Raw genomic sequence first — 144,179 nt, forward strand, 5'->3', positions numbered from 1 at the left:
TTTCTCTCTCAAGTAATTGTATTTGATTGATATATGCTTAGTCTTTGAATGTTGCACCGGATTATTAGACATGTTTATAGCACTGGAATTATCATAATATATACAATAGGCTCATCATAAATAACTCTGATATCTTTCAAAATTTGCTTCATCCAAACTATTTGAATGCAATTACTGGCAACAACAATGTACTCAGCTTCAACAGTAGATAAAGATATTGAATCCTATTTCTTGTTGGCCCATGAAACCAACTTCTTACCTAAAAAGAATGCTCCACCGATAGTACTCTTTCGGTCATCAACATCACCTTCCCAATCTACATCAGTATAAGCACATAACATGAAATCATCATTCTTTGGATACCATAAACCATAATCTTCAGTTCCCTTTAGATATCTGAATATTCTTTTAACAGCAGTAACATGACTCTCTTTCGGATCAGCTTGATATCTAGCTGCCATACACACAACATGCATAATGCCAGGCCTAGTCTGAGTAAGATATAATAGTCCACCAACCATAGATCTATACAAACTTTGATTAGCTTTAGGAGATTCATCATTTTTAGACAATTTATAATCAATCACCATATGAGTTCCAACTGGTTTGGAATCATCTAATGCAAACTTCTTCAGTAATTCTTGTTAGTTCTGATACTCGATGTAAAGTATAGATGCCAATAGCTAATCAAGATGAGAGGGGGGGGGGGGGGCGTGAATCATACAAACTTAAACTTCCATAAATCAACAGATTCAACCTCGGTAACTTATACTTTAGCAACTTAACCAAAAATTGTTAAACATGCAAACTTATAAACAGATAACACCACAAAACATATAACATCGGATTTAACGTGGAAACCCAAATAGGGAAAAACCACTGTGGGATTTCAAACCCACTAAGAAATATACTCTTCTAGTGTATGCTCGATTAAAAGCAAATCCTATTAAAGATTACAAACACATTGCTAGATGTGACCTGGTTAAGGGATTTCCCTCAGATCTATTAGGATCTTCACCTTGTTAGAGGTGACCTTGTTAAAGGGTTTCAAACACTCAATCAGAATGTCACCTTGCTAGAGGATTTACAAATAAGACTGTTAAGTCCACTCAGTTAAGAGATTTTCTGTCACTTACAAATAAACAACAGTAATGAGTATGTCTGCAACTTTGCATCTAAAATGCTAAAGCAGATTCTTATTTACTCAATACAATCTAGTCATAGGACTTATCTTGTCCCTTTGTTGGGCTCCTCTACTCTGTTATTCAAAGAGGTCTTCAAGCTTTTGTGCTCGATATTCACTATGTAGCATCCCTGTGCTTACACTTGCCGGCATACATTGTTTATCAATAGTTCCTTATTTATAAACAATTTGCTAATCGCCTAATCTCTTTGATCACATTTCCCATGATCAATCATAGCCATCAGATCTTCAATCTTGACTAGGTTTAATGTATCCTTTCGATTTGAAAACATTTTACCTTGCCTTGGAACTTGCATACATTTCTTGGAACTTGTGCTAGGGTATTGCGGTTCAATCTGAGCTGTAGATCTTTCTGCCGATCTTTCAATGCCATAGATCCTTAACAAACTTCATACACGTTGTATCAATCATTTAATCATATCCAGCTCATCAGCTTCCATCATTAAATAACACATGTATTCATCCAATGCATTCTGTTATTTCTCGGTTGCAACTCGGTAAATACTAAACTTCACTCGGTAGACATTCCGCCTTCATTAACCGATAACGATAACTTTAGGGTTTACCGACTAGGTTCCTTAGGGTTTACCGACTAAGTTCCTTGCTCGGTAACATAGTATAGTATTAACCTTACAAACAATAGCATAAGTAGGATATCAAAACAATCTAAACATCATGATCTCATCATTGTCTAACTCGGTAATAGTTGCCCATTGAATAACTTATTCCTCCTCTTATTCATCACATTCTTTCTGTGTCTTTTACCGACATCTTAATTCTCTTCAAAACATACTTCTTAAGATATGGCAACATCATACTAAATCAGAAAATCAATTTCTTGACATCAATGACAAAATAATATTGTTAAGACAGTAAACATCCTTAATTAGTTATATCCATAATCATCAACAATTCCTTCACATACTTAGTTTGAGATATAAAGATACCTTTTCCTGTCTGTGCAATTTGCAAACCTAAAAAAAAAATCATCTCACCAATCATAGACATCTCAAATTCTTTTTGCATGTCACCAGAAAATTTCATACTCATGTCATCATCACCACCAAAAATAATGTCATCGACAAAGACTTCAACAATCAAAATGTTGTTATTTTTAATTTTAAAGTACACGTTACTATCAACAACACCTTTGACAAATCCCAATTTTAGCAAGTATTTATCTAATCTAGCATACCAGGCTCTAGGGGCTTGTTTCAAACCATAAAGTGCTTTCTTCAACTTACATACCATATCTTCATCATCTGACAGTGAAAATCCATTAGGCTGCTCAATGTAGACTTCTTCTTCCAGATCACCATTCAGAAATGCATATTTGACATCCATTTGATGTACTTTGAAATCTTTATAAGCAACATAAGCTAGTAACAGTCTAACAGCTTAAATTCTGGCAACCAGAGCAAAAGTTTCTTCATAATCAATCCCTTCTTGTTGTGAATATCCTTTGCAGACTAGTCTAGCTTTATTTCTTACTACTTCACCTGCTTCATTCAATTTGTTCCCAAGAACCCATTTAGTACCAATAACATTTTTATCCTTAGATCTAGGCACAAGTTCCCAAGTATTGTTCTTTTCAATATGATCTAACTCTTCTTCCATGGCTCTATTCCAGTTATTATCTTTACAAGCTTCAACAACATCTTTAGGTTCAACTTTAGAAATAAAACATATCTCTTCTGCAACTAACCTTCGTCTAGTCATTACTCCTTTACTCTTATCACCAATAATTTGATTCTCGGAATGATTTGATCTTACATACCTCAAAGTCTTTTGATTGTTCTGATTCTCAAACTCAGGATTCTGAACATCCTCACCGATAGCAGCAACAGTCTCTGTCTCTACCAGATCACTTTGCTTAGGATCTTTAGGCTGAATAGGAGCTAAAACAACATGTTGTCCTTCATCATAAGCTCTGATCTCCTTCCCAAGGTTTTCATCCACCTTCACACTTGCACTCTCTACTATCTTTCTTAGCCTCTTGTTATAACATCGATAGGCTTTGCTATTTATAAAATATCTCAAGAAGATACCTTCATCACTTCTAGCATCAAACTTTCCAATATCATCATCTCTCTTGATATAACATTTGCTACCAAAGACTTTGAAATATTTCACAGTAGGAACATGACCAAACCAAAGCTCATAAGGAGTCTTACCGATATCACCTTTGACATGAACTCTATTGAATGTATAGACTACGGTGCTAATAGATTCTCTCCAATAAACCTTTGGAACATTTCCTTCAATCAACATGGTTCTTGCAACATCTAAAACAATACGGTTCTTCCTTTCAACAATCTCATTCTGCTGATAGCTGTCTTCTGATTCCATGCATCTCACAAAAAGAATTGAACTCACCGAAACATAATTCTCCACCTCCGTCAGATCTCAGACACTTCAACTTCAATCCAAACTCAGTTTCAACTTTAGCTTTGAATATCTTGAATTTATCAAATGCTTCTGATTTTTCCCTCAAAAAGACAACCCACATCATTTTGGAATAATCATCAACTAGTAACATAAAGTATCTATCACCCTGCACACTTCTAACATTTGTAGGTCCACATAGGTCAGTATGCACAAGATCTAACAATCCATCTGATGTGTACTATTTTCTCTTGAAATAAATCCTTGTTTGCTTACCCAACTAACATTTCCTTACTTGCTTACCCAACTAACATTTCCTTACATACTGGATTAATAGGTTTAACAATCTTAGGCAAATCCCTAACAAATTGAGTAGAACCGATCTTGATCAATGAATCAAAGTTTACATGACACATTCTTCTATGTCACATCCAACTCTCATCTATCTTAGCAATAAAATGACTTTTCTCACTAGCTTTCAAATGAAAAATGTTACCTTCAGTCTTAGTTCCATATGCAATTTTTATACCGGAGGCATTCAAAATCTTGCATTTACCATCTTTGAATTATAGATCATAACCCTTATCAACCATTTGTCCAACACTCAAAATATTGTGCTTCAAACCTTCAACATACAAGACATCATCAGTGTTATGCTTACCATCAAAAGAAATAGATACTCTCCCATGAATTACACAGGCTTTGTCATCTCCAAATCCAACTATTCCACCATCATACCTTTCCATGCTTACAAATTTGCTTTTGTCACCAGTCATGTGATGTGAACAACTGCTGTCAATCACCCATTCAACCTTTTCTTCTACCTTAGCAGCTAAAGCTTTCTCCTCAACAAAACGACTAGTGGAATCAATAGGCACATGACTATCTTCTTTAATGGCAATGAACACAACTTCATCTTCTTCTGATTCTTCATCTGTAACACCTTCATCTGTAGCATAATAACAGTTCTTCTAGTTCCTAAACTTCTGGTTAGACTTATAAGGTTTATCATACTTCTCATGCTTCTCATATCTATCATTTCTATCAAACTTATCAAACTTATCATGTCTATCTTACTTAGCCATTCTCTTCGGACATCTAGAAGCAAAATGTCCTATCTTATTACAAGAAAAACACTTTAAGGGAAACTTTCCATCATACTTATAGACACCTTTAGGCAATCTCCGGGCAATCAATGCTTCAAGCTCATCAAGCTCTTTCTCTTGCTCTACTATCTCTCTCCTTTCTCTTTCATATCTGGATATCCTACACTCATCAGGATCATATTTCTGCTTACCGGACACAAATGTTGATGCTCTGAATGTTGTCTCCGACTTTCCATGTGATTCACCAAACTCGATCACCTCAAATGCAACAAGTTTTCCAACTAATACATCCCTTGTCACAATAGTTAAACTCTGGATCTCATCAATAGCGGCAACCTTATGTTTATAAGTAGGGGAAAAGATCTTAGCACCTTAGCAACAATCTCATCTTCTTCAATCTTTCCACCAACAGATTTGATACCAAGGACAAGCTCATTCACCTTAGCCGTGTATGAATGTATGTTCTCATCATCTCCCATCTTCAATGTCTCATCCTTCCCTTTCAAACTCTACAACTTAGCAACTTTTACTTGACTATCACCTTCATACATGATCTCAAGCTTCACCCAGATCTATGCAACAAATTGGAAAGGTTGTACATTCGTGTCGTATATACTATCTTTAATGTCGGTCGCGTAATCCTTCACCTATTGCTCGAACAACACAATACCCATGAAGTGGATTCAAGTGATTGAGTTGGTTTTCCAACAACAAAATGCATGCACAATATATAGAATATAGGGGCGGGCCTCCTCCAATGTGTTGCTCCCTTGGGTGAATAATCTGGGCACAAGGATTTGTCTCTAAGCGAGGGCTCTTCATCTCTAGTGATCTATTCCACTTGAGAGAAAGGGTGGGAGGGAGTAACATTTGTCATTTCAGAATCAGTCAGAGCACTGAGTAATGCTTCCTTCACTTTGATGTTATATTCAACTTCCTTAACCTCATCAGGAGTGGATGGTCCATTATGAGGAACAACATAGGCATTCTTAGTAATCTTCCAATAATCATCTCCAAGACATTTCAAATGCACCTCCATTCGTTTATTACATACAGTGTAGTTGCTTCCATCAAACCTCGGACTATCCTTCTTGAAAAGAATACCTTGAGCTACCATCCCAGATCTCCTCGAGCGATTAAGCTTCTACCAGAGGATCTAGCTCTGATACCAATTGTTAGCAGCAATCAAGAAGGAAGACTGAGAGGGGGGGGTGAATTAGTCTTCACCGAATGCACAACAGATTAAACTTCCAAAACGTTAACTAATAAACCACAACAATAACAGATGAGAAAAATAACCAGCACAACACACAACACCAAGATTTTGATGTGGAAAACTCGGTTAAGGGAAAAACCATGGAGGGAACCTACCCACAATATGATGATACTCTGTAGTAGTATGTGAAACTATTTCAATGGGGAGTGCACATGCATTCAAGCACATTGCCTAGAGCTCACTGCTCAAAAGATATATGCCTAGAAGGCTACAACCCTCAGGGAAGTCTCACTGACTTACAAAATGATTCAGACTACAATCCGAAAGAAATGAACTACAATAATAGCATCTACAAATGCTTGATGACAGTTCTGGTTAAGCACAGTTGTCTGCCCTGCAACACCAAACTCACCACAACACTTCATTGAATGATATGTCCTTGTTCACACATTTACCTCTCTCTGATAATGCAGACACAATACCGACACCAAAATTACATAAGTATATCACCTATATATACAAATCATCAACCTTGATAACAAGGTCGGCTAAACCCTCAACCCTTAACTCACAATTACAAAAATTACATTACAGGATACAAAGATCAACCACTAGACCAATATTATGATTTACATTACATAGCATGGACTTGATTCAAATTCCCAAACAATTACATCCACTGGAAATCCCACCAAGATCAATAGCAACATGCTACACCAACGGAAATACTGCATAACACATAAATTATCACCGGTTCAAAGAAATCACCAAAAGATGCTCAACATTCAATGCGGATCGCAAAAAAAAATAGGACACGACTAGGAAACATCATCAAGCATGTTAGAATCATCCAGAATAGTTGCACCAACACCACTTTTCAAATCTTCATCGGTCAACGTCTCAAAGCTCAAGAACACAACCAATCATCAACTGTCATGAAGAAAGATAACTTGTAGAGCACCAAATCACGAACCGTCTGAAATGAAGATACACAAGATCTTCCTGAACAATAATCCAAAATCTCAACACAAGATCTGATCACATTGGAATATACCGGAGGGAATACTGACAAAAACTGATAAACAAAGAACTTCAAACCGGATCAGAAAATCTTCCCAAACTCATCGGAATAACTCACAGGAATATGTTGTCATCAATGACAACGACATATCCTAGTAGCAGCAATGAACAACCAAATCCAACAATCTCCCAAATAATCCAACACCTAGTGTGTCCATTATTGTAATATCCAAAAATTGAATGATTGATGTATAGTACGAGGGTGATGTTATGTGAGTTTCATTCCAATCATTGTGCAATTTCATCAAACGTTCATATGTAGAGTGGGAGAGGGTTATGAAGGTTATTTAGATTAAAAAACAAGCTATATCTTCAATTTGAAGGCTCGCAATTCATATATTTTGTATTTTGGTGGAATTGGTGTTTCATTTCATGAGTTAGTGCTCAATATTGGAATAGGGGATTGGTGTGTCTTGTAGGTTGGTGCCTAAAAATATAATTGGGGATTGGTGTCTCTTGTAGGTTGGTGCCTAAAATGTAATTGGGGATTGGTGTCTCTAATAGGTTGGTACCTAATTCATATTGTAAGTGATCTATCATTTTTGTGAGGTTGGATTTGAGCTATTGATCCAAGCAATTATTATCACTGTGTTTTTTCACATTATAGGTTTCCATGTAAATATAGTGTACTTTATGTGGATGTGTGATGCATGTTGATTTAATGCTTTATCATTGAGGAAACATTAGTAAATACTACTTTGATGGTTTGGGGTTCATATTTGAAGAAATTGTTAGTGATAATTAATGTTTAATTAAGTTGAAATCAATATATATCGATTCACCATACCCTCTCGGTATATTGTGTGCTCTTCAATTGGTATTAGATCTAAGTTCCTTGAAATTTTTTTAATAGCTTGAGGTGGATTCAAGATGGTACATTCAATGGCTCAAGAAGGTTTGTCTTCAAATAAAGCACCACTTTTTGATGAATCCAATTATGCTTTTCAGAGTGTTAAGATGGAATCACATTTGATGGCACTAGGGTTTAATATTTGGCAATTAGTTGTGCATGTTTATGAAATACCTAATAGTCCTCCAAGAGATCAATTTGGAAAGAGGTATTGTGAGAATAATGCTAAGGCAAGGAATGCTATTCAATGTGGTTTATCTAGCTTGTAGTTTGTGAAGATTATGATGATGATGATGACCATCCTCTTCGTTACAAAACATAAATTAGGTTGGCCAGAACATGGGACAAGCATAAGTCCTATCGAGTCAACCACTAAACACAATTGCAGTGAAAGTGGTCCAATATAGGAGATAGAAAGGACCTAAAACATTATATTACAACTTTCTAAGTGGTCCCAAACATCACACACACTGGTACACATCCTCCAAAGTCAACAACAAGGTAATGTATAGATAAACCACATTATAAGTAACTATTGGGCCCAAAAACATATCTGCCAAATGAATTGATTTAATATGGATCCCCAAAAACCAAAGTAGGACCCAAATACAACTTAACAAAACCTCCAATGCTAGCACAAATCCTTAAGAACAAACTCTATCGATCAAATCACAACAATTACCTTGAAAAACTAGCACTAGATACGATGTGACACTAAACAGATCATCCAATAATATACAACACATATATGAACACTCCTTGAACATACAAAAACATTCCCAAATACTTGCTTCTCACTATCACATCAAAATATATGGGCACAACACAAATAGATACATAACACTTCATTCTGGAAATCTAGAAGACACAATTACAAACAAATCATCATTATCTACTCTTGTAGAATACTTTAGAACTTGAAACTTTAATTGATACAATAAAAAAAAACATTACAAGCATGTCCTCCAAGCCACAACTACAAAAATATCAATGTGGAGAAATGTAGAGCATTTTCTAGACCAATCCTAACAGACAACTAGACTGCCAACAAATTGCAATTACCAACAACAACACCTGCAACACTAGTGAAATGGAGAGATAGGAGTGAAACATCCACATTACATGCTACGTTCAATTCCATAAGACCATGTCATAAAATATGGAGGAATGTAGAGCATTCTTTCAAACTATCTTTAGCATACATTCCTGCAATTACTTACTTCATCAATCTTCCCAATATTAGAATATCCTAGAAACATCATTTTCTCACTTAGGAGTAAACAAGAGAGATAGGCCATCATCAAAATCACATCAAATTTATTACCATGCTTCTAATCCTTATCTAAACATGATATCATCATCATGCTTCTAATCCTCATCTTAGTGATTTTAATCCTCATCTCAATATGATATCATCTTTATACCATCTTTGCCATCAACATCATCATACTGAGTGTAGACATCAAACACCAAGAAGGTGGACATCCACAACATAGAGCATTTTCAACCATCGTCCATCTGTACTTTATATAAATGAAAACACCTGAAAATCAATGACAACAATTGGCAACAATCTCCCCATACTCTGACAATCGTCATATACCAGACATATCATTAATGACACCACACAAGTTGTAGGTTGACATCAATGACTACAACTGCCAACACAAAGATAGTGGTGTTTAGACCTAGATAATAATTGAGAAAGAAAATGAATAGATACATTTCACCTTATTGTCAAAAATCAAATCAAGCCCTTGTATAGAGGATAGCAAAGAAAAGGGATAGTTAGAAGCAATGGGGGAAGAGTTATCTTAGATTGAGAAAAATGAAACTTGGGAGTTGGTTCCAAGACCTAAAGGCAAGAATGTTATTTGTACCAGATGGGTCCTTATAAATAAGTTGAATGAAGAAGGAAAAGTGGTCCGGAATAGGGCCAAACTTGTCTGCAAAGGATAAGCTCAAGTTGAAGGAGTTGATTTTGAGGAGACATTTTATCTGGTTGTAAGGTTAGAGGCAATAAGAATGTTTTAGACACTATTAGCATTTAAGAATTTCAAAGTGTATCAAATGGATGTCAAATTTGTATTTTTGAATGAAGAGTTAGAAGAAGAGGTCTACATTGAACAATCATAAGAGTTCTAGTGTTTAGGCAAGCCAAATTTTGGGTGCAGGTTGAAGAAGGCTCTTCATGGACTTAATCAAGCCTCTACAGTATGGTATTCCAAATTGGATAGATATCTACAATAGAAAGGTTTCAAGAGAGGTAGTGTAGATAATAATTTATGCATAAAATTATAAGGAGATCAATTGTTGATTGTTGTTGTTTATGTTGATGACATTATTTCTAGAGGTAAAAGTGATGAAATGTGTAAAGAGTTTCATAATGCAATACAGAAAGAGTTTGAAATGTCAATTCTTGGTGTGTCGTCATTTTGTCTTGGTTTACAAATATCTTAGAACTTATAAAAAGGTATATTAATTTCTCAAACCATGTACAAGAAAGAGATGTTGAGTAAGTTTAAGATAGAAGAATGCAAACCGGTAAGTATGCCTATGGTTACTAGGTGTAAATTTAGGATGCTGAATATGCTCTGACGAATCAAACTTTGTACAAGTCAATGATTGGTATTTTTTTGTATGTGACTTCATTTAGACTAGATATCATGCAGGCAATTGGTATGGTTGATAGGTTCCACGTAACATACAAGGAAACTCATGTCAAGACAGTGAAGAGGATATTCAAATATCTAAAGGCAACAATGGAGTTTGGTTTGTGATATCCCGAAAGTGAGAATTTTAATTTGACTGCATACATAGATGTAGATTGGGCTGAGAGTATAGATGATAGAAAGAGTACATTTGGTGGAGCTTTCTTTCTTGGTTACAATCTTGTGTCTTGGTTAAGCAAAAAGTAGGATTTAATATCCCTGTCTACAATAAAAGCAAACTACATTGTAGCAGTTTCTTGTTGCACTTACATTTTATGGATGAAGTAGAATTTAATGGGGATGAAAGTAGAGTTTCATGAGCCCATTTCCGTTCTTTGTGACAATACAATTGCAATAAATATTTCAAAAAAATTGGTGATACATTTAAGGACAAAATATATTGCAATTAAGTATCATTTTTTGAGAGAAAAAGCGGTCGTTAAAGAGGTGAAGTTGGAGTATGTTGAGACTAAGGAGCAAATTGCAAACATTTTCACAAAAATCCCTTCCTAGAGAGACTTTTGAACATCTTTGACAAAAGTCGAGAGTGGTTGCTCCCTCCTCTCGAATCAAGAGGACACACAAATTGAGGGGAAGTGTTAAATCCTTGATGTAAGTAGACTTGGTGGTCTCATGGAGTGACTTAGAGCATAATTTGGGTAGAAATAGAAGGGTACATGAGCTAGTGGAGTGTGGAGCTTAGAGGGAGAGCATCAAGGAGAAAGGGATCCAAAATGTTATTTCTTTAAGATGAGTTAGAATCCAAATAGGGAGAAAGAAACCTAAAATGTTGTCGCTTGCCATTGATGTCAAAGGGGAGAAAGGAACTCAAAATGCTTCAAATGCACAAAAGCTTCAATTGTATCACACAAGAGGAGTTCCAGGTTGGTTTGGCTTGTGTTGGTGTGCTAATAAAATTTTGTTGTTTGTCATCGATGACAAAGGGAGAGATTGTAGAACATATGTTCTCATTGATTTCAAAGGTGTGTTAGAGGTAAAACAAAATCAAATGGCTTTGCCCTTGAACAACCATGCCTTTTCACCCTCATCTCCAGTTGCTCTAATCTTTACCACTTCAACTCTTCTCTCATCTTACTACCTAACAATTAAATCTTAATGTAAGAAGAAACAAGAACTCCTCAATAGCTACTTTTTGAATAAAAGATTTTTCTCGTCATGAACGCTTGACATGGTGACCTTTATGGGCCCATCTTTCTCATCACATATCTTACAACCCTCCATGCTTGACATATTTGACCTTGCCAAAGCAACATGTCTCTTAAGAAGTCTCTTGCAAGATCGAGAGTACATTCATTTTTCCCATAACCTCACTCTTTTGATAATTATGTTTGCTGCTCTATCTTGCCTTTCTTTAAGCTCTCTACCTTGCATTCTTTCAACCTGGCTATTTGCTTCTTCCTTTATATTTGAAAAATTTCTACTGACTTAGGCCTAAGGTTTGGAAACTCTTCAGAAACTTATCTTATCTTCTTCAATTTCTATCCCTCCATGTAAGTTCTCTTAGTGAAGTTTTTTCTCCTCAACCTGAAATTCTTTAGTATTAATCACATCTTTATCTGTTGCTACTGAATCTTTCATAATTTGCCAGGCAACCTTCATACCTTGCCACTCAAGATTCCCAACAAAAAATGTTTTTTGCAACAATGCCAATTGCTCCTTTAACACTTTATTACTATTTGCTAAGGATTGATTTGCTACTATTAATACACACATTTTGTGGTCCCTCTCCTTCTCTTTGACTTCCAAGACCTCCAACCTCCCCTTGGCATTTATCAATCCTTGCATATATAAATCAAAGGACCAAGTGAGAGGTGTGGAACTAGGGCTATAGATGACAAAATCTTCAAAGGTTTTATTGCATTTAAAGGGGACTTTTTTTGAGTCACCCTTGTGGTCGAGGCCCATATTATTTACTCTCAAGAATGCTTTTTTCTTTCCCATGCCCACTTTAGACAGACAAGCCTATGCTTTAAGATACCCTGAAATTACTTGGCATTGACCTAGATCCACTTTTCCATTTTGATTGATGAACTTGACCTAGATAGTTTGTTTCAACAAACCCAGTGATCTCATGCCCGTTTTTCATGAATGATGCTGATTGGTTGTCCATTGCTAAAAGAAGAGAGATAAGAAATACAATAAAGAGGAGACAAGTTGGGAACAAAGATAGGGTGGGCAAACCTGTCAGATTGCAGCCTAGGGCCCACTTGTTGATTCAATGTCATTCTTAGTACTGAATCCCCTTCCTGCTGATGTGTTCCTGATGCTTGCCTTGTCGCCTTCTAGAAAGAGCCGAGTCTTTTTCTAAAGCCCTTCATAGTCACTCATCGCCCTTCTTGATATTCTCTAGCCCCAACCAAAATATTTCACCCAATGATTTGCACCAATACAAAAGACCAAATAGCCCCAAACCTCGACACAAATCCATATTTGTTTCTTCTAAAATATTGACAAATTTGACTAATTATGTTAATAGAAAATTAGATCTTGGAAAAATTCTTATTGCCTACAAGAGTTACTTGAGTTATTTTAGACATTTTTACATATGTTTTAATTTTAATTAAAAAATAAAATTTTTATATTTATTTTGAGAAAGAATTATAAATACATTAATGAGAATATCTACATCCAAACTTTCAAATTATGATTAATTAGAATTTTCACCATTGAACCACTTACCCTTACATGATAAAACTTTCAATTTCTATCCCGAAAGCTATTTGAATTCCAGCATACCTATGCATTCAAATTAAGATTAACTATTGATGATTAAACACGAATTTGATTCAATTTTCTTCCCATGAGATAATCTAGCATATGCAGAGGAACAAAGGCATCAGTATTCGTTCGTTGATGTAACTTTTACCGTTTTCAATTTAAAAAAGAAAACAAAACAATTACATATCCCAGACGCGTCCTGTTTCTTCTTCCAGCTTGTTCCCTTACTCTCGGGGTTTTGGGCTTTTATTTAAAAGAAAGGGCACGGAAAGTTTGCAGATGTCATGAGCAGCAGTGAGAGACCTAAGTAGCAACTAGCTGGAGGTTGCTTTTCCAACAGGTTCACTGGTTTTCTCTTTTCTTTTTGTTGATGAATTCATTTTATCCTGATATATTAAATGGTTTGTTTATCTGATTTTAGTATTTGGTGTTGCTGTATCAAAATACTACCGTTTGTAATGTTTATCTTAATAAACATGAAATTGTTTGTAATAAACATATGCGTATTGTAGCTAATACTCAACTTTACTAATGCTAATAAACGCCAATGCTTATCAGAAGATGTTGCAGATGATTTGGGCATCAATCAAAAGGCTTCTGGAACTTAACCCGCTTGTTGCCCATCTTAGTGACTCCTTTGACCCTTTCATGATAAGTCCTACACTTACCACTTACACAGAAGAAGAATTTTAGAGATACCCACACTGCCAAAGCTGCAGAAAAACAATAGAAGAATTTTCTATCACGATGGAAAATCTTAACAGTTATAGCTTATATAACATGAGTGTTTTAACAGCGGCAGGTTGTATCATTAATATCTCGTTGCTTGTTGACCTAGATTAAATAATTACGTTAACATCGAAGATGCATTTGTTTGTAAAACTGAAGGGGGTTTATTGTTTTAAAAATTTGAATTTCTCAAGATATTTGTAGGAGACTTTAGAGGGATGCTAATTTACAGTCTTGGAATGAGGTGACATTGTCACTTCTTTACGGTTGTTCTTTTTATGGGCATTCTGTTTGGAATTATTGTAGGGTTTACTGTCCGACTCTGAATAAGTAGAATAGTCCATTGGAAACGATATGTTAAACTGTTTGGGTATTAGGAAATTTAAAAAAGTATTTGTTTTCATTTTAGAGTTTCTTGGTTTTGATTCTTAGAATGATATTTATTTGCAAATTTTGATTTGGAATAATGCTCGAACACAAGGGCTGAATGTGTTGTTAAAAAAGAAAGTTATGTCTCCTAAGAGAAAAAGGATAGGAACTTTTCTTGTTCAGGCAAATTCAGTAACTGCACGGGTATGTTTCATTTGACAGTCTTCCACAATTTCAGCAAAACCTTACATGTACAAACATCCGAAATATTCATCTGCAGTTTAAACTTTTCTTCCTGGTACTATGGCTACTGCTCGGGTTGCAGAATTTTATGTGCAAAAAAGAGCTCATGTAGCAGAATATCCACTTCCACCTGGAACAGAAATAGACGAGACACTTCAAAAATCAGTGGAACAGAAAACCGGGTTAATTGCAGGGAATACAATTACTCTTAATGAAATTCAGAGAGATCGGATCACCAAAATTGCAGCTGCAAACTGGTCAATATCTCGAGATGGAGTGTCAAAGCCTTCTTTCAGTCCAAGTCTCGTGGATGAGATTTATAGAACTGAACTTCTTGATACGAGTGGCAGCAAATCTGTTCCTTTGCACAGGGTGATGGTTCTTGAAGTTAGCCAATACCTTGAAAATTATTTGTGGCCTAATTTTGATCCTGAGAATTCAACATTCGAGCATGTCATGTCAATCATTCTAATGGTTAATGAAAAGGTTGGTTTCTTGATATCCTTGTTAACTTGGATACCCTTCTGAAAATGGTCCTTTTACCTTGTTTCTTATGTTGAATTGTACTTTAATAAATTTGCTGTATTATGAATTTCCTGTTTTGAGATTTTTTGTTTTAGTTATATCTTTTTGATTTAGAAAGCCATCTCACTTCTATTTGTATTATTCATGTTTTTACTTACACATTTTTTTTACCATGTGTGTGCTGTTTGTTTATGGTCGGGATCTTCTGGACAAGTCAGTTTCGGGAAAATGTCCCAGCTTGGAGATGCTTTCATGACAGGGAGGAAGCATTTGAAGGTTTCTTAAGACGTGTTTTATTACTGAAACAGCAGGTTTTCTGGGAAAATAAATTCTCACTACTGATTGGATGCTCTTAATAATTCATTGGCTTTTGATGTCATTTTACTATATAAGACCGAAGAGGTAATATTCCTTTTTGTATGTGCCATGTTTCAGGAAAGAAGCTTAAACATTGCAGAGAAGATAAATTACTTGCTTTTTATGATCCACTCATTCCAGGTATGAAGTTAGCCTCTCTTTTCCTTTAATCCCTCGCCTTATCAAATGCATCAGATACAGCAGGGGCGGTGTATCGGAAATTATGAGATTCATTCAGTATCTTGGATGATGTGGATCCCTGCATAATTACTACCTCATCTCTATGGTCCCTATCTCAAATTGGAAGGAACAGTTTAGGGTCTTTTGTATGGTCTGAATTGATCTTATTGAGATTTATCACTTAATACTATGATTTAGACATTCCAGCTGGTAATGCTTAAAGTAGTCTCAAAACTTGACATCTACAAAGGATAAGTGATTATGCAATGTTCTGAGTTCTGCACTAACTTTAGCCAAAAATAGTTACGTAATTTGAAGGATATGTGAATATTATGTTTTCTGAGTTCCTTGATGATATATTTCCTATGGTGGTTCAACACATAACTGTTTATGCCATGGTCACAAAATGTTTTCAATATTGATAAAATTCTATAATCCCCATAATTTATGTTCCACAAACTTGGGTTACACATTAATCCTGTGTCCAGGGATTACTGTAAGGAAATAGCACAATGCAATATGACTAAACAAAAACTTTGTTCTATTTTTCCATTAATTTGTCAACATTCTTATGAGACTATTCTAAGTTTCATCTGCTTTCTCTTTTAAGTTTATATAATAATGTATATATGTACACAAATACTATATATATATATATATATATTTAATTTTTTTGCAAATTGCTACCTAAGGGGGTAGCTCCCTTTCCATTAAAACATAAGAAAAGGGTTACATAAGATCAGCAGAGAGTGTAGACCAGGACTCTTATGGCTTCAATGACCTTCTGGGCATGCTCAATCTGCTCTGGGGAAACAGCTTTCCATTTACACTCATCATGTATTCATAAGTTTCCATGTTATTTCTCCCCAAACAGTCCCTCATCGCCATTACAGTGTCTGTCATATTCCCATCTTTGATGACCTCTTCAATTTTGAATGCATACGCCACCTTTCCTTGGAATGACTCCTCCTTTAGTTTCATAGGGCTCCCACAGCTGGCTGACACAGATTAGGGGGCAATTAGTCGCCAAACAACTTTCTCTGTCATCTCATAGTTTCCTGTCTTTCTGGTGATGTCATACATGAACCTCTCCAGTAGTTCGGCACCATGCACATGGGGTCCTTCCAGAACACTGCTCCCGAAAATCCTGCGAATGGTGTCTTCCTCCACATTACCATCAAAGTCAAAAACTGTCTTCAGTTGCTCCTCTACCATCTGCGAACAGTCACACTTACATTCTAGAATGTGGATAAATTCCGCTTCCTCATTGCTTGACATAGAAGACTCCACCATGCTTGGCTCAACTGTCTTGGCTTTCCTGTTTTGAACGCTAAGCGTTTTATAAATGGGAGCTATCCCTTCGACCATCATTACAAATCTATCCAAATCCTGAAGGGATCAGATCTAATCGCCAAGTGTTCTGCACACCTGCCATGTCGCAGCTCCAACCTTCCTTTTCTGCCTTTCATTCCGCAATGGAGGCGTCCAAAGGCGGCACACCAACAGAGAGGGTAAGTCTGCTCCAGGCAGATGTGATGTCTGATATGATGGAGTCACAGTTTCGATCAATAACACAGTTAGATAAAAAATCTGCTTCTTTGTTCCCTTCGCAAAAAATATGTTTTACTGTATAGTCCATTTCCCCCAAAAGGTCTCGGATTGCATTTAGCTACATTGTAGATTCCCAATTCGGGGCTTTTCCAGTGATAACTGCTCAGATTACATTGAGGGAGTCACCTTCAATGTCAACCTGTTGAAATTTTTTCTTCCCGCATAGCTTAAGGCCGCCAAGAAGAGCTGCATACTCAGCATCATTATTGGTGCCATCATGGAGTTTGACTGACCTCTCCCAAATAAAATTTCCTTTCTCATCTCTGATCATGAAACTGGCTCCAGATGGTCCAGGATTGCCCCCTGGATGCCCCGTTGAAATTCAGTTTCAAACGTCCTATTGGCGGAAGTACGCAAATACTGTATATATGTATATCTTTCACTGTTTCTTTCTGTTTGCTTTCCATATCATTTTCCACAACTGTCATTTAGAAACTCTAAGATGAATGCTTTACCTTGCAGAGCTTGGAAGATGAAATGGTACGTGGAACAGTGCTCAAGCTAGTACATTTACAGCTATGGCACAGTCTCTCTTATGGCCGTTTTCAGGTAATAAGCAGTGTTATTTTGCATTAGTATGTAAGGATATTTTCTCAAAATTTGATATATACAATTATTGCTGGGTTGCAGATGGAGCTCTGCCTACATCCTCAGCTGATTAAAAAATGGAAGATAATGGTCAAGAAAGAAGCTAAAGAAGCTAGAAAATATGGAGAATCCTTTGATCCTCGTAATAAACTTGAAGTGAAATTTTTACCAATGCTAATACAAGAATTTTTGGAGGTGAAAGTTTATAGTCTTATTTTTGTTATTTATATTTCTTCATTCCAGTGTAGTGGCATTCCAAGGCATTGTCAAGTGCATGATATAAGTGTTTTGGAAAAAAATGATTTTGTGCTCACTTATGGAACTGATTTTTGAATTTATGATAATTCTAGGAACCCAAATTCCTTTGTTTGATTGAGAGGATAGGGGACATTAAGTGGTTTATAAAAAAAATCTCAAAATCATGAATGTATTGATGATAACCACAAATTAATCACAGAGAAGCTCCTGAGAGTGACTAGAGTCTGAGATAATATCAAAATGATTGCCAAAACTGAAAAACCCAAAAAAATCCACACACTCCCATAGCATAATGCACACTTTTAAACCACAGCACTTATTAAGTCCTCTGTCCATGATTAGAATAAAAAAGATTAAGTCTTTCAATCAGAATAAAGCGATTCAGTCTGCTCCAGTTAGAATAAAGTCAGTCAGTAAGTTACTCCATAAAATAAGTTGGCTGTTTGATTTTTAGTCTCCTACCTGTCTGTGCCAGTCAGTCAGCATATCAATTAGAGTTGTTCAGTTAGCTGTATACGTTTGAGGAAATTAATTGTCAGTTAGTTGCCACCATTTCTGGACTGGTTCCTTTGATTCAGGATTGCTGGGAGCTGGGCTGTTAAACAGCACATATGACAAAGAGAAAACATCTATTTGAATATGACAAACCCGAAACTCAACTTCAACTACAGGAAGTTGATGCTGTTACAGCAAATTGCTTAGTGTTTGTAGACAGAACTCTTCAGGTGAACCTTGCCCTCTTGGGGATGAAAACTCACAGGAGAATGTTTGGTGCAGGACATTTCAGTTTTGTACAGAGATTCAAGGATCAGCAGGATGAATAGTTGCATGACTGCATGTGTGTTAAGGATACTGCAAAGTTCAGAATTGTATGCTGGGATTGATTATATGTATGCATTTAGTCTACAGCATTACAAAAACCCATAAAAATCCTCACACTTCCATAACTAAGCATTTGGGCTTAACCGAAAATTCAAATATATGGTCCATTTGCTAGTGGTGCCCAATCAAATTTGTGAAACACCTCAAGGCGCTGGCTAGACTATTGAGGGGCATTGTGGTGGCTAGCCCCCAACATGGCTTGATCTGTGTGGCGACAGCCAGCCCAAGCTTTTAATTAAATAATCTGACATGAGCCACCAATAGTAATAAGTATGGGAAATAAAAAGGATGGTTGAAATATTTGAGTGGATAAAAACTGTTGGAATGGCTATGTCTATGTAGCTTATGTTAGGGGAGTAATCTATAAAACACTAGGTCACATTTCATAATGCTGAATCACAAAGCAATTAGGAGCTATATATAAGATACTCAATAATTTGTTTAGTGTGGTAACTCAAAGTCCCCTTATTTTAGAATCGCTTTTATACCTTTTTCTGGGAGGTTTGGCAGATGGATGCTAAGTGTATCGCTTTCAATGGATATCTTCAAATGGAGAATTATATGCAGCAACCGATTGATTGTTGAAGTGGGCTCCTAGGTCATGATATGAGAAGATTGATCATTTCTTGTGTGTTATTAGTACTTGCCGTTAGGCAATACTATTGTAATGAAATTTCACTTTTTATGTTTAAATGGTTATTAAAAGAATTTATTTAAACCAATCATAAGCAAGTATTTTCTTTTTTTTAAAACTTTTTATATTTTTGAACTTTATAAATTACAAAAATTATTTATCTTCACAACAATTGGATAATACAATTTTGCCTGTTATACACGGCGTTTTTGGAAACATACTATTTTTGTGGACGTTTGCATTTTTTTTTTGGCACTTTTTAAGGCCACTTTCCACTCCCACCATGCAGAAACGTAAAATAAGCAAATTACTAACGACTAAGGCAATTAATTTTAGTAGCTTGAAAATTCATAGTAAATTTAAAATTCTATTTTAAAATCCACATGGAACACCATGTAGTTGTGAAAGTAAAGAGGGCATGATTTGCTACGTAGTGGAAGGTGATAAAGTTAGCAAGTTTAAAGGGAAGCAAATTAATTACCATGTAGTGGTAAATTTTTATGCATACCATGTGGTGGTAAAAAGGAAACATGAATATGTTACCACGTGGTGGTAGGATATAATGAAGGGTTCTTTGTTATTATTAAATACGAATATAACATATGATATATTTTATTTTAAATAAACTGATAATAATGGGTTTTAATTAATTTTTAAAGAAATATTAAATTATATAATATAAAATAATAAATGTAATAATGATATAATTTTTATAAAACAATATATATAATTAAATAACAAATAAATATATTTAAAATATAATATTTTAATAAAAAATATTTTGATGAAAATTATTCTAAAAATATATTTAATGATTTATACTTAAGTTTTATGTTTACTACTGGGTAGAACACTTGTTAATTTAAATACATAAAAGCAATCACTTTTAAAATTGATTACAACTTATTTATAATTTTTTGAATAAATTAAATTTATTTATTTATTTTAATTTTTAATTTTTGATATTATTTTTTAATTGAAAATTAATTAAAAATAAATGAAGATTTATATTAAAATTTACTTATATTTATTTTAATAAAATAAATTTATTTATTATAACTATATAAATAAAATTAAAATAATAATTATATAATTATATAAAAAATAATTTCTATTGAACAAAGTAATTAAATAAATAATAATAGAGAAAGCTACTAAAGTAGCTAAAATTATTTGCCCAAACATCAGCCGCAAGGCTGCAAAATATAACCAGAAATTACATAAAATGAAAAACTTACAATGACTAGAACAATCTGACCAAACAAACAATAGCCACAAAGCTGTTAGATAAAAACAGAAATTATATAATTTATTAGAATATATTTAATAACTATAATAAATTTATTGAAATTAGAATTATTATCACATTTAACATTACAACTACAATGAAAGGCAAATACTTGCCACTACGTGGCACTTGTTGGTTTTACCTGCTAGATTCAAACCTCAATATTGTTTTTGCTTTTAATTGTGTTCTTATGCTTGTATGCTATGTGGATTTTGATTTCTTATGGGCTGTTTTGACACCACCTTTTCTTGTAACAAAGTTAGGCTTGTCCCTATTTCAGCGGTCTTCAAGTTCTGCCACTAACATCTCATTTTACTTTGATAACCTGATTATGATCTTGATTTAGTGGAGAATCTCGCAAATGAAAGATTGCAAGCGCTCGTCTAACCCTATCAGATCTGGAGTCAAGGTTGATGTCACTTTGTCAAGAAAATTGAGGGAAGTTTCATTTATTTGCCTTTATTGTCAGCCCTTTTCTTAGATATATGCCAGGTTTGATATTCAATGGAAGGAAGAAAACTGGACCCTGAGATATATCAAGGACATCTATCATCTTTGAATACATTATTTCTGTGGGGATAAAGCTATTTTGAAAGGGTGCACAAATCTGGTTATGCTGCAGACTAAGATGATATGTCCAAGTCTACTTCAGGCCTTGTCTATCTTCATGGTTTGGAGTGGTTTGTTGATTGGGCAAGAAACAGTCTATGTGTGCTCTTTTCTGCTCATCTTTTCATGTAGCAAAGTTAGGCTTGTTACTATTTCAGTGGTCATCTAGTTCTGCCACTAACATCTCACTTACTTTGATAGCCTAATTATGATTTTGATTTAGTGGAGAAGCACCAAATGGAAGATTGCAAACCCTTTTCTAACCCCATCCGATCTGGAGTCAAGGTTGATGTCATTTTGTCAAGAAAATTGAGGGAAGTGTCATTTATTTGTCTTGTAGCAGACTGTATTTGCCTTTGTCGTCAGCCCTTTTCCTAGATATATGCCAGATTTGATATTTAATAGAAGGAAGAAAACCAGACTATGAGATATATCAAGGATGCCTATCATCTTTGAATACATTATTCTTGTGGGGATAAAGCTATTTTAAAGGGCGCACAAACTCTGGTTACGCTGGAGACCAAGTTGATTAGTCAGTCTACTTCAGTTTGTCTATCTTCATGGTTTGGTCTGGTTTGTTGATTGTGCTGTTTGCTGTCTTCTGCTCATGCTGAGTACAGTATTTTTGTAACTGCTGGATGGAAGGTAGTTGGATATGAATATCACTAGGTTTGATATTATTTTATTGCCTTTTAGATTGCTTGCAATCAAATGCACTACGCTAGGACCAAGTGTATTGAGGTGTGTGAACATTATGAACATTATGGATATGTGATTGGGTTATTCACATTGAATGTTGCTGGTCAAAGGTCCTAATTGTCGACATCTTTACCAGGTCTTTGACCTGTGGGCTTAAGGAAGTTTCCATTAAGGGGAGATAATTTGTAATGCCTCATTTCTTGTGTAACCGAAGTTTTAAACGGACATTGTAGTGTTGTAACCTTGCTTTGGTATACACCTATAATGAGTTGTTAGAAAATGAAGGTAGACTACTACAATATGGAAATCTGAAATATGTTGCAAATCTGAAATTTATAACTTGTATGATACAGATGGAGATTTAAATCAGCAATAACAAATTAACATGGGAGATTCACACAACACAATGTTTACGTGGAGAAAGTCCTTTCAAGGAAAAATAAACTCCATAGGAATAGAGCTCAAGTCTGTATTATTTTGATAAAAGATTACAATACATTCACTTCCTTCAATCCTGCAGCCAATTTGTGTAATGACCCCAATTTTATAAATACCCAAATTTTGCCCTAGATCACAATTTTTAATTGAAACAAAATAGGCTTAGAGATACCTTTCCCTTTGATTGAGACCCTGCAAACAAGTTAGGAATCATTTACAATCATAATTCATAAAAATTAGAAATCATCACAAGATCGCTTAAATCAGTTTGAGAAGGCTCAACTACAGAAGAGCTAAGATAGGGTGACTCGATAGGGTGCCCTAGAGATCCTCTACCCTAGGCCGAAGGCGGAACACTATCCCCCTTGGCCTCATGTGGCCATGCCATCCATATGAGGTGGAGTACCTAGTGAGGTGCCCTATAACCATTCCCCTCAAACTTGCCACTTCTATCCTACTTATCATGATTGAACATTCTTAATGCATTCATTTACCATGATAGAGAGCATGAGGACCATTCACAATAGGGTTCCTTGGAAGTCCATTCCTTTATAAGCCCAAAGGCAGTACCCTTGTACCCGTACCCCTTTGGCCCCATGGGACTCCCCGGTCTTATACCATGAGGTGGTGTACCTAGAAGATGACCCCATCGCTATTCCCCTACTTGTAATTCCCCAATTTCCACTACCATGGCTGACTTTAATAATCAATCAATATATATTAAGAATACAGTATTATGCACGTGTTCTACATGTAATAATCAGACAATCAACAACATATCATTAATTGGTAATGATCAGATACTAATAATATTCCCTATGCTATGTAAGCAGTCATAAACAGCAATGCATTGTGGCTCTAAACCAAGATAAGTTCTAGTATCTAAATTATTCTTAGAATTTTAAGTCGAATATTATAATGAAATGTTTTTATTTAAAAAAAAAATTATATATATAAAATGTATGGCAATTCTCATCTCAAGTTGGAATTGTTGTCTCAGGACTAAATTAAGGTAAATTCCAAAAGGAGATCTGACGTTACATGTATTGTGCATGAAGAAGACAACCAAGTATATAATATTTACTCTAGATTAAGAGAAATTATTATATGAAGACCTAAGGTGGAATGGGCATGTGCTACATCATACTTAGGTAATGGATAAGACTTGCGGTGGAATGGGCATGTGCTAAATCATGCCTAGGCAATGGATAAGGCCTAAGGTGGAATGGGTATGTGTTACATCATACAAAGGCAATGGATGAGGCCTGTGGTGGAATGGGCATGTGCTACATCATACCTAGGCAATGGATAAGGCACAAAAGGTGGAATGGGCATATGTTACATCATACAAAGGCAATGGATAAAACCTGTGGTGGAATGGGCATGCACTACATCATACTTAGGCAATGGATAAGACCTAAGGTGGAATGGGCATATGTTACATCATACGAAGGCAATGGATAAGACCTGTAGTGGAATGGGCATGCGCTACATCATACTTAGGCAGTGGATAAGACCTAAGGTGGAATTGGCATATGTTACATCATACAAAGGCAATGGACAAGACCTAAGGTGGAATAAGCATGTGCTACATCATACATAGGCAATGTATAAGACCTGTGGTGGAATGGGCATGTGCTACATCATACTTAGGCAATGGATAAGACCTGTGGTGGAATGGGCATATGTTTTTTTTTTGGTAACGACAGGGGTATCCTCGTGACTCAGCCCAACGCCCAACCTGCCTTACCTTGGACTTACTTTATTGCCAAGTTGGGGTCGAGGAAGGGGCGAGCTGAGGTGAGACTAGTCCCCTGCAAGGAGGATCCACAACCTGCAAGCAGTCCCCCTCTTAAACACGGGAGGCAGTTGAACCCGAGACCAATGGGGAGCAAACCCATGGCCCAAGCCAACTCACCTACCCATGCGGGCACAAAATGGGCATATGTTACATCATTCAAAGGTGATGGAAAATGGCTTGTGGTGGAATGGGCATGTGTTACATCATACAAAGGCACCAAGAGATGGATCTAGTCCTGGTTGGACGTTCCTGCCTCCTATGGGTAAAGTGATGAATTGATTGGCCCAAGAGATAGATTTAGTTCTAGTTGGATGCTTCTGCCTCTTGTGGATTAGTTGTTCCAAGAGATGGATAGGGTTCTGGATGGACGTTCCCGCCTCATGTGGGCCAAGTGAACTATGTCTGCATATATTCATGTGTATGCTTTGTGTCTGGATACGTTCATGTGCTTACTCTGTGCATGCTTCGTGTCTTCATGATTCATATTTTGTTTTCAAGTGTATGCTTCGTGTTTGGTTCTATATTTTTAGTTAATCTAGAATATGAGAATAACTAGAGTGAATCAAAAGATAGGGATTTATTCATTTGAAGTCATAGATGTGAGTCATACTATCGTGCAAACATTGGGTCAATCCAAATCAGTTTTGATGCTATTACAAGATGACCTGGTTCCTTCTGCTAGAGTGATGAGAGAAAACTTGTCTTAGAATTGCAAATCTTGCAACTTTTCAATGCCTTGGGTAATATCAGAGCAACGCAGCAGAAGGTGAATTACGATTAAGACCCTGTGAACATTGCTTGAGGACAAGCAATTTTGGGAAGGGCGGACTGTAATGTCCCCTTTTCAAATTAGGATTTAATAATAAACAATAATAATAAAAATAAAAATATAAAAGAACAAAATTAAACATAACCATAACTAAAATTTAGTTAAGTTTAATGAATGGTCAAAAGGCATAAGATGAAAAGTTGTGACTCCCTCAAACATGAGATATAAAAGGGAGAAGAGAACTTCATTTGAAAGGGGGATAATTTGGGGAATCAGAAGTGAAGATCTGATTTATAAGATGTACAGATCTGATTGTGAAAGGTTGTGTCCCCTTTAAAGGTTAGAAGTAATGAAGAGTTGCACTCTTTCAAAGGGTGCTAATGGTGAAAGGGTGTGTCTCTTGCCAAAGGACATCCATAACGAAGAGGTGTGACCTCTTCCTCACTTTGAGAGATATAAAGGAAAGGAATCAAAAGCATCTAGTGACATGACCATTGATCAGATCGGATCAGAACTGTTAGTAAGTTACAGGAATTGGCAGCCTCCTAGTAAGGGACATTACAATGGAGCCCCAAAATACCATCATAAAGCATCAACATGAATCAAAACAAAATTCAAAAATCCGATGGTAAAATTCCCTACGACCCTTGCACGCTAAACATAGTCTTTTACACTACTCTTACACTTCTTACAAATTTTAATAAGTGATTGAAAAAACAATCCCACTAATTTAGGCACCTAGTTTGTCATACAAGCCCTATATATATTAGGGGATACTCTTAAAGTCATAGACTAATAATAGTTTTGCAAAGATTGTCTTAGTTTGTAATAGCTCCCCAAAAGATCAGCTAACCATAATTGACGTTTTCACCTCAAAAACAATTCTTAAATAATTTTGTGCTATTGGTGGGCCCCACATCCTTTATTAGTGCATAAACAAATAATGACATGCAATAGTTAAATATATACGATTTACAAGGTGGATGGCACCTTAATCCTTACATGATTGATATGTGGCCTCATTGGTTCCTGTATCTTGTAGTTGTGTAACTATAGTTGGAAAAGTCAGACTCGGCAAAAAGTCGTTAGGCCCAAAAAACTTGACTCAAGAAAAAATTGTTTAAAAACTTAAACTTAAAAAATTGCTTAAATTTCATTAGAAACACATTTTTTTGGCAAAATTCAATGAGAAGATGCATCTAGTGAGTCCATAAATGAGTACAAAAGTGTTCTCTATTAAATTTGATTGATTTGAAGGCAAATTGAGTACAAAATGGCATCCTCATGCGGAATGCCGATGGCTGATAGATTGAAACGAAATGAAAATGGCTGATAGATTGAAACGAAATGAAAATAGTAAATTGTATTTATAAAACTAAAAGTAAATACAATTTTTTGCATCTTCCTGTTCCTTGATCTACTGAAAACTAAGGGAGTGGTAGGACTAGAGGATCTAGTCCTTGGAGTTTGCTGTGGCTCATCCGTCTCACCTGGCATCACAAGCTGTGGTTCGACCTCCATCCTGGATGTAGATGCTGATCGCAATGACTCCTCATTTGCCTCATCAATGTCGTCCAATCCCAAATCTCTTGCTGCACCCACCTCCAATGCCTACCTCTAAATCAAGGATCTCATCCTTAGTAAACAACGAAGGCTACTCATCCTGCCCTGTCCAATCACTATAAGGATCTATCTCATCCAAATCAATTGGATCATTTGATAGGCCCTTCTACTTTTCTTGTGCACAACCAAAGATTGTATTGCACAAAGACAAGGTCATTGAGGCATTTTTGAGCTAATTTGTTCCTCTTCTTTGTGTGGATGCCCTTAAACAAGCTTCAATTGCGCTCATAGTTGGATGCACTACAAGGTTGGCATAAGATGCGAAGGGCAAATCTTTGGAGATTTGGCGTATTTCCACCCCAATTCGTCCACCAAGACTCAACAAAATAAAATATTGAAGAGTTAGAAAGCAATGTCACAAAAAATTTATCAAATTGTCATTCGTCAATAGTTGTAAACTTATAAATTTGAAATTTGTAACTTGTAAGATGCATGTGAAAGACTCCAAATTTTATACTAGGTGTTTGATTCGTAGTGTTCCACGGTGTTGTGACCTTTTCACACATCGCCCCATTGCTAACGGGGACCCCCTCTTTGCCAGCTTCCTGCGTCGTTAGGTTAGGGTTTTGGCTGCTTAGTGGGCAATTTTGCGTTTCCTGTGCCCGAGTCTCGGAGTTTTGATCATGCCTAGTGCCGTCTAAGGTTTTTGAAGTGTTAGGATCAAGTTGCAAAAGATGATATTTTTAATGATCCTAAGTTTTGCTCAGTGTTAGACCTATTGAACGTTAACGTGTTTTTAAACACGCGCATCAATGATTTTAAAGTGCCAAGGTGTTCACAGACCTTTGGAGTTGTTTTCTCGCTCCTAAGGTAATATTTAAGTTGGTTTCGCACTTTATTCCAATATTTTCCTAGCATTTCGCTCATATTTTTGGAAAATTAGTATAAGTCCAGTCAAATTTAAAGTCGCTGAGTGATTTTGAGTGTTTAAAATGATAAAATCCTAAAAGAAATCCTTATTCCAAGGGTTAAAGGGTCAAAATCCATGCTAGAGGTGTTTTTCCCCTCACATTCCAGACTACCCAATCCATTCCCCCACTCAAAATCCATACTACACATGGGTTTCCCCTGGAATCCATACTGGCCACTAATTTCCCCCACTGTTTATCCACACCTGGGTCGAATTTCCCCTGGAAGTGTTAAAATTTGGCTAAGTGTCAGGATTTATCCAGACTGCCATCGAATTTCCCCTGGGAGTGCGGACTGGAAGTGTGGACTGGAATGCAAGGATAATTCCAAGCATGGGTCGATTTTCCACCAAGATTTTTGTGACAACTAAGTGAGGATTTTTGTCTGGATTTTTATCCAGACAGGGATTGATTTTCCACTGAGCATTTTTGTAAGGATTTTTGTCCGGATTTTTATCCAGACAGGGATCGATTTTCCACTGGGAACATTATGAAGAGTTTTGAGTTTGGATTTTCATCCAGATTGAGGTCAAATTTCCACCAGGGATGTTTTTTTCCAAGTTAAGTGAGTTTTGAGTGTGGATTTTTGTCCAGACACACATCGAATTTCCCCTGGGGTGTGATCTTTGCAAAATGAGTGCATTTTTGTCCAAACTCACATTGAATTTCCCCTGGGATGGTTTTTTATGTGCATTTTGATGAAGTTGAGCATGAATTTTTATCTAAGCATGGGTCGAATTTCCCTTATGGGGTAGATTTTGACACTTAAAGTGATTTTTGAAGGGATTTTTCAATCCCAACTAAGAGCTATTTTCCCCTGGAGGTTTATTTTGGATTTAATTTGCAATATTTTAAATAAATAAACCCCATTTTGATTGCTTTTAAATAATTATTAATGATTATTTAAAATTTAAAAGCAAATTTAATAACTTGCAATAATTATTAAATGTTTGAACCTTCTAGAAGCAAGTTAGGGTTTCACCAAGCAAGTACTTATACAAGTGTTTTTTTATCCCACATTGTTTGTGTGGTGAAAGTGAAAGATGAAAGCAAGTATATGAGAGAAACTTCAGCATTATTTTATTATTATTTCTGCCAAGTGTCTCCATGAAAGCGATTTTTCTCCAAGTTGGGCGAATTTTTTTAGCAAGGCGTTTTTGTGAAGTGTGGGATTGAGGATTTATTTTCCTCCATTTTTTCCAGCTTGCTGATCTATTCCTCTTGGCTGCCATTAAAGACCAGTTTTAGATTTTCGATTTTGCTAAGTTTGGTGATTTTTTCCAAATTTAGCATTTTCTGGTGAAAGTTGGCAATTTCATGATTGGAGACTTGGGCGATTTTTTCCTCCACCATTTATGCTTGCTGTTCAGACCTTCATTGCTGCAGATCAAGGCTGCCATTGACATCAATTTTCAGAATTCCATTTTGGCGCTAGACTTGGAAAAAATTCGATTTTGCTTGGGAGGTGTTTTGGTGCCATATTTTGATGATTTTCATGCATGTTTTGTGGCTGCCATCATTCCCAGCTTGCTGATTCGTTTCAGATCTGAGGTTTGCTTCAGATTTTGACCTCCATTAATGGCTGCCATTAATTTTCAGACTTAAGTTTTTATTGCCCAGCCAATTCCAACTTAAACATTTAGCATTCGGAGGTGTTTTATGGAGTTTTCTGTGCATTTTTTAGACCATTTTATCGTTGTTGCAGGTCTGAAACTCCATTGTTAGGCAGTTGTCCTTAGAAATTTTCATTTCCAGCCACCTAACCAATTTTGGCAAATTTTCTTGGGGCTGTTTCCTTAGCAATTTTTCATCATTTTCAGGGATTTAAACCACTTTGCAAGGTGTTGGTAAGTCTGAAGTGTTCGATTTTCAGACTTGTCCTCAGAAAACTAATTTTTACCAGCCATACTTACATTCTAGAAAATGATTGTTTACATCAATAAAACTGATTTTTATTGATTTTATGCACATTTTGAAGATTGCAACATGTTTTGAAAGTCTGATTTTCAGGTTGTCTTCAGTATTTTTTGACCTCCATTGTTGACTGCGGAAGGTGTCTTTAGACATTCATTGTGTGAAAACACAACCTTTCACACCTTTTCCGTAGTCATCATCAATCCGGTATACTCCTTTGCACTTTAGCTTGCATATTTTCTAAGCGTAAGGAGGTATAAATGAATTTTATGGAAGGTTTCCATGCCTTAGTGTTGTCACACTTTGAACTTAATTGCTAAAATTTACCAAGTGTATGGATTATTTTCTTGACTCCATGCTCTAAATTAGCTAAATCTTTAGAAAGTTAGGAATTTTATTACGAATATTTTCCTAAGTCTAACTTCGAGCTTCGTACAGGTGCGATGTCAAAGTCAGGATACAAGGAAAGAAAAGAACTGTTGAAGATGCTGGAGACTGGATTTTATCTAGAGTTTAAGATTTCATCCAGATGGAAGGAGATCGCTGATACAAACATGCATTTCCTGGACTTCGACCAGATGCAGCGTCGGATGTTCGGAGTCAGAGATCAGGTTCCTTCCCCAGCATATGCAAATATTATGAAGTGTGGCATTTTCCATGCCGCTGGGTTTCCACAATCCATACAGTGCAGTGAGTTGATGCTGGAATGTGCACGATGTTACGATCCGCTCACAAGAATGATTAGGAGTCCCAAGGGCGTTGTCATCGCCTACCTTGCTGAGGATGCCATTGCTGAGGTGTTCGGAATTCCACGCGGAGCAGACATGAAGGATGTGACCAAGGAGGATTATGCAGACAAATACACGAAGAAGATGGGTGTATGCAAGAGTTTAATTAACAAAGAGTGGATGATTGAGCCTAGGTCTCATCATTCCAAGGCTCCCAAGACACTTATGTGCATAGATTTTAAGGAGGAATATAGTGATTTGATATTCCTACTCAACAGAGTGATGGGAATGCCGTAGGGAGCAATATTTCATGGATGGATGTTCTACTTCATCCAGGATTGTCTTAGAGGAACATGTTGATGTGTATTTTGTACATGACCAATCACAGAATAAAATACCTAAAAGGTACCTTATCCTCTCTTGATTAAAGTCTCCGAATGCTGAAGATGTCACGAAAAGGATCAATCGAGATGACTTCAAGGTTATGACTTCAAGGTTCTTTGTTGTAGGATCTCTACGTGTGGATAAGCACCAGTGGTCGTTGTATATGTTGTTTCTTCAAGGGGCCTTATGTACTTTCAGAGAAAGCTTGTCCGTGTTACTCTCTTTCCAAATGCAGGAACAAGATTTTCCTAACACTAACAGATTTTCAAAAAATGTCAAAAGGTAAGGGTTTCAAGGAAGAGATACTTAAACTATATTCCTAAGAATGACTCAATGAAGACTAGACTTGATGAGATTCTACCAATTTCAGTTTCGCCAAGAAATTACAACTTTACTGGAATTGATGCGATCTTCTAAGGGGATTCAACAATTTTTCAAATCATCAAGGATATAGATACTATCATAGAGATATATATCAATACTTCCAAGAATGATTGAATTCTTAATCAATCTCAAGGTTTCCAGTTGACCACACAAGGCGTCCTTACAATCAGTAAGAAGCTAGTGGTTTGGAATATGAATCTTATCAAGGATCAAACACAACACTTCGCCTTTCAAACTTAAAATCTAAATGCTATTTCGATTGAGAGTGATTCAAGAAGATAAACAATCATGAAGATAACCACAAGTATTACAATAAAACACCATAACTTCAATATTTTATTGATCTCATAGCCAAATGGACAACAATTGTTCAAAAATCTTTCTTCACTACTCAATCTTGCTACAACAATAACTTTCTAACTTTCTTCTCTTTGAGCTCTCTCTTCTCTAACTTTTCTCTCTGTAACCCTTGAAATGAAATGAGTGAGGGTATATATAGCATCCTCAAATACAATGAATGGCCCAGATCAAAAGAAGATCAACGGTTGAGATTTTGACACCTAAACCCTAATTAGGGTTTGTTACAAAAAAAGTCCCCATTTAGATAAACATCACCAATCCATAGCCAATAAAGAATTGGCACAAAAACCGGGGAGACATAGACCAATAGGAATTAAGCTGCCACATCATCCTATAACAACTTTTCATCTAGAATGTTGTTCCCTTTCCTATGCTCTTTCTTAGCATATTCAATGAATCTGGACACAATTCCTTCAATCTCAGCAATGGGAATTTGAGGAAGATTCTTCATTCGTTCTTCCAAGTGAAGGACTTGATCAAAAGCAGTGAGAAGAGTTGTCTCCCATCCAGGTTCAAGTTCTTTGGTCTTCTCAATCAGGAACATAGTATTATACATCTGATCTCGTTGCTTATTTGTGATGATGTTCTCCTCTTTGCAAAAGATGACCTTGATTCTATCCTCCAACTCTTGGATGTCCACATCTGTCTCGATCTCAATCCGCCTGTCAAGAATGGTACACAACACCTCAAACACCTTATCTTGAATTGGATGAATGATACCTTCAACTCGACTGCATCTGGTGTTGATGTCTTCAAAAAGGACCTCTTTCATCTGGAGCAGAGCTGACCACTGTAGGAGGTTATGAGTTCCTCCATCCATTATCTTTTTTTGTGCCAGAATCCGTCTTGGTGTTTGTCTTATTACTTGTAAGACAGGAATGATAACATCTCTAGTGTGAGCGAATGCAGCTACAGTTATCATTAGATTATGGATAATCTCAAGGACCTGGATAGCTCGATGAACTGTCTTCATCATTCTTGTTGTAAATTCAACGGCTATCATGTGGGATTTATCAATCCAAGAACTTATAAGTTGAACCAAGCTCTTCACCCTTTCTGCCTCACCTACTGATTCAAGAGGGAGCGCTTGTAAAAGAGATACTGTTGGATCCTGACGTCTCAAGGGCTGATTAAGGTGACTAAAATAGTTCCTCCAAGCACTGACCTCCCTTTCAAGCTTCTTATTCTTTTCCTTTTCTTCTTTAAGTTTGTCTTTAAGTGCTTCAAATGAATCAGTTGCTTCTTCCATCGCTTGCTCAGAGGTAAGTGGACCAAGCTCAAATGTTTCTAAGTCATACTCTTCTGCAAGAATCTCATCTTCATATTTGTCCACCACTGGTGTAGCTACCTGCACTTTCCTGGATCCTGTCTCATCTCTAATTACCTTAGACATCTTTGTGGCCTTCTTCTTCTCCATTACCTCATGAGAATTTCCTATAAGGCTATCCAAGTCAAACACATCTTCTTCCTCTTCAACCACTACTACCCTTGTCAGTCTCTCTTTCAGCCAATCAGGAATGGCAGATCTTGTTTCCCTCACTTGTATTTCTTTAGGTAGTGGCCTATCTTCCCGGAAAGGAGATGTTGCTTCATCATCATTCTTTTCTTCGTGTTGCTCATTAGCATCAACTTGGGGAGATTGACTTGATGAATGCTGAGGTGTCTGTCCTTTTTCTTGTTTATCATTCTGTACCATGGATTCCATAGACTCATAAACTTCATATACTATTTGCCTTTGATCTTCCCCTTGACTTGCCTCCTTTTCATGCCTAGAAGATGTGCTTGGTGGGTGATCAGGGTTTGTTTTCTGCTTCTTCTTGGAAGGTTCTTTCTTCTCAAGTCCTTCTTTCCTCTTTGAGCCTTTGGAATGAGAAGTATTCTCACTCACACTTGCTTCTCCTTCTTTTGGTCTTGCCTCCAAAGTAAATGTCATTGATACATTCTGCTCCTTCAACTTTTGATGCTGTACATCCACCCATCTGCGAGTGCAGGATAAAACGGGAGCCATCAAAGCTCTCAAGTCTAGAACCTCGGGCTCATTCCAATCTATCTTCACTTCTTTGTCCTCTTTCTCATAGGACGACTGGAGGTATCTACCATTATCCTGGGCTTGATCGGCTACTCTATAAACTTTGCATTTCCTGATGAGATCTAAGGGTAGCCTGGAATGCATCTTTCTTTTAACCTCTAAATCACTTGGGAGATTCATCCAAAAGTCCTCCACCTGAAACTCATGCTTGTACTTTCTACCGACTGTCTCCTCCATGTAACCATGAGGGTCAAAGTTCTCTCGCGAGGCAAAGGATGTGAATGAGTATAAAGATAATTCCTTCTCTGCATCTTTCGCGGCTTGAGTATTAGGACACACTTCAACTGAGTTCCCTAGTATGATGGGCACGGGAATTCCATTTCCATGCTTGTGTTTGGATGCCTTCGCATAAGCTGCCAACTGTCTAGTCACCTCAAGTAGTACTATCCTGTTTGTTGGATATCTTGGCAACATGTAGGGAGGTGAAGGACACCCATGAACTCTGATGTATGTGAACTTTTGAAACTGGATGAACCATGCGCTATACTTCTTCACAAGGTCTTGTGCATCCAGAGACAGTCGATTGTGAATTCCCCCTTGCAATATCCTGGTAATGTTCATCGTGAAGGTGTCATTGACTAACTTGTAGTCACTTTTAGGCGGATGATGCAGATGAACATAAGAATCACAAACCCTTATTTCTCCGGGTCCTCTTCCAATCACTCCTCTGTGAGGTAGCCCTGCATACTCGAAACTCCTGATCAAGGCATATATAACATATGAGCTCATGTGGAATGATTTGGTGGGTTTTAGCCTTCTCAACTGCACGTCCAGACAATTGCTAATGATTCTGGCCCAATGAAGCATTCCTTTTCCTTGAACTATCACTTGTATGAAGAAGAACATCCGCTTTTCGAAGCAGAAGGCTTGAGAAGCACCTGTAACTTGATCGAGCAAAGTTATCAAGTCTCTGTATTCCTCCTGGAAGTCAATCCTATGTGGTGTATTGGGAATCTTGTTCAGGTGAGGCCGACTTTTGAGCAACCAATTCTTATTGATGAAGTTCAAACAAGACTTAGAATCATCTTCATAGATTGACCTTGCTCCTTCTAAGCTTTTGTAAATCATGTCTTTATGGTCCGAAAGATGAGGAGCTTCGCTTATAGCTTCCTCTGAAAGGTAGGCTAAGATGTTCTCGTCTTTGGTTACGATCGTCCTTGAGTGTGAGTCATAGTGGCGGGCACACTCGATCATCAACTCATGACACTTGATTGCGGGAGGGAAACCTGCCGCCTTGATGATGCCACTCTCGATTATCCTCCTTACAACATGTGATGGCTTGCCAATATAGGGGACCTCTCGAAACTTCTTCACATTGAAGTTTCCTAAGTTGGTGTCTCCGACATTATTCCACTTGGACACGATCCTCGTCTCCAATTCGTCGCTCCTCTGATCTTCCTTGATGAGAGCCTGTCGACTAGTAGATCCTTCGGCTTTGGGGGTCGTCATTTGATGCCTTCTCCTTGAATGCTTAACTATAAACCTTGGAAAATGGAAGAAAGAAGATCAGATTTTTGCTGGATAAAGATTGAATTTCTGGTCCTCCTTGGATGAATTATGTCTTGATTAACCTTCAAAAGAGCTTCACCCTCCCTAGCCTCCAACACTTAGCAAAAATTCGCCTCCAATCTGCTAGGATTCACTCCTCTAATCTGCTCCTCAAAATTTGCATAAGAAGTAATGAATGAATGATTTGAATTTTGAAATAATACTCCTCCTTTATATAGGGCGCTCACCCTAATTAAGCATAAGGCTGACCTAGCAAATAAGCTTTAAAATAAGATAAAATCCACTAAAAAGGAGGCCGACTTGCTTGTAAAAGCAAATAAATGTATTTGAGCGCTCACCTTTATTTTTTCATTTTTTTGAATTAATTTCAAAGCTTTAAGGGTGGATTTTTACATTTATTTTAAGGCATGAAAATTAATCAATTCAATTGCAAAGGCCTCAAATTATGCGAACTTGATCTAACCACCCCAGATGTCTTAATTTTAGCAAATTTGGTGAAAATTTGGGAATATGGAGGTTGGATTGAGGCTTAATGGAGCTTCCTTTCTCCTTAGGCTTTGAAATATTCAATAGTGATGAAGGTCTAGGTTCACTTCAAGACCTGTTTGAACCCATCCAGGCTTGTTTACTTGATCAAATTGAAATTTTCTCAACCTACATTTTTGCAAATTTCCATGACTTTGTCTTCACAATTTTGCAATTTGCCTTAGACTTAATCAACCAAGGTTGAATGATAGGTTTTTTGATGATTTCGTCCTGGACCCTCTGGAAGGGTCAGGAGCGATTTTTCAATTTAAGACTTGAATACCTCTTTCCCTTCACTCCAAAATCTCCCGGAAGGCAAGCTTATGTTTGTTTTGGCCTAATCAAGGTCTTGCATTTCAATTTTTTATCATTTCTCATGAGTAATTAGGTGAAAATGTAAATTTCGCCCTGGACCCTCTGGAAGGGTCAGGAGCGATTTTTACATTTTAGGCCAAAATTCAGTTTAGTTTGATCATTAAACTCCTCCAACGCAATCTCCAGGGTTCATTTCTCTTCATCACTGGGTTAGCTCATCAAAATTTTGAAGGAAATGCCACTTTTTGGGAATTTCACTCTGGACCCTTTGGAAGGGCCAGGAGCGAAATTCTCTCCTGAGCTCAAAATTCTAATTTTTTTAAGGTCCAAAACCTCCCCAATGCATTTCAAATGGGTTCTTTCACTGAGGTCCAGGCTTATTCTCACTCAAATCTTGGAGAAAAAGGTGAATTTAGGGTTTTTCGCCCTGGACCCTCTGGAAGGGTCAGGAACAATTTTTCTTGTTTAGGCTTACTCCATCATTTTGTCTTGAATCCACCCCTCAAGGCTAGGCAATGGTCTTCTTCATTCACTCCATCCAAGCTTGGTTTGTTCCTGCAAGGCAAAATAGGGGATTTTGAGATTTTCGCCTTGGACCCTCTGGAAGGGTCAGGAACGAAAATCCTTCCCTGGCCTAGAATCATCATTTTTTGGAACAAACATCCACTCAAAGGTGGTCTCAAGGGCAATTTCTAGCTTGTTTAGCCTTGTCTTAGCACAAACTTGAAAGGAATGCATTGGTTTTGGATTTTTCGCTCTGGACCCTTTGGGAGGGTCAGGAGCAATTTTTTGGTTTTAGGGCAATTCCTTCATCCTTTCATCTTCGAATCATTTCCAAGTGATAGAACATCATGTCTTACTCACATCAAAGTCATGAATGGCGAAATCTTGTCTTGAACTGTAAGGAAAATAGGAGGATTTGGAAATTTCGCCCTGGACCCTCTGGAAGGGTCAGGAGCGAATTTCCCTCCTGGCTTCAAAATTTGCATTTTTAGCATTCCAATTCCACTTCAAGGTAATTCAAATGTCTTCTCACACCCATGTCTAAGCTTGGTTTATTCCAAAATTTGGAAGAAAGGATGACTTTGAGGATTTTCGCTTTGGACCCTTTGGAAGGGTCAGGAGCGAAAATCTCTTCTAGGCTCAATTGCTTCATCTTTTCAACCTCAATCATCTTCAAAAGGCAAAAACATACTTCCTCATACCCATTCAAGCCATAAAAACCAAAAAGTTGTTTTGACCTTGCAAGGAAATAGGTGCTTTTAGGAATTTCGCTCTGGACCCTCTGGAAGGGTCAGGAGCGAAATTCACCATTTGGCTCAATTCTTTCACTTTTTGATGATTTCTTGCAATCTCAATTCACTCCTAGGGGCAGTTCTTTCAGTGTTTGACCTTATCCCATACTTGGCTTAGCAAAATTTGATAGCAAAAGGTGATTTTGAGGAAATTCGCTTTGGACCCTCTGGAAGGGTCAGGAGCGATTTTTGCAATCTTGACCAAAAGTCTTCATTTTTTCACCTTAAAACTTCTTTGCTTAGTGGGATTTCATCTTTTATTGCCCTAGGAACAAGGTTTTCATGTCCAAGAAAGGTTAAAAATGGGTTTACAAGGAATTTCGCTCTGGACCCTTTGGAAGGGTCAGGAGCGAAATTGCCTTTCTTGGCTAAAATCTCCATCCCTCAATGCCATCAAACACTTCTCAAAGCAAGATCATGTCCATTCCTCTTTTCAACATGCTTTGGGCATCACAATTTGGTCAAGCTGAGCAAGAAATGCCTTCTATAAAGTTTTTCGCCCTGGACCCTCTGGAAGGGTCAGGAGTGAATTCCTCAATTTAGGCTCAATTCAATCATCATTTCAAGTTGATTTCACCTCTCAAGAAAAAGACACTACTCCTCTTTCATCCATGCCAAGCTTGACTAGATTTTTGCAAGAAAAATAGAAGGATTTGAAAATTTTCGCCCTGGACCCTTTGGAAGGGTCAGGAGCGAAATTTCCTCTTTTGGGCAAAATCCTTCATTTCTTCATGACTTCTAAACATACCTAAGGGTTTGAATATGCTTACTCTTCCTTTCATGATGCCTTAGATTCTTCAACTTGACCAAACAAGGCAAGAAATATCCCTCATAGAGATTTTCGCTCTGGACCCTTTGGAAGGGTCAGGAGCGAAAATTAGGTTTTAAGCAAAATCCGTCATTCTTCAAAGTTGAAACTTCTTCAGGAGGCAAAAACAAGCTATTCTTCTTCCATTCATATCAAAAACTTGACCTTCTTCATTGCAAAATAAGGGCCTTTTGGGAATTTCGCCCTGGACCCTTTGGAAGGGTCAGGAGCGAAATTTCCCATTTTGCTCAAAGTTCTCCATTTTTTCATGCTTCCAAATCTCAAGGATGTCCAATCTTTCCCCCAAGATACCTTGCACATTACAATTTAGCCAAAGTCAGTGAAAAATAAGCTCAAATAAAATTTTTGCTCTGGACCCTTTGGAAGGGTCAGGAGCGATTTTTCCATTCCAGGCCAAATTGCTCAGTTTTCAAGTTTTAAACCACCTCATAAGGCAAAGTTAGGTCTTTTTCTAAGCCAGGAACAAAATTGCAAGGCTATCCAAGGCAAGAAATAGTGTTTAGGATGAAATTCGCCCTGGACCCTCTGGAAGGGTCAGGAGCGAAATTCCTCTTTTAGGTATCATCTTGCTTTTCAAATTCAATCAAATCCTTCTCCAGGCAAGAACACATCAAATTACCTCCAAACGTGCCCTAGAAAGCATCACTTAGTCAAAAATGAGGAGGAAAAAAAGAGGTTCATAATGATTTTCGCCCTGGACCCTCTGGAAGGGTCAGGGGCGAAAATCCTCTCTCAGCTTGATTCTGGATGTTTTAAACTCCAATTTTCCTTGAAAGGTAAACACAGATTCTCCTTCACGCATTTCCATCAAGATCCTGCCTTTAATTACCGACTCTGCTCAACTTACTCAGCCCGGGAAACAAACATGACCCTAACCAGAAAAAACCCTCTTTCAATCTAGACCTGACTTGAGATGAGACCTATTCACCCTGCCCCCTGATCTAACCAACTTGAATCTCCTGAAAGGCATGCTTCATTCTGGCAATCTTGAGGCTTCAGGTAGACGCCTAACAACCTCCTAAACCAGACTAGACTTAGCTTGAAAGAAACCCTAAAATGAGCTTCCAAAGTTTAGCCCTAATCTAGCAAGCCCAGGCAGACCACTCACTCAAAACCCTAAAAGCAGAGAGGAAAACGAGCAAAGAGAAAGCAAAACCTAAGGCAAAAAAAGAGGGGGTCCCCATTCTAATGGGGCGATGTGTGAAATGGTCACAACAGAACACTAGTGAATTGGTCCAAGATCATAAGTGACAACCTGGATTTCCAGCTGAGAAATGTAGAGCTGTCCAAGTCATTCGCCATGACTTCCTACCTGGTGTACCTGCTTGCACGATTTGTTTCATACAAAGGATTAATATGCAAAGGTGAAGTCGGGAATGGGCAAGGACAGTTTAAGAGTTATGAATGCTACCCCCAGCTGAGCATGCACAGAATTGAAGACTATAAGAGAGTGAATGATGCATTCACTATGTACATCACACGGATGCAGCAAGGCGGAATCCACAGAAGATTGTCCAAGGAGGCAACATAGTTAATAGAAAGATATGGATTGTGGTATATACAGTTTCCCACTTTCACATACCTCAGGATTCATGGGTTTCAATCTGAACCCTACAGACTTACTAGGTATCCAACCAACAGAATGATATTGTTGGAAGTGGTAAGACAACTTCTAGAGTTCGATGTTATCTAGAGAGAGAAGCACAGGATAGGAATGACATTCCCTATTTCAGTTGGGAAGACGTCAGAGGTCTGCCAATCCGCCATAGCCGCCAGCACTGCAGGTGAGGAGATTGCATTCTACAGATTTGCAACATACAAGAAAAGAGAAAGATTCGATCCAGACAAGAAGGTCGGAAGGATCAGAGGAGAGAAGTTCACTCATAAGGTTGACATAGAGGATTATTGGGCTAACTTGATGGACGAACAAGCAGTGAAGAGAAGAATGTGGTCCAGAATGTCAGTGGATTTCATGAGGAAGTGTGGACTTTTCCTCATTCCTGATCAGGTATTAGATGATAGAGATCATACACACCCACATTATGAGAATGAAATGAAGAAGGCAATCCTATTGCCAAATTGGTCAGAGTCAGAAGAGATTGACCTGAATGTATTGATGTGAGAGGTCTTGAATTTCTCCCGCACATGGGTAGATATGCAGATGAATAAATTAATTGACATGGGTGTTCCCTTCACTTATGAAAGGATGAAGCCGAAAGAGTCTACTTCCGAGGATGATCAGAGGACTGTCAGTGATGTCAGGATTCATGTAGACGAAGAGAGTCAAGCTCCCAAGAGAATGAAGAACATGCCTGGAGAAGTCAAGGCCAGAGGGAAGAAGGTTGAGGAAGTGAAGAAGAAACAGAAAACTATCATTCCGCCTATCATTCCTTCACCCCCTCCCAGTTGTCTCATCAATCGAAGTGATTGAAGTAACAGAACAGAATAAGGAGACTCAGCAGTGTTGCAACACAGTGACACTACTAGAGAATATTCAGGAGTTCCATGCCACAACAACATTTGCACCTCCTGATGAGAATAATGATCAGCCGGAATCCCCTACTGTCCTTTTGGAAGTTAGCTTGGGAAATGAAGTATATGATTGGACTAAGGATAATCCTGATGATAATGAGGATGTTATCTTGGCATTGAAAGGACTTGATCGAGAAGTATGTCTTGATGATGGTATGGAAATGGCCGCTATTCCTGAATGGCTGAGGAGAAGCATGGAGAAAAGTAAACAAATGATAGAGGTACAGCCTATTGATGATATTGATGACTACCTAGCTAGGAGTGCTAAGAAGAAGGAGCCCAAGAGAGCGGAGATTTTGTCGCACATAGCTAGAGATGAGACATGAATGCAGATTGCGCAAATTGCTGTTCCTAGAGCCGGCGTGACAGTGAACATTGCTACTCCTATGGATTTCCAGATCACTTCAGTCGCCCTTGGTCGTCCATCCGCAGGGCAAGAATTTCAGGAGATTGGTGACAACCTCCAGGCAATCAATGCAAGGTTAGACAGCGATTGCGGAGAATGAAAGGTATAGAGAAGAAAATATTAGAATCAGAGAGTATATTGCAGGGACAAGGCGTGGAGATCCCACCCTTATTTCCCCTATTGCAGTTGACCATGGAATACATTCACACTGTGAGGTAGCGAGAGGTACACACTCAGAGGTGGAAAAGTGGATTGAAAGCACAAGAAAGCAGGCAGATGATTTCCTTACTAAGTTTGTCCATGCATTTGATAAGACAACAACGCTCGTGTTCAGAATCCAGTATTTGGAGGGAGTTTGGGAAGAATTCCGGCCTATTCAGGACAAGACTATTCCATGCCTCCTGGCATTGAAGAAGGTTCCTAATTCTACCTTGATCAGCAAGAACATTGTGCACGATGGAGACAGATATGATTTCCATGGTTGGTATTGCGCATTAGCTTTGAAGAAATCAGCTTATGAGAACGCCCAATCGAGTTGTATGGAGATGGAAGGATTAATTCAGGACATTCAGATGAAGATCCTTGCCTCGATTGAGGAATTATTGGGTGTTGATGTTAGTGATGCTAGTGGTTTACACTTAGCCGAATTAAGAGACAAGATGAAATTTATGTATTTTTGCCAGTTGGACTCTTTGAAGAAGAGTCAGATTGATGACTTGGTCTCTTTGTTGATTCATGTTCATAATTCGTAGAAGCTTATGCCTGAATGGGAGAACACTTTGAATGCTTGCTCGGATTCATTGGACGTGATTGATTTACAGCAGGATACCTTGCCTAGCATTTCCATGGAGGAGTTAGATTCAGTATTGGCTAGATTCTTGGAGTATGCTAGGAGAGAGAGAGATGCAGGGAGGAATCTTCTAGAAGATTCCCTATATGATGACTAGGTATCTTTTCATTGGGCCATATGTTGGTGGTGCCATTTTTGATGTAACCCTAATTAGGGCAATTCTAGGGTTTTGTTGGCATGATCTCGACCGTTGATCTTAGATCAATCTGGGCCATCCATTTTTGTAAGAGACTCTATATATGCCCCTTTGTCTCTCATTTGTAAGAGAGAGTTTTTGTAGAATTGTTGGTATATGCTGCAGCTATTTGAATCCTAATCATTGTTCAATTGTTGGTGATTTTGCTCTTCAAGTGTTGTATTTGCATTCATGGTTCTCAATTCCTCCAAGTTAGATTAGAATTTATTTTCATGTATGTTAGATTGAGTGGAAGATTTGTTGAATTCATTTGTGTGGAATCCTTAATCCATACCACTAGCCTCTTGCCGCTGGTAAGTGCGCCTTGTGTGGTTAACTGGAGTTTGAGTAAGCATAACTTCAACTATTATGCGTCCATTGACAAGCATCAACTTGGATGGTGTCTATGTTTGATGGTAATAGTCTGAAAATCATTAAGTATACCTTAGATGATTGCACTAAGCTTGTGTCAATACCTGATTGTGAGACCTTGCTTGGTTTGATTCCACCAGATCCATTCATCATTTCCTACATTCCTAGTTTTAGAATAGATTTCCTGAACCCTATTCTTTTTCCCCTTTTTTTAGTAAGAAGTAAATCCAGAGCCTTATTGATAAATCTTAAGTTGTCAGCACACCTATTCCGCATCATTCACTCGTCAAGACCTGACATGTAGAAACCTTGGAATCATTTTAGTTGATCTCATTCTTAGCATTTGAGGTGATTTTGTTCAAGAGAGGGTAAATTACCTTGGTACTTTATTCTGAAATGTTTTGTGCATAAAAAACACATCAACACACGGGGATGCATCCCCCCTGGAAAAATTTGCATCCCCTATAGGAGGATGTTTTCGGGACTTGGGGACTTGGGGGAAACGTCACCCCATTGCATCACCACTTTTGCCACCTCTGCTGAGGGCACTATCGGGTCGCTTGCTATATGGAAAATGCCATTACATAATGATTGCAACTTTAACTTAGTAAAAACTAGTTGGCCTTTCATGGGGTACTCACAAAGATGTTATATTGCAGATTTTGCCTTGAATATTTCAATTCACTTCTATTTTTATTTCAGCACAACCACCCCACCACTGTTCTATGGTCGTCCCCCTGCCATCTCCTCACTGTCCCCAAATCTAGGTCCTTGTTGTCACAAAAGTTTACACCTTTTCTGAGCTATCAACTCAACAACCTTGTGAAACATGGAAACAACCCCAAAGTGTGAGACCTTGTGCAATGGGGTTGAATCTCCGGAGAAGGCCGACTTCCTTCTCAATCCAGGTGCAGGTGTTGGACCAACTCAACACTCCAAATTCTACTTCTAAACCTTTTCTAACAACTTGCAGAGAAAAAGGGAAGAAGGAAACGCTAAAATGAAAGGAGGTGATGAAGAGATGTTCCTCTCCCCAACCTCGAAATAACACAGAGAGTCAATTGAAATACCCCGGAGATGCACAACTTCAGTTGCATGAATGATCCCAAACACATGTATGGAGGTTAGAATTTGCTGAATGTCAAAAACGGGAGAAGGTTTCCCACAAGTCACACCCAGAAACAAGTTAACACAACATATACGTGAGAGAAAGCCACAAAACATGCACTTACAACGAAGGTAAGAAAACATATGCAACATGCTTAAGTTGAAGAAAGGCAAGAATGATAATTTCAATTCATTCTTAGGCCAATGGCCAAACTTACAGTTGTAAAAATGCAAGAAAATATACAAATTTTCAAGAGAAGTGAAAGAGTAAGGAGTAGCTCAAGCTAGTAGGGAGAGAACCCTTTACAATGAGGCTTAATAGCCTATGTATAGCAAATTGGTCACAAACGAGAGACCAATGGTCAAGGAGAGGAAACCTTGACCCTAACGTGCATTGAGAAATGTCAATTAGGGAAGGTAGGGAGGTGCACAGACTTGACATGGTGTGTATGCAAGCAACCTAGCCATACCCTAGCAAGGCAATCCCAAGAAGAAAAATAATTCTAGAATGGGGATTGCCTGGCATTCCAAAGTCAAAGCATGCAATCCTTACAAGACCATCAAGTACCATAAATAAGCATGGCCCTGGGCTGCCCTTGTAGCTCTATGAATGAAAGTAGACAAGTTGGAGGGGTTGGCGGAGCATTAAGAGCCTTGAGTGTTGATCATGTCATTTGGAAGTCGAATGTTGGGCACTGCTGCAAGGGGAGAGGAATCGAGAACCTCGGAGTTCCAGGATTCTGAGTTCAAGGAGGAAAAGGCTTGGGAATTGGGAATTCTGGGATTCCAGGTTCAAGGAGGAAAAGGCTTGGGAACTGGAATTTCACGATTCTGGGTTCAAGGAGGAAAAGGCCTGGGAACTGGGAATTTCAAAATTTAGGGTTCAAGGAGGGAAAGGCTTGGGAACTAGGAATTTCGGGATTCTAGGTTCAAGGAGGAAAACGTTGGGGAACTGGGAGGGCTTGGGAACTAGGAATTTTGGGATCCCAGGTTCAAGGAGGAAAAGGCTTGGGAATTGGGAATTTTGGGATTCAGGGTTCAAAGAGGAAAAGGCTTGGGAACTGGGAATTCCGGGATTCCAGGTTCAAGGAGGAAAAGGCTTGGGAACTGCGCCTCCTGACAAGACAACACTTAACATTTCATGATTCCATTGGTTTTGTCCTTAATCAACTAGGGCAATGCTGGTCCATGGAACATATCTTTGATTGATTCTCATTGATGGACCAAAAATGTCATAAAATGACAACAGTCCCCCTCTCCCCAAAACCCATCCTCGTGTCCCCGCGTCCCCCTATCTGAAAACTCGGTGGAACTATGTGTTTGAGTGGTTCTTCCTCACTTAGCTAGTTTCGAAGAAAAGAGTCTACCCCTTGCTTCTCTGTATCTTTGCAATTCATCGACAATGAGGTCACTCACCTCAACCTGGGGTGCCATCCTTTAAATGCATATAGTGAGGCCCTTGATAATCTCTCCATTGGGATTTGAGTAGAAAAAAATGGTGTTGAGGAAGTACCCTGTTACATTGATGGGTTGGTGGAGTTGATTGTTCCAACTCCTATCAATAATCTCCCATATGGGATCAAATTTGAGGCTATCCCCCTTATAATAATTTCTAATATATTCTTTGGCCCTATCCATGGCCTCATAAATATACCCTATTGGGTTTTGATTCCCATCTACCAAATGGAGAATTCTAACCATGGCCTCATAAATATACCCCATTGGGTTTGATCCCCATCTGCCAAATACCCCTTATAATACTTTCTAATATATTCTCTGGCCCTATCCATGGCCTCATAAATATACCCCATTGGGTTTTGATTCCCATCTACCAAATGGAGAATTCTAACCATGGCCTCATAAATATACCCCATTGGGTTTTGATCCCCATCTGCCAAATCCTCCTTATAATAATTTCTAATATATTCTTTGGCCCTATCCATGGCCTCATAAATACACCCCATTGGGTTTTGATTCCCATCTACCAAATGGAGAATTTTAACCATGGCCTCATAAATATACCCCATTGGGTTTTGATCCTCATCTGCCAAATGGAGAATTCTAACCAAGGGCTCCAACACCTACAATTTAAAAATACAAAAAGATTACAGTTACAAATTTATAATGAAAGACTTAAATTGAAAATAAATAAATATTCAATTTGAATTTAAAATCAAACTTTTAAAGTTACCTTCACAATGTTTGTAGCTCTTTGTGCAAAAAGGTTGTCAAAGACTATGTTTGCAACCCTCTCTCCTTCGGGCTTCTCTAAATAAGATGAGTCTAGCCATGCTTGACTCATCAACATTTATTTCAAAGTTGTCGATGAACCAATAATGCTTTGCAATGTTAAGAAAACTGTTTCAAACCTTGTGACACTAGATCTTACCAACTCTTTCCCTTGGGTGTGATCTCTCATCAAATGAAAACCCAAGGGTGCTTGTGGATAAATTTTGTGATGTTCTTTGCACCATCTACAATTACTGTCACTGAGTCAAGTTTTCCTTTGTCCTTCAAAAGAAGGTCAAGGCAATGTGCCACACGAGGTGACCAAAAAGTGTCTAATGTTTCTCTTGGAGCAATTTCCTAGCTGCCACGTATGCCGTTGCATTATTGGTTATGATTTGTGATTTGCATCACATTTTTGATGCTCACCTCCTTGACAAACCTCCAATTTTAGAGACATTTTTTTGCATTTTTTTACTTTGTTGGAGGCGTCCATCGATTAAAAAAAAACTTCACCTTTTGAAGCTACCAAAAAATTAATAATGGTGCGGTTTTCCTACATGTTCACCCATCTAAAAGAAAAGTGCAGCCATATTTTTTCCACCCCTTCTTTTAATATTTCGCTACTACCATTGCCCTATCAGTTGAACTCATGAGCAACCTACAAGTACAAAGTGAAATTAAGTACACAATTATAATTTCAAAATGAAAAAAAATTAAATTCAAGATAAATTACTCTAAATTAAAGAACACAAATTTAGCCTTAAATTTAACATAAATTATTATAAGTAAAAATTAGCATAAAATTTAAATTAACTAACCTCCCTCTCAAGTCTTTGTGAGAGGGTGCCTTGTAGCCTTTTCTTGCAACTGTCAATGCAATTACCAAATTGTCCCAATAAGGACTACTTGCCTTATTGATTGGAATGTTGTTGAAGTACCAAAAATCAGCACATGCCATATCTGCCTTTTCATGCACCTCTATGTTCTACGCTGTAGCTTCCAATGATGGTTGTGCTCCAAGGTGTTTCTAGGCACAAAAAAACTGTGGTGTGCATTGTAGTTGGAACTCTACTTGAAGTAGATGAAGTTGAGGTGAATTTGTTTCAGATGCATGGACCACAAAGAAAGCCCACTATACCCTAACATGCCTATTGTCATCTAGTTGTAGTCTAACTTCAGCACCTTGACTACTAGCTATGGCTGCCCTTGCACTCTCCTTTTGCAAATTTTTTCTCTTTTGTGGCTACAAGTAGGCATTCATCTCCCTTTTGATCTCTTCAGCGATGTTGATATAGAGGTTGGCCGTTTGATGAGTAATGCCTACAAGATGATATTTGAGGCAATTTATGCCTCCATGAAGTAATTTTGTGCATTTAATGCAAAAAAATTGTCCTACAATCCGGTCCTTGATAGGCATATTTCCAAGTAGGGCTCTAGCACCTATAAGATGAGTGCCTTTAAACAGTGGTGTCACCGATGGGGTGGAGCTTGAAGGTCAACTGGATGCAAAAGCTTCTCTATTTGCCATTATAAATTAACCTACACATACAAAGTGAAAGCACAAAATATTAATTTTTCATACAAAAAAACCTAAAACATACATAAATCACTAAAAATCAGCCAAAATTTGTCTAAATCTGTAAAAATTGAATCTAATCTAAATTTTCCAAACATTTTTTTGCAAAATTTAAATGATTAAAAAAAAAAATTTGGTATGAAAAAACATTGAAAATAATAAAAATAAGAAAAAATTAGCAAAAAAATTGAAAAATGGTGATGGATCTTATTTTGTGGAATTTAAATCCAAAAACACTACCTAGTTTTAGCATTGATGAATTTTTAAATTTTTTTTAACCTAGATTCAACCAGCCAAAGTGAAGTAAAATGAATTAAAAAAAAGAAAAACAGAAAACCTACCCGTGCTTCCAATTTGCCTTCAAAATCAACCAAAAAATCTCTTTCAATCTTGTCTCCTGGATGAAAAAATGCTGCAAATGGTGTGATTGCTGTTGGGGAGGGTTTTCTTGCCTTGGAGAGTAAAAACAACAGGCATAATTGATGTTCTATGACCTTATTTTTGCTGCGTAAGCCCTTTTGTTTTGTCGGGTGAGTTTTTAATGCAGACTAGTTGAGTTTTTGGCGAAATTTGCCAGAAACTATGCAGAAATTTGTGAGCCAAAAAAATTAGCGACTACTTGTTGACTCAGCAAGTTTCCTGCAAGTTTTCCAACAATGTGTAACTATTTTAATTTTGGGGTCTTATCCTTGTATCGATATCTATGCCCATGACTAGGTATATTACTGACTGGGGGTTCACTTTTTACATATCTAGGTATAAGATTTCCAACTATGCGTACTTATTCTTTAGCAATATAGTTGGTATATTAGGGTACCCAGAATACCTGCCTTTAGGGAGTGTCACTATTTTAATTTTTACTGTTTTATCCTACAATAGTATCTACATCACTGCATATCACCCATAGCTATAAATGGAGTTATTTTTCAACATATTTATATGCAAGATTCCAACTCTGCTGTATCATTGATTCCGTGTGTTACGCTTTCATGATATAGTGAGTATATTAGACGTTGTACATTTGTTTTGTTTTTCCGAATCTGATGTTGATACTCATAATATTTAAAATATCAAGATGGTAACATCCCATGGTTTGGATTCAGCCTGCATTGTTCTAGGATCCTTGAAACTAAGTGTGGCACAGGTGTTAATCGTCAAGGTTGCAATCTGCACTTCTTCCTCACTCAGTACCAGCAAAAATGGATTGTTCTTCTTTTAGTAGTTGGAAATTTTCAACTCTCTTGTGAACCCATGATGAGCAACTCATTGGCCAAGATTAGGGCTTCGGTCCAAATCTTAAGTCATAAAAATTTCACACATTAAAGATGGGTGTTACATGACTTCTTTGCACCAATTTATCTATAGCTTGGAATGTGTTTTGTCAAGATTAAAATTGCCACAAATTTAAAATATCCATAGCTAATTATATGCAGTGATGATGTTTTTTTGAATTAGATACCAAGTTTTGCTATTACTGTTTTATGTGCTAGGATGTGCGCAACATTATATTTTATTGACTTGACAATTTTTTTATTCATTTAGATATTAGATTCAAAGGTTATACCTGCAATGAAGCACAACGAAGAGGAAACAATAAACAATGCATATGAAAGCACTGAAATGTTAGTGGATGAAGCATGTTTATTATATTGTGAGCGCTTCATGGAGTTCTTGATTGATTTACTAAGCCAGCTTCCTACTAGGAGGTATTTTGTTGTTTATGAATGTATTGCTGCTCACTTGCTTGTTTTTTGTTATGCAATTATGTTGAAAATTTTATTGATGTATGTAATGTCATTCTTTATGGTTACAGATTTTTGAGGGCTCTTGTTGAAGATCTCTCTGTTGTGGCTAAATGCTACTTGAGTGCACTTTACAGTCATCCAAAGGGGCGGTTATTTGCACAGCTGGTAGACTTGCTCCGATTTTATGTAGGCTTTGAGATAAACGATCATGTTGGCACTCAGCTTAGTGATGATGATGTTTTACTAGCTCACTGTTCTCGATTACAAAGTTTTCAACTACTGGCTTTCAAGGAAATTCCTAAGGTGAGTGATGAGTACTAGCAAATGGTTTTTTTTTTATCACCTTACTGTTTTTGTTAAGAAGATTGTATTGCAAAGATATGTTCCATGTATTATTTAGTTTCATTCGCTTGTAAAAGCACATGATTAATCATGCTATGAAGGGATTTTAGAATGCCGTTACTAATAGCTATTTGTTGCAGCTTCGAGATCTAGCATTGGCCAATGTGGGTGCCATTGAGAAGCGTAGTGATCTTTGTAAGAAGCTTTCTGCTTTGTCTGCTGAGGAACTTAAGGATGTGGTCTGCAATAAGGTTTGTAGCTGTCATATACAAAGAATAATGACTTTTATGTTCCGATTTAAGAAATAACTAATTAATGCATGGGAAATTATTTTACATTGCTTAGTGAAAATAATTAATGTTTGAGACCCAAAAGATTGATCTGATCTCTTTCTTATGTTGTTTTTTCCTAGAACCCATTTTTATTAACATTATGAATTGCTGAAACTTAATGTGTCTAATGCTGAAGTGCTCAGGACATATAAATTCTCAGAAAAAAATGGAACAAAAAAGGGGAATCTGACTTATGTGGTAGATAATCAATCACCATCCATCTGGTGCTAAATGTATCATTTGTCATTAAATAAATGTAAAATCTGTTTTGAATCTCTCATTTTTTTCCCTGTATGGTGTTTGTCTGTTGTGTTTGGGTTGTTAGGAAAATTTATGTTTGCATTATATTTGAGGTGTTAGTAATTATGTAAATGTAGAAAGGTAATTACTATTGTAATAGTGATGTTGTTAATAAACAACTCACTAATATAGGTTTGGATGGTTAGTCGTATATATTGTTGAAATAACAATATATCACAATAGTTAGCAGTTAATGTGTTATACCCGTGAATGATATTCCGGGGTATTTGTTATAACACCTCCCAATTAAATAGGAGGTTGTTTGGCTATGTAAGTGGCTATATATTAGCCATGTATTGAGTGTTGAGAGAGGAGAAACACCGTATTATTTGTGTTAAATTTATTTCCAGCTTCTCTGTTTATTTCTGCCCATATTTTTAATATGGTATCAGAGCCAGATCATTTTCTGTGCCTATTATTTTTCAACGAGGAGAGGATATTGATATGATCTCTTTTTATTCTTGCCATATTTGAGGCAAAGAGATGTGAAATTATCTCTATGATTGGCATGTGAAAGGGTGAGATAAGCCTGATATTTGGCAGGTCGTTTCAAAGATTCAATTTTCTTTTTGAAGGCAACAAAATCCATCGATGAGAAAGCCACATGTTTTTTTTCCTGTTGAAACTGCGACACCTTGCATGGGTAAGTTCGAAAGGCACATGTTCCTAGCTATTGTCATTTGAATCTCAAAGAAGACAAAAAGGGAGGCCGTGAATGAGTATTGGGGATATACCAAATCTATTGAGTCTTTGTAAAATGTTGATTTGCGTAGAGATGTATTCATTTTGACAATTTCAGACTTTGCTATTTGTTGATTGGTGTCAAGCGCATTATTTGGTGTGATTCGCATGCTCTAACTCGAGTGTGTTTAAGGGACTTATTATTTGTCTGATGCTTCAATGTTGATCGTGGCATTGGATGACTCCTTATTTGGTTGGTTTCAGTGCAGTTCGTTCAAGCCCGAGAAGCACCTTATATGTTTTCCACATTGGCTTTGATTGCTATTAGAGATTTCAACCATTGGCTTGTTAGCATACTGGTGTAGTTTTCTTGCCAGTATTGTAGCTTGCCCATGATTTGGGTTTCTATCTGCATTTGCAGCATTTTGGTAAATCGTTATTTTGTATTGTGTAGACGAAGGAACAACAAGACATTGAAGCAGGCGAGAAGCTCAATCACAATGCACTCTTCGACCAAATCAGGCATTGTTTCCCAGAACAACTTTTGAAATCCTTAGAAAAATGTGTGGTTTTCCTTCCCTTCAACTTTGCTCAGCTTACAGAAACAATAGTCGAGAAATTGCATGAGTCATATCATAGAGCTACCAATGGTAGAGGATTCCTTTGTGTAGAAAGCTGTGTGGTGAAGCACCTGGTTGCATGTTGTTGGTAGTTGGCTCCGTTGGGCATCCGAGCATTTGACAAATGGGCTGAGGAAATATTTGAAGTGTGGTCGGGTTGATTGCAATCCACCCATACACTTACATCATTGTTTGGTTTCTTTGTGATTCTTGTAATTGAAACTTTAGGCTTGATTTTATAGTTTATTTTAGTCTTGGTCTTAGTCATGTTAGTGTTGCTAAAGTCAAGTTTTATCATTTTGCTTAGAATAAGGTCTTTAATTTTTTGAGTCTTTAATTGTTATATTAAAATACAAAAAGTGTCAAAATTTTTCAAAAATAAAAGCTATTTAATTGTAATTGGAGTGCATGATCGGTGGTACCCGACACTCCATGTAGAAAGTTTGCGTCAAGGGGGGAGGTTATATTCTTTCCTCACAATTGATGAAATGAGCCTCAAAAGTCAAATTTGTTAAAGTAAGTAGCAAATAACTGGAGGTAGGAGGCACCAGAGGCTGGAGGACACTCAACGTCCTCTCGTTAGTCACCAACGACGGGACCGCTTATCAGCTTTGGTGGCACTTTATTTTCTAATATGCAGCATGATATGTTTTGTTTTTCAATATTCTGGTTGTGTGAATAAGTGGAATTTCACATTGTGGGGGGAATATGACCAATGTTCCATTCCCATTTGTGATATGTATGGTGTTTTCTATGCAACTTCCCTGATGTGCAAGCATAGTGGCTAACAAAAGCACCATAGTAAGTCAGTTCATGGATCTTGAAAGGGTTTGTGGGAGGATCTAGAAAACCACTCGAGGTGAACAAATGAGTGGAGGTTCATGTTCATGTCAAGGTTTGTGGTAAGCCTGTTTAAAACCATGGGAGGAGAGAGCCTTTCTTTTGGATCAAGGTCATGAGTCACGTAGTTGGACATGCCACAAGGGTGAGCATACTGCAAAAGAGTGTGTGAATGTTTTTCTACCATGTAAACATCAAGGGGGGAATGTTAGGAAAATTAATGTTTGCATTATATTTGAGGTGTTAGTAATTATATAAATGTAGAAAGGTAATTACTATTGTAATAGTGATGTTGTTATTAAACAACTCACTAATATAGGTTTGGATGGTTAGTCGTATATATTAATAATAGTTTGTGGTTAATGTGTTATACCTGTGAATGATATTCCGGGGTATTTGTTATAACACCTCCCAATTAAATAGGAGGTTGTTTGGTTATGTAAGTGGCTATATATTAGCCATATATTGAGTGTTGAGAGAGGAGAAACACCGTATTATTTGTGTTAAATTTATTTCCAGCTTCTCTATTTATCTCTGCCCATATTTTTATTATGGGTTTCCTTCATTGGTTTTCTTTTCACTTTCGGCATATTAGTGTTTGGATTTTTGAATCTTATATCAATTGGTTGCAATGCAAAAATATCTGGGCCATTTGTATTGGGAGAATCATGCTCTCCTTGTTTTCCTTATTGAAATCTCAAGCTCTTCCATTCAACTTTATAGCTAGTCCATTCTCATAGATGTGTTGTAGTGTCTATATTTCTCATACTAGTAGAATTCTTCTCTTACGAGCCTTTTGCAATTCTGTGATCCATACTTCTCTTATTATAAATTTATGGTATCAGAGTAGAGGTATTCTTTGTTTTTGGTGATTTTTTAAAAATAAAATTCGTGGTCTTTTTTCTTAAAAATTTTGTGGAAGGTTTTTAGAAGTTTTTGAATGATTTTTTGAATTAAATTATGGGATCTTTTTGTGGAAAATTGCAACCTGTTTTTGAGGTGAATTCAAGGGTTTACTAAAGATTTTCATGCTAGGATTGAAGGGTTTTTTGTATAGCAAAAATAAAATAAAATTGGGGGTCCCTCTTATATGAAAATTGTGCATTTTTTCTATTGGTGATCACACAAGTTTTTCTATTGCTAATTGTGCAGGTTTTACAATCTTTGAAAATCCTGTGGGTTTTTTTGCTCGGAATCGCATAGGTTTTTTCTTCTGCAAATCATGCGTTTTCACAAATCGTGGGTTTTTTAAGCACGAGTTTTTATTTTGCAAATTGTAGGTGTTTTAAAACATCACTGGTTTTCAAAAATCTTTACATCATTTTCCGTGACTTCGTATAGTGGGAGGGATGCCTTCATTGCACAATATTATGTTGGAAGGCAACCGGAGGTTCAATGGCAAAAATTATAACACCTAGGAACAATGGATGCTCACAATCTTCGAGTACATGTGCCTTGACCAGATTGTCCTCGATACATACACTTGTCCAATAGTTGTGGGTAAAGACCATGATAAATTTGATGAGCATAGTCGTGAAGCTGTTATGCTCATTAAGTTAGCTATCACAGATGAAATGCTTCTAGAGGTTCCCTTGGGCAAGACCTCTGCAGAAATTTGGACTCACCTGAAATATTTGCACAAAACATCAGATAAAGGTAGGGCGTTCTTCCTCAAAAACATGTTATTCTCGATAATGATGGATGAGAAAATGTCTTTGCAGGATCATTTGATGAAAATCAAAGACAATTGCAATCAATTGGAGGCCATTGGTCGCAATATGGAAGAAGATATGGTTGTCATAACTCAAAAAAAGCTTACCATGGCCATATGAGCATTTCATAGAAACATTGAACATCACCTCTACAAATGTTGACCTGAAGTTCGATGAGTTGTGCAACAAACTCCTATAGCAGGACAAATGGAAGTAGTTTGATAGTAGCAGGGATTCAGTAAGTGTGAAACATGCTTTTATAGCCAAGGATAAAGGTAAAGGCAAGTCCATTCATTGGAAAGGACAAGGAAAACTTGATGATGCCTCAAAGAATCAGGGATTCAGTAAGTGTGAAACATGCTTTTATAGCCAAGGATAAAGGTAAAGGCAAGTCCACTCATTGGAAAGGACAAGGAAAACTTGATGATGCCTCAAAGAATCTAAAAACTATCACGTCATTATTGTGGTAAACTTGGTCATATGAAGAAGCACTGCAGAAAGCGGTTGGTTGATAAAAAATCCAACCAAGGAGGGTCTCAATAAAAGGCCCATATTGCAAAACATTTAGAGTAGGAGTCAGCCTTTATGTATTCATGGCCAAAAGACCAGGAAATCATGCATACTCTTCTGCATGGTATATTGATTTTGGAGCATCTCATCACTTTATAAACATGAAAGATTGGTTCACTGAGTATACAGCTTGCTTAGATTCAGTAATCTTCGTTGGTGGTGAGGAGTATATAGTTGTCGGCAAATGCAGTGTTCAAATAACTTCTGGAGGGAGAAATCTCATTTTTCTCAATGTATACAATGTTTTGGGCTTGGAGCTCAATTTGCTCTTAGTGAGCCAGATTATGAGCCACTGTCTCAAGTTGGACGTCATCTTTAGTCATAAGTGTTATATTGTTGATAAGGAGTCTAAGAAAATTATTGCCATTGGCATCGAAGATCAAGGGTTGTATTGGCTTGATGACACTAGAGAGGTTCAAAAACATGCATTGGCTGCAAAGAGTTCATCTTCAATTAGTACTCTTTGGCATCAACGTTATGAGCATCTCAATCTACCTTATCTCTCTTAATTGGCTCGAGAGAATATGGTAGAAGGCATACCTGAAATCCAACAGTAGGTACAAGATGTTCGCGAAGCTTGCCAAGTAGTGAAGCAACACAAAACTCCATTTTCAGAAGGACAAGCTTGGAGAGCATTGAAGGTCATTCAGTTGATTCATGCAGATGTTTGTGGACAAATGAATACTGCATTGGTCACTGGTGCTAGATATTTTCTCTTGTTTCTTTGCGATTTTAGTAGGAAAATGTGGGTGTTTTTCCGAAAAGTAAAATCACTTGTGTTTAAAGAATTTTAGAAGTTCAAATCCTTAGTAGAAAAAGAGTCAGGATGTGCAATCATAACTCTTAGGTCTAATAATGGGGGTGAATTTTGTTCTTAGGTCTAATGGGGGTGAGTTTTGTTCAAATGAATTCATTGACTTATATTCTAAAAATGGTATTAAACGCCAATTTACAACACCCTGTACCCCTCAACAAAATGGTGTAGTTGAGAGGAGGAACCATACTATTACAGAAACGGCTCGATGCTGGAGAACAATTTTGTTCTAAAGAAGTTTGGGTTGAGGTAGTTTACTTGTGGTGTACCTTCTTAATAGGTCTCTGACATAGGTTGTCAAAGAGAAGACCCCAAAGAAGCATGGTTTGGGAAGAAACCATGAATTGGCCACTTGAAGGTTTTTGATTCTATTGCATATGTGTGGATTCTAGATGCCAAGAGAACCAAGCTTGACTCCAAGAGTTAAAAGTTAATGTTTATAGGGTACAATGGCAATTTTAAAGCTTGCATGCTAATTGATGTGGACACCGATCGCCTAACATTTAGTAGGGATGTAGTGATTGATGAAGAAGTTGGGCCTTTTAGCTGTCTTTTAAACATCAAGAGTCTTGAAGATCAGCCTCAGAAGGCTAAAGATTTGGGTGTTCAACTTCCATTAGCTACACCTGAAGGGGGGATTTTGATGATTCCGAACATTTGGAATCTCCTAGGCAAGTACCAATGGGTAAAAGTACAAAGTTGTGTCACACTTTTATAAAGGAAATGGTCAATGTTGATTCAACTTTTTAAATTAAATCAATAGAAAGTGAAATACATGTTTTGAATTTTGAAATGATGTAAACTAATAAAATTTATATTCTTATGTCTATTTTATGTTTGTAATTTTAATAAAAATTAAAAAAATAATGTGAATGTAGTTTTTTATAAAGTAAACACTATAATTTAGTTGCTGAAAAAATGCTTACACAAGCCACCACACTTTATTTAGTAAATTTTACCTTTTTTTCTTGATTTTTTCTTTTATATTTATAACTTGAAACTTTAGTGCATGGATATATTTTTTACTATTTTTTATAAATACATATTTTTCAATAAATTTGAAAACTTGTGTGTGCTGAAATATAACGCTTTCCAATTCCCACCACCTTTTTTCTTAACTATTTATCCAAATTAGAAAATAATTATATCATCTTGACATAGATTCTTTTCTCTACTGCATCATATTTTTTTTCAGTTTTTTTTAATAAATTTTAGTATTTTTCCTTGACAAGATAATCAACCGTATATTTTAGTGCTGATGACCTAATTTCAATAAAAAATAAATATAAAATATAAAAACTAATTAAAATATTAAAAGGTATATATTTTGGAAAATTCACTTATAGATCTATAAAAGGGTATTTTTACATTTCAATTTTTTTTTTTTTTTTATAAGAGTAGGAGTTGTTGAAACATCGAGTTTTACTTTTTTTTGTAATTAGACCAAAAGTAGTATAAATTATACATTTAGTAGACACTTCCAATTGGAAAAGTTGTGGCCCATATATAACTTAGCTATAATGAATTTATATAGACCATATGTTTGAAAAAGAAAAATTTAGTTAGAATTACTTAAATTCACTTGTGCTGATAAGTTAGCCTGAAACGTGACACAGTTTTGTGCTTTTACCGCAATGCTAGCAGATTTTATATAGGAAAACCTAGATCAACATTCAGATGATATAGTTTAGGGCAGTCCAAGTCATGATGACCACGTTGATTTGGATGAAGGTGTTTCTACAATGAGACGTATGTGGTGGGAAAAACTCATTGGTGATGTTCCGGATGTTGACCTGGTTGAGGGTCGATAATCCAAAGGAAAGAGCAAGCAAAATGCAGTAAATTTTTCTCTTATGGCTAAAATTGAGAGTGTTTATGAACCCTAGGACTATTCAAAGGTGAAAGGGAAACCTGAATGGGAAAATGCTTTGGAATCCGAACATCAAAGTCTTTTAAAAAATGAGACTTGGGTCCTTTCAGATCTTCCACCAGGGAAGAAACCCATTGGTTGAAATGGGTCTACAAAGTCAAGTACAAGTCTAATGGTACATTTGACAAATACAAAGCATGGTTGGTGGCTAAAGGATTCTCACAGAGAGGAGGAATAGACTATGATGAGACCTTTGCTCCTACAACAAAGATGAGCACCATCCGTCTAGTTCGAGCTATGGCAACACAATTTGGCTAGAAAGTCTATCAAATATACGTTAAGAGTGCCTTTCTCAATGGAGATTTGGAGGAAGAAGTGTACATGACACAACCTCAGGGTTTTTAGGTTGCAGGAAAAGAGCATCTGGCATGCAAACTGATGAAGGCTCTTTATGGCTTGAAATAGGCACCTAGCGCATGGCACATAAATATTTATAGGTATTTAGATGACCGGGGGTTTCAGAGAAGTCCTCCAAATCCCAATTTATGTATCAAAACCATAGGTAATGATATCATTCTTGTCATTTATGTGGATGATATTATCATTACGGGTAGTGGGGCACACTTGCTTGAACAAATCAATTGGAATTTGTGTCAGGCTTTTTACATGATAGACTTAGGCCTTCTTTATTATTGCCTAGGTATAGAGGTTTGGTAGACAGGTGGTGGTGTTTTTTTTTCTCAATCTAAATATGCCAGGAGTTTGCTAGACAAGTTTAGAATGATAGATTACAAAATTGCGTCTACACCTATGGAGAAAGGGTTAAAACTTTCAGCCAAATCAGACTCAAAGGTGGTCAATGGGTCATCCTTTAGGCAACTAGTGGAAAGTCTTATCTATCTTACAGCCACTAGATCTGATTTGAGTTATGCTATGAGTTACATTTCTCGTTTCATGACAGCCCCTAAGGCAAAACATTGGGTTGCAGTGAAGCAGGTACTGAGATATGTGAAAGGGACACTTGACTTTAGCATTCTCTATAGTAGAACCAAAGATCCCAAGCTGGTTGGGCTCAAATATTCAGATTGAGTAGGTTCTGTTGATGATAGGAAGTCTACATCTGGATATGTTTTTAGTCTTGGTATGGGTGGAAGTCTACTTGAGTATTGGGGAACTGTTAAAGCAATATGTGAAGTAGTTTGGCATAGAAGGATGCTTTTTGACATGCAAGTTTCTCAAGCAAGGCCTTCACCCTTGTTTTGTTACAATCAAGGGGTGCTAATGCTTGCTAAAATCCAGTCTTCCACGAGCATACAAAACATGTGGAGCTTCATTGTCATTTCATACGACAACTTGTAGAAGATGGATTAGTGTTGTTGCAGTATGTTCCAACTGAGGATTAGATTGCAAACATTCTTAACAAGTCTTTGAGTCTAGACAAATTTGTAAATTTTCTGGGACAAACTTGGTGTAGTTAGTAGATTGCCCATTAAGGGAGGTTATTAAAATAATATTGTTGTATTTAGTTTATAATGGTTAATTATGTCTTAGGATAGTATTTAGAAACATTCTTTTATTCTTCAGTTAAGTTCACTTTTCTTAATTGTCGATCTTATCTGTTATGGAAAGATCTTTGTAATCTCTTATTTAAGGAGATTTTCACTCCTTAGTTTAATATTCAATATTTCAATCTTTTTAGATACTAAATGCCCATGTTTGGGTGAAACTTTTGATGGCATGGACTTTGTAGCGGAGAAAATAAGAACAATAATAGAAGCCAAGGAACATGACCCAACAAAAACATTTTTTAAAATTGCGCAAAAGATTATTGTTCACTGTTGGAACAAAATGACTATCCCCTTACATCTCTTATCATTTGCTTTGTTGCCAAAGTATTATAGCAAAGAGGTAATTTCATTGCCAAGTAGGGTGCCACCATATAGGGATGGGGAGATTGTTGCTAGCTATATGGTTGCATTTAGAAAGATATTTTCAAATAGAGATATCCAAAGTATTGCCTTGAGTGAGTTTGGTCGATTCATATTTTCAAAATGTCACGATGCTTCTGCTTTTCTAGGAAAATATAGGAAAAGTATTGATGAGTGGTTGTATCTACATGTCAAGGCTACATTTACTTGCAACGTCTTTCAAATAAAATACTCTTCCAAGTATGTATCTTTTTATTTTTCTCATTTTTCATTCAATGCTATTATGCTATATTTTATATTTTATGATAATATAATTTTAATTTTTTTTTAAAGTTTTGAAAATTCAAAATTAAATACTAAATGTTGTATGCAAACTCACCAGGTTGCAAGTTCTTCAACTGAGTGAAATTGGAATACATACTCCATCAACTCGGTCAAGTGCAATCCAGTGGATGCTAAAAAAGCATAGGGTTTGGTCTATATAGCCTCTAACCTTTGTCTCGTCATATAAGAAACCTGAATACAATGAGGGTGTGAGAAAGAATTGGGATCTACCCCATAAGAGTGCTGTTTTAGATGCTAGAATTGAACAACTTGTCGAAGTATATAAATGAGGCAACTTCTGCACTTGAAGCACCTTGTGGGAGTGGCAAACTAATTGATTATGGTTCAAATGAAATTGAACTTGTTTAAGATTAAAAATTAGGGTTTCACCATTTAGGTTGATAAAGCAACTAATTTTCATGGGATCTTTAAACATCAAGGGAAGGGAATTGGACTTGATTGATCCAATCCTAAAAGGATAGAATTCAGATCAGGTTAATTCTAACCTTGTTAGAGTTGAAAATTGAATTTGAATTAGGGTTGAATTGCAATGCTAGATCTAGGTCAAACAATGAGAAATTGACATAAAACAACAGTAGCAAAATATTCCAGATATCATGTAGAGTTGTAAATCTAGATTTGAGGGAAAATAGATCAGATCCTTGATAGAAAGTTTGGGTTGAATTGTTGAGACCGAGGAGAGTAGGTTGCCCCAGTCCTTCGAATATCGGGGGTAGATAGACTGGATGTTTTTCAGATCTGGATGATGCGCAAAATCCATCATCATAGGGTCGCTAGAAACTCTTGGGACCGAGGGGAGCTAGTCGTCCTGGTCCTCCCCCACTTTTTGCGCCTTCAAAAGTTGAGTCTGATTATCATCGTCTATACTGCCAGATTCTTGGCTTGCAGCTCATGAGACAATTCCTTGCACACAGAAAGAAGGAAATAGGTTTGGTTGATGGGGGTTTGCCTTAGGTCAAACCCCGGTTTAGGAATTAACCTTGAAATTGAAATGATAATTGAAATCGAATTGAACTGAAATAGAGTGCTTTCCTTCTGAGGGAAAGGCTAGATTTGATTTGAAAAAGCTTGAACTTGATACCTTGATGAAGTTTGCTTGAATCCTCATGCAAAGGTTTATGATGCAATGTGGAATGTATTCATAGAATGTTGATCATGGATGCTTGATCTTGACTTGACCTTCTCCTTTAATGCTTGATGAATACTTGAATGCTTGCTCACATAGACTTGAATTGATTTTGCTAGAGTGCAATTGAGAGCTCACTTATGATTTTCTTTCTCATTTCTATTTCTCCTAAAAGTTACCAAATGAGGGGGGGGGTGTAGGCTTCCTTTTATACCTAACCGTGCATCAAATGTTTGAATTTTTGGAGTAGGTTGACATGGAGCCAAATTTCACACTCACATCAAGTGACCGTTGTGAGGTCCTATATTGGGTCCTATTTGGGAGGCCCAAGGCATTCTGGTCTTGTCAATCAGGACTCAAAATGAGACAAAGGTTGGATCATGAGTTGAAAATGCAGATTTCAAGATGGTATGAGCAACATCAAAGTAGAAATTGAGCACTGGAGGTTGGAATGCCAAGGCGAGGGCTAGGTGAGGACAAAATTGTATAAGGATACAATTTACGATGCTACATTTAGCCCCCACTTTAACGAGGGTATGAACCCATGTCCATATTGTAAATTACAAAGTCGCATTGAAAAAAAATCTCCAAGATACCATAGAAACGACAAATGAAGCCCCCAAAGGCTTAGGATCTTATCAATCTAATATCAAGATAAAAGGAGCAACACATGAAGAGGATAGAAAGAGCATGACTGTTTTTGGCCTAGTAAGGCTTGTGCTTACTATGAGTCGTGTAGGTTTGAAAAATGCGAAAAAGATTACAAAACAAAAGGCTCAATTTGCAAAGTAATCTGAACATTGAATCGAATTGATTGCAAAATGTGGACTGTAGCATGTACCAAACATGTCATGGCGTGTGAACAAAGTGTACAAATCAAGTCTCGTGGTGTGTGCATGAAGTGTAACATCGAGCGGAGTGTATGCCCCCACGTTAAAGCGATGGTGCATGCCTTATCGGGAGCATTGCTTTAAGGTAGCATACATGCATCCGAAAGACAAGCATGTTGCCATAATAAAATGGCTCCAAGAAAGGACAAATTAAAGGGCAATGGTCACAAAACATATAGGAAAAAGCACATAAGGGATCCACTAGCTGGGGTCAGTATGCACTTTTGATAAATCATGTATACCAAGGATAATTGCATTGAATTGACCTCATCCCCCAAGGTAGTGGAACTATGAACACAATGGAAGACGAGTATATAAGATAAACAAATAAAATGTCTTTTTGAGTCAACATGGAAGAGACCAAAAAAGATCTCAACGCTTTGCATCATCCCCAAGTAGACAACACAAAGGCACATTTATAAACAATAGCACATGTACGACATAACATTGATACGACATATAGAAGAATTGAGATACTAATAGAGGAATGTCACAACAAATTCGGCCTCTTTATTACCTTGCACCAATGGAGTAACAAGGGTCATCCAAAGAGAACCTAACATAACATAAAGACATATTAGGCAACACATTATGGGGGAAGCATATTACACACAAGCAAACACATGTAAGAATCTACGATGCAGATGGAGCTAGTCGAGCAAATCATCCATCACTCAATCTTGCTTAACATCATTTAGAGACGGTGGACAAGATGCGAGAGGAGCAACACCAAGCATTGGTAGATTGAGCTACTGCAAGTTCCAAACAAGGACCATACTCTAATGATGTATCACTTTGTTTGTCACTAGGAGCTAGGATTAATGCTTTTGAAAAGTGTGAATATAGTTCATGATTAATCTCAACAAGCTTATACATATCATCGAAATCATTAAATTCATCATTGTCAGCATAATAACATTATTATCATCATCTCTCGAAAATTGGCTCTTGCAACAAGAAAAATAAAACACTCCCCTGAAGAGGTCAGAACTCCCAAGAAAGTCAGAATCCAGGAGATTGATTCTGACATGGATATCACTGACGAGGCCAACTTCCCTCGCCGCTCAAGCAGATTTGCCTCTAAACCCTTGAAAAAACCTCTGAGAGACCCCTCCTCTTCGCATGACATTGGGAATTCTAACCCAACTGATAATGTGGTTCTGCTCCACCATAAGCCGACCCCTCACTCTGTCAGTTCCACCCAGGCTTCTGAAAGCCCCACATCTTCAAAGAGTCCGGAGCCTGCAAATTCCCCCTCCTCGACTTTCAGGCTGGAAAAAATGATGGTTTTGGAGGAGGCGAGTAGCATAAAAGAGGAGGATGACAACAACTTGGCGGAACTGGGGAAAAAAGTGGAGGCCCTATCTGATAATGTGCAGGATATCACTAGCAGACTGGAGGCGGCGGAATCCAAAATACATGATGTTTCTAAATTCGCGTTGAATGTGATGCGTTGCTCGGCTACCACTCTGTGCCTCATGTAGGAAAGTGCTTCCAAGGGTAAAGGCAAGGACGATGAGGATTACAAGGCCCTGTTCAAATTCCTCACCAAGGAATGGGCAAGAAAGCTCCTCCCCAAGAGGAGCCATGGGAAAAAGAAATGATCTCTCTTATGCTGTGGAAAGCTGGTTTTTTGTCTACTCTTAGTAGCTTGCGGGCGGATAGCATTAGCCTATGTCTTTATTTGAATTTCTATGTTTATTGCCCTGCGTGGCATATGTCTAAAACTTTGTTTAGTACTACTAAACTTATGTAGAATGATCATAGTTTTTGATAGAGGTAAAGGGTTGTAACTCTGCTGATTATATGCGGATAGTGGTTTTGCCACTGTTCTCCTTGTTGTTCCTATGAGTCAGCCCCCTTGTTTTTTGGCTGCTTCTAATATCAAAAACATTATTATCATCATCCATATTGTCATTTAAATTTATCATTATAGGATCTATAACATGAAAAGATTTGAACTTCCTCCCTAGGGTTAGGTGAAGGTTGGACAAACGGGACTAAGTCAACATTTGGTGTCTTCAGGGAGGAAATGATTTGGGAAGCAAGTTCATGAGCCTTGGCACAATGTCTTCATCGATGTTCTCTCGCACAATGATTTCTTTTAGTTTTACTCGAGACTTGCGAAGGTTGAGGATCAATCAACATAGGCTTCTTTTCTTCCCTTGTAGGGGGAGGAATGAAAGGAGCCTTACTAGGTTGAGAGATACCGGATGCTAGGTGTTTTCCTTTATAAGATGTGGGAGGTGGGACGGTAGCATGTATAGGAGGAATAGAAGGTGTAGGAAGAAGACTGGGTCTAGGATGAGGAGAAGGAACATTCATGGGTGAAGGGTCTCTAGGTTTACTTAAGGCCAATATCATATTAGTTTTCGATTTTTGATAAGATAGAAAAAGAATATTATTTCGGGGCTTTAAAGGTTCAGGTTGTTTAGGCCAAAAGTAATAAAGGGTGAAATTTCCACACTTTGCTGTGGGTTGGTAAAGATTTTGATTAATTGTGATAATATTCCCATTGTGAGGGAACTTTAAACATTTATGGATTGTATAAGGAATAGCTTTCATGGAAGAGAGCCAAGTATGTCCAACTTCATACGAAATTGATGTGATGTAGGAATAATAGCAAAGGTAAAATTTAATCACTTAACTACCAACCTCAACGAAAAGAGTAATAAAACCAATAATAGGGGAAGAGAAACCATCATACACCTTGATCATAAAATCAGATTTAGCATATGTAACTTGATGTAATTGTTGAGTAAAAAGATATTCTTCAGTAATAACATTCACCATACATATTGGATCAATGCGCATCCCTTGTGAGAGAGTTTTTAATCTTTGCAATAATGTATAATGGTATATCAGGTGCAACAATAGTCTCACTAGGATCAAAGGTGATGCATGATTCAGGTTTAGGTTTTGGTTTTTCAATGAGGTTCACAACATTATTGGACTCTGCACCAAAGTCATTAGGAAATAATGCAAGTGGCTGAGATTCAACAACATTGGTAGAGTGAGAAGGCAAAGAATTGGTGAAGATCTGGAGGTTTTGATTAGGAGGTGCTGCAGATTTGTTCCCTTCATCATTCTGACCAGATATAAATATAACATTGTTATCAATAAGGTCTTGAATCTTATTCCTGAATTTATAACACTTCTCAGTATCATGACTTGCTTGACGATGGTATTGGCAAAAGGATGCTAGAGGCTTAGAGGTATCTATAGGTTTGATGGGAGGAAGTTGTAACACATTAGCATTAAACAACCTCAACATTTCACTATGCAAAGGCTCAAAAAGAGGAGTTAATTCTTATCTAAAGTATTTGGATAATGGGGCCACACCTGGTGTTGTGGCTACCACTTGAGTGTTGATGTTGTTAGAAGAGTTATCATTTATCTCGATGAAACGTTTTTTGTGTTTGTTGAATTTTGGAAATGATTGTTGAGCGCTCTCATTCTTATCAATCAAAGCCATTGAAGGAGATGATTCAAATTGGCTCATTTGAAGCTGATAGTTATGAAGCATTGCACACGATTGTGTGAGAGAGGTAAATTCATAAAATAAAAGCTTATGTCTAATATTTTTTTGCAAATGGTAACGAACATGATAAGCAATTTGTGAATGCAAATGTTTATATGTACCAATTAATCCGTCACGGTTTTTGTAACTCCTTGCTTACAATGAATCAAATCAGTCAAAGTAATTTTAGGACCAACGTTATTTTGAAATTGTTGAATGAAAGCATTAGCCTATTGTTGAAAATATGTGATGAAATAAGGAGGCAAAAAACAATACCATTGCAAAGTTTTATCTCTAAACATTTAGGTAAATAATTTTGCCATGAGTCTTTGATCGCGAGAGAAGTAACTACACAAGGTCTGAAATGTCTTCACATGAGTCAAGGGGTCACCTTTGCCATTGTATAACTCTAATTGAGGGATTTCCATGTTCTTAGGAGCAACCACACGGACAATCTCATCAGATAGTGGGCTTGCTACATCACAAGTGGGAACATTGAACTTGGATTGGGTTAATGAAGCCAATTGTTATAAGGATGAAACACTTAGAGCTAGGTTATTGATAGTGGCTTCGGTGGATGGATTGGAATTGGACATATTGGATTGTGATGAAGGAGTAATGTTGTTATAGGTAGGTGGAGGTTGAGAATAAGGAGGGGGAACATTATGATGGTATATGAGATGGTTGGGAATCAAATGGAAGACTCACGGAAGGAGGTATGTAAGAATATGAATTAATAGGATTGCCCCCTTGACTAACATGTGTAGGATTAACATTTTGTGTAGAGGCCGTCATGATAGAAGATGTATATGTAGGCACACTAGGCAAGGTTGTAGTCATAGGAATGGAATGCTCAATTTGACTAGTAGGATGAGAATAACCAAGAGCTTCGACACAACTTTTGATAGGCATGACATTGGTATTGTTGTGAGGTATTCACACATTGCTCCATTGCAAATGGGGACCCCCACCTTTTTTTTCTGCTTTCTAGGATAGTGTTAGAGTCCTTTGCTATTAGCCTTTGCATTGGAGAGGTATAGTTGTTTAAGAGGCCAAGAGTCAAGAGGATAGCCCTTGTTATGAGGGGTGAAATGAAGTGGTGAATGAATGGAGGGACCCTTTATATCAAGCATAGTCAACAATTCCAGTATCTCCTTTGTTCATCCGTGTGACTTATATGCAACCTAGTGCAAGGTGACTTCTGGAAGCAAAATTTGACTAAGTATATAAAAATTTCAATTGCTCCTCTCTAGGAGCGAAATCCTTTCCAAGCTCTCCAAGTCACTCAAGATGTCTCTAGTCATTGTGCAATGTCTCAATTCGAGCAAGGAATGCGATACAAAATCAATAACCTTGGATCAGGTCAAGTATGTGGGCAACTTCGATTGCTCCCTAGTTGGAGCAAAATCTGCTTCCATTGCCCATAGTTGGGAGCGATGTGGACTTCTTGAGCAACATTTGAGGGAAATGAGTGAGTTTATAAGCCTTTAACAACATTTTGATCATAGAAGAAGTGAAGTTTATCATGAATTCAACCAAGGAGTGAAGAGAGATTGCTAGTAAGGGTTACTTCAAGTGCTCCTCTTTTGGAGCGAAATTCACTTCAATTGCCCCTTTCTCAGAGCGAATTTCACTTCTAGTGCCTCAGGTTGAAGGCAAAGTCACATTCGAGGTGAGTTTTAAAGACTTTTGGCGTATAGGAGCATAAACTAAGACATAGAACGATGAAATTTGACTCAAAGGTGCATTTTCAAGCTACTTCAAGTGCTCCTTATTGAGAGCGAAATTGTTCCTAGAATGCCCATTGAGCTTAGTTTGAAACACCTAAATAGATGGAATGAAGGAGAGTGAACAAGAAAATGCTAAGTGTCAAGTTTCAATCCACTTCAAGTGCTCCCAAGTAGGAGCGAATTCTACTTCATGTGCTTAAGTCTTAGAGCGAAATTACTCCTAAGACCCCACATTGGGCATGGTTTGACGTATTCTAAGTTGAAAAAGTGAGTATAAGTGAGCAAAAGTGAGTTAAGAGTCCACTTGAAATTTCACTTCAAGTGCTCCTCTTTTGGAGCGAATTTCACTTCAAGTGCTCTTTGATAGGAATGGAATTTCTTTTTAGGCCTACCATGAGGTAAATTTGACATGTTTTCATGAATGAATGGTTGAAATACTTAAGGTTTGAACCCATAGGATGAAGAGAAGTGAGTAAGAGCGAGTTCAGTTTCAGGTTTGAAGACCACTTCAAGTGCTCCTTCTTTGGAGCGAAAAACTTCAAGTGCCCCTTATTCAGATAAAAGTTTACTTCATGTGCTCTTCCCTTGGAGCGAATTTGCCTCTAGAGCCTTGAATAAGTATGATTTAGTGCGTTTGAGTTGTCATGAATGAAAGATAGTGAGCAAGACTTCGATTTGAGGAATCATTTCAATTGCTCCTTCTTTGGAGTGATTTCAACTTCAAGTGCTCCTCAGTTGGAGCGAAATTTGCTTCATTTGCCCAGGGTAAGGAGCGAAATTTCTTATTCAAGTGCTCCTCAATGGGAGCGAAATCCTCTTCAATTGCCTCTATCTTGGAGCGAAATCATCCTTAAAGCATTTGGTGAAGAGAATTTGATGGTCTTTGCATGTGAGCACTTAAACTCGAGATGAATTGATGAAGGAAGAAGCAAGTGAATGAAAATTTGGCTAAGTACCCAAATACTTCCATTGCTCCCTTGTAGGAGCAAAATTCCCTCTCAATGCACTCATCATGCCTGCAAAACACATAAAAATCAGAGAATATATCAAGTTAGAAGAATTATCGAGGCTATATATTATGTGTGTTTGATATCATGTTTGTTTTGTTTTGCAGATGGGAGAAGATGGTGATTGCAAAGCAAAAGGAGAGCAAGATCTACACCACCATGCAAAGGGGAAAACTTCATTTACAAGCACGAGAATGCCCAAGAGGAATCTCAACTCTCACCGCACCATGGAGAAATGAAGTGATCAAGGGAGTACGAAGGAGAAGTCATACAATCACCCCAAGGCAAGCAAGCGAGGATGGAGGAATGACTCAACTACATCAATGCTTCCCATCATCATCATATTGAGCAAGTGACTAATGTTGAGTATTAAGAGATATCTCTCAACATCCCTTCAAGATAATCTACCAAGTACAAGAGCAAGTTGAGGTGGTGTCCTAGTCACCACTCACCAAATAAAGGAGTTCCACATCAGTACGTCTAGATTCAATGAACCAAGCTCACCATATGAAGACACAAACTTCGAGGCACCTTCCCCTGTTATCTATTGGTCGAATATTCCAGAGAGGACATGTGTCCAAATATTGCAATTATTTCATTGGCTGGAATAGAGTTTGTTGTAACAAACCCTAATTAGGGTTTCATTGTAAAATCTTAGCCATTGATTGGGTTTGATCCTGGCCATTCATTGTAAAGAGCTCTTTGTATAATCTTAGCCATTGATTGGGTTTGATCCTGGCCATTCATTGTAAAGAGCTCTCTATATAAAACTCAAGCTCTTCATTTGTAAAGGTTAATAGAAGAATAATAGTAAGAGAATAGCAATAGAATAGAAGAATAGAATAGTGAATAGCAATTAGAGTAGAAGTTAGATTAGGAGAAGGCAAAGGTTGTTGCCAAAACCTTGTTGTAAAGAATAATTGATTTCATTGAAGTTATGGTGAATTTGATTGGTTACTTCAACAACTTGCATGGTCTTTACTTCTCAATTTGCTTTCATGTTGATTAGATTGAGTGGAGGAATTTGTTGAATGCATTTGTGTGGAATCCGTTTTGTCCATACTACTAGCCTCTTGCTGATTGTAAGTGTGCCTTGCGTGGTCAACTGAAATGATATGAGCTTAACTTCGAATTGTTATACATCCATTGTTTATGCATTAACTTGAATGGTAATCAATGTTTGATGGTAATGATTTGAACATCTTTGAATTATCCCTTAGAAGATTGTACCGAGTTTGTCTTAAATTGTTCAAGTTGATGGTGAGACCTCGCCCAATAGGATTCCATTGAATCATTCACCCATTCTCTTGCATTCTTAGGATTATAATAGGCTTCCTAAACCCTTTCCTTTTGTCCTTTTTTCAACTCAAGCATGTTTAAGATAAAAGCATCACAAGATTGCAACATCAGAAGTTCCATCGATTCAAGCATTCAACAATTCAACGTAAGTCCCCTTTGTGATTCCAGCATAATCACATCAAACCATTGAGCTTATACACACGTTGTGACCCGACATACCACTTGTCTGAAGTGATCCCTAAGCTAATCTTCAGCATTTGAGTAACTTTATTCAAGAGAGGATAACATACTTTTGGGTATTTTATTTTGTGTTCGCATGTGCCCAAAAAACACATCAACAGGTATCAACAATATGAGCAATGCCACGTAACACTTCCACACCTAACTTATCACTTTGAACCATTCTCTTCAATCCTTCAATCAAGGAGATTGACTCACTATTCGGGTGTTCATGGCCCATCCATTGTTGAAGATTGTCAAATTCCATGTCAAGCTTCCTCAATTGGGCATTAGTAACCCTAGTTAGTGAATCATCATCTTGATCATGAGAAGTGTGATGTGAATTGGGATATACGATATTAGGTATGTCATGTGTTGGATTAGAGGAAATACCAATAGTCACATGGAATAGGTTATTTAACTCGGGCTCCATATCCTTGGTATTTAAACTTTGTGAAGCTGTAAGTTGATAACTTCTTCTCACTAGAATATTGGATGTAGGACTAAGAGTAACAAAACTCATGCACAAAGAAGGAAATATTGAATGTAAAGATTTGAAACCACAAATTTTTTGTTAAGGCAAGCTATATGTATGATTAAACAATGCAACTTTTTTGTAAAATGATTGATTAACCAATGAATTTAGCAATGTGAATTATGAATTTGAACACAAGATGCTTCTAATTCTGCAAATGATATGTAATAAAAATAAGAATTAAGCATATAATTTGAAAATTATGTAACCCATAAATCAATTTTAGCACAATAACTAGGGTTTTGTCAATTTAACCTTTAAATTGATGTGATTTAAGTGCAATGAATAAAAGATAAACTGAATTAAATGCCTAAAAATCAGATCTGAACATAAACAATCAGAAATAAGCATGAGTTATGATAGGTTCACCAAAATGTTTAAGATTAAAAATTAGGGTTTCACCTTTTGGTTTGATAAAGTCACTAATTTTAATGGGATCATCAAACATTAAGGGAAGGGAATTGGACTTGATTGATCCAATCTTAAAAGGACTGAATTCAAATCAGGTTAATATTTCCCTTGTTAGAGTTGAAAACTGAATTTGAATTAGGGTTGAATTGCAATGCTAGATCTGGTTCAAGCAATGAGAAATTTACATAAAGCAACAATAACATAATGTTCCGTATATCATGCAGAGTTGCAAACCTAGATTTGAGGGGGGAAAATAGATTAGAACCCGTGATGGAAAGTTCGGGCTGAATTCATAGGATTGAGGGCAGCAAGTTGCCTTGTTCCTTCAAATATTAGGGGTAGATAGACTAGATGTTTTCTGGATCAGGATGACGCGTAGATCCACCATCAGAAGGTCTCTATAAATTCTTGGGACCAAGGGGAGCCTGTCGTCCTAGTCCTCCTCCGCTTTTTGTGCCTTAAAGAGCTGAGTCTAATTGTTGTCGTCTACATTGCCGGATTCCTCACTCGCAGCTCTCGAGACAATTCCTTGTACACAAAAAGAAGAAAATACGTTTGGTTGATGGGGGTTTGCCATAGGTCAAACCCTGGTTTAGGAATTAACCTTGAAATTGAAATGATAATTGAAATTGAATTGAACTGAAATAGAGTGCTTTCCTTTTGAAGCAAAGGTTAGATCTGATCTAAAAATGCTTGAACTTGATATCTTGATGAAGTTTGCTTGAATCCTCATGCAAAGGTTTATGATGCAATGTAGAATGTCTTCATAGAAGGTTGATCATGGATGCTTGAACTTGAATGCTTGATCTTGACTTGACCTTCCCCTTCAATGCTTGATGAATACTTGAATGCTTGCTCACATAGACTTGAATTGGTTTTGCTAGAGTGCGATTGAGAGCTCACTTATGATTTTCTTTCTCATTTCAAGTTCTCCCAAAAGTTACCAAACGAGGGGGGTAGCCTTCCTTTTATACCTAACCTTGCATCAAATGTTTGAATTTTCGGAGCAGGCCGACATGGAGCCAAATTTTTCGCCCACATCAAGTGACCATTGTGAGTGTTAAGATATTGTCATTGATGTCTTGAGTATGGACACCGATAAACAAAGATCCTTTTGTGACAGGTTAATATATCACACATAACAGTGATGAAGAAACATTGGTAATGAATAGAAGTTGAAGTATGCAGAAGGAATAAATTATAAGGAATGATCCATGTAATATGCAGCAGTGAACCATTACTGACACACAACAATGAATGGAAGCGATCAAATTCCTGTGTAAACAGTCAAGTGACTGAATCCATCATGGGAATCAATGCTTCAAAGAAAGAGATTTTAATACTGCAGTTTCACACGTCATCAATCATAATCTACAGCGATTTGTTCTTATGAAGTATCATGGATGCAAACAAATATTAAAATACTCTTACAAAATGATCGCCCAAGTAAAATGAATAAGGAATTGTGATTGCATCATCATGATAGGCCAAGCAATCATCCTTAAAGGAATCAATCAATAACATATTTAAGTATGTATTAAGATTTGATGGTTAAAAGTGATCAAAGGGCTGCGATTTAGTCAATACTAAAAAGTTGCGATTAGTGAGAAACAAATCAGAGATTAATAAAGATAACTATGGTTGTTATGAGAAGGTACAACTATATATGAAAGTCAATATGACTTGTTAATAGGATATTACTCTCCAAGGGCTGCGATTTGGGTTGGTATGATGTAATTTGTTTATTAAACAAAAACATAACAAAAAGACATGTCAATTAAATAAGACATGACTCTTAAATTGAAAAGTATATATAGAAACGAGAAATGGAATGATAGTGTGTGTTGTGTGTAAAAGGGTGGAAAGTATAGTGCATACACCAAGAGAGAAGAGCAGATTACTGAGAAGGAGATAATGTGCAGATTTTGAAGGAAGAGATTATAATCTCTTTGTAGCAGATTGGTGATCAGACTTTTAGCAAACTTAAGTAAGAATTATTTCAGATTCAAAAGGAAGTTGTAACACTTGTGATTATCACTTTGAATGAGGTGTTGGTCCCTCTAATTCAATGAGGGGTTGGTGCCTGTTGTGACCATTTCACACATCGCCCCATTAAAATGGGGACCCTCTCTTTTTTGCCCGGTTTTGCCTGTTCTTCTCTCTGCTTTTAGGGTTTTGGGTAAGTGAGTGAGTTGTCTGGACTAGGGTTAAGCGTTAGGAGTTTCCTGTTGATATTTTCAAGCCGCAGTCCAGTCAAATTTTGAAAGATTATTAAGCCTCCTCCCGAGGGTTGCAATTTTGAAATAAGATGAGTCTGTCTAGGTCCAGTCGGAATTTTGAAAGCAAGTTCAAATTTTACCTAGTGTTAATGATGGAATTGTGCAAATTTGTCTGGGTGAATTTTGACCAAATTTTGGAAGGTTTGATAATTGACCCCTGGCCTTGGAGATGACCTAATTATGCCTTGTGAAGTGATTGAAAGCCTAAATTCTTGATATTTTGGCCTATAGAGGCAAAATCGCTCCTGTCCCTCTCCCAGGGACCAGGGCGAAATTGGTATTTTATGCATCTCGGTTATTGACTTGTTTCATTTGTCTTGTGCAGGGTCGCCAGGGATACAATCGAGCATGAATTGAAGATTTGGAAGATTTTTTGAGACTCAAAATGGCAAGTTTTTAAAGGTTTAAGGCCAAATCGCTCTTGTCCCTCTCCCAGGGACCAGGGCGAAATGGCTTACTTAGGGCATTTTTGGCCTTAGTTGATCAAATTGAAACGTCAGGGACGCAATAAGGGATGAAATCAACATAATGGAGTTTCTAGACTTAGTCGTTTGCAATAAAAGTTGAACATTTGACCTTAAGGACAAAAATCGCTCCTGTCCCTCATTGAAGGACCGGAGCTTGTTTCTCAAAGTTGCACTGTCCTTGCAGGGCCAAGACAAATTTTTTGATTCGAGGAGATCAAGGAGGGCATGTTTTGTCCATTGAATATAATTTGAAGTAATTGGCAAGCAAGGAAATATGCTAAGATGACAAGTTCGCTCCTGTCCCTCTCCTAGGGACCAAGGCGAATTTCAAAGATAGCTCCTGTCCCTCTCCCAGGGACTAGAGCGATTTTCTCAAAAGACAAGTTTTGGGCGAAGGTGAAGTAAGTTTTATGTTTGGGATGAGTAAAGGAAGGCGTAATCACTCTATTGAAGATAAATTTGAAGATTGCAAAGCACAAGTGAGACCTATTTTGCCCAAAGCGCTCCTGTCCCTTTCCCAGGGACCAGGGCGAAAAATGTATTATCAAGTCTATTCCGCCAAATTTAGGTGAATCCAAGCCAAGGCACATGATGGAGACGATATTGGGAATACTTTAAAGGAAAACAAAGTTGCAAAGACCGCAAGACTGGACGAGTGATGGCCAAGGCGCTCCTGTCCCTCACCAGGGACGAGAGCGAAATAGTCAAGTATGCCTAATTTTTAAATGCCTCTTTCATTTCAAACGTTCAAGATGGAGTAAGAAACAATGTTTTACGCCTTGAAGAAAATTCGATGTTAACATGATTAAGGATTTGTGCCATAAATGCAAAATCGCTCCTGTCCTTCACTGGAGGACCAGGGCGATTTCTACAGAATCAACCATTCCCTTCAAAAGTTACATCAAGGCAAGGTTACGCAAGGTCAAAAATGACTTTCGAAGGACGATGAACGTGGAATTAACCTCAAGAATCAACAATTTTGAGCTCAAATGCAAAATTCGCTCCTGTCCTTCAGTCAAGGACCAGGGCGAAAAATCCTTAGGAGGGCTCATTTGGTCTTGGAGAGACAAGTTTGGCCTGCGTAGAACAAACAAGGATCATCAATTGCCCTCACAAGTTGATTTGACGATTTAAAAGACAAGGGCCAAGAAGGAAAAGCAAAAATCGCTCCTGTCCCTCACCAAGGGACCAGGGCGAAAATGGTTTAAAAGGCATTCATTCCAAAGATGGAATAGGTTAAACTCAAAATACCAAGCGAGAACCCCATTTTGGACGTAGAGGATGAAGTTTCAAACGTGAAGAATGAAAGATGGAGGACCAAAATGCATGGGCGCTCCTGTCCCTCTCCCAGGGACCAGAGCGAATTTGATTAAAGTCCCAAATTCCTCCCATGCCTAGGCGCCAATGATTTTTTGAAATACATTAAATGCTAAATTCGATAAAAACTTTGAAATATTTAATTAAATTGGCATTTAAAAATAGCACATAAGGTATTTAATAATTAATTTAGCCTTTTAAAAAATCGAAATTATTAATTACAAAGGCATTTAAATTAATTAATTATTAAATTAAATAAAAAGGGAGAGCGCTTGGGGATACTATTTTAATGTTTTTTACAAAAGTCGGCCTCCTTTTTATTTAAATTTTGTTTATTATTTGCCTTATTTTCTAAGTCGGTCTATGGGCAATTAAAGAGATGAGCGCCTATATAAGAAGGGTATTTTGAAACATTTTAATCCATCATTCAATCATTGTTCATATGCGATTTGGAGAGGAGCCATAGAAAGTGCGAATTTTGATCCAAGGAGAAGAGCGAAATTTCAATCCAAGGAAGAGTGCGAACTTTGTTAGAGGTTAGAGGTGGAGCGAGTTTCCCTCAAGGCGTCGAAGACCCAAGGTGGTGAAGTTGATGAAGGAGGCGCATTTGCTAGAAGAAGCTCACGTTGAAGACTTCGATCTTCATTTTTGCCTAGCAAACTCTCTTAATTTTTGCATCACTTTTTAGAGTTGGTTCTCAAGAAAGGTATGGCAAGATCTCCCTTGTCCAAATTTTGAATTTTGAATCGTCCTAGCCTCAATTTTGAATTTGAATTTAGAATCTTGAATTCTGAATTGCATCGTTATATTTAGGAAATGATAATTTAAGGATTTATCATGAAGTTTCCTAAATTTAAATTTTAATCTATATTTCTACATTGCGAAATCTGTTACTCATTATGAAATGTTGTGTAGGTGTCACGATGGCGACCCCAAAGGCAGGAGCATCTACCAGTCGTCCAGCCCTCATGAAGGAAGATCAAAAGAACGAAGAATTGGTTACTCAAGAGTCGTCCTCGCCTGAGCAAGATTCCGAACACACCACATAGGATCGACTTCTAGGAGGAGTACAGAGATTTGATAACATTACTCAACCGAGTTACAGGGGCTCCTCAAGCCTTCTATTTTGAGAACTGGATGTTCTACTTCATCCAAGTGATAGTACAAGGAAAAGGAACAATTCATTGGGCTAGAATGATTAGCCATTGCTTGGACGTGCAGTTAAGAAGACTGAAGGCTACCAAGTCTTTCCACATGAGTTCATACATCATATATGCTTTGATCAGGAGTTTTGAATATGCAGGACTACCTCACAGAGGAGTGATCGGAAGAGGGCCCGGGGAAGTTAGAGTTTGTGATTCCTATGTTCATTTGCATCATCCTCCAGGAAGTGACTACAAGTTGGTCAATGATACCTTCACGATGAACATCACCAGGACATTGCAAGGCGGGATTCACAATCGGCTATCTCAAGATGCACAAGAGCTTGTAAAGAGGTACGGTGCTTGGTTCATCCAATTTCAGAAGTTTACATATATTAGAGTTCATGGATGTCCTTCACCTCCCTACATGTTGCCGAGATATCCGACAGGCAGAATAATGTTACTTGAGGTGGCTAGACAGTTGGCAGCTTATGCGAAGGCATTTAGACACAGGCATGGAAATGGAGTTCCTGTGCCAATCATACTAGGAAATTCAGTTGAGGTATGTCCTAATGCTCTAGCCATGGATGATGCAGAAAAGGAGTTGGCCCTATATTCATTTTCATTCTTTGCCTTGAGAGAGAGTTTTGATCCTTATGGATATATAGAAGAGATAGTCGATAGAAAATACAAGCATGAGTTTCAGGTAGAGGACTTTTTGATGGATCTCTCAGATGATTTTGAAGTAAAAAGAAAGATGCATTCCAGATTGCCTTTAGACTTCATCAGGAAATGCAAAATATACAGAGTGGCCGACCATGCTCAGGACAGTGGCAGACATCTCCAATCATCTTATGACCGAGAAAACAAAGCAGTGAGGCTAGATTGGAATGAACCTGAAATTTTGGATCTAGATGCCTTGATGGCTCCAGTTTTGTCTTGTACTCGCAGATGGGTTGATGTGCAACATCAAAAGTTGAGAGAGCAGGGCATATCTATGACTTTTACTTTGGAGGAAAGGCCAGGAGAAGGAGGAGCAAGTGTAAGTGAAGGTAATCCTCATCCCAGAAGCACGAGCGAAGGCAATCTTCGAAGCGCCAGTGAAGGCAATCCCCATCCTAGAGGCTCAAAGAGAAAAGAGAGACCTGAGAAAAGAGAATCCTCCAAGAAGAAGCAAGAGGCCAATCGAGATCGTTCATCCGGCACATCTTCTCGACAAGAGAAGAGGACACTTGAAATGGAGGAATCTATGGAATCAATGGTACAAAACGATAAACATGAAGAAGGACAGGCACCTCAACGTTCATCAAGCCGATCTCTCCAAGTTAATGAGTTACATGAAGACAAAGATGGTGATGAAGTGACATCTCCTCCCAGAGAGGAAGAAACATTGCCTAAGGAGATACAGGTTAGAGAAACAAGATCTGCCATTCCGGATTGGTTAAAGGAGAGACTGACAAGGGTGATTGCGATCGAGGACGAAGATAATGTGATTGATTTAGAAAGCCTTGTTGGGAATTCTCAGGAAGTGACAGAAAAGAGGAAGGCTACTAAGATGTCCAAGATGATCAGAGATGAGACAGGATCCAGGAAATTGCAGATAGCTACACCAGCAGTGGACAGGTATGAAGGTGAGATCCTCGCAGAGGAATATGATGTAGAGACATTTGAGCTTGGTCCACTCACAGCCGAGCAAACGTTGGATGAGGCAACCGATTCGTTTGAAGCACTTAAAGACAAGCTTAAGGAAGAAATGGAAAAGAATAGAAAGCTTGAGAGAGAGGTCAGTGCTTGGAGAGGCTACTTTAGCCATCTCAATCAGCCTTTGAGGCGTCAGGATCCAGCAGTATCTCTTGTGCAGGCACTTCCCCTTGAATCAGTTGGTGAGGCAGAGAGAGTCAGGAGTTTGGTTCAGCTTATGAGCTCTTGGATTGACAAATCCCATACAGTTGCTATTGAATTTGCAACAAGAATGATACAGACCATTCATCGAGCTATCCAGGTTCTTGAGATCATCCACAACCTAATGATAACGGTAGCCGCCTTTGCTCATACTAAAGATGTTATCATTCCTGTCCTGCAAGTAATCAGACAAACATCAAGGAAGGTCCTAGCACAAGAAAAGATAATGGATGGGGGACCTCATAGTTTACTTCAATGGTCAACTTTACTCCAGATGAAGGAAGTTCTTTTTGAGGACATCAGTAACAAATGCAATCAAGTTGAAGAAATTATCCATCCGATCCAGGACAAGGTGTTTGAAGTATTATGTACTATTCTTGGCAGGAGGATTGAAGTTGAGACAGATGTGGATTTGCAAGAATTAGAAGAAAGAGTCAAGGTCATCTTTTGCAAAGATGAGAATGTTATTACAGATGAGCAACGGGATCAGATGTTTGCTATCATGCTCCTGATTGAGAAAATCAAAGAACTTGAACCTGGATGGGACACTGCTCTTCTCAAGGCTTTCGATCAGGTCATCCACTTGGAGGAACGAATGAGGAATCTTCTCGAGATTCCAATTGCTGAGATCGAAGGAATCGTGTCTAGATTCATTGCATATGCTAAGAAAGAGCATTGGAAAGGGAATAAGATTCTAGAAGAAAGGTTGTTATAGATGATGTGGCACCTTAATTATCATTGGTCTATGTTTCCTAGATTTTTGTGCTAAATTTAATATTTGGCTATGCATTTAATATTGTTCAATAAAAAGGGGGCTATTTGTAATAAACCCTAATTAGGGTTTAGGTGTCATAATCTTGGCCATTGATCTTCTTTTGATCAGGATCGTTCATTGTAATTGAGGATGCTATATATACCATCACTCTTTTTCATTTTGATATAGAGGAGAAATTAGAAGTAGAGAGATTAGAAGATTTACAGTTAGAGTTTAGAGCTTTTGGAGAAGCAAGTTATTTTGTAGCAAGATTGAGCTTTGAAGAAGGAATTTCGAGCAATTGTTGTTTATGATGGCTTCGAGATCAATAAAATATTGAAGTTATGGTGTTTTATTGCAATTCTTGTGGCTATCTTCATGGTTGTTTACTTTCTTGAATCATTCTCAGTCAAAGTAGTGTTTAAGTTTGAAGGACTAAGTGTTGGGCTTGATCTTTGGTGAGATTCACGTTCCAAACCACTAGCTTCTTACTGATTGTAAGGACGCCTTGTGTGGTCGACTGGAAATATTTGGATTGCATAAACCTTCATTCATTATTGAGTCATAGATATGTACCTTCATGGTAGTGCTTATGATTCTTGATGATTTGAAAATCATTATTCACCTTAGAAGATCGCATCAGTTTCAGTAAAGTTGTTATTTCATGGCAATACTGAAGTTGGTAGAATCTTGCCAAGTTTAGCTTACGTTAAGTCATTCTTAGAATTAGATTAGGATTTATCTCTTGCAAACCTTACCCTTTTGATCTTTTTGGAATTCATTAGTATTAGGAAATCTTGTTCCTGCAATTCGGATACGTGAGGCCCCTTGATGAAACAGCAATCACAACGACCACTGGTGCTTATCCACACGTAGAGACCCTACATAAAAGAACATTGGAGTCACCCTGATTGATCCTTTTTTGCGACATCTTCAGCAATCAGAGACTTTATTCAAGAGAGGATAAGGTACCCTTGGGTATTTTATTCTGTGTATGATTGTGTACAAAATACACATCAACAGTGCCTTTAGTGAGTTGGTGCTCACAAATTGAATGTGTGGTTGGTGCCTCTACAAGTTGTAAAGAAACTATTGTTCATATAAAGCAATTTTATTGCCGTGGTTTTCTCCCCATTTAGGGTTTCCACATGTATATTGTGTCCTCGTGTTCGTTGTATTTATGTTGTTGCTATATTTGATTAATGAAGTTTAAATTTGAAAAAGTGATTGTTATACTGAGTACTTAACAGTGAGGTTCTATTTTGGGTCCTGATTGGGAGGACTAGGGCATCCTGGTCTTGTCAATCGGGACTTAGAATGGGACAAAGGCTGGATCATGAGTTGAAAATGTAGATTGCAAGATGGCATGAGCAGCATCAAAGCTGGCATTGAGCATTGGAGGCTAGAACACCAAGGTGAGGGCTAGGCGAGGACAAAATTGTATAAGGATACAATTTACGATGCTACAGAACCAAATGTTAACCTTGATGCTTTTGATGAAGAAGAATACGAAGATGTAATGTCCCGTAATTGGTGTTGACCAATTCTTGTATAATGCACAAGTCATCTGTTTGTCCTATATCAACCGGATCCGTTGTTTATACCCAGATACATGTTAGTGTATGAGAAATTCTTTTCATTCTCCTGTATGTAGATTAGATATATCAGAATTTCTGATTCTGCTGTGTGTAATGTATGTATATGTATATCCCTAAATCCTTCTGCATACTTCAACTTCTATTCATTACCAATACTCAGATATATATCTGTGTGAACAGATATACTCAACTTGTAATGTAGTTTAAGCTCCTAAAGGATTCTCATTCATGCACATATATATCTGAGTATAGGCAGCAGATCAGATTGATATAAACAGCAGGTATGTGCACTTAAAGAGGGAAACAACATCAAATTGAGTCTGTCCAAATTACCATAGCAGACTAGAAATACATAACCTGCAATAATTCTACAATTATGTTGGGGAAGATTTAGTGTCCTCCCAAAAGGGTACATTACAAGTGGTATCAGAGCATGTTCCTACCAGCCTGAGGGAAATTAGTTAATGCAATTAACTCAACGAGCTTTAAGGGCTATCGAAACAGAAAGGAAGAAAGCCAATTATGTAATATAGGGGCAACGTTCGACGGTAAAACAAAAGGAAATCCAAGTAAGAAAACAAGGCACAATGAGGAAGGTCTTAAAAGCATCCAAGTAGGAGAAGAAGGGACAATAAACAAATGAAGCTTTGTGGAGGAGCCAAACCAATCTAGTAATTATGGCACCTTTACATCCTTAATAGCTATGGGACTTATTAAGCAAATGTTTGAAGTGTATTGGAGAAAATTTACAACACATCCATGAGCATACAAGAGTAGAAAGATTGGGGTTTAGGCCCACTTTCTAACTTGAAATGGATTAGGAGCAGAAGGATTGGGGTTAAGCCCACTTCTGACTCAAAATGGATTTGGAGTAGAAGGATTGGGGTTAGGCTCACTTTCTGACTCGAAATGGATTTGGAGTAGAAGGATTGGGGCTAGGTCCACTTTCTGGCTCGAATTGGAATAGGAGCAAAAGGATTGAGGTTAGGCCCACTTTCTGACTTGAAATGGATTTGGAACTGAAGGATTGGGGTTAGGCCCACTTTTTGGCTCGAATTGGAATAGGAGCAGAAGGATTGGGGTTAGGCCCAGTTTTTGGCTCGAATTGGAATAGGAGCAGAAGGATTTGGGTTAGGCCCACTTTCTGGTCTGAAATGGATTGGGAGCAAAAAGATCGGGGTTAGGCCCACTTTCTGACTCAAAATGGATTAGGAGTAGAAGGATTGGGGTTTAGGCCCACTTTGAAAACCAAAACAAGAATATTGAGAGGGGGGGTGAATCAGTATTCTTTTAACTTTTAAATGAAACTCAACAAATATTGAAAACAACAGCCCACAACGAGTACACAGGTTTATCACGTGGAAAACCCAGCTGGGTAAAAACCATGGTTCAAAGCATCAAAATAATTACTAAAAGTGGGCACCAACCCTTTTACAATAGTGAGCTTCAACTCACTTTAGAGCATCAACTCTTTCACAAACTAAAACCAAACAGAGCTCCAACTCAGAATACTAGAGGCTGCAACCTCAATGAGCACCAACTCAGATTTGCAAATTGTGAATCAGAGTTTTGGACATACAGTAAGCACAATGTTTTATTCAGAAATGAATAAAACTCTTATAACTCATTACATTTATAGATAAAACGATATGACTCTGCAATCATGACTTTCTAAATGCACAGACCAGAACACATTTTGCTTTTGTTCTCACACAAGCACACTCTACACCCTGTTACGTATCACAGTTTTCAGATTTTATCCTATGCACTTATGCTGTAAGTATCACACCACCAGCAACATGTAGTCAGAAGCATTCGATTAAGTTCAGAAGTTCACACATCCTCTCTATAGCCATTTAACACCAGAATATTCTTCAGTGCTCCCACTTATATTGTTTCATACCTCCTTTATAACCTGTTCGAAACTCAGAACTATACAACCAATTCGAACCCCACACTCAGAAATCGATTGCCTTTTTTTCAGCACCAAAATACCCTGAAAATCATATTCATAACTTCTGCACCAAAAACATTAAACATCTGTACCTTACACAGATACGTTACATGTGTCATCGATTTTTAACAGTCTACTGCTTTTTACACGCAACTCATTCAAATTTTTGTTCACGTCCCTCCAATTTTAAAAGGAACCACAAACCATTGATCAGATAGACACTCCAAAGATACATCGAGCACAGCGAAACTATTACCCACTTCCACCAACAATGTCGACATGCAAAAAAACACCAAATCTGCGATTTTTCAGAAGGAAGAAAAACGCCCAAGAGAAAGTATTGCATTTATTTTGTTTCTATCTTTTTGATATACAAAAGACCACGATACAAATCATTTTCTGCAGCTCGACAGAATAAAAGATTACAGCATCTTTCAGACATTCAGAATTCGCCACCCAAACAAAATGGCGCAGTGCACAGAACCCTTTAGCGACAGAAAAAATGACACATGTCATTTATGCAGGGATATTCAAAACGTTTTTCACAGTGAGAAACACAGAACTGAAAGAAAAACTCACTCTCCAGTTAAGAATAAGGGCCAAGAAGAACGTCCACGTACCATAATAAGACTAAGCGGCCAAAAAAAAGTCAAACAGTGTAAACACAATGGGCAGTCAAACAGCTTCCGAGCAAACACAGAACAACTCGACCAAACTAGTAGCAAGAGAATTTGCCATGTGTTAAGCACTAACCATGAACAGTCCAGAAAGACTACCTGAACCAACAGTCGATCAACCAAGAACACCTAGCAAGACTTTGACATCAATGACACTTCAACACACTTTTTGACTCAAAATCAAAGAAATGGGACTCAGACTCGGCTTGGACTCGGTGAGGCCTACTTGACTCAGGATTCGGACTCGGCGAGGCCGACTCGACTTAGGACTCAGATTCGGCTAAAAAAACTCGGCTTAGACTCGGTTGGACTCGGCAAAGTGAAAAACTCAAGAAATTTAGAGATTTTTAAAGATTTAAAACTTGTTTCATGCGCCCTTTATTAAATACACCTTAAAGACACAATAACATCATCAAATAGAAGCTAATTTGATTACATACACAAGTATACATCAATCATATAAGCATAAACACAAATTGTAGCTGAAGGAAATAACAAACATAGATTTATAAATATTGTCAAATGTATACAATATTACAAAACTCATGGAATAAAAAATCCATGTCATCATATGATGAAATGAGATGCAAAGTCTTCCTTTCCAACTCTTGATGCACCAAATGACAATATATGTTGTTATATGGAGCCTAATCAGACTTGGAGGTTAAAATTTCCCTACTTTTATCAGTGCAGTTTCCCCCCTAATTTTACGATGGGGGTTTGGGGGCAGCGCCCCTTGCGGGGTGTTATTTTTCTTTTGTTTCTCCTCACAACTCACCTTTCTCCTCCTATTTTGCCAAATGAATGAAATGAAGTTGACTTTTAGGCTCAAAGCATAATATAAACAAAAAAAAATCAATTCAAAACATATTAGAAGTGTTTTTTTTATAACTTAAAGTTACATGCCGCCAGCCGAGTTTGGGAGTCGGGACTCGCCAAACTCGGCCAAAATCGACCAGTCCGAGTTTGGGCGATTTTGGGCCCCACACTCGGCTGAGTTGGAGTCCGAGCCCCCTGGACTCGCCTAGCTTGACTCGACTCAGAAATCACCCAAACTCGGCGATTTCTGGCGGTTCTCGTTTCTCTGCTCGAAATGGATTAGGAATTATTGGGGTTAGGCCCACTTTCTGGCTCAAATGGAAAGATAGGGATATACCCATTGAAGGGATCTAACAACATGTGTATTTATTTGTATACTTCGTGATTGCATATATTCATGTGTATGCCTCGTGTTTGCGTATATTCATGTGTATACTTTGTGTTTTTATGTGTATGCTCTGTGTTTGGTTCATACTTGATATGTTCTAGAGATGTGAATAAGTTGAAAGATATTGGGGTTAAGCCCACTTTTTGACTCAAATTGGATTAGGAGTAGAAAGATTGGGGTTAGGCCCACTTTTTGACTCAAAATGGATTAGGAGCAGAAAGATTGGGGTTAGGCCCACTTTCTAACCCAAAATGGATTAGGGGCAGAAAGATTGGGGTTAGGCCCACTTTTTGGCTCAAATGGACAGATAGGGTTACACCCACTGAAGGGATCTAACAACATGTGTATTTGTTTGTATACTTCGTGGCTGCATATATTCATGTGTATGCTCCGTGTTTGCATATTTTCATGTATATAGTTCGTGTTTTTGTGTATGCTCTGTGTTTGGTTCTTACTTGATATGTTCTAGAGATGTGAATAACTAGATAGATATAAGTTGCATTTGAGGTCATAGAAATGTGCCATGCTTCTAACCCTCATCTTAATATATGTTAAGATCACCCATGCTTTAACATAAAGAGATATCCATAGTATGGTGCAAGCGTTGGGTCAACCAAATTAAAGAAGAAATACCATTCTCCAAGGGTTGATTTATTCAGTTCTTATAAACCTTCATTGTTTGAGGACAAACAATTTTGGGAAGGGCAGACTGTAATGCCCCCTTGTTGAAATAAGGTTTATTAATAAATAATAATAATAAATTAAAATATAAAGGAATAAAAATTAAAATAATTAAAATTTAGTTAAGTTTAATGAATGGTCAAAAGGTATGAAATGAAAAGTTGTGACTCCATTAAACATGAGATATAAGAGGGAGAGAAAAGAACTTCATTTGGGGAATAAAAGGAAATAAAGGAAAGAAAGAAGGGAGCAAAGGAATTAAGGAAGCATTAATGGGAAGAAGATAAGGAAGTGACTCTTTCAAAGGGACAACACTGATGAAAGGTTGTGACCTTTAAGAAGAGATGTGACACTCCCTCACATTGGAGGATATAAAGTGGAGAAGTTTTCATTTGAGAAGGAAGCATCCATGGAATAGAACAAAATATCTGAAGCATTGAAAGCAGATTCAGGAGCAGACCTAAATCAGAATTATAAGAAAATCTGGAAGAATGATATGGGCATTTATCAAAGAAATCAGAACACAAATAAAAATCTGCAAACAATAATAAAGCAGGCTTCGAAGGAAAAGAAGATCGGATTGATATAAACAGCAGACGTGCATTTAAAGAGGGAAACAGCATCGAATTGAATCTGTCCAAATTACCACAGCAGACTAGAAATACATAACCTGCAATAATTCTACAAGTATATTGGGCAAGATTTAGTGTCCTCCCAAAAGGGGACATTACATTACTATTTGTTAGAATAACTCTGAGATTATTGATTTAAAGAACCAGATCAAGACATAATAGATCTACGTCCTTAAAATACTTGTTAGAAGGATCCATAGGGATATTGAGGATACCACCATGAGAATCAAGAAGCCATTTGCCTTGAGCAGGTTGAGGCATATTGTCTTATGAACTCACCTCCATGCTTAACACCCGAGAGGAAGGTGATCAGGAGTAGAGAATCCAATCATGAGCCACATGATCTTACGTATATATTATAATAGGATCATAACATTGGCAGACCCAAAGGACTGCGAACTCAACCAAAAAAGTTGACTAGATTGCTCCTTGTATAGTTTTTAATGAAGAAGAAGATGGTCCATTTTTTCTTTTTCTTTGAAGTAGAGCACACCCAGGGAAGGACCTTGAAATCCTCATTTTTTGAGATTATCAAATGTTAAAATTTGATTCATCCTAGTAGGCTGAAAAAAAAATGGCATTTAGGAGGAGCATCATGGTTCCAAATAGACTCAACCGACCAATCCAATAAGGGAGGAAGATCTCTGGACTTGAGAATGGAGTAACACAACTTTGTCAAGTAAGATCCTATTGATTTGCCATTTCAAATCTTAGTATTTTCTCATCATAAAACAAGAATCTTCAGTGGATGCAACCAATATTGGATAAATTAAATCTGATTCGAAGAAAAAGGGAGACTTAAAAAATCTTTCCACACTTTGGTGACAACACCATGTACCCACTTTTCCACCCAACAATTTCTCAACCTGCAAGTGAGAAAGTAAACCTGCCTCCTCAACACATTTGATATCTTTAATCAAACCTGCACTTTAAGACTTTTAATATTGTTGCCAAAGGTCATCAGAATCACAATAAAAAGATAAGGGGAGAGAGCGCTCCCTTGTCTAATACCTCTTGAATTTGGGAAGAATTCTGTAGGGGAGACATTTACTGAAACCATGACTAAATTTTTTTTATTGCTGCCATAACCCACTGTATGCACAGAGGAGTGAATCCAAAAGCTTTTATAACCGCTTTGAGAAAAGATCAGTACACCCTGTCATAGGTATTTGCTGGATCAAGTTTGATTACAATTCCACTTATTTTTTGCAATTTGAGAGAATGAAGATTTTCGTAAGAAAGCAGTATGGTAACCAGAATTTGATGACCATAAATAAACCCACTTTGCTCTTGAGATATCAGATCTGGATGGGAAGATTTAAGGCATTTAATCACTTTGGAGATAACATTCTAAATAGTGTTCTGAAGAGCAATCAGTTCAAAGTCTACAAAAGAGGCCAGGCTAGGTCTTTTGGAAATAAGAGCAAGGAATTTGCAATTAAACTCTTTCAGAAACTTTTTAGATTTCCTAGTATCATTCACTATATTTATAACTCCCCTCTAATAAGCTCCAGAATCTTTGAAGAAAGTAAGCTTGAAATCTATCAAGTCCATGGGATCTATCTTTCTTAAGGCCGAATGCCCCACCTTGAACTTCCTCCATACAATGTATTTTGATCTTCTAAAGCAAGGGAAGTAATGGTAGATAAGGAAGAAGGAGCTTCTCTTAAATCTGTACCTATTAGAGCTTTGAGCAAATTGGCGAAGTAAAGAACGCGTTTTAAGCATAACTTTGAGGGGTCAGAAATTTTAGTCCCTTCGAAATTGCCTAATGAGCCACATTAATTTGATGAAAGTACTTGATATTTCTGCCCCACTCTTTGATCCACTTTTTCCATGATTTTTGTCTCCAAAACATTTCTTCTTTCACATAACAACTTCACCTTTTCCAAGATAAGAAGCTCATTTGTTAGACCATTGGATTTCCACATTTAACATTTCCAATTCATATTCCAACTTAGCCCTTTTGACAAAAATGTTTCCAAACACTTAACAGTTTCATTAATTGATTTTTGCTTTCAAAGATTTAAATTTTTTGGCGAAAATGTACTTCTTTGAACCCTTAAAACCAATTCCTTCATTCCACCAAGAAACCACAAAGTCATGGAAAAGAAGGATGAAGAAGCCATGTAGATTCAAATTTGAAGGTACACCAGAGTAGAGAAGAATCTAACAAGATATCCAAAGAAATGGAAAAATGATCAGAGCTGGAACTTACAACAGAAAATACTGCTGACCATTAATTAAGCATCCATTTAGGGGATACCAGAGACCTATCCAGCCAAACAACTACATAACAAAATCTATTTGGATGGTTATTCTAGTGAAATGTGTTGTTAGAAACAATATTAAACAAAATTAAAGTCCATAATGAAACTGTTGGCAATTGACACTCATCTGGTATTTTCTGATGCCTGATTTATGGTCTAGGGTTGTCATTGATGGCAACTCTTCTTGGAGATTCGATCCGGTAGTCGTGATTCATCTTATCCGGAAGCTAGAGTTAACCGGTAGGCAATTAACCGGTAAAACAGGGCTATCTTAGTAATGTTTTTGTCCAGAATGATTTCCGATGATTGTGGTAATTTTGGTGGTTGGTTTCGTGTTCTTGGTGAATGGGAAGATCCTTAGGAAGCGTGTCAATATACTCTTTTGGTCCGGTGCTATGTTTGTGTTCGAGATTGAAGTTGACTTGAAGCTACACGTTACATTTCTTGAAGCCGACTTGAAGGTGATTATTTTTGTGTTAAGGCTGGATATATATGATCGAATTGGTGATTGATTTTTGATATATTTGAGGTGTGGCGATCAGTTTTGGTGCGATTGAGCGTAGTTTCACGTGTGCATTTGATTTACAGACAATCCGATAGCTGTCTGAGGCAGAAACAGAGTATTTAGCAGAGCGAAGACAGTCAGAGATTCAATGCTTAACCGGAAATCATTGTTGCATTATCAGATGCTACATGAGAGTTCATTTCATTGTATTTCCTCATTGTAATCAAATTGTAAGTCAGTGAGACTTCCCTGAAGGTTGTAGCCTTCCGGGCAATTGTAATTGAGCAGTGAGCTTGAATGCAAGTGCATTCCCCATCTATGTAATATTTATGTACTCCTGGTCATAGTATATGAATATTGTGGGTTCCAGCCCCACCGTGGTTTTTCCCTTTCCGGGTTTGCACGTAAAAATTCCAGTGTTGTGGATTTGTGGTTTACTTGTTGAATGTTTATGTTCATTTTTTGTTATGCATTGCTAACCGGTGGATAAAGAATAAGTTTGTGGATTTGATTTCTGGTAGATCACTGATTCACCCCCCTCTCTTAGTGATCTCTGATTGTAACAGAAACCTTCAAAATCCAGCACACATTTGCCATGCTCCTTTTTAAAAATAAAAAGAATTAATTGAAGACCAAACCTATTTTATTTCTTTTAGGTGAAGTATAACATAAGGGAAATAATAATGTTTTAAGTGGGCCAAATCACTTCTTTTTCAAAGGGGCAACTTAATTATTATTATAAGGCCTATGCAATATTTAAAAATTGTTTTTAACACTTAATACATGATGTAACTCTAAAGTGCCTTTTTGTAAGTTTAAAATATTTATATATCCTTGTGGGGAAAAAGTAAGTAAAATAAAATAAAGCAAAGGGCCCAAAGTTGATGCCTATAAAAGGGAGGTCAAGGCTTGAAGCAAATGATCCATTTTTTTTTCATTTTTCATTTTTCCTTCCATTGTGAAGTTTTGACACATTTTAGGACAAAAACTCTTGGTGTGGAAGATCTCGAGGACAAAAACTCTCTTGGTTTCTATATTTGGATTCGTGGCTATGTTACCGAGTTCGCCACTTTTGGTCCATGCACCCAAATTGGGTTTGCTTGGGTTGGGGTTCGCTTGGGTACGCCCTAGGTACATACCTAGGCATTTGTGTTCGCCATGTAGAAACCTAGGCCTTTCCAAAGGCTCTAAGCAAGAAAACATAACAAAACAAACATTTTCGACCTTTTTTTGCAATAAAAACCCTAAAATGTCCTAAAAGCACCCCTTCTATCACTGGGTTCTCCTAATGTATTGATCAATGATGAAGTAGCATACTATTAAATGTATTTAGTTTTATACTTTTGAATATTTTTTTTAAATTTTTGCATATATATATATATATATTTGGAGCAAATTGCTACCAAGTGGTAGCACCCATTTCATTGATCACAGAAAAAAGGGTACATTCAATAGAAGGCAAACAAAGTCCTGATGGCCTCTATCACCTCTTGAGCCCTGCTCAATTGCTCAGAAGGGAACATATCCCCATTAACACTCATCATATACTCATATGTCTCCAAATTATTCCTGCTCAGGCCATCTCTCAGAGACATAGTATCATGCATATCCTTGTTCTCCAAAAATCCTTTATAACAAAATCATCGACCACCAGACCCTTGAAGGCTTCACACTTGAGCCTCTTAAGGGCCTTCATAGTTGGGCCTTGGAGGTGAGGAACAACCATCCTTTTGATGGCCCTCTCCATAGCCTTATAGTTCCCAGTGGTTCGTGCCAAGATGTATACGAAGCTTTATAGGAGCTCAACACTGTGGATGTGCCCATGGGATAGGTGAAGCACCTTCTTCACTGCCTCCTCTGCCTCGTCCCCATCCAACATGAAAATCTCCTTTAGTTGAGTGTCCATCGATGCCTGCTTGTAGTCGCACCCATCGATGCTTGCTTGTAGTCGCACTCGCATTCTCAAATCAACACAATATCAAAATCCGCCGATCCCGATCCCTCCATTCTTTGTTTTTTGCTCAATGGTTGTTTGCAGCCACAACTTTATAGACGGAAAAGATAGCACTTACTATGTGAGGAGTCATATCCGTCTGATAATCTTGAAAGAATTGGCACAAAGATCTGAATGAATCCCATATAGATCTCTGCTTGATCCACCTCTTCACTGCATATCCCGATGGATGTATCCTCATCAAGCTACTGTAGGCATTGCCAGAAGGGATGTCGTCACTAGAGACTAAGGCCAGTCTAGGCCATTATATCATCTAAGATGATTGCCTCGATATCCCGATCAATGGCATAGTTGGAGAGAAAATCTGCATCCTTATTAGCTTTGCGGAAAATGTGTCTTAATGAGAAGTCCATTCCTTCTAAAATTTCTTGTATGCCATTAACCCACATTTTGGATTTCCAACTAGGAGTGTTCTAGAAGTTACTGTTTGGATTACATTTAAAGGATCACCCTCAATATATATTGAGGAGATTCCGTTCCTTGCGCGTTCTTAGGCCGCCAAGAAGGGCTGCAAATTCGGCATCATTGTTGGAGCCGTTAGGAAGCTTAATCGATCTTCCCCATGCAAAATCACCAGTAGAGCTTCTCACAATGGAACCAGCTCTAGATGGCCTTGGGTTCCCCGTGGAAGCATCGTTGAAGTTCAGTTTCAGATGGCCTTTTGGTGGGAGCGTGCACACACACACACACACACACATATATATATGGACAAATCTGACCCACGAACCCAATAAGCAAAAATAATTTTACTTGAACCAACAAACCCGGTTCGTGTACCTATATGTGTGTGTGTGTGTGGACGAACCTGACCCACAAACCCAAAAGGCAAAAATAATTTTACCTGAACCCACGAACCGGGTTCATGTACCCAAACCCCAATTGGTAGCTTAGATTTGAGGACAAAAACCCTCTCATTCATTAGAGGTAATTCTATCCGGGAATCACATTTGTGCTGAATTATTGAAGATTGGTTGATGATTTGAAGTCATATTCAGTTCTATCACTATGTTATGAAAGGGTTAGATTTGCAGATTTTGAAGGGGTTTCAGATGATTTCTGCTGTTTGTGGGATATTCGATTCATTGAATCAGTTGTAATTCATGTTTCTAGCCATCATTTTAAGAGACGTTTGCTGTTGTTGACATTGGGTTTGGATCTGCTATTTTGTTGAGGTTTCCAGCCATTGATAAGTGTTTTCAACCCTCGTAATGGCTGTGTTGAGGTTTCCAGCCATTGATAAGTGTTTTCAACCCTCGTAATGGCTGTGCCCAGCATTTGATTGATGTTTCCAGCCCTAACAAGTGCTGTGCCCAGCATTTGATTGATGTTTCCAGCCCTAACAAGTGCTGTGCCTAGGGTTTTGGATTAATTGCTGTTGTTGTGAGACCTTTTAGACCTTGGATCTGTTGTCATGCATGGATTCGAGCTGTTGTACCTTCATATAATTACTGATTTTAGGGTTTAGCTGATAGAATAGTGGCTGGGAGATGCATGAACAAGTCCGAAACCCTTCTTCAATCGCAGAAAATTGATGACAGAAAGCTGTACAGTTTCAGCTCCATTATTTCATTTTTGGTGCCTATTGTAAGGGTTTGTAGTTTATACCCTTCTGGATGGCTGTACGAACTGCTGTAAGTGAATTTTTTTGTAAAATAAAAATTGTTTGATTTTTTGTTGTCATAACTGTCAGATTTGCCTCAAATATTCATGGGGCATGTGGAAGTATAATCAATGGCTTGACACACATTTTCAGCTTTCATACATTAGTAAATAGATTACTTTCAGCATTTGAGGGTTTCCTAATTCATAAGCAGCATTGTCGATGGTTGAATTTGCTGTTCCTTGACAAGAAATTTGGGGATGCTCCCCTAAAATAATTTTTCAAAAAAAGAATCATTTTTGGTCCTTTTTTGCAACTATGGGAAGATATTTTACTGTTGTTGAATGATGCAGTCGAGGAGAGGGGATCAAAATGGCAGCTGGCTCTTTGAAGCCACACATATAAAACGACTCAAAATGCATTATGGAAGCAATCCGAACTCAAAAGCATAATCTTTATTGATCAAAATCAGATTACATACTTGAGATGGTCCAGTAATACTGACTTGGAATCTTCATCTAGACAACTACAAACATTAACAAGGCTTCTACAAATCCATGGAGGGAAGTAGCTCTATCCTTCCTCAACCTCTTATGTGCATAGTGATGGGCTTATTTATCAGCCAGTCCAAGAACACTTGGGGAATATGTTTCTTTCTGACAGCCAAAATCAGCATAGAATAACAGCTTTCAGAACTATGTCTCAGAGTTCATTACATCTATAGGTACTGAGCCAACATACCGGGTTACAACATTTTGCATTTCCCTTATATCACTGCCTTGGCAGTTTACACAGATCCCGTCAAATCTGAAAAGATATTCTTAGTTACCTAACACAGCTGTTCCAATGAATTCAGAAATCTGCCTAGTTATTATGTCTGACTGCCAAATCTCTATTGCAGGGCAGCGACTGAAATTACTATGTTACTTTTCCCCTGACCTCTGTATTTCTGCTCTTGTTACTTGTTACTTTTGCCCCTCCTTTAACATATATATGCCTTTTATTTTATAAGGGTAACCTATGTAGAATAGAGCAGCCACAACCAGTAACTGTTGTCAGGAAACCATTGAAGACCCCACAATCTAGTTCCAACATGGGCTGGATATGACAGGTATTTAATTCCCATGAGCTACAACAGGTGCATAAACGAGGTAAGGCCGAACAAAAACTGCAACCAGCTATTTAAAGTAAATGCTGGTCGGTATTGGAGTTATTTATTCATTCCTCTGCTAAAAGAAAACAAACAAGGAGATTGCTGTGTCATCAGGAGTTATGCCAGACAACATAAAATAGCAGCATTGGGAAATGAAATGCAAGCTAAGCACTAGGTAGGACTGAGTCCCAGCTTGCAGTGTAGGAAATGAAATGCCCAGCATAAGTAGAACACTAGCCATAAAAGACAAGTTTACTTGCCTTGTCCTTAGATCCAAGGGATATTTGGTGGGTCCAGAGAGGGATTCAATGCTCAACATAAAAATAATAAAATTCAAACAATAAGATTGCGGTGAGCTCCCTTCCATGCTGCCTAGTCCTAAGGGGAAACTGCTGTTTTAGAATTGAGGATCATGCCAAGACAAAATATTTGTGGGTTCCATGAAATCCTCCACCCCTGCAGAAATGGCCAGCTAGGCCTTAACTCACAGTCTTCAGCTGCTACTAAAAAGGAAAACAAACAGCTACTTACACGCACAAAATTTAGAATAAACCAAAATTAGATGACCATTCTTTTTGGTTGAGCAAAATTGCTTGTGAATCTGGATGCTTGTGCATCACTGAAGGACTGCATTCAACTATCAAATGAATATGTACCCCTATAGAATGGCAACATACAGTTACTATCTGTTTCATCAATGGGTAATTCTATGACTATATACAACTAGAGGAGAGAAGACAAATTATCAAATGAGAGTATACAGGTGCAAAATGAACAAAAGTAGGATTGAATACATTTGTAAGGTGAAATCATCCATATGTCAATTGAGAGCATATAGTCATTAGAAGTATATGTTGTCATCGCTCTTTCATTTATGAGTTTGTATCCTTCAGGCCTTTTGTTGTAACAAAAATATTGAACAATGAAATCAGAAATATCTATTCTTTATTGCTGCTATGCCCGAACAAATGAACATTTTACATTGAATATTGAACATATACATTATATGTATGTCTAAACTTTGCATGTGTTGTGTTCGTTGAATTGCTATGGTTGTTTGTTTGTTTAATGGTTGTATTTGGACTAGCTTTGATCATTTAATTGCATCAAGTTTGATTGTTGAATGCTTGCGCTTTGTTCTTGTGTTTTCTTTGTTTGGATTTGATTGTTTGATTTGATGTTTGATCATTTATTTAGAGTTTGATTTGATTGTTCTTGATGGCCTTCCTTTGGCTTGTATTCTATTGACTGATGATTTAACTAAATGATTAATCTATATGCATGAAAAGAAACACTATTCTATCCTTTGTATTCCCTAAAATAAATTGTGATCTAATTAGCTTGTTTGCAATTTTAAAAGAATCTATATGATTTAAGTGCAACTTAGACTAATATTCTTTTTGGATTTTTAATTTTTGGTTTGATATGTTGAAATCGCTGCATTTTTGAAGCAATTGTTGAAATTAAATCAGATTTATCTTTAATCTAATCTAATCAAATCAAATAGCACAAATAAATTTAAGTTAAGTACTCTAATCCACAATATTGTGATAGAGAGTCACCGAGCTTGGTAAGATTTGAAGCTATTCTAAACTCTAATTTAAATGCCTTTTCAAAATAAACTACGCTAGAAATAGAAAGCAATGATTAAAAGACACCTCACATTTGGAAGTTCTTAGATGCTTGGTGAAGCTGAAATATTCCTCAAGGGCTTAGCTTTTCCGCCTTATCCTTTTCTCTCCAATTTGGGGTGCTTTGAATGATGGAAGAATGGAGAGGGAATAGAAAACTAAACTTGGAGAATAAATGATGGTAAAATGCTTTGGTAGTAGCAATGGAAGCTGCTTAAGCTTCAATAGAAATGGGCCATAGATGGCTTATTGTGGAGTGTTTGACACTGTTGGCTCTAGCTTTGAGGCCTAACAATGGACTTGTTAAGCTACTTGAGCAACCATGGGCAAGGGGCAACAAATTATATTCACAAAGAAGGGAAGCTCATTAGCTAAGGATTGCTGGGAATGAGGATTGAAGTTGTATTTACAAGCTGGGTGATCCCAATCATGGTCTTGATTGGGGGGAGGTAACTGGCAATCAGATTCGTGATTGGAGGGAGAACTTAGAAGGCACTAGTGGTAGGTGCAATCATAACTCAACTAGACTCCAAATCAGGAGTCAAAATGATGGAGGAACAACCAAAATTGGGAATTCTCATTCTCACACACCAACTTGTGTTGCTCTGGTCACCTGATTATATTCACAAAGAAGGGAAGCTCATTAGCTAAGGATTGCTGGGAATGAGGATTGAAGTTGTATTTACAAGTTGGGTTATCCCAATCATGGTCTTGATTGGGGGGAGGTAACTGGCAATCAGATTCGTGATTGGAGGGAGAACTTAGAAGGCACTAGTGGTAGGTGCAATCATAACTCAACTAGACTCCAAATCAAGAGTCAAAATGATGGAGGAACAACCAAAATTGGGAATTCTCATTCTCACACACCAACTTGTGTTGCACTGGTCACTTGATTTACTAGGAAACTTAATTTAATTAATTAAAATATTCCCTTTTTAATTATCCAAATTAGCCAACAAGATTAAAATAGGCTAATAAAATGCTTCAAACACCTAAGATGAAGAAGGGGACATTGCAAGGTCACTTTGGGTTCACCCACAATATGCCCTAAGTGACTCGAGTACTTCTCGTGTATGTCTGAGACATACATGGGTAAACCTAAGATGGACCTTGCTTAGGTTTGCATTGGGTAAGGGCACTAGACCTAGCAAATTTGGTAACTTAGCATCTTTGATCCTTGAGAAAAAAGAAGTTTTTGAGATGGGGAAGTCCCTAGGATGTGGGGATACTAAGGAGATGTCCCCGACTGTCCCTTCATTGTTGTTTTTGAGGTGTCTTCAGAACGTCTTTGCCAAATGGGGATGCCCAAGGGACTCTAGGACGCCCAGTGGACTCCTAGGCATTCCTTGACCCTAAAAGGAAATGCTTAGGCATTCCCCTATAGAAAAGCATTGAAAAAGTGTTTTTTAAATGCTTAAAAAATGTTGATGCTAGTGAATATAGCCCTAATTGTAATGGCTAATGGGTGCCACCCACACCCCCAAGGCCTTGCAAAAAACCATGAAAAGACATTACAACCTCCTTACAAATCACAAAAGAAGTTCATTGACAAAAGGTGAAAATTGGAAATAGAGACAACAAGCCAAGAGCGAGTCAATGCATCATTCGAGCCTAAAGGTAAGCATTTATGATTTCTTCGTTTCTCATTTTAAATTTTTAAATTTTTAGGTTTTTATTTCCTTAAATACTATTTCTTGATTCTAAAATTAATTTTGGTTTGTAGGCTTGTAGCTTTGTTTTCAATTTCGAAGTTTGAAGTCAAATTAGGATTTCATCTTGTGTGTTCCCTGATTTCTGTGCTTAGTGTGACTTGGAGTATGAAGAATAAAGTGAAATCTTTGTTTGACCATTTAATTATTTAACTTTACAATTGTCAACTTATGGTAGAATATTTAGGTTTTCTAATTTATTTTTTAAATCATTTAAAAGTTATTTTTTGTAAATTAATGCAAAACATTTGATTAAATTTTAAATCAATCATAAAATTTAATTGTCAAATTAGGATTTTAACTTGTGTATTCTATACTGCGTTTCATATGATCTCAGGTAAGCAAAGCAAAATTGAAATTCTTGTTTGACAAAGGTTAAGAACTGTTTGCAACAACAATGCAGGAAAACTGAGAGGGGGAGGGGGGTGAATCAGTTTTCACCAAACTTAAACAAATTAACCTCAACTCAAGAAATGATCAAGATCAGCAATAAAAAAGATAAACACCACATCAACAACACATAACACATAGATTTTGATGTGGAAAAGTCGGTTAAGGGAAAAACCATGGTGGGAACCTACCCAACAATATGATGATACTCTGCAGTAGTATGTAAATATTACAATGGGGAATGCACATGCATTCAGGCACACTGCTTAGAGCTCACTACTCAAAACAACAAAGGGCTACAACCCTTGGAAGGCACACTGCCTTACAAAGACCGAACAACAATCCAGATTACATGAAGTGAAAGAATAGCATCTCCAAATGCCTGATCACAATTCCGCTTAAGCACACTGTCTACTCTGCAACACTTCTCTGCACTTCTTCACACTTCCGAAAGATCAATTCGCTTGTTCGCACATACAACACTCAAAGAATGCAGACACCCATCTTACATGATTATTACACTTATTTATACAAATCATCAACCTTAATTTCAAGGTCGGCTCAACTCATAAGACCTAATTACAAAATTACATCACATGATACATAAATCAACATGTAGACCAATACAATGTCGACAAGGACATAGCGTGGACCCAAATCAAAACCTCGAACATGCAACACTGCCGAATATCTTGCCAAGATCATCCGCAACACGCAAGAATCATCGGGTCGCCCAGAAGGTCCTATAACATGAAGAATAACACCGGACCAATAAAATCTTCAATAACGTGCACAACGATCAATGCGGACTACCAATACGCATTGAACACAATTGAAAAACATCAACAAGCAACAACCACAACAACTCGGATTATAAGAATTATCATCATCTCACCACCGGAGCTCAAGAACACCAACATAACTTACTGACAAACTGAAAGATATGCTTGTGAAGTTTCAAATCATGAACCACTCGAAGTGAGGACACACATGAACATCCCAAACACTCTCCAAAATCCACTCAACATAATGAATCAATTCCGGAGCAATACAAACCAGAAATCACAACTCTGCAATATAGAACCAACAGAAAAACCAATCATCATACCAGACCACATAACTTGATCAAATCACCTTCTAGAATACTGGAACTCATGCTGAAACAACGGAAGACACTAATCTCTGAATCCTTAAATCTGCATCAGCATATTTGCAATATACCAACCAAACCAACTCTTTGCAATACCGAAGCACAAGAACACAGGAATATGTTGACATCAATGACAACAACACATTCCAACAACTCTAATATCCAACAAGAACAAGGATTTCTATTTGTGTATCCTCTGCTTTTGCATTTCATGTGACCTGAAGTAAGAAAAACAAAAACCAAATCTTTGGGTCTTAATCACTTGCTAATCATGGTTTGAATTTTAATTTTAAACTATGACTTCAAATTTTATTGTCATTTCTTATAGTGTCACTACGAGTTTGAGTTTGCATAGCATGAGGATGAGGGTGAGCCTTGAGAGTTTGAAGTTGAAGTTGAAATTGAATCTAATTATCCACCCGGTCATCCAACTAGTTCCATTGGGAGTGCAAATATTAGTTGCCCTTCCAAAATGCTGTAAAAATATGCTAAGGGTCCCTTTGTTTGGAAGTATTCTTTAAGAAAATTTGCAACCAAGTTATAAGCAAAGCCTTGGACATCTAGGGGCACTAAGTTGTGGAAGTTACATTTTTGTAAACTTGATTTTAAGGCAAACATTACTAGAGTTAATTCCCACCTCCTTAATGTTTTGCGCAAAGGTGTAGATGTATGTGCAAAGTTGGCAAGAAACCTCAAATATAGGGCTGAGATAAGTAAAATACTATGTTACCCAGAGTTTCCGAGACGGGGGGATGGGGAAACAGGTGTCCGGGACTAATTTTTTTTGCCAAATTTGGAGACGGAGGGGATGGCTATATAAAAAATAGGGAAAAGTTAAAATATATAGAGGACGGGGGTACTTGGAGACGCCAAATTTTTTTTAAATATAATTTAATAAATTATAGAAATCTGAAAATTTGATGCAATTGAACTTTCAAAACAAGAATTAATATTAACTATGAAGTTTAGGATCAAAATGTCATACATTGTGTCATAGTTTCAAACTGATTACATATTGTCATATTGAAAATAGCTTGATAAACAACAAGCTGATATGCAAACCAAAAACTGAAAGCAAAAATCAGAAATTTTATATTTATAATCTACTCTTCTTCGCCATGATCATCCATATCAAGGTCCTCAGCTATGAGGCTCTCCAAATAGTCATCATTGTCGAATTCAGGTTCCTCTGATGGTAGAATAATAGGGGGTAAATCAGCTAGTCCATCTGCTTCAACCGCTTCATCCACAATGGCTGCAACTTCTCAATCAGGTGAAATTCGATCCCACTTTGCTGAAGGACCCTCATTGTATCGAGGATTTACACGAGAGAGAAGACAAAGTGAGCTATGAATGTACACCAGGTTCTTTGCTTTCTTTGATCCCAATCGATTCCTCAATAGTAAATGAATGAACCCATAAGTGCTCCAATTTCTCTCACAAGATGAAGAGCTGGCTACTTGTGAGAGCAATCGTATTGCAAATGATTGCAATTCAGGGGCTTCACTTCCATGGTTCCACCACCACTTTATAGGGTCTTTCTTTACTTTCATATCATATATAGCTTCAATGGAACCAAAATCATCTCGCCCACCGGAAAACTTATTCCATTGAGTCCTCAAAACTGAAGCATCCTCACCATGGCCATAAATATTTTTAACCTCTGCCCAAAATCCTTTCATTACCTCTCTATCTCGATGTAGAGCCCTTTTTTTGGTCACTTCTGTATCATACCATTTAGGATTAAGGGCATAGGCAGCACAATGAAGAGGCATGTTAAGTTTGTTCCATCTTCCATGTAAATTTTCCTCTATCAAAGGATATAGAGAAATATCTTTTGCATCGGTTATCTTTTTCACTCTTTCACACATGGAATCTATTGCTTCATAATCCTCTCCCAAACATGCCTTGTCTAAATCTTCAAATTTGATCACCTCACATATGGGCTTAATAAAGTCCACAACAAACTTAACATCAGCCCAAAAATGTTCATCAAGGACTATAGCTCTCACGTCAACTGCAATATCTGATGTAGATTACTTCCAAGCTGCCCATGCATCACTAACAACCATGGAACACAAAGCTCCTTTGACTTCTCACAAAGGCGGTCAAGAAGAATGAAGTAAGAAGCAAAACGTGTATCGGTAGGTTTGAGAAGTTCCACCTTGGCAAATTTACGATAAATGGGTTGTGTGTGGTGATGGTTACATATGAACATTTGCATCTTTCTGCCCTTCTCTATGAGATCTGAAATCCATTGGAACTTGCCAATATCTTTGAGAGCATTATTCAATGAATGCACACAACATGGTGTCCAAAATATCTGTCTGTACCTCGTTTGCACCAACATGCTTGTTGCTTTACAAACAGGGGCAGCATTGGTAACAACTTGGACTACATGTGATGCCCCCACCTCCTCAATGCTGTCACATAGCTGGTTATGAAGAAATTCTGCATTTTTTTCTTGCCCAGAACAATCTATTGCCTTAAAAAAATAAGGCCCTTTGCTACATGTTACCATGATATTAAGTAGTGGACGATTCCTAGCATCTGTCTACCCATCCATCACAATACTACATCTTTCTTGAGCCCACACTCTTTTCAATGGTGCAGTTTGTTCCTCTAATCGACTTTTTTCTTTATCAACAAGAGTAGTGCGAAGCTTCTCATACCCAGGTGGTTTATAGCTTGCTGGTGCATTATTGATAGCATGAACCATCTCTTCATAGATTGGAGAGCGAGCCACATTGAATGATATTCCATTTGCATAAAAGAATCGTCCAATGGCTGCATCAACTGCTTCTCGACCATGCACATCAAACAATCTTCTTGTAGATAGGAATCTGGAAATCATCAAAGCAAATAACAAATTGGACTAGTTCAATCACGAAAACTAAATTGCAATGATAAATCCTAATTACATTCAATGAAAACATGAAAACAAGACATTCAAAATGAAATCGAAGTAGACCAAATGCAGATGTCTCCTTCATGTGGCTCCATTGTCCTTCTTTCTCCTTCAAATTGCTTTGTTTTGTGGATCTCACCTTCAAGTGCATAAGTATAATATGAAAGCAAAATTGACAAGACAAGACGACATCATAAGGGTACTAGAAGTGTGATTGATTCGACCAGGGACTTTGATTGAAGAAATTCATCCAATTTATAGACAAATTGGAGAAAAGATCAGACTAGCATGAAAGTGATTCGAATGGAAATTCAAATTAGGAATAGCAAAATTATGACAAGTGTATGACAAATTGCTATGCAAGGATTTATGACAATTTATGACAATTTATGACAAATTGCTATGCAAGAATTTATGACAAGTTTTTGAAATAGAAATGGACATTTAGGAATTTAGGAAAAAATTAGAAAATTAAGTTAGAAATAATGACTTGGAAATTAGGAAATTGATACAAATTAGGTAAATTAATTAATAATTTTTCATTCATTAATTAATTTACAAAAAGAGGAGGAATTAATTAGCCAATTAAATAAACATTTAATTGTGACAAGAAGACTTAGGATAACTAAATAAATCATTTATTCTAAAGAGAAAATGGAGAGAAAATGACAAACAAGGTTAAATGAATAAATCATGAAACCCTAGAAGATAAATTAGAAATGCAAGGACGACAATTAGGTCTTGATGTAAGATTGATTTGATGTCGATTCGATCATGATTTTGAATTGATAAATGATTCATACTGATAAGTGATTTGATTGATAAATGCGCCAATTGACGAGGAACAATGACTAATTGATCCAAATTGACATGATTGAGAAAGACGACGATCGATGACAAATTGATCGCGAGGCGACAAGATTGAAAATAACAACGATCGATGACAAATCGATCGCAAGTCGACAAGATTGAAAATAACAATGATCGATGACAAATCGATCGCAAGTCGACAAGATTGAAAATGACAACGATCAATGACAAATCAATCGCAAAACGACAAGATTGATAAGAGGACAACGATCGATGACAAATCGATCGCAAAACGACAAGATTGACAAGAGGACAAAACCCTAATTAGGATTGACGATGTCCAAAATGAAATCGAATTGATGATGTCAAAATATGCCAAAATGAGCACGCACATTGATGCGACAAGATAAGATCGACCAAAATCATGACAAATATTGTTATCGACAAGACCAAATTCGAAAGCGAGACAGATGAAGAATGCAGAAGAAGGACTCGATGCTCGCAAATGATAAAGACCAAATGCGTGACATAGGAGAAATGTTAATGCGACGCAAAAACCCTAAAATAAGGCAATGCGTAAATGTTAAAGTACGATTCCGCAAGCGTTGACCATTTTTAGGTGTCTACACTTCCAATGGGGTTTGAGCTGCCAATGTGTGGTCTTTTGAGAGCCGGTTCAGTTGCTACACTTCTAGAAGTCACATCCACCTCTGCCTCTATATTATGACTGTAAGCTGCAGTAGTTGCCCCTGTTGTTGAAGCATGAGAGCTTCGCATAGCAACTTTCCCATCAACCCTTTCTTGTTCTCTCACAGCATCATATCTTTCACACTCATTTTAACAACCTCCAACACCATTACATGGCAGGTGGAGGAAATGAGCCTTCACCCTCGTGTAGGTACCTTTCCATCCCAAATCACAAAGTTTGCATTTGATAGTGGCTGTTCCACTTGATCCTTTCGTCCCCGGAACACGGTCAACATACTTCCATAGTGAGTACAACCCTTGTTTTCCTCCACCTGACATTTTAAATGATGAATCTGAATAAAAAATAAAAAGTTAAAAACAAAAGAATATTAGATTTTGCGCTTACTGCTTAGTGCTTAATAATATGAAGTATCTTAAAATTTCTAAGTATATTGTATTAATTTTAATTTTTATTAATGCCTGTGAATAATTTTTTTGATTTTTCATGTATTTCATAGTATATAATTTCACAGTTTATAAGTTATAAAATAGTAGAAATACTGTATATTATATAATTTCACAGTATATTTTTCATGAAATAGTAGAAATACTGTAATACAGTAATACTATAACATTATAAATTTATAAAATTAACAAAATTATAAAACTAAAAACAATTATTAATACGATTGCAATCATAAAAAATTATAAAACTAAAAACTTCAAAACAAAAAATAATATTGACAGTGATTATTCGATGGTATTTCACCATCGAACAGTCATTGTGAAATCGTATTTAATATTAAATACGATTTCATAGTGACTGTTCAATGGTGAAATACCATCGAAAAATCACTGTCATACAATGAATAAACTTGGGAAAAATGGTATACCCAGAAAAATTGTAGTCATGCCCAGAAAATCGCAAACCCGTGGAAAACGGCGGTAAAGTAAAAAAAATGAAAAACAAGAAATAATAAATATTATTGCATGGATTACCTGTTGTTTAGCAGTTCACAGATAATTTTCGAGCTCGAAAATCCTTTTGCGTGGTTACATATGGCTGTAAACCCCCCAAAATCCCTTCGCGCGGTAAAAAGAAGCCCGAAAAAACAAATCGCGCAGTTTAGACGTGTTTTGATGCAAAAAATAGACGCTTTTTAGGGTTGTGGTGCTGTTTTGACTGGCGGAAAAGTCGTGTGCCACGTATTTTGCCCTTTTTCTGAGCAGGATTCGTCGGGATACTTCCTCCCGTCTCCCGCCCAAGTCTCCCAGATGCACCAAAGCAGGCGCCTCCAGTGCTGGATGCACGAACCAGCACCGGATGCCCATGCCAGGTGGTCAGGGAGATGTTTCCCCACAACCTAGATAAATTCATATACATGATGTAATTTTATAGTTAATACATGAGGGGCTGTGCCCTGCCACCCCCGTGTACCCGAACTGTTTCTGTTTCCTGGACATCCTGGTTTTACCTAGGAAATGCGTCCTAGGGTAACACTAGTAAAATATGAGATGCTAGTAAAGAAAATGCACCTACATCTGCCACTTTGCCATTAAGTGGTAGGGGTCTTTGTACTACTATTTTGAAAAGGCCATAGGTAGGGGTGCATAGTCAAATTTCATCTAGTTCATAGGCAGCAAGGCCTGAGGGGAAACGTAGGGCGACTAGTGATTCTCTAAATCCATTGTTAGGACTATTGTATCTTTCATATACCCATTATCAGGGACAGTCCAAATGGAGTATTGGTTACAAAGATGAATAAATATTTTTTTCATGCAATATTATGGAATAGTCTTCTGGTGTCTTACTGAGGACTATTTGACAAGTAAAATACATATGCTAAATTACATATTTCCTTCTATTGTGCAGAAAATAACAATCCATGTTTAGAAGTGATCTGGTTTGTAGCATGAAGTTTCATTTGTAAAATTAGCATTTTGCTGAATCCTCATTTATTATAATTTATGAATCAGATGGCTGACTCATTATTGTCATTTTTGTCTGATGCCACATGAGTTTTTCATCATCTGTCAAAGCTAGTTTGCTAAGGATTACCCTTTGAAGCCCCATCCGTGTTGAGTTTTAGGAAGGGGGGTGGGGGGGAGCTCCTTATGGGGAATCCAAAATTGCACCATGTTAGGACTAGTATTTTTCACATACCCATTATCAGGGAAAGTCCAATTGAAGTATTGGTTACAGACATGATATTGTATTTCTTTTGTGCAATATAGAGCAAGTCTTGTGGTCTATATTGAGTGCTATTTGACAGGTAAAATATATATGCGAAATGTCTAACTTCCTTTGATTGTGCAGAAAACAACAATCCATGCTGTGAAGTGATTTCATTTTTAGTACAAAGTGTCATTTGTAAAATTAGCATGCTGGTGTTCTCCCATTTATCATAATAATTCTGATTTATGAAATGTTTAATTGTAGAAAAAAATGTTAAAAGTTTATTTTGACTGCATATAAATTTTACTGGCAATGTCAACAAATGAGAGTAGGATTTACAGTTGCATATAAATTTAGTGGAAATGTTATTTATGTCTCTGGTTCTTGGTGTTCATAGTGTATCTCCTTATTCTAAATGCATCTTTTCTGGGTTTTGCCATATGGTAATGTGATTCTTATGTTTTTGAACAGCTAAAGTTAGTTGACATCAGTGATCAGTGGGTGGAAAGGATCGATTTCCTCATCGAGGTGATGGTTTCTACTTTTGAGAAACGACAATCTCAAAAGGAAGCAATAAATGCACTTCCACTGTATCCAAATGAACAAGTCATGTGGGATGAAAGTGTTGTTCCAAGCATTAACTATGCTGGTGAAGGATGTTTAGCCCTTCCAAAACTTAATCTGCAGTTTCTAACTCTGCATGACTACCTTTTGAGGAATTTCAATCTATTTCGTTTGGAATCAACATATGAAATTCGAGAAGATGTCCAGGATGTGTTGCCACGACTGGGAGCATATATTAATAGTGAGGGAGAAACTCGCTTTCGAGGTTGGGCTAGAATGGCTGTGCCCATCAAAGAATTTAAGATAAAAGAGGTAAAGCAGCCAAACATTGGAGAAGTCAAGCCATCATCTGTTACTGCAGAGGTTACCTATAGCATTTCAAGATATACATCACATATGAGATCTGAATGGAATGCTCTCAAAGAACATGATGTCCTCTTTTTGTTATCCATACGCCCATTTTTAGAACCACTAAGTAGTGAAGATGCTTCAAATCTAAGTATTCCAGAACGGTTTGGCCTCCAGTGTGTACGTGGATGTGAGGTTATTGAGATTCATGATGAGGATGGTCACCTTATGAATGACTTTACAGGAAGGGTAAAGAGAGAGGAATGGAAGCCGCCGAAAGGGGAACTTCGAACTGTTGTTATTGCTCTAGATACTGCACAGTATCAGATGGATGTCAATGCTATTGCGGATAAGGGTGCAGAAGATGTTTATAGTACATTCAATATTTTGATGAGAAGGAAGCCAAAAGAAAACAATTTTAAAGCTATCCTTGAGTCTATAAGGGATCTAATGAATGAAGCTTGTATTGTTCCAGAATGGTTGCATGACATTTTCCTAGGTTATGGAAATCCAAGTGCTGCACAGTGGACCAATATGCCCAACACATTGGATGTTGTAGATTTTAAGGACACGTTTCTTGATGCAGATCATCTCAGAGAAAGTTTTCCAGATTATGATGTAAGCTTTTTCTATTGTGAACATGCTTCCTTTATCTATGCTATATTGTCTGAATTGAATTGTTTTAAAATATTTGTCTCTTAATTTAAAGAATATTTATTATATAGCTGATTGACTATGGTGAATTGTCTTATTCATCCAATCTATTATACAGGTTCCAGAATATTATCATAGGTGGTGATTGACATTGAAATGTATTTTTTATCCAATCTATTTTACAGGTTTCTTTCTTTCAAGCAAATGGTGAAGAAGACAAGTGTCCAAAACCTCCTTTCCGCATAACACTCCCAAAGACATTGAAGAGTGCTGCTAACCAGGTCTTGCCAGGAGTTACAAAGAGAACCAGTGTAGATGGTGAGAATGTGGAATGTAGGATAGAGATAAATGACAAACAAGAAAAGGTTGTTGTGGAGGCATATGTTCCTCCTGATCCAGGGCCTTATCCACAGGACCAGCCAAAGAAAAACAGTGTTAGGTTCACCCCAGTTCAAGTATGTGTAATCGTTTTTTAAGAATTTAAATTGCATCAATTATGTTCCCTTAGATCAAAGTATGGTTCAATATGGGATCTATTTTCTGCGTGAAAATATTGACATTCTTTTTTCTAGTTTATCTACTATCACTTCTATGTTCATATTCCTTGTTTCATCGTCTATCTTGTGCATCTTATGTGTGTCTCCTCTGATACTGTCTCTTATGGTATATAGTGTGATCAACTTCTTGTTTTGATTTAATTTTAGTGAGAAGATGCCTCTATTGTGTCTAAAGGCTAATGCTTTTAGAACTTGTGTGTGTATTTTAGTCCTGTTAACTCTTTTTGGTTGTTTGTCTTTGAAACATAATTACTTTCTTGTTTTTTGACCTGGCATTGGAGCATTTGTAAATGTAGAAAAAGAACAATGTCCCAATTGGGGAAAAGCTGATATGGTTACTTTAGGAGTAACATAGGATCTTGTGGTAGAAATGGTTAAGCATTAAGTTGCCTTTAAACTTTATTTGATGTAATAAATCAATTTTATTAATGGGCAGAATCTTTTAGGCATAAAGCTTTGATGGAACATTTTCAAAGAACAATCTATTTGCTGCCTTGTCTTTCTTAAGCTATATGTATGGAGTGTAGTTTCTTTAAAACTTTCTGACTAACCTATTTCTTTTTTCAGGTTGGAGCTATTATCTCAGGTATTCAACCAGGATTGACAACAGTTGTAGGTCCTCCGGGTACAGGGAAAACAGATACTGCTGTGCAGATTTTGAATGTGTTATATCACAATTGTCCTTCTCAGAGAACACTTATCATCACTCATTCCAATCAGGCTTTAAATGATCTTTTTGAGAAGATCATGCAGGTAATAGATTTTTTTAGATTTAACTGCTCCAAAAAATTATTCCCTTGCTCAAGAAAAGTAATGATTTTCTCATAAAAATTAAACATGATCCATGAAAGTATATATGTTGCAGTTGTTAGAGTAACTAATAACAATCCAGGGAAGGCATTTATGATATAATGCTAGTTTATATTATTTGATGGCCTTGTTACCTTTAATGCTTTATTTAGGTTTGATTTTAGACTTTGAAAAGGGGTTCTTTTCTTGGTATCTTTTATACTCCTATTTCATGTACTTTTGCAGAGGGATGTTCCAGCTCGGTACCTTCTTCGTCTAGGTCAAGGTGAGCAGGAATTAGCAACAGATCTTGACTTTAGTCGACAAGGTCGTGTTAATGCTATGCTAGCACGACGGCTGGAGTTACTAGCTGAAGTTGAACGGCTTGCCAAAACATTGGGGCTACCTGAAGATGCTGCATATACATGTGAAACTGCAGGATATTTCTGGTTACTGCATGTTTTCTCACGTTGGGAACTTTTTCTTGCTGCATGTGAGGGCAATCAAGATAAGCCTACTTTTGTGAAAGATAGATATCCATTCAGCGATTTCTTTTCAGACTCACCACAACCAGTTTTCACAGGCCAGTCATTTGAGCGAGACATGCGTGCAGCAAAGGGCTGCTTTCGCCATCTTAGTACCATGTTCCAAGAGCTTGAAGAGTGCAAGGCATTTGAATTACTCAAGTCCACAGCTGACCGTGCCAATTATCTGATGACTAAGCAGGCTAAAATTGTTGCCATGACTTGTACACATGCAGCTTTGAAAAGAAAAGATTTTCTTCAGCTAGGATTTAAGTATGACAATTTGCTCATGGAAGAAAGTGCACAGATTTTGGAGATAGAGACATTCATACCTATGTTGTTGCAAAGGCAGGAAGATGGTCATGCTAGGCTCAAGCGTTGTATATTGATTGGTGATCATCATCAATTACCACCTGTAGTTAAGAATATGGCTTTCCAAAAGTATAGCCATATGGATCAGAGTCTGTTCACTAGGTTTGTGCGCCTTGGAATTCCTTATGTAGAACTTAATGCACAAGGTAGAGCAAGGCCAAGTATTGCAAAACTTTATAACTGGAGGTATAGAGAATTGGGTGATCTACCATATGTGCAAAGAGAGAGAGCTTTTCACTGTGCAAATACAGGTTTTTCTTATGAATATCAACTTGTAGATGTTCCTGATCACAATGGTCAAGGTGAATCTGCACCTGTTCCCTGGTTTTATCAGAATCTTGGTGAAGCAGAGTATATAGTTAGTGTTTTTATGTACATGCGATTGCTAGGCTACCCTGCAAGTAAAATATCAATCTTGACAACTTACAAAGGTCAAAAACACTTGATCCGGGATGTTGTTAGGCAAAGATGTGCCTCACATCCCCTCATTGGGTCACCCAACAAGGTGTGGAAATATGGCTTGATAGTTTCAAATTTGTTGATTAAATCTGCTTATTTTTCTCGAATCATGTTTTGATTAGAATCGCCTTTTTTATTACAGATATCAACTGTTGACAGGTTCCAAGGTCAACAAAATGATTATATTTTGCTGTCTCTAGTCCGGACCCGATTTGTAGGACACCTTCGAGATGTCCGTAGGCTTGTTGTTGCCATGTCCCGTGCACGCTTGGGGTTGTATGTGTTTTGCCGTCGTTCACTGTTCGAACAATGTTATGAACTACAGCCCACATTTCAGCTTCTACTCCGACGACCTGACAAGCTGGCCTTGAATTTGGATGAAATAACCTGTCCCACAGAGCGCTTGGTGGGAGAGCCTGGCAGGATTCATCTTACAAGTGGACTTCAGGAGATGGAGCACATTGCCTTGAGTAAATTTCATCAGCTTTATCAGGTATTTGGCACACCCTTTGTTTTATTTATCTTTCATGTTGGTATTGGGTTTATGCGAAAATATCCCCATAGAAAGTATGATAGAAGGCATTTTTAGGGAAATTGGGAATTTCTGACTTAACTCCATACATCTTGGAATCTCTTAAAAAAAATCTTTTTCCCAAAAATCTTCAATTTGTTTCTGTATTTTCCTCTTTTCAATGATTCATGATGATTTGCAAGCTCTCTTTCTCTATCTAGACACACACAGACACACACACCTACCCTCTTAACTAATTTAGGGTGGATTCTTTTTTTATATGGCACTTTAGAGATGACAGATTGCAGAAGTAAAATCTTCATGTTGTATCTAATTTTGATATGGTATTTGTGATTTACACCTTTTCTTCTGGCATTACACAATAAGCTCTGCAGTTTTAAAATGAAATGCATGAAAAAGATACACCAGATCAATATCAATATGGTTGACAGGCAAATGAAATTATAAAATAATGTCCAAGGGCTACAAATTTATGGAAGCACACCAAATGTAAATCATATTAATGAGTTTGTAATTTAAGTTCAGAAAATCTTCCCAGCAAGATATTGTTGAAAGTTGAAACCTTTAAGGGTAAACTGTGTACAAGGTCTCTTGAAGCTTTTGTCTGATATTTCTAGTGAACTATCTAGCCATCTTCAGAGAAATGAAGTTCGGTGCGGAATCACGGGCATATTTTAAAATTCATAAGAGCAGTATACCACTGGAGTGTTTCACAGCAGTATCTAACAAGAAAGCAACAATCTTCTCTTCAATCTTCCTATGAGCCCATCTAACAAAATTTTACTGCTATTAAAATGAATCAATGGAAATTAAGGGATTTTTTAGAGGTCCACAAAGATGGCCCCTCCCTAGCCTTGAAATTTTTTTGTTTCGCATTCTTAAAGCCCACTTATATTATTGAAAAATATTTACCTCTGCATGCTACCTTTAGACACTTTCGGTCATGTCACTTTTCCAGCAGTATAGGTTTAATAACCGTGAATCATCAAAGAAAAGCAAACTAAGCTTGCCAATCTCCCTCCTAAGATCATTTTGTGATCTCTGTTACCCCTGTTGGGCAAGTGTCTCATCCTGAGGTCCATAATACATATAATCCTTAAGGGACATATCTGGCGGTAAACTTGCATCAACCCAATCCTGTCTGAACTGATCCTGTAATTCTATCAATATGTTTCCATTGCCCTCTTGAGGCTTGACTTTAGGTGGAAAAACATGTTTCATTGGCCTAGAATTGGCTGCAGTGGCACGCTGATTGGGAGTCCTACCATTGACTGAATTATCACCTTGCCCATTATGGTTGGCTCCAATGTTGCCCCCATTAATGTTTGCACCAATATCCATTCCCAGTTGACAAGCCATCATTTCTATTAATAACTCCAAACATTGATTCTGTTGTTTTGTCCTTTGTTTGGTGGCTTGCTGTCCTTTGACCAATGTCTCCAGAAAACTTAAAAATCTCTCTTCCCCCTGATCTCTGGCACTCCTGTCACCCATAATTATTTTCGTTTGCTCATTACTCTCTGTCAAAATCTCAGGATTGTTTGCATTATTATCTGAATGTGACCTTGCATGTATATTGTATACCCAAAATGCCGGAGGCTGTCTCACCTTCCGGTACCTGTGCAGGCTGCTACTGTTTTCTCAATTGTCTATTATAGTACCTCTTCTCTCTTTCAATCTGAAAGGCACAGGCTGGCAGGAAAACCAGTTCTGATACCACAGTAATAACCCTGACTAGTTTGAAACGCAAAATGTGCACTATACTTCTTGTGTAATTTTTTTGTCAAGCACTTTCTTTTCCTAACTGATTTGTTTGAGTCAGTTTGTATACTATTTGCTCAGATTTAAAGAGATTTATGCTTTGGAATATATAACAATTGTGCATTCACATAGTCAAATCAATTGTAAATAGCAGTCATATATCCAGACTTTGCTTAGTTAATCAAATTGAAACTTAATTCTGAAAACATAGAAGCAAGAGTTTATTTCGGACCTATCCAATTTGACAGAATATTGACATACAGGTGGCAATCCAGTTTGAGTGTATGACAGAAGTATATCAGGAATAGTTCTCAGGAATATTATCCCTTTGAGCTCTATGATCTGCCTCTCAACTGGTCATACACCAACAAAAACTCTTGATAAGCACACTTTCAGCAGTCAAGCCATATACTTGAAATAATAAAATTGGATCCTCATGACAAAACAAAATAGCAACTTCTCTACTTAAATTGCCCTGTTAATGTCCCAGATCATCTAAACCGGTCCGTTTATCACATAAAGATATCATGATGGCTCCAACATACCAGTTTAAGAACTGTACACTCAAATGCTTTTATGCAATTACGCCAATATTCATAAATTGCAGCACCTAACCAAACTAATATCTACAGTGTATTATCCAATGGCAACATGTTATCCCCTGCACAGCATAATAGTTATTTCCATGGCTCTTGAATGAAGGCACAATGATAAGTAAATCTCATGTCTTCTCCGGTGTTCTCGGCATAAATACTCTACACATTGAAGGGTTTGTACCCAGTCATAGCTGATTACAAACCGCTCCCGATAAAGTTTTTCCTTTGCTGTCACTTTGCTCATAACAATCACAACTGATGGATTCCTGATCATTCGATATTTCTGTGTGCCGGCATAGCAGAACAATGATACTGCTCCCATCATACAAAGAACATAAGTGAAGCCTCCAGAAATGATAGCAATGCCTCCTGAATGTCTGGCGTTTAAAGAGGATATCAGGCATCCATGTTCACAAATATTCCAGTCAGCAATCTCCTTCAGAACGGCTCCAAGAAATATATTAATGCCAATGATGTTTTGGCCAATAGGAGAGCCCGATTAACAAATATTTTTTCCCAAACTATAGACAAAGCCTAAATATATTCAATATTAATTTTCAAATAAAGCTCCTGCATTCCCGATATTGTTTGGTATCATAAACTCATGTCCAAAATATGAATAGCGCTAACTCCGACAATATTCACAGGAGTATTAACTCTCAATACTCTTGGCGGTAATAAACTTCCACTGTAACACATACTGGCCAGGAATATTAAAATACTGGAAGCAATTATTTAACTCCTTTCAATAAAGAACTCTGAAATACCTGTCATTTACTCACTTTCTGATTACTGTAAATCTCCTTTATTGGTCCAACTGAAGACTCTGGCTGAATCTTCCAAGGCCATACAGGTCAGATCTTGCACTGATGAAAATGGTGATTCCCAGGTTCCAATCCTGAGAATGAATTTGAGAGAACTCTCAAATCTTCACTTATGCGAAATTATTAATCCAAACCATGTCTTTATTAATCCCCAAAATCATTAATATAATATTCTTTTTCAGTTTCTTCCATTCATGCACAGTTATTCGTTAGTGACTTAAATTGATCACTGGTCACCTTAATTAATTATTAATAATATTACCTTTTAATTTAATTTTAAGCAATATTATTAAATAATTAATTTTTAATTCGTTTTCACTCCATTTTAGCTTCAGAAATTAAAATGAATACCTTAATTAATTATTAATAATATTACCTTTTAATTTAATTTTAAGCAATATTATTAAATAATTAATTTTTAATTCGTTTTCGCTCCATTTTAGCTTCAGAAATTAAAATGAATTTTAACTTCCAATACTGTCAAATGCAAGAGATTACAATAGTATCACCAAAATCTGAAGATATTCATTAGAGGAGGGTGTCAAATGATCTCCTTGGTAACATGCATAGCTGGAAAGAAAACTTCAGGCTGGTTTCTTTGTCAGCTACCATGTTTCTCTTTTAACTCCTTAGAATCATTTGTTGCTTGATTAGAAACTCTGTAATTGGCCAACTCTTTGCCCTCCTTATTTTTGTGGGCGAATCTGATCTTGGGGATAGAATCAGCTATGACCATAATGTCCTTAAATGTTTCATTAGTTTTCAAACTGAGTATCCATGCCTTCTAAACTGTATTGAGCAGTATCATTGGATCACCCTCAATGCAGATGTCGTTCCATTATCTACTTGATTATTCAGAACTTAATTAATCTAGCTAATTATGGGTCCGTTACTCCTTTGAATTTTGAAAGACACCCCTTTTTCCTGCTCTCCCATTATTGCTTTTGGTGGTCTGCCAATTTGATGCACTATTTAAGATGCCTTTACTGAATGACTGTGATTTTACTTTCTGCCCTTTGATCCTCTCCTCCTAACTTATCTTGCTGGATTTGCCAAGAATTCACCCATGTAAGAGCTGCTTCAATTTTAACCCAGATATTCTGATCTTTTTTTCTTTGTATATTCTCTGATTCCTTTTAAGCCAGATATTCTTGCACATGATAGCTGGAGGAATGTCCTACAACTTGGTCAGCTGATTGCTTTTGTATTTTGCTAAACTAGGCAATGATCCAAGCCTTGACTTGGGATGGACCCGCCCAATGCATCTCCATCCTTGTAAGAAAAAATCCCCATCCTTTGCAAAGGGACATTGGGAAGAAGCTAATCTGTATTTTTATCTGAGCTCCCACTGAGGCAGTACAATGAGTGTAGCTTTTGGAGCTTCACAAGTTGAAAGCACTGATAGTATATAATGAAATCTTATGGAAAAAACTGTCAATTTTGTTTATTTACATCAACATTTTGTTTCACACTTTGTGATATGCATCACAATGATAACAAAAAAATAGCAGATGATGGATCATGGAGTGTGATTCAAAACATATGCAAATAAAATTGACACAGTTTTCCCAGAAGTATTTATTATCATTAAAATGGACTGGGAAAATTTCATGTACACTATTTAAAGAATTTCTTTAAATGTTGAGCCAAAGGACTTCACATTTGCTTTTGGGAGCCTATAGTCTAATCACAGCTTCTGATAAGAAAGTTAAATTCTGGTCCCTTATATTTGAATAGTATTTTGGATAGGCAGCTTTTACTTGTAACTTCCCTGATATAGCCTCATTTGAAGTCAGTCTATTCTTTTTCTTTGGGCCTGAAGGGAAGTAGAAAGGTCTTATTTGGATTTGAGTATATAATTCACAATTAGCTTGTCCAATGATGTCTCACTTTCTTTCTCTGTATCATTCTTATGTGATTCCTCGCCTTACTATTCAGCTTTCATTTGTTCTCTTCTCACAAAAGACCATTTTCCAGCCAAGTTTCATCTCACAACAAAATCTGTGATCGATCTTTCACACATCAGTTTAGCCAAATGTTGATCAACTTGAAAAACAAATTGAATGAATGATTCAATAATCGGATAATGTATTCAACAATATACAAGCGTATAAAAAAGAAAAAACTAAATGTTAAATAAAGCTTAAAAGCTAATTAACTAAAAAGCTAAATGACCATTAAACAAGGAACTAAATATAGGTGACTAAAATATAATTAAATATTCTAATACCCTCCCTTAATGGTCATTCTATCTATTAACTACCCTACAGAAGACACTACAGGTCTTTTGATCACAAATGAAAAGAACACTCTGCTGTGGTGGAGACCCTCCCTGGATCTGAAAAGTGTTAATGACCAAGAATACCAAAATCCATCCAACTTGACGTTGGGTAACCAAACTGAAACTTGAAACCATGATTTTGAGGAAAAATCGGCAAACCCTCCAAAACTAAAGATACAAATCATCAGTTTTTTGGAAAAAAATGGTAAAAACCTTTGAAGCGATTTTTGTGGAAAAAATCGAACAAAACCTTGAAACTTTGCATGGCAAGACCCAAAACACCACGTGGTAAGACACCAAACATCACATGGTAAAACATCAGACACATGCAGGAAAAAACCAGACAACATCACGTGGTAAAATACCAGACATCACGTGGTAAAACAACAAACCTCACGCGGCAAAATAACAGACATCACGTGGTAAAACAACAATCCCTGCTTTTTGAGGAAAAATCAAGCAAAACCCTCCCATGATTTGTTGTGGAGAAAAATCAGAAAACCCACGCAAGCTTTGCAGATGATGGATAATAATTTTTTAGGAAAAAAATTCTAAACCCTGGAACAATTTTCGAGGAAAAAAAATGTAAAAACCTTGGGACCTGTAGGACGAGGTCTGGCCTAAATCAATCTGATCAAGGCAACGATATTCAGATATCGTGAACTTGCACTGTTTCCAGGTGTTTTGGCAACTGTTGAACTTTTGACTGTGTTCCAACATGATGTTAGTCAAAAATGCCATCACAAAAATGGAGGTTGAAAGAGATCAACCTAGTGAAAGCATGAGACAGAAGAATCTGATTCAAAAATCAGAATAGAAGCAGCTGCACAAAAGATTTGAAACCCTGGGGGAGAATTATGAGGCACAAATTTCGAGGTTTGGAAGAAACCCAGAAATTAAAATTTTCCACAAACTTAAAACAACATAAATGGTGCCCAAAAGACAACAAAATTCCCCACGTCCACAGAATTAGCAGAAATCGCTGACTGTTTTTAAATTTCAAGGCAAATTCGTTGGCACAAAATTCGAGGCACTTAGAAAAATTTGAGACCAACCCAGAAAAGCTCTCGAAAAACCCACCAAGAATCTGAAATCAAAATGCAGATCCGACGGCTCAAAAATCGAGGCACTGAAAACGATGCACCCAGAAAAATCTATCGACGACCCAGTTGAGGTCTCGAAAAACCCACCAAGAATCTGCAACCAGAAAAAATTTCAACTTGAACTGAAGGGTCAAAACCCTAGTCGAAAATTGCAGAAACCCTAGGAAAATTTTCAATCTTCAAAAAAAACCTCCAGGTTGCAGGCCCGAAAATCTCCAGAACCCTAAAAAAACATGAACTGTTGCCCTGCACAAAGGAATTCGCCCATGAACTCGAAACCCTCAAAAAGCCTTCAAAAAAGCAAAATCGTTTTATAAAAAAAACAATAAAAAAAATCTGGAAAATATTCCAGAAAGAAGGCCATGAATTTTTATTAAAAAATTTGCCAAACTTTAAAGAATCCCATCGACCCGCTCTGATACCATGAAAAACAAATTGAATGAATGATTCAATAATCAGATAATGTATTCAACAATATACAAGCGTGTATATAGAGATTACAAGACGACGTTCTAAATTAAGAACAAGACGTTTAAAGTGAACTACTAAAAAAAAAAAGCTAAATGCTAAATAAAGCTTAAAAGCTAATTAACTAAAAAACTAAATAACCATTAAACAAGGAACTAAATATAGGTGATTAAAATATAATTAAATATTTTAATACAACTCTTTATGGGGTATTTTGCATTCCATGCTGCAGATCCACAGGGGAAAGGGGGGAAAGGGTCTCAGCTAAAGATACTCTGTGGAGACGGAGACTCCAAATTTTTAGCTTTGATAATTATGCTCTAAAACCTATCATTTGCCATGTAATTTCCACAGCAATTTAGCAATATAGGCTTAATTCAGCTGTTTTACATCTCTTATTCCCTTACCACCTTGCTCTTTTGATCTGCTCGTCTTTTTCCAAAATTCTAAAGGAAATATTTTCCCCCTTTCTTCTGCACCATTTGGAAGAAAGTTTATTTGATTACGGGGTATTAGTTTCCAATTCTTTGCTGGGGCTATAAACATTGACATCAGATAAGTAGGAACTGCTTGTAAGGAGGCTTGTCTAAGCTGGATCCTATCTGCTAAGGTTAAATTGCTGCTTTTTCCACAAGTTCTCACTCATTGTCAATTTAAACAACATTCTTGCTTTATCCATTTCTTTGAGGGAGTGTAGCCATTCATGTGCTATTGATATCCGATCCATGATCACATGATGACTTATGCTGAAAACTTTTTAATATATTAGCGATGAAGTTTGTCATGATATTATGACTAGTAATAAGTATTACTATTGTGTAGGGAAATGGACGATTTAATACAATCTGGGTTCTCCTTTTCAGGAATTTGGGCAATAATGTTAGTGTTTTACTCCCTCAGCACAAACTTTATCTTTTTAGGCGCCACTGCCTCAACATTAATGATAATATTTAGATTTTGGAGTATTGGTCTTCTGCATTGAACTCCTTATTATATGAATATTCCGTTGGATTTTTCTCTTAATAAAAAGTTCATGGTGCAAGATTTAATAAAGGGTAAGCTCCTGCTAGGATTGGCTAGGCTGTACATGAAGTGCATAATTAACTTTGATGTAATGATATTTTATGTAAGCATTTCATTTGGATCATTGGCCGCCTTAGTGTTGTACCTTATTACTCTAGAATAATGCACATTTGCTGGTGTTTTTCCAGGCACAGATGATGTGGCAGCAGGTAGCTTCCAACTCTTCTCAGCAAATGTATGGAGGCAACTCTGGGTTAACCATTTTGACAAATGGTGAATCTTCAACGGAGCAAAGATCTTCTTTTGAGCACGTCATTGCTCCAGATGTGTCTCCTGGGACTGAGAAAAGTGCTGAAGCTGCAATGGATGATAAATTAGATGAGGGAGATGCTACTCAAGATTGAATCACTTTTCGTATCTGTGTAATTAGTCTCCGTCTCAGAGTTCTATGAAGGAAATGGAGGTGGTTGTATCCTGACACTTAAAGGCTGTCACAAAATGTCAAGATGACCAGAATTAAATAATATTCTAAAGTCATATGAAGGAAATGAAGCTGGTCTTAATTTAAAGGCTGTCACAAAATGTCGAGATGAGCAGAATCTTAAAACTACAAAATCATATGGTTTACCTCTTCTTAAGTGCTAGGATTTTCTGGAAAATATCTGGATCTTCCCTCAGCAATTTTCAGGACCTTAAAGAAACATTGGGAATCTTTTCTTTAACTTAAGGCTGGAGGATTCTGATATAGGTGGTTGAATGAATGAATTTTGTTGTCTAAATTCATTCAATCAGGGTTCACATCAACATGTTCCAGGACGTCTCATCTACTGTGAAAAAATAAAGAGAAATTAATTTAAAAAATCTATTATAACAGTAGAAATAATTTGGTGATAGGATTTGGTAGATATTTGTGCGAATTTCCGAGGTAACTTCCTTATTCAAGAGTCTACAACTAATACCTGCAGCATTATGATGCCAGATGTTTTAGTGCTTCTTGAATTTTTCAAGCACACTCAAAGATGTCAAGGCAAGAATAATTCACTAATTACCTGGCTATCAGCTGAAAGAGGCGAGGAATTGTACAATATGACATGTATTTGATCTTTTCTCCTTTTCATATGTTTGATGCGGCAACCTACGAGTAATATATTCACTGAAATACAGCATATGCTTTATAAATGGAGGGTGAACTTGTATATAAAATAAAAGTAGCTTGATTGTCCATTGCAAATGAGTTTTATTTGTTTGCAACCTGATAGAGTTAGGCTATAACAGTCAAGTCTAGACATTACCATTATATTGGTGTTTGAAATGTTCTCTTGTTTGAAGCAGTGTTTTTCTTACTGTAAAATATCTCTAATAATAATGTACATTATCAATTTTCCAAAAGCCTGTCTATTACTGATTTTGAAAATTATTGAGGTTCATCAAATTGGATTTCATTGCTAGCCCTAGGAGGTCAAGTTATTAACCTTTTCCTTCAATTTTTGTTTGTCCCAAATGTTATGGAGACTCTCTAAGTTTCTACCTATACGACTCTTGCAAGTCTACTGAACAAAGTTCAGAGTGAAATACTCGTGAATTTTGAGTCCACATCATAAGACAAAACGTACGTGGGTATTTAAATTGGGGCTTTGACTCTTCCAATTTAGAAAGTGAATATTCAAGGCTGTGAAGATTTCTAAGCTTTAAATTGTGAAAAGTAGAAAAGGTCTGTTTTTATAAGATGTAGTTCATTTAGATTTGGGTTATCATTTAGTGGTGGAAGTACCTCTATATGTAACAGGGAGGACCTGCATGTATAGGCATTGTAATATAAATGTATTGAAAATAGAAAGTGACTCTTTCTTTTTGTTAAATTGAGATAGCTATATGCAAAACAACTACTCTTTTATGCCCAAAATGATTATCTTTTGTATCATTGGACTATGTCGAGGAAGATGGTAATGAGTTCTGATGTGGTTTTCTTAAACTTTGCTGATTTGGATGAATTTCTATTGTGATTTTGTCTTTGAATCCATCTGTTTACTGTTTTCCTCATATGGTCTAAGGTTGGGAGGTTCTACTTACCCCTTTTCAACCTTTCAGGGATGTGCTAGCTAGATCAGGTTCAACCTTGCAGACAAAATAGATTGATGCAGTAAAAGAAGCTTGGCCAAATGGCCAATGGTTCACGTTCATTGCTCACTAAGGAGTCCTCACCAATCATTGATCTCAACATTTTGGAATTTTTGAGAAACTTCTCATTCATGCACAGTAAGAGTTTGATTTTGTAGAATCGTTGGTTCTCAAATTCCTCAGAAGATTTGTATCCTTGGGCTACAAGACATTGGAAAACTAATGGAGAATTTGAGATCCATTTTGTATGTGAAAGGATATTCGATAGCGATTTTTGTGAAAAAAATTGATATGATGTAGTCTTTAGTACAGGGGTCCTTATTTCTTTTGGAATGCCAAAGTTATAATGAAGTATTGACGTACTAGTTTCTTGTGTTATCAGGAAATCCCATTGACAAAATTGGTTTGGATATGACTGTATGCTCTAACCCAAGATTTTGGGACCCCTTATGTCATGGAGATGATAACAAAATTCTTGGGAGTGCCAATTGATATTTGTAGGCTTTTTCATGGCAAAGGACTCTTAGTTTATGTCAAGTTCTAAGGAATTGGATCACTTCTACCCTTCAAAAAAGTTTCTCCTAGAGAATTGAGTGGAATTAGAGTTGGCACTATGAGAGCCCCTTGTTTAGGTATATAGGGTACAAATATGGCCATGTAATCAGAGAATGCATAGTTACCCTTTCTAGAAAACCAAAAAGGAAGGATGGAGAAGGATTCATCAAACCAAAAAGGAAGAATACTTTAAAGAAAAGGAACTTGGGATAAGAATGACAAAGAATATTACTACCTACGAGTGTAGAGAGATTGTCAGAGAAAAATAACTTTAAGTTGTAAAATGTGAGAGTTGTGATTTTCGAGGAGGATCTAGGAAGGTTTCTCGAGGGGTTGGGAGCAAACCAAAATATATTGTCGTGGGGAAGGAAATAAGGGAAATCTGCACCATGAAAGCTTGAGACCACTAGGAGAACAAATTGGATCCCATAAACATAACAAGCTTTTGGAAGGATCTATTTCAAAACAAAAAAAAAAACAAATGACATCATAAAATTGCAGACTGAAAAAAAGAGGGGGATTTTGGAAGTAACATGTAGAGCATACTAGATAGTTATGTTGCTCTACAGAATTTGGTTTTGGCTAAACTTGTAACTAGACATCAATTGCTATAGAAGACATCTAAAAGGTATTCTGGAGATTATTAAGAGATCAAAGGTTTCCTTATCAATGTATTCTCTTGGAATATTAGGGGATTGAATTCATTTTTCCAAAGACATAATGTGGATTAAGCTTTGCTTTAAGAAACTAATCATAAAAGGATTATGATTGCTATCACTTTGCCAATGGAAAGTGGGACCTAGTTATCAAAGAGGCTAAAAGTTCGTTTGGATAATTACCATTGTTTAGAATCACCAAGAGTTGGAAGTGATTGAATTCATGCATTTTCTTGGATGGCTTTTTAGGTAAGATCTGTACCTTAAGAAGGTTAATTTTCTTATTATTAATGTTTATTGCTTGCAAAGCAAGACAAGGATAATTGTTGGATGCCTTTAAAAAGAAAGGGAAACTCATAACATGAAATACAATGAGATTTGTCTCCTTTTTTTAAGGAATTGGATCTTTGGTATGTGAAGCTGCATAAAGAGTGGTTCATTTGATCAATAGAATAAAATGCAAGGATCTCATTGGACAAATAATTGATAGATTGTTGATTTCTCTTGGATTGTCAAGGATGTCACTCTAAGTTCAAAGGTCCTACATGAACTTGGTTTAGATTGCTAGCCCATATCCTTGGTTAAAGACAAGGACACGGTTCTTGAAAGAATGCCTTTCAAGTTCAAAAAACCTGTGGATGTAACTTCCTTACCTAGAAATGGCTGTCATTGAATTTAGCTCACACAAATAGTTGATCATGGCACTAGGATGTTTATGCTCAACAAAAAGTGGAGATTTTTTAAAGCTTAGAAAGGAGTGGAGTACCAAGTCTTTAGTAATTTTTTTTAGAGAACCTATCTCCTTGAAAGTAGATTGGTAAAGATGTAAAGAGATCTCTTAGATGAGTTCTTTGAGGAGAGGAATTTGGCAACCTATAGATGTGACAAATCTCTTAGACAAAAATCAAGGATTAAATGGCTTAAAGAAGGCAATGATAGTACTAGGTTTATTCATTGAAGATGCAATAAGAAGGCAAAGGAATCATTTAAGGACATTGAAGATGTTGATGGATAGACTCTTGATGGTCTTGACACCATGAATGTTTCTTTAGTTTCTTAGCGGGAAATCATGCTTATGGAGTGGGCAAGATCTCTTGTTAGATCATATTTTGACCTTGGTTGGTGATTCTAATATTGCAACTCTCATGAGGTGTCACTTATTGGTACTTTTCTTGTATTCATTCCTAGAAATATTGATGATAGGGAACTTGATGATTTTCGACCTATTTCCTTTTGCAATATTGTATACAAAAGTATTTCCAATGTGATTGAGACTAGGTTGAAGGGCCTTCTTCTCACCTTGATTTTGAAGAACAAGGATGCTCCATGAAAGGTATTGGAATTAATATTATATCTATTGTATAGATTAACTAAATAAGTTAATTGATGTTTACTTTTTAATATTAAACTAACTAATAATGTTAGTTGGTTTTGAAGCTACTTTTCTGAACATGATTTAGGTAGATTTGTATGGAGAATAAAGGATTTATAAGTCAACACAATGTAATGTAAAATAAAAAAATGAGAACCCCAATGAATAATATAATGTTACATACATTTGAGTTTTATAATAATAATAATAATAATTAGAACAACAACAACAAAAACAACAACAACAGCAACATCAACAACAACATCAACAACAACAACATTAACAACAACAGCAACAACAACAACAACAAGAATAATAATAATAATAATAATAATAATAATAATAATAATAATAATAATGCAATTTGCATATGCAATCAAGTCACCATTTCAATATATGATATCAAAACATATTTATCTTGGCCTAGTAAATGTTTGATGAATCTATTGTGATGGGAACCACTATTGGAGGAAGATGCAAATGTATGAAAGATCTTTACTATTGTGAAAAGAAAGCAAATTGAGGTTCTTAACTTTGCTTGTACATGTGGTAGATATTGTTGTGACCATATCACACATCGCCCCCTCACAATTGGCGACCCCCTCTTTTGCTTTCAATTTTAAGGTTTTTTTTAGATTAGATTGCTAAGAGCGATCCTTTGAATGAATAAGTCTTGAGTTGATCTCACATCCAACATTTTGCGAGTCAATGATTCATATCTTTTGCTCGCTTTAATGGAAATGAGATGCACATATGGCTAAGGCAAGTTGATTTTAGAGGTCGAGCATTCTAAGAAAGGGAGCTGAATTTGAAATCATTGTGAGAGGCTTGGAGAAAATCAGATCAAGATAGTGAAAGTTTGCATTTTAGAGGACTTCCATTGACCCCCCTAATGTGCGATTTAAGCTTTTCAAGTATTCCTTTGCCCCTTGAACAGATGAACCAAGGTCTTGTATTGCATTGCTTTGATTGAGATCGTTGTTTTTGACAAGTGTGTTGCTAAGAAGTTCAAGCAATATCAAGTGTGGAAGGAGATCAGTCACTTCCTTTGATTGCCTAGATCAGCGACTTAAGACATTTTCATTATTTCCTTTGATTGCCTAGATTAGAGACTTAACATTTTCATTTCCTTTGCTGATCAAGTTCAATGAATTGAGTGATTCCATTTCCAATCTAGCTTCATGTGTGAATTAGGCATTTCGAATTGCATTTCCTTCGAGGATCCACAAGAGCGACTTAGGAGATCAAGGCTATTTCCGTTGCTCCTTCAAAAGAGTGACTTGAGATCAAGCAATTTCCTTTGACCCCTGAAATTGCGACTTAAGAGATTGATCACTTCATTTGCTATGCTAAAAGTATGACTTAAGGGTTGAACGATTGTCATTGACCCCCAAAATGTGCGACTTAAGTGTTAAGTGATTGTCACTGACCCCCAAAATGTGCGACTTAAGGGATGAGCGATTGTCATTGACCCCCCAAAATGTGCAACTTAAGGAAATATCATTTTGTAAAGAGGACGCATCTTGACGTGTTCACCACCTTGAATGGGCCCCCACAATATTGAAGAAGAAACGTTTTATTTAAATTTGATATTGAATTCACAAGTCGACCTTTTGTTTTTAATTACAAATCATTAAATGGTAATCACAAGTTGGCCTTGTGATGAGGTATCACACCCTTTCAAACAACTATAAAGTTGTGTTGATCATTGCATTTGATCAACACAAAATCGATATTACAAATGACCTTATGAAGGCAATGATTCCAATCAGACATATCAGACAGTTCATATTGTCAAGTTTGCCATTGCTAGAAAGGCAAATTTGTTCATTGTTGACAATGATTTTCATCAAAGCAAGGTGATGCCATTGAGGTAGCAAATTTAGTCATCCACCATTGTGAATTGACCTCTTTGATCAACAAATTCATTACTAGGACAATGACATTAGGACTCTTGGATATCAGTAACATTGCATCCATCAAACTTCAACAATCCTATCTTTGATCAACGAGCAAATTTGGAAGGAGAATACCAATTCTACATCAACAATTCAATGATTTCCAACCATTTGACTCCAACCAAAGCCTTAAGAGAGGGCAATTTTGCCAAAGTATCGATCAAATTGAAGTTTTCAACTAGATTGAAGTTGTTTGTAGGTTTGAATTGGCTATTATTTGCCCATCTTTATTGAAATCAGACCCTGATTTGGTGCTAGTATAGCTTCATTATTGTTTTTTTTTTTCATGTTGTTTCAATCATGGGATGTCTTGTTCATTTCTTTTGATCATGTAAACACATTTTCAAGGCATAATTCATTAGCTTAGATGATCATGTTCAAGTAGGATCAAATTTTGTAGGCTAGGGTATTAACATAAGCACCTAGGGCTAACAATATTGAGGATTTTGATAAATTATCAACTCTAGAGCAGAAATTGTTAACTTTGATGATTAATTTCCATTGGCAAGCATTAATACCATATTATTAGGCTAACTTTGACAACTCTCACAGGTAGAACATGGCAAGAGCATGACAAAATCTCATCAAGGGGGACTAAAAGGGAGAGGCATTGGAGACCAAGATTGCATCATAATGGGGCAATGTAGGGGACGCCAACCTTGGCCAAATCAACATGAAGAATTTCCAAGGACCGCTATACACCACCAAGCCTTCTAGATATCCAAGGATGATGATCGAGAACAAAATAGTGAAAGCAACATACTTCGCTCCAGCTGTGCAGTGCAATGGGTTGATCGTTGAGTGTGCCAAGCACTATGATGCGGGCAAAAGGATGATAGTGGCAACTGATGACAAAGAACTTTCCTACCTTTTCTAAGGAGCTATTAGTGAAGCCTTCCACATACTTGAATTCAACAACATGATCTACAAGAGCAAGGAAGTAGCACAAGCCTTCTATGACGATGATCTCAATAAATGTCGGTATAATTAACAAATATTGGCTATTGAAGAGCAGGCTTGGCCTATCTAAGATACCTACCAAGCTCCATATAATTGACTTCAAGGAGGAATTATGTGATTTCATGACTATTCTCGACCAAATTGTAGGAGCCCCTCAAGCCTCTTAGTTTGAGAACTAGATGTTCTATTTTATGGAGATCATATCGACTGGAAAAGAAAGGATCTACTAGGCAAGGATTATAAGCAATAACATTGATATAAAACTCAAGAGACTTGTGGGAACCAAGACCTTCTATATGAGTTAATACATTATATATTTACTATCCAAAGCTCACGAATATGCAAGATTAATTTATAAAGGTCCAGTTGGTACTAGAGCTGAAGAATTAAGAGCTTGCGAAGCATACACACAACTACATTACCCTAGCAAGACACACTACACAAGAGTGAATGATGCCTTCACAATGCACATAATGAGAACTTTGCAAGGTGATATTCATCAAAGACTATCCCCACAGGCAAAAGAGTTAGTAGATAAGTTTGGTTCCTAGTTTATCTAGTTTCCCAAGTTCACCTACATAATAATACATGAATGTTCTTGTCCAATGTACATGCTACCGAGATATCCTACTGACAAGCTAGTATTGCTCAAGTTGGTGAGGCAATTGATGACCCACAACAAAGTACAAAAGAATAAACACAAGTCAAGAATTCCATTTCCTATCTTAGTTGGACAGTCATAGGAGGTATGCCCATCCTTGCAGGTGGTAGAGAAGGTGGAAGATGAATTGAAGTCTCTCCTTCTTATTCCATACTTTTCCAGACAACTTTGATCCCTATGGCAGCATCAAGGGATCTAGTGGAAGAAGAAACAAGCATAAGTTACAATTGGAAGATCATTTCATGAATGCTCAAGATGATTTAGATACAAGAAGAAGAATGTGTTCAAGGCTGCCTATTGACATCTTCAGAGTATGCAAGGTCTTCAACATTCTATATCAGGCACAAGACAATGGAAGACGCCTTCTACCAATATATGAGCAAGATAAAGAAAAAGAAGTGAAAGTCAATTGGATTAAGGTAGAAATCACCAACTTGTAGGATCTAATGAAGCCAATCTTATCATACACATGATGACGGGTAGACGCCCAAATCCACAAGTCAAAGAGTCAAGGCACCCAACTGACAATTTGAATTGATGGGAGAAGTAGAGTTTTTTGATGATGATATAGAAAGTGAAGGCTAGAGTGGAAGCACCACCCAGACAACACATTCCAAAGGATCAAAGAGGAAATAAACCAACAAAGAAAAGCCTCCAAAGAAGAAGCATAAGTCCAGTTTAGGAAACCACCCTTCTTCTAGTGCCTCTTCCATGCATGAAATGGAATTGAATCAATCAACTGCTTAGGAAAATCACCCACCTACAGAGATCATTGATGATGGGGTGAATGAATCCATGGAATCCACAATTCACAATAGAAGGTGTGAAAGGATAGACAAGGGTAAGAAACCATTGGGTCAAGAGAAGTTAGTTTACCTAAGCTAGTCAATGATAAGGCAGACAATGACATACATATGAATATTGAGAATGAAGATCAAGAAGTAACATCTCCTCCCCGAGAAGATCAACAACTAAATATAGTGCAGGTAGGATAAGAGAAATCAACTATCCCTGCATGGCTTAGGGAGAGATTAGCGAAAGAAGTTTGAGATATTAGGATTCAAAGATTGCTTCCAAGAAACGACTTAGCATGAACCGCAATGGTGCTACCGCATACAGGCCTATTCCTAGTATTACGACCTAGCTTAGAATTTGACAACAACCAAGAAGAAATTCTTTCAAGGTTGAATGATCTTTCTTGGAAAGTAAGGAGAAGTGACGACGAATATATAAGAGTGCATCTTGTTCTCAACGAAGAAGAAGAAAAAGCTTTGGAAATCACTGTCGCTATTGAAAGAAGACTACTCAATCAAAGGTTTCCACTTCCTCCTATATACCCTTGATTAGAGATTTGAAATTTCACAATACCACACGCTAGAGTGCATTAAGTCATTCTCACTAGAAAGGTTTCAAAGAATTCTAAGGTCTACTCTAGGAGAGAGAGAATATTGAAGGAATTGAGATACACTCCCAAGCGTAGGCATGGGAAGAAGGATACTTCATCTAGCCAAGATACACCTAGTGGCGAAGACATCTTTGGCCTATTTGCAACTCCACCACATCAATATCAAGATCAAGATCAAGGATTCGATCAAGGTCAAGGAGCTAGTCAAGCTAATGTAACCCATCCAATTGTGCAAGTAGCTAGTCAATCAAGTTCCCAATCAAGTTCTCAATCAAGTGGGCGTACATTGTCTCACAACAACCCACCTCCTCCAAATGGTGCAACTTGGATGGTGACTAATCCATCTCCACTGCAATTTTCCAACTACAATGATATGCCAAAGAATCCAGAGAATTTCTAGTAAAAGTTCAATATCAATGATCCAAACTGGATGACAAAAGATCACAACAAGTTATTTGAAGACCTATCGAGAAATGGACCAATCCGATATGGATATACTGCTTGTAGGCTCTTTCCCTATTCTTTGGGGGATGAGGCGCATTCCTGGTTCATCCATCTACCTATAGGCTCCATCACCTCATGGGAGCTACTAAAAGATGCATTTCTTAGCAAGTTTGGCCTTCCAGTTACACTCACAAAGTTGTATAGATAGTGTATTGAATGCAAAAGGATGGAACATGAACCAATCAACTCATTTAACAACAAGTTTCATAAAGCATATACTAAGTTGAAGACTCCTTACCTTGTAACAGATGCAAAGGACATATACTATTCATCTTTAGACCCTCTCATGACGATGTTTGTGAAATCTCACCCAGCTTCGGTAGACCTGAACGCAACATACATAAAGGGTGTGTAAGTAAGCAAAGGCTTAGGCCAAAACATAGCAGGACCTTTACTTCATGTGGGATCGCTAGCCACAACAAACCATATTTAAGGAATAAACCAAGCTTTGATGCAACATACACCAACATTGAATCTAGTTCTATTATCAACATATCCAGTTGCACAACCATCTAATCAACTGGTGCTACACACAGGTGATCCAACTTCATAAGTCTCGCAAATGCATTCCAACATAGTTGCAAAATGCATTGACATCCACAAGGAGGCCAGAAGAGAAAGAGGAAATGAATCATCAGATGTCATGCATTTGCGGAAATAGAATAATCAATTGCAAAACATGCAAAGGAACTTTTAGAACTACCAAAATTATGAAGGAAATAATCAAAATTTCCAAGGAAACAACCAAAACTACCAAGGGAACAATCAAGGGTTTCATAGCAACAATCAGGGATATCAGAAGAGAACGTGGAACACCTCACCTAACAGTGGAAACATTGCTTCACCTTTAGACAAACCACCGATAGTTGAAAACTGATTAGTTTACAAGGTCTTCCTTGCCGAAGCAACCCTATCAAATTGGTGTAGGTTACATAACACAAGTCAACATTTCTAACTATAGTGCCTTGAGTTTAAAGCTGCCACTAATATATTCCAACAAGAGGTGTGCAATAATGAAATAGTAGAGAACCATCCAACAATAGGATATGAGATAGTTCCTACAATGAGATATGATGAAGCCTTAATTATTCAAGATTTTCGGTTTCCACCCATACTTGATGAAGAGATGCCAGATCAAAATTGTAGATTTACACCCACATTGGCAAATGCTCCTATGATGCTGCCAGGTTCCCAATTCTTGCCTTTGTTTACCAATGGAATATTAGAAGAATCACATTATGTATTTCCTCCACTTGGAAACAATGTTTTAGTTGAAGGAACAGAGGAAGTTCAAATGCTCTAGCATTCATCGGGCAATTATCAACCAAGAGTTTATTAGAGGAACAACAAAGCACAAGATCAACTAACCTCGTCGATTGCTCCCAATAATTTTTTGACATCGTCAAATCTAAATTTGAGTAATACTCCAAGATATCCAAGGGATGCACATGAATACAGACAAAGCACAACTTCTCCTCAAGCTCAATCAAGAAATACTAATACATCCCAAGGATAAATAGGCAACGATATCCCTCAAGGTCAAAATAGAAATCAAACTGTCACACCCCAAAATGAAGTGAAGAGACTAAGCCTGTATGTGCTTGAAGAGTTTAAGAAGCTCAAAGCGAGTCTCTCTCTAATGGAACTATTGAGAGTACTTGAAATTCAAGAAACATTGATAGGGAGTCTAGATGACGCTAATACAACAAAGACTACCACTCATAATGCGTCCAAATTTCCTAGGAATCAAATGACTGTTCCCCAGTCTAACATGACTCAAACATTAATGTGGCCCAAGAAGTACCATTTGCCTCTCAAGATCAATCCAATGATGCTTGGCAACTACCATACATAGTATATATGTTTCAGAGTTCATCTGACTCACCAAAGAAAGATAATGAGTCCAAAAGTACAAGTACACTCGAAAGTGTTAACGCACCAGGAATAAAGAATCAATGAAGAAAGGAAACATCCTTGAAAGTCATAAATCATCTATCATAAATACAAATGATACAACTAAAGATGGTTGGGTGAAAATTGAGAAACCCTTTAGAAATGAAGGAGTTGTTGCAAATAAAGGTGTAGCAAGAAAAGAGAATTTAGAAGCTATTGCAAGTGGGTCGCTACTGCTGGCAAAAATTGAAGAAAATATAGGATCTTAATAGGACAAACTGGTCGTCTTCTACCAAGGAAAAGATGAACCAACTCCATTCCTCTTATCTATTAGAATATTTGTAAAAATGTTACTTAATTGCCTAATGGACTTGGGCACAACCGACAATGTCATGCTTCTTGCAGTATGTCAAATACTAGGTCTTACCTCGACTCCTACAAACAATAAAGTCACTTATCTTGACAAGACAAAAGTCTTAGTCATAGGAGAATTGAATAATATTCATATGCAGCTAGCTATCGATCCCATAATTCAGAAGTTCCTAGATGTTTCAGTAGTAGACATTCCAAATGGATACAATATGCTTTTAAGTAGAGATTGGTCTCAAAGAATGAATGGATATGTGGCAATAGACTTCTCACACATGTGGTTGCCTTGGAAAGGACTTCCCAACCAGATCAAGATCGACGGTACCACAAGATTGAAATTGATGATAACAAAATATGGAGAAAACAACGAGATCCTCTTTTTAGAAGTAGATATGGTGACCTATTAAATTGGAGAAGTTCTAATGCTCCAAGGACAAATTAAAGAAGACAACATTCAACAAATACCCGATTCAATTGAGGCCATTATTGAAAATGATAGTGACTCTTCCTCCAAAGATGGCGAAGGCACGTTTGAAAATTTTAAGAGGTTTGTCGTCAAGAATGTGAATCAAGGAATTAAATTTAGAAACAAGGCGTGGATTGAAGACTTGTTACTATCAAATTGGTGTAGGATACACAACACCTTCCATTCAGAATTTACATGTGCGATGTGCAAAGTTGCTTTAGAACAAGTATACAAGAAGATCCCACAGACATTAAAAGAAAGAAAGATTGAGTTACTTGAAGACGATGTAAACCGCCTAGAATAGATGCCTATAGTTGTAGCATCCTAAATTGTACTCCCTTACAATTTTGTCCTCACTTGGTACCTCACCTTGGTGTTTGTCCCCTATGGCTTGATTGAAGCCTTGATTCTACTCACACTATGTATTTCACTCAAATTTTCATAACCTAGATTTCCTTCCCCAAGATCTTGGGACCCTAATGTCCAAGACTAGGGCGCTTGGGGCTTTGGTCCTTAAGGACCAAGGCGCCCAACACTTTGGTCCTCTCCAAAAGGGCCCACTTTGGGGCCTCATAATAGTAACATGATTTGAGCGGGAACCTAGATATCGTGTCGACTCATGTGAGAAAATTAATTTGTTTTTTGAATAGCATGTATAAAAGGAGGTCTACCCCTCTCATTTTGACATCAATTTGAATTCATAATCAACTCTTGAGATCCAACAAATTTAATTGAGCAAGCAATCAATCTTCTTTTAAGCATTAGAGCAAAAGTAGAGTCAAGATTCAAGCATTGGAGACGACATTTATGTTCTACGGTTTATGAAGACTATTTACATGAAACCCTAATTCTTTGTGAAGACAAACAAAACTTCATTAAAAGGCAAACCCCTATTCCCAACCATTTTCCTTTCTCTACTATGTGCGGGAATAGGTACAGAGCTATAATTTTCAGGATCAACATTATTCACATTGATGAAAAAGTTCCCTTTTGGATGGTTGAAAGTTTGGAGAACCAGAGCGACCGACACTCCGTTCTGACAATTCAAGTCAACCTTATGGGAATAGATTTGAACACTCACATATTGCTTAGATCCAAGTTCTTTGACGACTGTAGCTTATTGTTTATTCATAATTGCTTCAATTTACACACATTTACCCTAATTTCAACATTGTTAATTGAATCAATTCAATTTAAAGGGAAAGAAGAGGTACATCTAAAACCCTTAGAATTGAATCTGATCAGAATCTTGGTCTTTAAGGCTTAGATCTATCAAATTCCATCTTTTCCCAATGTAATAGTCTTTAAGCAACAATTAGTGGTTTTATTACATTTAATGGGTGAAACACTAATTATTCACCATTACAACAGTTAAGAAATTTGCATTACCAGAAGAACTTGGAAAGCCCTCTAATTGCCACAATCAATGTCAACCTCCATAAGATGAAGTTTAGACTTGGACTCTAAGGTTTTATAGATCCAAATCCGAGAAGGGAGCTGGTATTGGTTTTCAATTAATCAATTCATTAGGAGAAGCATACCTTGCTGCCCATAGATTGAAATTTCCATGTACCAACAATGTAGTAGAATATGAGTCTTTGATTCATGGATTGCTTCTAGCCATTAAGAAAGGAGTCAAAACAATGCATGTATTTGGAGACTCTCGTGATTGTTGTCAGGTAGGTGAGAAAGAAATATGTTTTTCATGATAAAAGGTTGAGTCACTATCACAATAGAGTTTGGTACCTAATAGAGAGCTTTGAAACATTCAACATCAAATTAGTTTTTCGCTTAGAAAATCAAGTGGTCAATTCACTAGCTCAAGTTGCAAGCTCGCTGAAACCTCTTTATAACATGGAAGGATTGAATAAGTTCACAACCTAATTGATATTAATACCATTTGTTCTAGATAATATCACCAACTTCCAAGTATTTGATGATGACAAGCACATTTTGGACTTCCTAAAAAATTTAGATATATTTCTTACTGTAAAGCGGAAAATCGCGATCGAACCCTAGTTGTTCTCCCCTCTTCCAACTCCGAGGAGAGAGAAGGGAGGTTCGCTAGGTTTCGATGGTTTTCACTTAGGGGAGAGACTTTACATTCAAAAGAGGGGTTGAAACCCACAAGATCCAATCCCACGCAATGCAAGATTGGATGCTAAATGTGTTTCAAGGGTTAAGACAACAAGGCTACCCTCTTTCGTAAAGAATGTTGATAGGAGAATTAAGCTAAGCATGCATAGAAAGTGATAAAGATTCGCTTATAAACTGAGATAGGAATACAGTATGAAGCTGCGGACCTGGAATTAGTAGTAAAATGTCGATACGGCGCTGTCCTGCAAATTTGAGCAAAAGTTGTCGGGATGATGGCGCCCGGCGCCACGGTCCTCCGAAAAATCCGCGAAACGAAGGGGGATCTGTTCGTCTCTGCACAAGGATTCTAGATCTTCAATTTCAGCCACGTACCTGCAACCTACACACAGAAAAACGAAGACGATTGGGGGGTTAGGGATTAGGGGTTTGCCTTTAGGTCAAACCCCGGTTTTGGAATTAACCAAGAAATGAGCAAGTGCTGTAAATGTAAATGTATGTAAAACAAGTACTAATACCTTGTTCTAAGGATGTTTGTATCCTTATGTGCGAAGGTTTAGATGTTGTATGTTGTATGTTGTAGCATGTAGTATGTGATCTCCTCTTCAATGGTTGAATCCTTGTCTTGAATGCAACACTTAGCCTTGAATGGAGACTTGAAATGATCAATTGCTTGAAGGAATGCTTGAATGCTTGAATCCTTGAATGCTTGAATGCTTGAATATAGTTTCCACGCTTTTACATATATCCTCTTCATATCTCTTAAATGAGAGAGAAAAATGTAGTTTATATACTTGTCATTTAGGGCTGATAGACTGATTTTCCCGACCTTAGGCCGACCAGGAAAGTTAATTTCCAAATTGCAAACAAAAAGACCCGAGACCCCTTAGGAGACCGGGCCCAAAATAGGACCCAGGGACCAGGGCGCTGGGCGCCATGGTCCTGGGGACCAGGGCACTGGGCGCCCTGGTCCTGAAGGACCAGGGCGCTGGGTGCTCTAGTCCCACCTCCCGGGACAGCAGGGTGCAAGGAGGTTCAGGCCAAGGTGCTTGAAAAATGCAGTTTTCAGTGTCGTGAGCAAGTTTCGGGGTCTCCATTCAGGTTGCGTGTTGCGTCGCCATCGTGAAGACCGAAATGCAGTCAAAATTGCAAGTGTCGCAATTTTAGGACGCTACATTTAGCCCCCACTTTAGCGGGAGTATGTATGCTCATACTTCCGGTAAAGTACAAGGAAACAACATTGAAAGACTTTCACCACGTCAAGGAGGCAAGATACACCAAGCCCCTAGTGGACTAAAGATCTTATGACTTCGATTGACAAAGTAAAAGGGAAGATCACGAGGGAGAACCATGACTGTCAGTAGTAAGGCTCCCTCACTATGAGTCATGCAAGAAAGATATCAAAAATTTTCAAGGCAAGGCTAAATTTGCCAAGAAATTTTCAAGTATCTTGAAAAGATATGAACGGGATGTATGCCCCCCTACGTTAAAGCGATCGCACACGCCTCACCGGGGGTGATTGTTTTAACGTAGTGATACACATAAGAAATGAGAAAGGAAAGGAGCACGTTATCGCAAGGATTTAGCCCCCAAGTGTGAGATAAGCCCAAGGATAATAGACACAAAACATAAAGCACGAGGTGACTTCGCTTTCCTCGGGGTCAGTATGCTGTATGATAATTCATGTATATATATCATATGTATGTATGCATAATTGTTCTTCATTCCCCAATCAAGGAAGGTCACCTAGAAGAAGGGAACACATGTGTCTTTTGAGTCAACATGAGAGAGATCGAGAGATCTCAATGCTTTGCATCGTCCTCAAGTAGACAACACCAAGGACAACAAATAGAAGAATGAGAATAACATATAGAAGAAGTAACAAAAGAGAGGAGGAGAGAATCTGCTATGCTAATGTAACTAGTCTAGCATGTCATCTACCCCCCGATCTTGCTGATCAATGTTTCGGGAAGGCAGGGAACACGCTAGAGGAGGAACATCCAACACAGCAGATGGAGCTATCACAAGATCCAAACAAGGGCTATGTTCATGTTCCGAGCCACATTGTTCTTGTCTAGGAGCTAGGATAAGTGCTTTAGAAAATTCATTAGATAAATGGTTATCGACATCAACAAGTTCATATTCACTATCAGAAGCAAGAGGAGTAATATTTTCATCATGAATAACATTTTCATCCATATCATCATCAAGATTTATAAAAATAGGATCTTTAACTCGCACAGGATCAAGACCATCATGCATCTTATGTTTAGGAGATTTAGGCTCAATGTCCGGCTGAGGAGAAAATGGAATAATGCTTGTTGAAGGTGTTTTTGGAGATTGCAAAGTTTGAGAAGCGGCTGCCTGAGCCCTAAGACGACGCTTTCGTCGGCGTTCACGTGCAGAACGATTTCGTCTAGTCTTAGTAGGAAGTGGAGAAGACTGAGGAGGAGGAATGTTCTCATCCTTAGCACTTGGGTGTTTAGGTTGTGGTCTCTTAGGCTGGATAATAGGAGAAGAAGAAGGTCTCTTCTCTCTATAAAAAGAAGGAGGAGGAACTGCTCCATACAAAGGAGGAATATTTGGTTTAGGGAGAAGACCAAGTCCATCATGACGAGGAGGTATAGGTCCACTCTTAGGAAGTTTATTAGGCATAGACATAGTCACATCCATAGGGATGGGTTGAGAATCTTCTTGAGGAAAGACATTAGTTTTATCTTTCAAAGGAAGAACTTCCTTCTCAAGAATGATAGGAATATCAAGTTTAGGTGCTCTAGGTTCACTTAGAGATAGGATCATATCTGTTTTCCACTTTTGATAAGATTTGAAAAGATGATCACTTCGCGGAGGAAGAGATTGGAATTGTTTAGGCCAAAAGTAATCAATAGGAACGCTAGAAGTTCTTTCAGCTGGTTTAAAGAGACTATGATTGATAGTAACAATTTCACCATTATGGGGAAATTTCAAACACTTATGAATAGGAGAAGCAATAGCTTTCATGGAAGATAGCCAAGGATAGCCAAGCTTCACACGAAATTGTTCGGCAGATGGAATAATAGCAAAGTTCACATCAAGAGATTTGTTATGGACCTCAATAGGTAAAGTAATAGAACCAATTGCAGGAGAAGAAAATGCATCAAATAATTTCACAATCACATCTATTTTGTCATATATCACTTGATTCAATTGCAAAGTAAAAAGGAATTCTTCAGTAATCACATTAATCATGCACGAAGGATCAATAAGCACTCCACGGCAAGGTGTATTCTTAACTTTTGCAACTATGTATAAAGGACCATCAGGTGCCCTAATGGTTTCACTGGAATCAAATGTGATGGAAGATTCTTTAGGGATTTCTTGCTGCTCTACAAAGTTAATCACATTCGGAGTCATAGACACAAGACCATCAGATGAGAGAGAGGAATCATTAGCCTCAATTGCATTAGAGGTATGAGAAGGCAATGGATCAGTGAAAATTTGAAGATTTTGGTTAGGAGGAGCTACAGATGTGTTGCCTTTATCATTCACACCAGAAACAGAGATAGTATTGTTATCAATCAAATCTTGAATTTTACCCTTTAAAGGAAAACATTTTTCAGTATCATGCCCAGGCTGACGGTGAAATTGACAGAAAGCTTTGTTATCAAAATAAGGTGAAGTAATCTTTGCAGGATCAATTTGTCTTATAGGAGGAAGAGTAAGCACATTTTGTTCCAATAACTTATTCATAATACTATGCAATGATTCATTCAAAGGAGTATACTTTCTTTCTTTCTTGAAAAATTTAGAAATAGGAGGCACACCTGATGCTGCATTCACATTGTTGTTGATGATGTTTTCATTGAATTTGATGGAATCTCTGTTCGGTTTAAACTTCCCAAATGGTTGTTGACTGCTATCACCCTTATCACTCGGAGCCATAGGATGTGATTGTTCCATTTGACTCACAGTCAGTTGATAATTGTTTTGAGTGGCACACAACTGTTGGAAAGAAGTAAACTCAGAAAACAGAAGTTTGTCTCGAATATCTTTTTGTAAATTAGAAATAAAGATTCTTTGAATATCATTGTCAGGCACTGGAAAAGAAATTTGAGCATACAAATGCTTATATCTACCAATGAAATCAGTCACTTTTTCTTTAACACCTTGTTTACAATGCATTAAATCAATCAAAGTAACCTTAGGACTTATATTGTTTTGAAATTGTTGAATGAAAGCATTTGCAAGTTGTTCGAAAGAAGTAATAGAATAAGAAGGCAACGAGCAATACCATTGTAGGGCTTTGTCTCTTAATGTTCTAGTAAACAGTTTTGCAAGCAACCTTTGGTCATAAGCAAAATCGGTACATATTGTTTGAAAAGTCTTAACATGTGTTAGAGGATCTCCTTTACCATTATAAAGTTCCAAATGCGGGATTTCAACATGTTTAGGAGGGATAGCTCGAACAATGTCAAGAGAAAGTGGGCTCGCAACATCAAATGTGGGCACACTAAATTTAGATTGATTCATAGAGGCAATTTGTTGCTGTAAAGAAGAGACAGTTTGTGCAAGATTGTTAATGGTCGCTTCGGTCGAAGAGTTCATATTAGATGTGTTAGATTGAGATGGAGGTGTTATGTTATTGAAAGAAGGTAAAGAGTAAGGTGGTGGGACTCTATGATAATTAGTCATAGGAGATGATTGGACAGGAGGAATACTACAAGGAGGGATGGAATGGTTAAATGAATTGCCCCCTTGCGTCATGTTCATTTGTGGAGATATAATAGGGACACTCATTGAAGGAATGAATGAAGAAGTTGGATTGAATGAAGGAAGAGGGTTAATTGAAGAAGAAGGGTTGCCCCCATGACTAGTAATCACAGGAGGAATGTCTTGTATAGAAGTAGCCATGATGTTTGATGTAAAGGTAGGTATACTAGCAATAGGAGTTGTCAAAGGAATAGAATGATTGACTTGAGTAGGAGGTTGTGTATAACTTAAAGATTCGGCACAACTCTTCATAGGCATCACATTCGAATCCACAATGTGTGCAATACCACGCAAAATATCAATTCCATTCTTATCACTTTGAAGCATACGTTTTAGACCCTCAATTAAAGGAAGAGCTTGACTATCAGGGTATTCTTGAGACATCCATTGTCGAGAATCGTCAAATTGGTTATCCAATTTCGAAAGTTGTTCTTCAGAAACCTCATGGAGAGCTTCTTCATCATTAGGAGGATTAGAGGAATTACCCATGTCCTCGTTAAAAAGGCTATTCAAATTAGGTTCCATCTCCTCGGTAGTTAAACCTTGGAAAGACTTAATTCTACGGCTTCGTCTAACGGGAATAGTGTAAGTAGGGCTTATTGTTGTAAAACTCATGCACTAGAGAGAGAGAAAAGATTTTGAATTTAGAGGTAGCAATTTTCAGTAAAATCAGCCAATCTTCTGGATTTAAGCTGTTAAATGCAATCACAACAGTCTCCCGAAATTTCGGAAAAAATGCCCGGGACTGTGGCGCTCGGAGTGCAACACGGTCCTTGCAACTTTTTTCAAAATTTGCAGGGATGAAAGGTATGATGATTTTAGAGCTAATCTGAAAAAATTGAGTGATTTTACGATCTGTAGATAGGCCAAATTAAAGTTGTAATCTCAAAATTGAACCCTATCAAGATTGTCGAAAAATGCAAAAATTTGAATTTTTGAAAAAGAGAGGGAAACTGAAATTTTGAATTTTATGATTTTAGAGGGAATGTCAAGAGCAATGCAAATTTTGAATTTTGAAAATTGACTCAATTTCACGCAAAATTCAATTTTGAAAGCGGAAATCAAAGTTGTAATTAAGCACTTAATTTCAAAAGTCACAAAATGCAAGAATTTGAATAAAGCACTGAAATTTTTAATGAATGATAACACACTTTTCAGATTTAGGACAGTAAGAACACAATTTTGACACAAAATTTCAATTTCAATGATTCTTAAATGTTTAGAAGCCTTAATCCAAGCAATCACAAGACCAACTTTGACTGTTGTTTTGAAGGTGTTAAAATTGATAAAATCAGCCAAAATTCTGGATTTTAGCAGGACAATACAGTAAGATCTCGCTCCCGAAATTTCGGAAAAAATGTCGGGGACGATGGCGCTCGGCGCCACGGTCCTCGCAACTTTTTTCCAAATTTTCAGGGATGAAAGATATTGTGATTTTATTGCGGAATCCAAAGTTATAGCTGATTTGGAGATGTTTTGATCAGTGAAATTGTCGGACAAAGGTTGAATCAAGAGGGTTTCAAAAATTAGGGTTTTGACATTTAACCACTTAATTTTCAGAATTAAAGGACAAATATGAATTGAAAATTTGTAATAGAAGGGCAGATCTGAAACAGGCATTAACATTTAGACATTTCGCAGGTTCAAATACTAAAAAGAAAATTTAGGGTTTTTATGCAATCACCTCTAAAATTTTGCAAAAGATCAAACATGGAAATGTAATCAATTTTTTCAGATCTAAGCATGAAAAATCAGAAAGGATGTTCACGTCGGGTTCACCCAAAATGTAAAGCGAAAAATCGCGATCGAACCCTAGTTGTTCTCCCCTCTTCCAACTCCGAGGAGAGAGAAGGGAGGTTCGCTAGGATTCGATGGTTTTCACTTAGGGGAGAGACTTTACATTCAAAAGAGGGGTTGAAACCCACAAGATCCAATCCCACGCAATGCAAGATTGGATGCTAAATGTGTTTCAAGGGTTAAGACAGCAAGGCTACCCTCTTTCGTAAAGAATGTTGATAGGAGAATTAAGCTAAGCATGCATAGAAAGTGATAAAGATTCGCTTATAAACTAAGATAGGAATACAGTATGAAGCTGCGGACCTGGAATTAGTAGTAAAATGTCGATACGGCCCTGTCCTGCAAATTTGAGCAAAAGTTGTCGGGACGATGGCGCCCGACGCCACGGTCCTCCGAAAAATCCGCGAAACGAAGGGGGATCTGTTCGTCTCTGCACAAGGATTCCAGATCTTCAATTTTAGCCCCGTACCTGCAACCTACACACAGAAAAATGAAGACGATTGGGGGGTTAGGGATTAGGGGTTTGCCTTTAGGTCAAACCCCGGTTTTGGAATTAACCAAGAAATGAGCAAGTGCTGTAAATGTAAATGTATGTAAAACAAGTACTAATACCTTGTTCTAAGGATGTTTGTATCCTTATGTGCGAAGGTTTAGATGTTGTATGTTGTATGTTGTAGCATGTAGTATGTGATCTCCTCTTCAATGGTTGAATCCTTGTCTTGAATGCAACACTTAGCCTTGAATGGAGACTTGAAATGATCAATTGCTTGAAGGAATGCTTGAATGCTTGAATGCTTGAATGCTTGAATGCTTGAATGCTTGAATATAGTTTCCACGCTTTTACATATATCCTCTTCATATCTCTTAAATGAGAGAGAAAAATGTAGTTTATATACTTGTCATTTAGGGCTGATAGACTGATTTTCCCGACCTTAGGCCGACCAGGAAAGTTAATTTCCAAATTGCAAACAAAAAGACCTGAGACCCCTTAGGAGATCGGGCCCAAAATAGGACCCAGGGACCAAGGCACTGGGCGCTCTGGTCCCACCTCCCGGGACAACAGGGTGCAAGGAGGTTCAGGCCAAGGTGCTTGAAAAATGCAGTTTTTAGTGTCATGAGCAAGTTTCAGGGTCTCCATTCAGGTTGCGTGTTGCGTCGCCATCGTGAAGACCGAAATATAGTTGAAATTGCAAGTGTCGCAATTTTAGGACGCTACACTTACCTAAATAATTGATGAGGAAGAAGCCGAGGAGGCTGAGTTCAATCCAGAAGGGATCATGAATCTAACAACCAACACTATCCCTATAGGGATGATTCAACTTGAAAGGATCTTCAATGCAAATAATTTGAATTCACTTAAATACCAGAGTACCCAAGGTGACAAATGTGAAACAGTAAATTTGGGGACAAATGAAGAAGTCAAGAACATATACATAGGCAAGGTTTGTACACCTGAGGAAAAGGAAAACATATTGGGAAGCATGAGAGAGTTCTTTGATTTGATTGTACGTGGATACGAATATTTGAAGATGTATCATACATCCATCATCACTTAGACCATCCTTCTTAAGCTAGATAACAAACCTTTCAGATAGTGCCAAAGACTAGTGAATCCTCTGCTGGAGCCTTTAATTTATCAAGATAAGAAGTTGTTATCAGCCAAGATCATTTTTATAGTTAGGAACTCCATGTGGGTTGCCAACTTGGTTTCTATACAAAAGAAGAATGACGATATTAAATTATGCCTATACTTCCACAATCTCAACAAAGCTTCCGAGAAAGACAATAACCCATTGCCTTCACTTGATGAAGTATTACAAATTGTGAATAGATCATAGATGATATCATTCCTAGATGGATATTTAGGTTATAATCAGGTCATGGTTGAACTAGAAGATAGATTAAAGACAACTTTCACAACCAAATGGGGTACATTTGCATATCAAAGGATGCATTTCAAATTGATAAACATTGGAGCCACACTTCAAAGAGCTATGTATATTGCATTTCTATTGGAATCAATGAACACTAAGAGGGGGGGTGAATCAATGATGCAATTTTTAACTTTCTTGAACCGATTCTTAAACCACCTGATGCAAATGAATAAAAGTAAAGTGCAAATACTCAATACAAATAAGCACAAAACCATAACACTAGAATTTTTGCGTGGAAACCTAGAAAGGGAAAAACCATGGTGGGATTGAGACCCACAATATTAAAATACTGTGATCAAGAGTATAATAATATTACAAGGGGAATGCCCATGCATTTAGGCACACTGCCTAGAGCTCACTGCTCAGTTACAAGAGAGGGCTACAACCCCCAAAGGACTCATTGTCCTACAAATGTTTACAAATGATAACTTGAATGTTTGAACTGATGAATAACATCTACAAATGCCAAATTGTAGTTCTGGTTAAGCACAAAGTAACTATCTTCCACTGTTCTGACACACTGCTCTATTCAGCTGTTCTGTCATACACCGAAGCATAAATCCAAATATAGTGCACATGAAATTGCACACAAACTCTCATACAATCTTCACACATCAACATCGATCACCAAAATGATCAAATATATTGGTTTTATATATCTGCATCACTTGATTTAGGTCACCAACATGTCAGCTCCAAAAACATGAAACGTGTAACAAGAAGTGGGCTCAATCTAATTAAAAATGCACATGGAGACCAAAACAAATTGATTATATGATTCACATATCTCGGCTCAATAACCTCTAACTCAGAACCAATCAACAAAATCATACCAAAGATTTCGCATAACGCGCTACACCACTAATCACCAAAATAACCTTGTTCTTCCTGAAATGTTGGATGCCAGATCTTCAATCTAGCATGAGAATCAATAGCGAAGGCTAGGATTGCGGACTAAGCTATTCCAATCATCGAATTGACTACCCCTTCCTCCACAAGGAAAAATGTGCACCCAAAATGAGTTCTACTCAATGTACTCATACTCTGATGAACACTGTGTTCCACCTTCCAAACTTAAGCAAAGTAGACTTCAAACTTCTGGTAGAATGATTTTGCATATTTTGGGTGAAGCTTCTGATCCGAGTTTCCATCAAGTACAATGTCTCTTGCCAACAATCTCCCCCTTTGGCACTGATGGCAATGTTTGGTGAAAAATGTCATACACTACAAAATTTCAAAACTTTGAAAATGTAAGATTCCAACGGGCTCCCCCTGAGAATTTATAGCATTTTCACTCCTCTCTCCCCCTTTGACATCAATGGAAAAGGTAGGTATCCGCTCAAAATTCTATATACAAGGGTATACACAATGACTTACAAAAATTTGAAGATGTCTGCAAAAATGGTCCTCAATGACTGCAAGTGATCATCCCAACCTTTCTTCAGGTTCTCCAAAATATTGATGAGGGAACTGAAAATATATGCATGCATTTCTGCTCCTTTGAGGTCTGAAGGTACACTCTTATTCAATGCATTCATGACATCCTGCTGACTGCTAAGTAGAGTATCCGACCGGGGAGTGATTAGGTTCCTCAGCTCTCCCACTCTACCAACTATTCTATCTTTCTCTTGATTCAAGCTCTTGATTTTATCTAGCAGAACCATCACTTGAGATTCATAATGACTAGCAAAGACGTCCTAGGGGGTATAGGACTGAGATATACTGGCCAGTTGTCCATCACACTCTTTGATCTTCTTATCAAGTTCTATAGTGAACTTCAACAATAGAATACATGAATTGTAGATTTTTCCTCCTTCATCCAATGGTTCTTGAATGCCCTTTACATCGGTAATCAAACTGATACTATCTCCTTCAACCATCCTCAAAACTGTCCTTAATCGCATAGAATTGAAATGATTCAGTACTTTTACATTTGCAACTTTCTCTAGGGATTCAAAATGGGAGTCCATAAACTTAAGCATACTTCTCAACTTGCCGAAGGGTGAGTCAAGCGTGTCTTGCTTGAAAGACGTCAAAATTTTGTCAAGAACACTTGTAGCTAAGGATATAAGCTCTTTGTCCTCAGTGTGGGACTTCAATAAGTCTTCATTGGCTTTAGCTTGGGCGATTGCTGCAAACTTGAGTGCTTGAACAAGAGATAAGGAATTAAGATTGATAGGCCCTTGGATGAGATTTGTATCACTTATTATTTTCTTTCTCTTGTCAGATTCCACAGTGTCTCTTGCCACCAGAACCTAATCAACCTTGCCTTCATCCTTCTCCTTCTCTTCCTTCTCCCTTTTCATTTCCAACCTCCTCAGCTTTCTTCTCTGAATCAATAGTCATCACCGGAGGATTATGATCTACTTCACTCGAGTTTGCAATTTGCCGACTGTCCTCAACATCATCTGCAACAGTAACTTGATCAGTTGTCTGTTCATCTGATTCTACAATTTTCGGCTCATCTCCTATGGGTGCTGTGGACACCTAAAATTGTCTCATCTAATTAAATAAATATTTTTATTTATTTCATTATTTTATCCTAAGTCTTCTATTAATTAAATAAATCTTTATTTATTTATTTAATTCATTAATCCTCTTCTAAGCCTTTCCTCATTTAAATAAATACTTTTATATATTTAAATTGTCCTTTTTCCTAAATTAAATAAATAAAAATATTTATTTAATTGATCCCACTTCCTCTATTAATTAAATAAATCTTTATTTATTTAATTAATTCATTAGCCTTTTCCACCCATGACACATGTCATTCACCTCTTAATTCTTCTCTTACCTACCCCTTTATCATTTAATTATTTCCTCTACCTACCCTTTAATCTTAGCCGACCATTTATCTTTGCACCTCTTAATCTTATCCCTTCATTTCCTAAAACGTCTTCTATATAAGAGGATGCCCTTTTCATTATCAACTCTAACAACTGCTTCAATTAAGCCTTCTTGCGATCAAACTATCAACCACAATCCATTCTTTGTTGAGCTCTTGTGCACACATAAAATCTGAGAGCAAATATATCAAACAAGATCAATGGAGATAGAAGACAATGGAGATTGAAACCCTACTAGACATGTGAATGGTATATCTTGTTTTATTTTGTTGATTTGCTTGATCTTAGTTATCTCTATTGGTATTGGTGAATGTTTCATTGTAGGATCTAGATTGTTTGTGGTTGGATCTTTATGGTTTTACAATAGTTTATCATCACTTTTCACCATAAACATTTTGGCATGCCCGATGGGACATGGATTTTTGTTAGATCTATGTTTTTTGTAGGTTTTTCTAACCCTATATTGCTGTTTTGTAAAACAATTTGGAGAATAACCTTGTGCAGCTAGGGTTTTGGACACAAGATTAAGATTTTGGAGAGATTTGATCATATCTCACAAATGGCTTGGAATTTTTACATCAAATTTATTTTGCAGGTTGGGGACAGTATTAGGAGTGTTCAATCCGAAATTCAAAGTTTTTGAAGCATATTTGAATTTTTTATGATTTTTTTATAAAAAATTAATTTTGAAAGAAAATTAGCGAATTTTTCAGATTTTCTTACATTTCTAGAAATTTCCCATAATTCTACAAGGGGTCTATCTTTTGTGATTTTAATTTGGGTGCAAAATAATTCGTTAAAAATCAGATCTTTAAAAATTAGAGTTTTGCAATGATTTGATTAGATCTCACAAACGACTTGGAAATTTTGTATACAATTGTTTTTGAAGGTTGGGAATAGTATCAGGAGTGCATAGTCCAAAATTAAGATTTTTTGGAGCATATTTGTATTTTTTATGAATTTGATATGCTTTTTCATAAAGAAATAATTTTTGGAGAAAATTATCGAATTTTTTGGATTTTCTTACATTTATGGATAGGTCACAAAATTCTATAGGGGGTCTATTTTTTGTGATTTTAATTTTGATGCAAAATAATTCGTGAAAAATTAGATCTTTAAACATTAGGGTTTTGCAATGTTTTGATCATATCTCATAA

At 37.2% G+C, this 144,179-nt stretch overlaps 1 protein-coding gene across 3 annotated transcripts; it reads left to right on the forward strand.

Annotated features, from left to right (window-relative positions):
- Window positions 1-13,346: 13,346 nt before the first annotated feature.
- On the forward strand, window positions 13,347-117,909 carry LOC131032496 (uncharacterized). Of its 3 annotated transcripts, none has more exons than XM_057963506.2 (15): window positions 13,347-13,631; window positions 14,670-15,118; window positions 15,376-15,468; window positions 15,593-15,655; window positions 17,768-17,854; window positions 17,936-18,088; window positions 48,924-49,087; window positions 49,195-49,429; window positions 49,609-49,719; window positions 104,302-105,360; window positions 105,582-105,851; window positions 106,521-106,706; window positions 106,989-108,143; window positions 108,240-108,590; window positions 116,874-117,909. In XM_057963506.2, the coding sequence occupies exons 2-15, from the start codon at window positions 14,693-14,695 to the stop codon at window positions 117,087-117,089; spliced, it is 4,569 nt and encodes a 1,522-aa protein (XP_057819489.2). In that variant the 5' UTR covers window positions 13,347-13,631; window positions 14,670-14,692; the 3' UTR covers window positions 117,090-117,909. The 3 variants fall into 3 exon arrangements, with proteins under 3 accessions (XP_057819489.2, XP_057819488.2, XP_057819490.2); XM_057963505.2 differs by having other exon boundaries at window positions 13,348-13,631; window positions 14,612-15,118; XM_057963507.2 differs by lacking the exon at window positions 13,347-13,631 and having other exon boundaries at window positions 14,981-15,118; window positions 15,376-15,433.
- Window positions 117,910-144,179: the final 26,270 nt, after the last annotated feature.

Source organism: Cryptomeria japonica, chromosome 11, assembly GCF_030272615.1.
Source record: "Cryptomeria japonica chromosome 11, Sugi_1.0, whole genome shotgun sequence".
In the NCBI taxonomy this organism is placed as follows: domain Eukaryota; kingdom Viridiplantae; phylum Streptophyta; class Pinopsida; order Cupressales; family Cupressaceae; genus Cryptomeria; species Cryptomeria japonica.

Excerpts from the sequence above, each read along its gene's own strand:
- LOC131032496 (XM_057963506.2), top strand. The coding sequence starts at position 14,693 with ATGGCTACTGCTCGGGTTGCAGAATTTTATGTGCAAAAAAGAGCTCAT. Across the intron at positions 49,088-49,194 it reads AGCCAGCTTCCTACTAGGAG|ATTTTTGAGGGCTCTTGTTG; the intron begins GTATTTTGTTGT and ends TTATGGTTACAG. Across the intron at positions 105,852-106,520 it reads TTAGGTTCACCCCAGTTCAA|GTTGGAGCTATTATCTCAGG; the intron begins GTATGTGTAATC and ends TTCTTTTTTCAG.